At 38.8% G+C, this 140284-nt stretch overlaps 12 protein-coding genes, 5 long non-coding RNA genes, 5 other non-coding genes and 3 pseudogenes across 27 annotated transcripts; 10 read left to right on the top strand and 15 right to left on the bottom strand.

The window, feature by feature from the left end:
• Positions 1–28931: 28931 nt before the first annotated feature.
• On the top strand, positions 28932–31913 carry LOC103344391 (hydroxyacylglutathione hydrolase cytoplasmic-like). The gene is given in 8 exon segments (XM_089043665.1): positions 28932–29091; positions 29231–29353; positions 29671–29832; positions 30247–30325; positions 30668–30781; positions 31060–31156; positions 31159–31235; positions 31509–31913. Coding segments are annotated over 8 exon segments (777 nt in total). The 5' UTR covers positions 28932–29044; the 3' UTR covers positions 31587–31913.
• Positions 31914–35418: 3505 nt separating this feature from the next.
• On the top strand, positions 35419–35975 carry LOC148914415 (uncharacterized). The gene is made up of 2 exons (XM_089043668.1): positions 35419–35677; positions 35756–35975. Exons 1-2 carry the CDS (start codon positions 35447–35449, stop codon positions 35858–35860), a joined length of 336 nt encoding a protein of 111 aa, XP_088899794.1. The 5' UTR covers positions 35419–35446; the 3' UTR covers positions 35861–35975.
• Positions 35976–36174: 199 nt separating this feature from the next.
• LOC148914414 (protein DYAD-like) lies at positions 36175–38329 on the top strand (annotated as a pseudogene).
• Positions 38330–40170: 1841 nt separating this feature from the next.
• Positions 40171–42608, bottom strand: LOC148914412 (AT-hook motif nuclear-localized protein 7-like). Its single transcript, XM_089043676.1, is given in 4 exon segments — positions 40171–40362; positions 41889–42050; positions 42490–42515; positions 42518–42608. Coding segments are annotated over 4 exon segments (471 nt in total).
• Positions 40463–41214, bottom strand: LOC148914413 (uncharacterized). Of its 2 annotated transcripts, none has more exons than XR_016123059.1 (3): positions 41053–41214; positions 40690–40773; positions 40463–40526 (listed from the first exon to the last, which is right to left on the bottom strand). It is a non-coding gene; the product is annotated as an uncharacterized LOC148914413 (long non-coding RNA). The 2 variants fall into 2 exon arrangements; XR_016123058.1 differs by having other exon boundaries at positions 40463–40521; positions 41053–41174.
• Positions 42609–76285: 33677 nt separating the features above from the next.
• On the bottom strand, positions 76286–79256 carry LOC148914411 (putative Rho GTPase-activating protein At5g61530). The gene is made up of 4 exons (XM_089043669.1): positions 79184–79256; positions 78820–79064; positions 78546–78708; positions 76286–76482 (listed from the first exon to the last, which is right to left on the bottom strand). Exons 2-4 carry the CDS (start codon positions 78919–78921, stop codon positions 76301–76303), a joined length of 447 nt encoding a protein of 148 aa, XP_088899795.1. The 5' UTR covers positions 78922–79064; positions 79184–79256; the 3' UTR covers positions 76286–76300.
• Positions 79257–81464: 2208 nt separating this feature from the next.
• On the bottom strand, positions 81465–84020 carry LOC148914410 (uncharacterized). 2 transcript variants are annotated; one of them, XR_016123055.1, is made up of 2 exons: positions 83408–84020; positions 81465–82420 (listed from the first exon to the last, which is right to left on the bottom strand). It is a non-coding gene; the product is annotated as an uncharacterized LOC148914410 (long non-coding RNA). The 2 variants fall into 2 exon arrangements; XR_016123054.1 differs by having other exon boundaries at positions 81465–82355.
• A 1076-nt stretch (positions 84021–85096) lies between these two features.
• On the bottom strand, positions 85097–86514 carry LOC148914409 (uncharacterized). The gene is made up of 4 exons (XR_016123060.1): positions 86208–86514; positions 86015–86118; positions 85833–85940; positions 85097–85138 (listed from the first exon to the last, which is right to left on the bottom strand). It is a non-coding gene; the product is annotated as an uncharacterized LOC148914409 (long non-coding RNA).
• Positions 86515–89021: 2507 nt separating this feature from the next.
• LOC148914408 (blue copper protein-like) lies at positions 89022–89960 on the top strand. Its single transcript, XM_089043667.1, has 2 exons — positions 89022–89429; positions 89515–89960. The coding sequence occupies exons 1-2, from the start codon at positions 89264–89266 to the stop codon at positions 89709–89711; spliced, it is 363 nt and encodes a 120-aa protein (XP_088899793.1). The 5' UTR covers positions 89022–89263; the 3' UTR covers positions 89712–89960.
• A 3560-nt stretch (positions 89961–93520) lies between these two features.
• Positions 93521–99190, top strand: LOC148914407 (uncharacterized). 2 transcript variants are annotated; one of them, XR_016123057.1, is made up of 4 exons: positions 93521–94409; positions 94531–94623; positions 94721–94810; positions 97398–99190. It is a non-coding gene; the product is annotated as an uncharacterized LOC148914407 (long non-coding RNA). The 2 variants fall into 2 exon arrangements; XR_016123056.1 differs by lacking the exon at positions 97398–99190 and having other exon boundaries at positions 93529–94409; positions 94721–94988.
• Positions 99191–101950: 2760 nt separating this feature from the next.
• LOC148914406 (mavicyanin-like) lies at positions 101951–102843 on the top strand. Its single transcript, XM_089043666.1, has 2 exons — positions 101951–102153; positions 102245–102843. Exons 1-2 carry the CDS (start codon positions 101988–101990, stop codon positions 102631–102633), a joined length of 555 nt encoding a protein of 184 aa, XP_088899792.1. The 5' UTR covers positions 101951–101987; the 3' UTR covers positions 102634–102843.
• A 385-nt stretch (positions 102844–103228) lies between these two features.
• On the top strand, positions 103229–105144 carry LOC148914405 (peptide methionine sulfoxide reductase A1-like). Its single transcript, XM_089043675.1, has 2 exons — positions 103229–103951; positions 104666–105144. The coding sequence occupies exons 1-2, from the start codon at positions 103421–103423 to the stop codon at positions 104915–104917; spliced, it is 783 nt and encodes a 260-aa protein (XP_088899801.1). The 5' UTR covers positions 103229–103420; the 3' UTR covers positions 104918–105144.
• A 2189-nt stretch (positions 105145–107333) lies between these two features.
• LOC103333017 (cyclin-U4-1-like) lies at positions 107334–109207 on the top strand. Its single transcript, XM_008235818.2, has 2 exons — positions 107334–107824; positions 108638–109207. Exons 1-2 carry the CDS (start codon positions 107478–107480, stop codon positions 108906–108908), a joined length of 618 nt encoding a protein of 205 aa, XP_008234040.1. The 5' UTR covers positions 107334–107477; the 3' UTR covers positions 108909–109207.
• Positions 109208–109782: 575 nt separating this feature from the next.
• LOC148914404 (uncharacterized) lies at positions 109783–110704 on the bottom strand. The gene has a single exon (XM_089043663.1). It carries the CDS (start codon positions 110513–110515, stop codon positions 110000–110002), a length of 516 nt encoding a protein of 171 aa, XP_088899789.1. The 5' UTR covers positions 110516–110704; the 3' UTR covers positions 109783–109999.
• Positions 110705–112204: 1500 nt separating this feature from the next.
• On the bottom strand, positions 112205–113271 carry LOC103333015 (uncharacterized). The gene is made up of 2 exons (XR_514192.3): positions 112798–113271; positions 112205–112348 (listed from the first exon to the last, which is right to left on the bottom strand). It is a non-coding gene; the product is annotated as an uncharacterized LOC103333015 (long non-coding RNA).
• On the bottom strand, positions 112440–112536 carry LOC148914403 (small nucleolar RNA snoR31/Z110/Z27). Its single transcript, XR_016123062.1, has one exon. It is a non-coding gene; the product is annotated as a small nucleolar RNA snoR31/Z110/Z27 (small nucleolar RNA).
• Positions 112617–112705, bottom strand: LOC148914402 (small nucleolar RNA snoR31). The gene has a single exon (XR_016123064.1). It is a non-coding gene; the product is annotated as a small nucleolar RNA snoR31 (small nucleolar RNA).
• Positions 112794–112894, bottom strand: LOC148914401 (small nucleolar RNA R30/Z108). Its single transcript, XR_016123063.1, has one exon. It is a non-coding gene; the product is annotated as a small nucleolar RNA R30/Z108 (small nucleolar RNA).
• LOC148914400 (small nucleolar RNA Z107/R87) lies at positions 112978–113082 on the bottom strand. Its single transcript, XR_016123065.1, has one exon. It is a non-coding gene; the product is annotated as a small nucleolar RNA Z107/R87 (small nucleolar RNA).
• Positions 113272–116079: 2808 nt separating the features above from the next.
• On the bottom strand, positions 116080–116174 carry LOC148914399 (small nucleolar RNA SNORD34). The gene has a single exon (XR_016123061.1). It is a non-coding gene; the product is annotated as a small nucleolar RNA SNORD34 (small nucleolar RNA).
• Positions 116175–121598: 5424 nt separating this feature from the next.
• LOC148914398 (protein ORANGE-GREEN, chloroplastic-like) lies at positions 121599–124628 on the top strand. Of its 2 annotated transcripts, XM_089043673.1 has the most exons (8): positions 121599–122109; positions 122339–122453; positions 122530–122646; positions 122793–122879; positions 123077–123153; positions 123440–123567; positions 123966–124099; positions 124260–124628. In XM_089043673.1, the coding sequence occupies exons 1-8, from the start codon at positions 121910–121912 to the stop codon at positions 124335–124337; spliced, it is 936 nt and encodes a 311-aa protein (XP_088899799.1). In that variant the 5' UTR covers positions 121599–121909; the 3' UTR covers positions 124338–124628. The 2 variants fall into 2 exon arrangements, with proteins under 2 accessions (XP_088899799.1, XP_088899798.1); XM_089043672.1 differs by lacking the exon at positions 122793–122879 and having other exon boundaries at positions 121706–122109.
• LOC103333013 (uncharacterized) lies at positions 124522–126145 on the bottom strand. The gene is made up of 6 exons (XM_008235813.3): positions 125954–126145; positions 125755–125847; positions 125332–125581; positions 125111–125207; positions 124874–124939; positions 124522–124779 (listed from the first exon to the last, which is right to left on the bottom strand). Exons 1-6 carry the CDS (start codon positions 126102–126104, stop codon positions 124588–124590), a joined length of 849 nt encoding a protein of 282 aa, XP_008234035.1. The 5' UTR covers positions 126105–126145; the 3' UTR covers positions 124522–124587.
• A 102-nt stretch (positions 126146–126247) lies between these two features.
• LOC103333110 (ATP-dependent DNA helicase SRS2-like protein At4g25120) lies at positions 126248–133697 on the top strand. Of its 2 annotated transcripts, none has more exons than XM_008235900.3 (27): positions 126248–126508; positions 126588–127205; positions 127298–127461; positions 127547–127802; positions 127880–127985; positions 128072–128205; positions 128308–128382; positions 128531–128656; positions 128757–128888; positions 128978–129061; positions 129424–129537; positions 129670–129770; positions 130062–130128; positions 130517–130567; positions 130726–130803; positions 130958–131164; positions 131314–131352; positions 131546–131617; positions 131700–131786; positions 131853–131909; positions 132187–132392; positions 132477–132570; positions 132662–132712; positions 132861–132923; positions 133093–133152; positions 133245–133307; positions 133425–133697. In XM_008235900.3, the coding sequence occupies exons 2-27, from the start codon at positions 127050–127052 to the stop codon at positions 133512–133514; spliced, it is 2733 nt and encodes a 910-aa protein (XP_008234122.2). In that variant the 5' UTR covers positions 126248–126508; positions 126588–127049; the 3' UTR covers positions 133515–133697. The 2 variants fall into 2 exon arrangements, with proteins under 2 accessions (XP_008234122.2, XP_088899797.1); XM_089043671.1 differs by having other exon boundaries at positions 126249–126508; positions 132659–132712.
• A 276-nt stretch (positions 133698–133973) lies between these two features.
• LOC103333109 (ankyrin repeat-containing protein BDA1-like) lies at positions 133974–137565 on the bottom strand (annotated as a pseudogene).
• Positions 137566–138225: 660 nt separating this feature from the next.
• Positions 138226–139831, bottom strand: LOC103333108 (ankyrin repeat-containing protein BDA1-like; annotated as a pseudogene).
• Between the last annotated feature and the right edge of the window lie 453 nt (positions 139832–140284).

Genomic DNA, 140284 nt, shown 5'->3' with positions numbered 1-140284 from the left:
AGAGCAGAGAGAAGCTGGCGGGTACTTATAAAATCGACAGTTGCCATTTGAATCAATGCACCGATGGGGCAGTTAGTTTCACTGTTGCACAATAATCATACGCCCCAATTTGTTGACTTTTGTTGGCAATTTTCCAATAATTTCGATACGTTGGGGTCATTAAGTAGATAATGTCGTTTAGATTACTAACAAGAAAGGGTAATATTGTCTTTTTACGTTTCAATGGCCATCAATTATACACAATAAAATAAAAATCTAGAACAAACACAGAGCGCTCGCGCCAAAAGCATTGTTACTAGGCGACGCCGTTTGAGGATATAAGGAAAGGGGCCAAGACAAACAAGGGAAAGAAAAAACACACAAATCTGGGTTTATTATGTAACAAAACAGAGGAGAAAGAGACAACATTACCAAAGAGGAGGAGCTTAATTGTAAGTGTAAGAACAATTAGCCACACAGCAAAACTCAAGTTTTATTACATAATTTACCACTTCAGTACAAAAACATAAACATAAACATAAACATTGCTGTCAACTGGATCATAGCTTTTGCTATAACACTAGTACATTAACCTTAACAAGTTTGAATATACAAGAATGGAAGTTCATTGCTGGATGTTTTCTGATCTTTGTTGGAAATTAAATAATTATAATATTTAAATTTATGGTTGAGTAAAAAAATACAAAAGTCAGTTTTGCTCGAACAATTGCATTGTTTCAAATGCAATTGATATTATTTGTTAGCATTCAAAAGCAATTGCTTTGTTGAATGCAGTTATCAACTATAGAAGCATCTTTTGCTATCAAAAGTTGCGTCTATATTGATGGAAAACTGATGGGTTCAATATAAACCCATTACCTTCTTCTTCACAAACAAGGGATTTTTCCCCACTCGTGCTATGTTAGAGTATCAGTCTTCAAGTTTCCTTTCTAAGTGTCTTGAGAATACAAATATATAATTGGTTCGCCGAGAGTCTTAAATTGAAGTACTTCAATCTGTCTTTAGGGCATTGCAATTCTTGCAAGCCTCAATCGCTAAATTTGTCAGTATTTCTACTTGTGTTTGTTGATTTACATTAATTTCATGTAAATTTGTTATTGTATTTGATTATTACAATTCTATTGAGAAAAGGAGGCCATTTTGATTACATCTCCAAAGATAAGAAAATTTTAAAGATATAGTTAAAGTTGAATTACGGGTATTTTTCTTCCTTTCTTCGATGCTGCATATTTAGTGTTCTATACTCTATAGCCGTCACAGATTCACAAAGAAAATACATGGCCTTTGCTTTACAGGCGCCTCTCACACCATTTTCTAAGCTTTCCTCTTCTCTTCTTTGAACCTGGTGAAAAATGAAAACGTTAGAAAATTTGTTCACTGATCAAAATTTTTAATCTTTTCCACTTAGAATGGATGAACATACTATAAGGTCACAAAAAATGGCTTCTTTTTGCAACATAACACAAATGGTGACTGGTTAAAGGGGTTTTTAGCTCATTTGGATAATTAGCAAGTGTAGCAAAGCCTGAAATATGGGTTTTGCTTGAAAGAGTTTACAGATGGCTTGTGACTTTGGTTGGGCACCATTGAAACTGAATCATACTCAAGCACTATGATTTAGTTAGCTTCGATCCTCGAAGACTGGAAGACAACCACCGTCTCTTCATTTTAAATATATTCGAATATTATATTTAAATAGTAAAAATAGTATAGCCGCGCGGCTATACGTTCTAAATAGAGTGAATTACAAATTTCACCCTCCCTCCTTCACTAGTTTACATACTTGCCACTCCCTCTATTTCTCTCTTTCCTCCAATCAACCCCAACCCTAGCTCTGTTTAGTTCAATGCAATTAAGATTGATTCCCAATTAGGTTTTGACTCGTCAAAATCATAATTTCTTGTACAAAGCAACAAGCATATATATATTGTTGACAAAGTCAGCAAAATGGAGGTTTCGAGTTGGAGGTGTTTAACTGCTCACCAACTTGCTTTTGAGGAACAATATATGTACTCTGAATTGATCAAGAATGCAAGACATTCTCACAGTTGAAGTTAGGACATCTAATAATAGGAAATCCTCAAACATATAAATCTATAAAATGAAATCCCCCTCTTATGTTTTATCTCATCTTACAGTACATTCTCATTCTCCATTGAAATGGGAAAGCTGCTTCCAGTTCTTGTTTTTGGTCTTGCTGTCCTTGGATTTGCATTGACATGCTCTGCTACAACATACAATGTGGGGACATCTCTGGCTGGGACATAAGAACTAACTCGGTACATGGTCCAATGACAAAAAATTTAACGTTGGCGATATTCTATGCAAGTAAAAGTTATACTACACATTAATTCTTATTGAATTAAGCAACTTGTTGTCTTTAATTTTTGTTTTGTTTTGTGTTTATTTTTGGTTGCAGGGTTCCAATACTCATCATCTAATAGTTAGTCAAGTGAGCAAAGAAAGCTTTGAGAGTTGCAACACAACCAATGTTGTGAAATCATATACACGGGGAAACAAAACGGTCACGTTGACACATCCTGGAGATTGGTACTTTGTGAGTGATAACAAGCTATACCCTGCTTGGGAGGGTTTAGAATCATTAATAAAACCACGTATAACCGTGCGGCTATACTATTTAAATGGATAATGTTCTGGAAAAGTAAAAAATGAAAAGAGAACAATAGAGACTCGGGTATTAGTCTAATAATAACAGATAATGCTTTAAACTACTCTTATCGATAAACGAAAATCGGGGAAAAAATTTAAAAGGAAAAAAGGATATCAATATATATATATATATAGAGAAAGAGAGAGAGAGAGAGAGAGAGAGAGAGAGAGAGAGTATAGCCGATTGGCTATAATATTTATTAAAAAAATTAAAACATAATATTATTTATGAAATAAAAACAGAGAAGGCGCATATCGCCTAGTTGCCCACATGTCTAAAAATCGAGTATATGCACCGACTATGCTATTTTTTAAAAGAGGGTTTATACACGTGTCAAGTATAGCTGCTCGGCTATACGATTTAAATATATTACATTTATAAGATATAGTTGCGCGGCTATAGTATTTAATTACAAAAAAAATTAAGAAAAAAGTACCCTCCTAGGTGAATTAGTTTATACCTTATAAATGTTAATTTGCTTGTTTCAGCCACTATATAATACTTCAATATAATTTTTTTAAATATATATTATTTTTATTCAATAGTATGTGAGAATTATTTGTATAATACCTTAATTTTGTGTGTCTTATTTTTGTAAAAAATATGTGTATTAAACATAATAAATACGTAAGTACATATACAATACGAGTATTTTACATTTGTTTTTTTAAGTGAATTTTTTCGAGTCTTTAAGACGTGTGAACAAGTATATATGTATAGTCTTTGTTCCAATGATCAATTAATAATGGGCTTGACTACCGTAAGAGGAAAACTAACAAAATTCCCAAGTGCTGAGTTGAGAGACCCGGCCCCAAAAGAGTTTTTGAAGAGTTTGATGAAACTTTAGAAAAACACTCTTAGGTTCTTTTCACCAATAGCCAAATAAACATAATAAATTGATGAGTGACTTGGCTTGAGGAGCTTGTGGCATGGGAGCTAAGCTTTCACAAGTTTAGCAATTTGAGATAGAGAGAGAGATAGATAGAGAGAGAGAGAGAGAAGCATGTGTAATGACCCGGTCCTAAATAAATTGGTGAGTATTATGTTATTCAGATAAAAGACCATTTTGCCCTAGAATATTTTATTAGGTTTCAAGTTGACTTTTTGACTGAGAAGGAATTTGGGAATTTCGACTGTACCATTGCGTAGAGCACGGTGAGATGAGTCCATAGACACGTAGTGGGCTCGAACCGGAGTTGTAACGAGAGAGATATGATCAAAATAACCTTAGTGGCATAACTATAATTTTGGTGAAAAGGGTTTGATAAAAATCAGATTTCTCTCTCTCTCTCTCTCTCTCTCTCTCTCTCTCTCTCTCTCTCTCCCCGTCTTTCTCTCCCGACGGCATGTGCTTTCCTCGGCGAGCACGCTCCTCTTCTTTCTTGAATCTTCGGCCGCCAGACCGCGGTATGATCGCCACGGATCAGCCGACCGCCACTCGTACCGTCCCTCCCGCCCTTCCGACATCGGCCACGCCCCACCGTCCTGAAAACGGAGTTTTAGGCGAGCTTCACTCAAAACTTCGCAGCTCTGATCTCTCTCCTCTGACCTCCATTTTTGGTGATCAAGGTATGGAAATTTATTATTTCTTCATAATCTAGCTGATGGTTGGGTAGGATTGTATCAATTTTGAGCCTAGATTGTCTGATTTTAATTGGATTTCGGCCATTTTTGGGATCGCTATTCCGGCCACTTCCGGTCATTTTTCGGGGTATGTCCAAGAACAAAAATGGTTCCAAATAGGGTGTTACTCCTAGCCTAGGGTAAGAGTCTTAAGCCGTGATTTTTTAGTTTTTCCGGCGATGGGTTATCGCTTGACACCCATGCGCGCCTGGCGCGTGGGCATTGTGTCCCGATGTAATCTCTTGGTTCCCATGAGTGCGTAGGTGTGCTCGGATTCCAATTTGGATATCGTTTGAGTCTTGAACGAATATCGCCTATTGCGCGTCATCCAGGTTCGATAGGTTTTGACCGTTGGATTGTTTTGAATTTATTATAAGTTAGTCTGGACATTCATAGGATCATGTAGGATTCTACTGATCGTAAACTGTTTGTGCGCTTAATAAAACGGTCATGAAGGCGATTGAAGGACTTCTTCGCCCGACGCCAAGCGTTTAGTCAAGTACTTCGCCTCCCAAGAGCAAGAGAAAAGCTGCAAGGGAGAATCTCGGCCTCGCGATCGCAGCTTTGAAGACCGAGGCCAAGGCCGCAAAGACACTTCCTGAAAAGGTCGTGGTTGAATCGCCACGGCCTCGGGGCCCACGCTCCATTTAATGAAGTAATGTCTCTGACGCAGTGAAAAACCCACTAGTCACAAGAAGCATTGAATGCACGAGGGAAGTGATCAAGTCGGATTTGGTGATGGAAATCAGGTGGTTAGGCGCAGACATTCTCACAAGTAATCTTACGACTTAGGGTCAGATCATCAACCACCAAGTACAAGGCATTAAATGCGTTCCCATGGCCTGGCAGAACCCCGATCAAGGCGGTGGCCGAGATTTGCCGAGATTTATGAGGGTCACACCACCATGCTTCTCAACCCCATACCACCATACTTCACGATCCCAAATGCCGATTTGATTACCCACTTGCCCTTCAGGCTCCACCATGCAGGTCTTGTCAACCTCGAGTGTCCCTCGAGGACTCCTATAAATACTAAGCTCAGGACTACGTTCAAAGGGTTCAAACACCAAAACCAAAAGCCTCCCACAGAGCAAATTATATTTTCCTGTAATGCACTTTCAATACCTTTATTTGCTTTCTTAGGAGTAGTGGTAGACTTGAAGGAAAATCCATCCATCAATATATCATACGACCCTTGATTTTCAAGGCGCCAGAGCACGATCTCTGTTATCGCCTCACTCACCCCATATATCATATGACTGTCGCTCTCGAGCAACGCCGCCAGAGCACCGCCTAAAACCCGCCGCCAACACCACCATCGCTTTGTAGCTCAAAGCCGTGAACCGACGGCCGATATTCGCTCCTCACCGCCACAATCGCTTGATTAAGAGTCAAACACAAAACAGGCAACATTTAAACCATCTTCTACCGACCTCATCATCTCGCACGACGTAGCGCGTCCGGCACGCCACGCACAACCGCATCCGCATCCAAAAGAAGGACGTCACGTGTTGATGCGCATCCTTCCCCCGAGCACCGTGCCGCGAGACGGCGAGGGACAAATAAAGACGAAGTCCCGGATATTCCGGAAATGCCAACCCTAGGGCTAGGGTTATAGTAACCGTCTAATCGTGAACGATCCGACCGTCCGATCGGGACCAAACTTGCAGCACGTGTCCTAAGCCTTATAGAACACATAGGAACTTTCATATTGAAGAACAGAGGTCATAGACCCATAGGCCTATTTGACCAAGTTTGGGTAATTTGACCCTTGGTTGACCGTGAGTCTCCCGGGGTTGTTTCACCGTCCCAAAAGGATTAAAATGACCGTAGAGACAGGTCTTGATTGTTAGTTGAGTTATGTTGACTATGTGGGATTAGAATATTATTTTATTATTTTAAATTGGGGGATTAACATATGCGGTATTGTGGTTGAGGTTTATACAATATTAGAAATTTTATATATATATATATATATTGTAAAGATATAAAGATGTTTGATTACACAGTGTAAGTACCATCATGTACCATGAGATGATAGGTCACACGTGGCGTAGGATTTTTCGACATGATGACAGACCTCATATGTGGCGTTGGATGTTCCGGCGTATGGGGAGATTATGTGATTGTTAGGTCTCACGTGGCGTAGGATTTTCCGTTATGAGGACAGACCCCATACGTGACGTTGTATTTTTCGCGCGGGAGATTTATGTAATATGAGATGAGAGGTCACACGTGGCGAGGATTTTCCAAGCTTGTTGACAGCACCACACGTGCGCGCTGATTTTCGAGGAGAGATTATGTAATATGAGATGAGAGGTCACACGTGGTGGTAGGATTTTCCTAGAAGTAGAAAGACAAACCCACACGTAGCGTTGGGATTTTCGCTGTGATGTGGAGATTATGTGATTAATAAAGAGGTTTGAAAAATATTGTGTTTGGTGAGTTGTGATTTAAATTAAAAGGGAATGGAGTAATTTAGAATGTATGAATTGGTATGGTTGTAATGGTTTGTATGTTAGAACTGGATTTCGTGAAAGAACTACGTGTGGCTTGATCCTCTCAGAAGGGGTAAGTTGGCGCCAAATTTAGGTAGTGCCTAGGTGTGCCGCATGAACTAAACTCTCTTTTCATGTTATTTTATCGAGATTGGTTTGGACCTTGTCGCTGGTCCCAAATTTGGGTTAAAAATGAGATGCAATCGTGTTAGGAGGTTAAAACTTCGTATGATGGATATTTGGGAAGTAGATGATGGAAATTGCATTTGGCATTCGTAAGTGCGCGTGTGAGTTTATTTTTGCTTTGTTTAAGGTACTATTTGGCTTAAGGACCTTGTTGCTAACTTGGTTACGAATTATTTGAAGGCCGGAGACCGAGTTTGTGAATTGCATGAAATTATCTTGTGCATGTTGCCGATTGGTGATATTAATTGTGAATTTTGTGCAGGGTTGAAATTGGGGAATGTTCAATTTACAAGGGAGACTCACAAATTTGGTAGAAAGTCTTGTGCCTTTATTCCCTTTTTGAAAAAGGAGACTACAATTTTAGTGAGTGAGCCTGCATTGGTGATGCGATCCTGCGCGGATTCATCCGATTTCAAGAATTTAGAAGTGGTCCTACAAGATGTTTACTTACAGAACAAAGGTTTAAATGGGGAGAGGAAATTTAAGAAGGTTCTTATCTCAAGGAAAGAAGAAAAACAACCGAATAAAAAGATTGGGTGACTTGAGTAAATTCCAATTGCTTACAAAGCTTATCGCTCGATGGATGTCTTACTGGGTAGAGGAAGCTCCCTTTTATAGGCATAAAGAATCCTAATTTTATCTAACCTCCTTCTCCCTTTTTCATTGCTTCTTTCCACTCGATCCTATTTGGTGAAATTTTCTTATCCAAGGTGCATGGGTAAGGAGCCCTTTGTGATTCCAAGGGTTTTGTGTGGCTGGACCTCCTCATGAGGGTGAGGCGACACCGCTTCCTTCTTGGTTTTCAAAATTGAGCTTAAAGTGGAAAAGGAGATGGGTAGAGTCTTTTGTCCAATGGGTATTCTTCCTACATTCATGGATTTCCTTCGGTCCCTGCCATGGCTCTTCATTGACCATCTTGGAGTTCTGACAAGGGTGAAACACGATGCCAGATTTGTCGATACAGACCCCCTGCTGGCACCTGGCGTGACCTGTTCTTGGGCCGAGATCACACCGATGCCGGGCCCATTTACTAAAACCCAAGACATCCTACCAAAATTTTGGCAGAGTCTCACCTGTAAAATGCTCAAACCCAACAATGTTCAACATAATTCACATAATAGATATATCCCAAGCACAGACATGCTTTTAACATACAACAAACCAACATAAAATGGCCGATTTCTCAAATAGCAACCTAACATGGGAGGATAACATGTGAGCATCTACAGTAATTTGTTTACAACAAACAGCGGTAATGAGTAGAAGGAATTTTACACTGCACCCTAACAGCGATGAAAGTTTGAGCTCGTGCAACTTTGGCTCAATGCTTCCAAAAGCAACTGCCTGGGGGCAAAAGAATATGTGAGTGGACAAAATAAAGTTTGCACTTTAAATCAACATAATAACCCCACCATGTAAAAATAATGCTCTAGCATGCAGCTTCACAATTCATAAACCAAAAACTCAAAACACATTATCCCAAAGTCCAATACATCTCCACATCTCAAATCCACAACTCATTTCCCGAAGATATGCAACTCTCATCAACCCGTAAACACTCATACATATATATATATAACTATAAGTATAATATAATATATACTTCTCTCCATACTAATGTACCGGGGAAATAATCCAACGGGGATTGTTAGTTACGCAGGATTTCGAACACTAACCCTGGTCGTGGATGAGTAGTCCAACCGGGACTGAACTCCATAGCTCACACACTGCATCGCCAATCTACATGTAGCTCAAATCTCATAACAAGTCCTACGCCAAGGCAGCATGTGATCATCACCCCACCGCATCGCCAACGACGTGTGACAATACAGCAATATACATACTTTTCCCATACACGCATCGCCAACGATCACGATGGAAAGTGTTTACACACACCGCACCGCACGCCCCATATGTGTGTGACCAGATCAATCTCATGGCCTTCCCACCCCACCGGCACTGCCAACGACGTGTGTAGGAAGCCTAGTAACTAGGGAATGGTACTCACCTAACATACTCATACATCTCACCACCATCCCTCAAACTCATATCCTTCCACAATCTCACCACAATAACCTCTCATACTCTGTACATAGGCAATATAGATAGACATCCCAAAATCCATATAAACATATTCATCATACTAAAATATATCTATACTCAAAATATATTGCCAATACGCATAAGAATATTCAAATCCATCAACCCAATAATTATTAAATCAAAATCACCATTTAAAATATATGCACAAGTCTTTTATCAATAAAACCATGCGTATGCTTAAAACAAAGTCCACTCACAAATAATCCTTTTACGCCTAGAGGGTCCCGCTCTGCGAATGGTCATGGAATCATACCTATTTCGAGATACGAACCCTTGATTAAAATAACGCACTTCAAAAATAGAAATTCACAAAAGGAATTACTCAAATCCCCAAGTTCCCGGTGCGTGTACGTCCAAAGGAATATCCTAAGGTCCGTGTTTGGGAATCGCCTTTCGATCGCATTTCGGTTATCGCGATTTCCTAAACTTCAAATTATTGAATCGGAACATCCGGGGCTCCGATTCATGATCCGCGAATTCCTATAGGTTTCTAAGAGTACCTAGATCGACATATTTCAGTTTGGAACGATCCAACGGTTAGAACTTATCGAACCCGGATAACGCACAATATGCGTGCGAAATCCGTTCGATAGTCAAACGACATCCAAATTGAGATCCGCAAAATCCTACGCACTCGTGACAACCTAAGGATCTCATCAAGATAAAGAGCAACTTCACCAGCCTTGCCCACGCGCCGCCACACGCGGCCAGCGCAGCAAATGTGTAGAGAAATTTCCGGCGACGGAAAATCTCCAAATCACAAGCCACCCTTCCAATCCTAGGTACTACTCGACGAATGGAGCATCTTTTTCAACTACGGCAACGTCCACCCGGATTTGGACGGCAAGTGGCCGGAATTTCACATTGAAAACCGGCCAAAACCTAGGTTTCAAAATCGTGAATCTAAACTGCAAATCGATCCAAACCTACCCCAAAATCAGCTAGAGCATACTGAGAGGGTTCGAAAACATACCAAACTCGACGGAAAAACTGGCCGGAATCGCGCGCCTCAAGCGGTGGAAAACCGGAGAAGAACAACAACCCGCGCTTGAATCGGGTTTTCCGCGAAATGGGGTGGGTTAGACGGACTTGAGACTAATCAATGGGACCGGTGCGCCTCTTTCAGCACGCTTTAATCGAGAGAATCAAGAGAGAGAAAGGAGAGAGCTGGGGAAAGGAACGGAAGAGAGAGAGAGTACGCTGGAGAGAGAGAGAGAGAGTGAGGGTAAAAATGAAAATTCTGATTTTTACCCAACTTTTCAAATAATTACTTGCTCATCGAACTTGTTTTGATCGCTAAAATCAAGTTAAATCTCCGATTCAAGCCTATCACTGTTATGGTTTCGTCTCAGACCACCTACACAACCAAACCACTCGTGGTTCCAAAATCTTCCCGGATAAGAAAATGACCAAAATTACCCTTAACCCAAGAGTAAATTAATATTTTCTCTTAATTAAATTAAAATATGAAAATAATCGGAGTCGGGGTGTTACATGTCACAAGTCGCTGGGCTGGGCTTGTATGTACAATATTGAGTTATTAGCATATTATTTCCAGCGTTTAATGGGTTTTGTCAAGCTGCTGGGAATAGCTTATTTAATTTGTGGCATTATTGATGTGGGCTTGTTTAAGTGTTATAGCAGACTACTAGATGTCCTCCTAAGGCAATTGGATAACTTTTTTTCCCATCTATCATGCTAACCCATGTGTTTGGGCCTGAGGAACGGGCTTGAGTTTTAGTGCTCCCAAGTGGCCTAAAACTTTGTTCCTGTGACTTCATGGGCCCGGATCATTGTTCCTTCCATGCCATAACCTTTTCAGCAAGCCCCGGGTAATTACATGGCTTGGGTCCACTTAAGCTTGTAGCATGACTTGGTATTAGAATGACGTTGTGTGTTTATTTAACATGCTTGTGCTTGGGTTTTATTGTACCGCAATAAGCTATGAGCGGGTCAAGTAGTATCGGATAGGTTGGTGAATCGTGAATTTATAAAGCCGGTGCATTTTTGGTCCTTTTGTGCATGCTTGCTTAGCGCGACGCATGGTCCACGACTTATATAAAGGCATCCCTACGATTTCTCTTCCCATTGGGTCCCTTTATATCAATTTATTTGTACTAGCTAGAATAAACTGGGGTCCTTGGATTTTGGGCCTCACAATATGTATTATTGAAAAAAGATGGACAAATGATACTTGTTGAACGGGAAATTTTCAGAAAAGCAATCAGCCAGGAATTTGACTTGGGATAGAATTGAAATTTTTGTCCCTGCAATCTTATCAAGAAAAAAAATAAAATAGATGAATTTCAATGGATATGAAACACCAAGAGATAAGTATCTCAAGGACAAGTGGTCATCACTTAATTCAAACCCGCCATAATATAGCAGATAAGAGAATGTAGAAGCAAAAAGGAAGGAAAAAAGAAAGAGGAACGCAGAGAGGAGAACAGCCGCAGGAAAGAAAAGGAGCAGAAAGGAGAACAGCCGCATGAAGGAAAAATTAGCAAGCACACTTTAAGGGAAAGGCTATTTCAAGGTAAAAGAAATTATTCATGGCACAATTTTTCTGGTTTTTGCTCAAGACTGCAGTGTTTCATTCAACGCAAGGGTCTTGGAATCTTTCAAAGGACAGCTTTACAAGTATTTTTGAGGACACGTAATCTGCTTGTTTGATCAATCGACAGAGATTCTTGGCTATGATGATTGAAATCATCATAAACAAAGTTAAGAATCTCTCCAAGGCTTGGCTCCGCTCAAATGATTCCATCGATGTTTTCGGTCCACCACCAACAGATTCTTGGCTATGATGATTTCAATCATCATAAACAAAGTTAAGAATCTCTCTGAGGCTTGGCTGGCTCAAATGATTCCATCGATGTATCTAGTTCACAACCAAGATTGCCTCCATGATGATTGAAATCATCATACTTATGGCATCGCCCTTTCAAAGAGCTCAGAGCCTGTGATGATTGGTTTGGAACAACAACAAAACATCAAGCGCTCTCATTTTAATTGTTGGTGCTCTCAAAGTTGTGGTGCACATATGCCTTTTAAAATAAATTATTGTGGACTAATTCTACTCGAAAAAGGTGGTTCTTATCGCTCCAAGGTCTTCCAATCCAACAAGGAATAATATGGCTTATCCATGCTTCACTGGGAGAAGGATTTGTATCCTTGGGTGTCTTGATAAAATTAAAAGACACTTGTTAATGGCACCAAGCTTTGAGGGGACCAGCTAGAGCAAAGCAAGGCCTTTGGTTTATTATGTTTTGCTGATTGTAAACAGAAGAAAATAGAAGCCCGTGGAGATGCCAAATGGGAGCCTCGATAAGCGATTGTACTCTCAAAATTCTTTGAATATTTTGCCGAGGCTGAACGTGATGCAATACTTATTGTGTATTGTGATATGAAGCCAAGCGATGCATTACCAATTTCGCTGGTGGGCCATTATGGGGAATGACAAATTATTCGCACATTTGTCTTCCTCTGCCTAAAGAGTAACATGACATTGTTTAGAGCCTCTCACCATTCTCTGTGTTCCCATATGAAAAAAATATCTGCCATTCTTTTATTTCAAGAGAGACCACATGATTTTGTTATAGGAAAATGATGAAATTTAGAAAGGCACAAGTCATGGCTACTCTCTTACTTTCTCCTGCAATCCAAAAAGTTAGCACTTAGCCGAGAGTGACTCAAGCGGCATGGAAGCCAAATTTGATAACCGAGGAAACAGTAACCAAGTCGGCGACGTGGAAGCATAAAAGCTCAAGGCAAAACAGAAGCGCCTTCGTGCTTTGCTTACAAGTCCAGTTGAATACAACTAATGGTTTGCTCCAAGATTCATCCTCAACTATCACTGTGCAAGCCCTACTTGGACCAAGACTCATGAAGTCTTTCAAGTCCCCAAAATCATGCTTGGATACAAATGCAGTATTAATGATCAAATTAAATTAATGGGTTTATCAAAATTGCCCATTAGTTTTCTTTGACATTGACAATAAAAATGTTACAAAACCATTCCAAACTTTTTCCCATAGGTCATCTACCCATGCAAATTTCAATGAGATTAAATTCAAATATCTCAAACACAAATTCTAAATTATTGGGCCACACTTACCCATTAATTTCTAATTTTTCCCATAGGTCATCTACCTATGAAAATCTTCAAATCGTCTCAAAGACACCAATTCTAAATTATTGGGCCAAACTTACCCATTAGTTTCTAATTTTTCTCATAGGTCATCTACCTATGAAAATCTTCAAATCGTCTCAAAGACACCAATTCTAAATTATTGGGCCACACTTACCCATAAATTTCCAAATCTTGGAACTACGTCGGTTTGATCTCGTCAAGAGTACGTAGGTAGTCTAACATCTCAATAGACGAACCGCAACCAAATTTAAATCTCTGATTTATCTTAACCAAATTTTACCAAAACACTTTCCCAAATGCAATTGTCAATTTTTAGGAAAAATTAATGGGATAATTAAAATTACTCATTATTTTTCTTGGACATTGACAACAACGAAAGTGGTACAAAACCATCCAATTTTTTAGGGGTCATCTACCCATGAAAATTCTAATGAGATTAAATCATCCAAATCCTCAAACAGAAATTCTCAATTAGTGGGCCACACTTACCCATTAATTTCCAATTATTCCCATAGGTCATCTACCTATGAAAATCCCCAAAATGTCCTAAAAACACGAATTCTCAATTAATGGGCCACACTTACCCATTACTTCCCAAATCCCGAACTACGTTGATTTGATCCCTTTGAAAGGGTATGTAGGCAATCTAGAGATTCAATCTAGGTGCAACCATCCCAAACACAATTCCATATCGAATCCCTGATTTATTTAGCTAAATTCACTCAAACACTCTTCAATCTAACTAATTCGAATTCCCCCTTTGAGATGAGTCATCTATTCATTGTGAATAACCTTGAACTACGAGTGGCTTGATTCCGCAAGAGATACAGCACCTGAGGTTGGACTTCGGAGCAGCCGCAAAACCAAACACACACGTTCTGTTTCTTTATGATGGAATCAAAGGGTTTTCCCTTGTAGCAAGGGATTGTAATTAGGAGACTGCGTCTCGAATGAGTCGAACCTAAAATAATAAAACCCCTAATTAATTAGGGGTGGTGAAATTATGTTGGGAGGTTCACACTTTTCCTTCAACAATGCTTGAATACAACTTGAGCTTCGAAGGTAACAAGTTTAAAGAAATAATTCCTCTTCAGCAACTTATGAAATGAAGATGGTACACCATTCTGCTTCGATTTTTTCTTATGCCTTTTGATGATGAGAATGTACTAAAGGAAATTAAGCTATAGGATACATATCTACTTTTAGTTTCACAAATTTTTTTCCAGGGGTACGTGTTCTGATTAGACAGTAAAAAGAACATCCCTTCAAAGGATCTCAATCATCTGTACTGCACAGATATGGTAATTGAAAGGAAAAAAAGGAGACAAGGCAGTGGATCACACAACAATTTAGTTTCCCAAACCACAACTATAGAGTATCAGGAATGTCTGCATAGAAGGGGAACATCAACTCCAGAATCTTAGCAACATCCAAGTCACGTACAGCATCCTTATAATTTCCCGTAGAAGCATTTGCCTTACCTCTTCTGTACCATGCCTGCAGGCTGCAGGGGGGAAAAGGAAGAAAAGCAAATTTGAAGAAAACTAGTGTAACTCTCTGTCTTCTTTATCCTCCAGTCAAAAAGGCATCTAATTCATTAAAATACAACTTAACGCTAGGCAATAAGAGCAACTCACCTTTGCACAGTTCGAAGAAATCTGAAGTGCCTGATTGCAGTCTCGTAAACACTCCCTTAGAAGACCCATTTTCTAAAGACTACGTATAGCAGATACACTAACAGTTAGCAATGAAATCTGTTGATAAAGAACTGAACTTGTTACGTTCGGTACATACCCACATAAATCAAGGATGGGACTTATATGCAATACAGAAGCCCGATTCACATCCAAAGTGGCAACCAGATTTCTGTCCTCATGTGCATCCATAGGAACAACTCTCAATGCCTGTGCGTCATGCCAATGACAGATAATAAGCAAACAAGTAAACAAATAAGGGGTTTCAGAGCAGAGGTGTTATCAATCTAAGCCAAAGAGTAATGAGCTCTAGCCATTGCTTCAAAATAGAGAAGTAATTTCAAAGATGGAGGTACCTGAGTATAGAAATCCAAAGCATTAGCATAATCACCATTCAAGAAGCACTTATTTCCCTGCTTCGACTTCAAAGCAGCTTCTTTGTTCTTGCCACGCAGAGCCACTTCAGGGTCCGACAAGTCCCTCACCATCTGATCAAATACGACCGGGAGATCTCTTGAAGTTGAGTCCATCTTGAGAGTTCTGGGAAAGCTAATGCAGATGCTGTGAAGAAATCTCGCCCACGCGATCGCAGGGGACTTCCTGCTCCAGAAGAACGCTGAGATTCAAGCAAGAGAACTAGGTAGTTGGAGTCCCACATCGAAAAACAAACATAAACTTCCTTTTTGTCTTTTATAAATATGCTCATCCAACTGTCTTATTTTTCAGTTAAGGTCTTTAAAATTTATAAGTTCTTAGGAGTTCAAAACTTTGTAATAGGAAAGTTCAGAAATTTCCAAAAGTTTTCGGAATCTATTGTGATCACAGGCTTAGGTGTACTGACTGTATATCTCCGTGTACCCGTGCATCGTGTGTAATGTCGGGATCAGTTGCTGCAGCTGGTGCTTGGATGAGAAAGTTCAAGGAGTATTATGTTGAATTCCAATCCCTGATGGAGAAGAAGGTTCATCAAGAGAGGAATCTGAATGGTGAATCACAATCCCTGACAGAGATAGAGGTTCGTGTAGAGAGGTTGAGTGAGACAGACATTGCCGAAGAAATACAATTTAAAACGACGCAATCGGTAGGGCTTCCTTGTTATTCTTTGTTTAATAAATTTTTAATTGTATTTGTGGTGACTCTGAGTTTTCTTTCTCAAGACCATGGAGACACTGGTTACAAAGCAAAAGCAGGTAGAGATGTTTAAAAGGAGGCGAAGGAGCAGCTAAAGGATCTGATGAATGAGCAGGAGAAGGAGGAGGAGAATCCAATGGAGAAATGATAACTAATGCCTCTCTTTCCAATATTATGCTTTCCTACACCCTAAACCCTAAACTTAGTGGGTTGTTTGTTTGCCCTAATTGTTTATTAATTAGATTTGGTGTATACCGACTCGGATATGGGAATTTTATTAATTAGATTTGGTTCTATTGTTGCGATTAGCTGTTTTTGTTTTTTTGTAAATTGTCTCTCACTTGTTTGGTTTTAAATATACATTCACTGTACTTTTCTCAATAATTGACATACGAGATAGCCAATTGTTATCTATACCAATCCTCTTCTTCAATTCTTCCACAAACTTAAAGGTTATTTCATATATAATTTGGAGCAATAAAAACCGTATCTACCACAATGATTTGAGTGACAAAATAATAATCTCATAAAATAACGGTTATTGAAAAGATAATTCTATTATAATTCCTTTATAAGGTTGCTTCAGTATAAAGGAAAGCATAACAATCTGATGGAAATAGAACTCTAGGAGTAAAGATGATGTTAATTTGTAATATATATGACAATAAAATAAATATTCCATCATGTCGAAAAATAATCTTTAGAATCGCACTTGTAATTGGTGTTGGAGAAGACTGTCTAGTAAATCAACATGGATTTTCTCTTACCCTTCAGCAATTACTGCGTGCATTGTGAACGAAAAGATTTTGCAAGCAATGTCACACGCTTTATTCCAACCCAAATATGCTAATTCATGCATCAATGTTCAAAGATGTGGAGACTCAAATTGTAATTATGCTCACGCAAACTGATCTGGTTATATTTTTAACGTTCTCTGCTTCTCTCTCCTCTTAAGGAATTGAAAGTATGGGAAAATCTTGTATGTATGATCCGTAATAACACAAAAATATATCACAAGGTCGGTAATGAGACGTGATTTAATTTCCTGTTTTATTTGTATATTTATTTCATTGACTTGGTATATATATTCCTTGTCTCTCAAAGACTTGATTCTTGCCTAAAATAGGAAATCCTTTGTGTAGACACCAAGCAAAGCATTGTATATAATTATCACACGATTGTTCAATGAAAATCATCGAGAATACTCAAAACCTTTCAGTCGGTTTATGCTGTCCACGGCAGCAGTCACCCACTACTACAATATCTGGGTTTAGGAACAATTATCATTCGTGCTTTTTAATGCAAAAGGCTCAATTATTTGTGCCCTATGAGGATGGCCACAGTGCAGCCACTTTTGAACAGTCTGTTTCCTCAATAGGAATTTGACAGAGTTTCCTCTGATCAAAGGGCACGATTTTGCTTTGTCGTGTCTAAAAACTCAATACTTTTGAGCACGAAGGATATCATTCTTCTGACAACATTGAGAACAAATTGTGATTTGCCTTTGTACTAGTGTCACTTTTGCACACAAACCATTCGTGTCTAAAGTGTTTATTTATTTTTTTTAAAAAAAAATAATAGCAATTTGCGATCTCACGCATACAGATTGGGCCATATACTAACAAGGTAAATGCCCTACACTGAATTAATTCTCATTCATACATATTACAGGATCCAAATTTTCATTTCATGTGCAAGATAATGAGGTCATTCAACCATACACCATATTTTCTCATCGACAAAATCACATTCAAAATTGTACTCAAAAAGAAAATATTGATGAAAAATTTATAAATATCAAGCATCCAGTATAGGGCATGTGCATAACAAATTACAAATTCCCCTTATGTATAAAAATTTATAAGTTTGTATCACATTCAACCATGATCATGACTTAAATACAACATTTAGGTTGATATCAACCTCAAATAAAAACTGAACGTAGTACCAAAGAAATATACTAAATTAAATATACAACCCTCTGAACCTTGTCAGCAGCCTAAATGTTATGAAGATTGAAGACCTTGCCAAAATCAAGTGCATCTAGCCCAACCAAAAGTTCCAAAGTTCTTATCAAAACCACCCAATAGGGCAGGTTCTCCAACCAAACAACCAAACAACCAAATCACTAATCTAATTCACATATGAACCATCTACGGAATATCACTGAAGTCCAAGAATACATAATATTCATTTACATAAACAAAAAAGAGTTAGAAAGTCGCTGAACAAAAACTTACGATTACTTTATTGGAAAAAGAAATTAAGAAAATCAATTAATCATATCAAAGTTGGCTTGAGCAGTTGAGAGAAAATGGTTAAGAAGTGTAGCTTTTTAGGTACAATAAGACCATGGGATGGCTATAGATATTGGTAGATTAGAATATAGATTAGAAGGGTCACAACTTAATATGCACACGATGTATAAAAACCTAGCAATTCTGCAATTAGAAGCCAACAACTAAGCCGATAACCAAGTTACACAGTGTTCCCTTGCAGGTTGCAACTCTCTGACGGAACAAAATGCCTGTGCAAGATTGTCTTCCGCCTGCAAAGATCAAATCATTTTAAGTCAAGTGTGATCCAATTCAGTGTCATATGTGCCAAAATCATTGAACACTTTCTACATTGTTCAATAACAGCAACTTATTAGATATTGGCGTCTAGTACTAATAAATTGCACATTCAAATTATATAATAACAACGTGTAGTGATAAATGATCATAATAATTTCGCTGACGATAAATTCTATCGTACAAAACTGAAGGGTGGTCACAAACTCTCTTATGCAATGCTCCAATTATATGCATGGAAAGTTCCTCTCAACACACCAAGAGAACTTAACGCACCCACCAGTATGGTGCTCGATACATCTTTTGAGACTATTGCATCCTGTAATCCGTCAATGTATTGAACACAAGACTTACAGGTGCAGAGTGAACATAGGAAATAGGTGCCCACTAAATTTGGAAAGATCATAACCAGTTTTCAGACGGTGTTATACCTTATGATACTAATCCATGCTTTATTTCCAGCTGCAGAGGAAGATTCCAGATCACGATAAGAACAACATTATAAACAGAGGCCTGGATTTATATTAAAACGCTATTGATTTGCATATGATAAGCCACTCTATCGATGTCATCAAGATTGATGAACTCTTCAGCCTGTGCGAACATCAAGTGAATGATTACATGAATATAAATCTAAAGCGAGTCAGGAGAATTTGTACTTCCTACGAAACATACAATACCTGAAGATGAGGCTCCATGTTGCCAGAGGTGATGTTGTTGGGTAAGTGCTTAAGTTTCTCTTTTTCACAGTCAACAACAGAGCTCTGAAAGACTATTCCAGAACAATTCGGTTTGGCCCAGTGAAAAGCATTTAGGACTAGGTCAGAAAAGTTTACTTTTAAACAACCACTGCGCTGACAACGAAATGAGTATTCATCTTCTAGAAACTTGATTCGGTCCTTACAGTCCCACTGCCCAATCTGTAGAAACAGAACTTAGTTTTTACAGTCCCACGTTGGTATTTCAAAATGTGGAAAGGTTTAGGGGGAAAAGGGCTCTCCACATTCTGTAGATACTATAGCTGCATGAACATCATAATGTTATTCCATACTACCAAACTGAATGAGATACAACAGTACGTGAAAGGAAATACGCATGGATGTTTGGTTGACAAGAATGATTGAACAAACTTCCAGATGCATAGATAGCTAATACTATACTTACGCCACAAAGAAAATGAAACCAAGAGACAAACTTTTCCTTTCATATAGACAAATTTAAATCAAACAGGACTAATGATTTAGAAACAAATTCCACTAGTGGATATGTTTTTACACTAGGAGGAGCATCCATATCTTGGAAATCTAGTAAACAAACTTGTATAGCCCGATCAACAATGGAATCGGAATTTGCAGATTTAGATAAGGCTGGTGAAGAAGCCAAGTGGCTTAGAATTTTTTTGGAGGATATACCTATTTGGCCTAAGCCTGTGACGGCTGTTTGTATACATTGTGGTTGTATGGCTGTTCAAGCAAGAGCCAAAAGTAATGCATACAATGGAAAGTCTAAACATATTAGACGAAGGCATAATACAATCAAGCCGTTGCTCTCAAATGGAATAATTTCCATTGACTATATAAGGTCAAAACAAAATCTTGCGGATCCGCTTACAAAAGGCTTGACAATAGAGCAAATCAAACAAACATCGAGGGGAATGGGATATTTAAAGCCAATTCAATAAATGAATCGGCCTAACGGAAACCTAACCTAGCTTATTGGAGATCCCATGGTCTAGGTTCAATAGGCAAACTGTTAGACATGATTCAAATAAGCTAACACACTTATATCTCATTCCTATGATGGAAAGAAGTGTGTTTCTCGGAAAGGAAAAAGTCTATTAGGGTACGAAAGTTTAATGATGTTGATGTCTTAAAATCAAGATGAATAGACCAGTCTATTCTTAGTCAACATTACCTATGTAGGAGTAAATGTGGGGTCGCATTTATGAGAATGAGATGGCTAAATTCTCTAAAGCTCCTATGAATCCATGATTTGTTCATGACCAAAATGAACACAAACGTATGAATAAGTGGTATGTTAAGATGTAACATATGTGATACTTGTTGTCTCGGTTTACTACAATAGGTGAGCAGCTTCAAGATTTTATATTCATCGCCCACCTAGTAAATCCGATAAGTATTCACTAGGGTAGGTTCAAGTCCAAAAGACACCTCTCCTGATGTGTGTTATATCTAAGTTTTCTCTCAAATATGCACATTATAATTTTCCTATACAAATGTGGGGTATTGTTAGAGTTTATATAGGAAAATACACTTGCATTTAGTCCCACATTGAAGGAGTTGTTTTTTTTGGTTTATAAGCACCATGACTTTAGAAATACTAAATAGGGTATGGGCCTAGTGGGCCCTCACTGGTTTGGGCTTGGAATATTGTTGAGGCTCAAAAAGTCATGAAGCACAAACATTCAAAGCCCAATATAACATATAATGTTGGTCATGCGTTAATTCAAGCGTATTTGGAATTAATTTATTAAATAAATATATAAATAGTGTACATGCCATGCCAATAAATAATACATTTTTCATGTCAATCACTCCACCTGCCTCACATGAACCAAGTCATGTGGTTTACGGGCTTGTATGGTGGATTGTGTGGGTGTTACAAGATCCAGGCCCAGCTCTGGATAATGGAGACTTTGGGCCTACGGAGCACCAAAGTCCAAGCCCATTACTTAGAGTTTCCAATGGGTGAGTAAATGAGATATTTTTTCAATCACTTCTTTTTTACCCATAGGAAATAGTCATTTTCCAAATGCCTAGCTTTACCCGTTGGAAACAAGCCTTTTCCAGTACTTCTTATTACCCACTGGAAACAATCCACTTCCAACACTTCCTTTTACCCATAGGAAATAGTCATTTTCCAATGCCTAGAGCTTTACCTACTGGAAAATAGCATGCCCGGAAGCTTCCATTTAACATTGAAATAAATGTTCTCCAAGACTTTTTACCTATTGGAAATAAAGGAGAGCCTTCACCTTCTATAAATTAGGAGGCATTTCTCAGCCAAAAGAAACCCATCTTGGTTGTTGCAAGCTTCTTAACAACCATGAAAACTCACCTTTCTTCAGCTACCGCAAGCATTCCAGCAAGAACTTTTAATTTTTCTTCAAACACTTCACTTTACTGCTGTAAGCATCCCAGCAGCCATCAACTCCCATAAAGCATCACCTAGCTCCAAGCTTTAAACACCAAAGCCTTCAAACCTCAAGCTTTTCCTTCCATCTCCCCTCTTGAAACTCTTAAATCCCTATAGCCATAGCCACAAACAACAAATTATCAACATCAAACTCGAACATATCCAACACCGCCAAACACATGCATTCTCATTTGCTAAACTAGTGGGTCTTTAGCCCCACACTCCAAGCTCTCATGCCAAGCCCATAATCTCATATCAACATCGTCATCTTCAACTATTCGTCGAGCTGTTGGAAACGCTAACACGAAACACGCAATCACCGAAGAAGAACAAAGTACTCCCTCGACTTTCTTCCTCCCGTGATACTTTTGGGCCTAGTTCTCACTAACTGCATAAAGGCAATAAGTCTCTTCATCACTCTATGGCGATCCAAGAATCAACAAAGCCCGGATGAGCCTTCGGATCAAAAAGACCCCAACAAATATATACATATTTAAGTGGTATGTTAAGATGGGCCTTGGGACAACATTATCATTCTCACACATAAACACTTTCTGAGAGAAATCATATCACTATTCGCTAGAAATAAAAGCCACAATGCTTAGGTTTTGATTTGTGATAGTTTAATCCTAATGGACAGACTCCTATTTTGTAATTTATTCTACTGTTGTATTAATTTGATTATATTTATATAAAGTATATTTCGTTTTGTTTATTATTCTGTTACTTGGTATTATACTGATTGTTCTCCAACAAGTGTAAGAGAAAATCTATGTTCATTTACTAGACAGTCTTCTCCCACACAATTTACAAGTGCGATTCTAAAGACTATTTTTTGACATGATGCTATAATTATTTTATTGTCATATATTACAAATTTACATCAAGATTGGCCTGCTAACAGTTAGCAATGAAATTTGTTGATAAAGAACTGAACTTGTTACGTTTGGTACGTACACACATAAATCAAGGATGGGACTTACCACATTCTGTAGATACTATAGCTGCATGAACATCATAATGTTATTCCATACTACCATACTGAATGAGATACAGCAGTACGTGAAAGGAAATACGCATGGATGTTTGGCTGACAAGAATGATTGAACAAACTTCCAGATGCATAGATAGCTAATACTATACTTACGCCACAAAGAAAATGAAAACAAGAGCCAAACTTTTCCTTTCATATAGACAAATTTAAATCAAACAGGGACTAATGATTTAGAAACAAATTCCACTAGTGGATATGTTTTTACACTAGGAGGAGCATCCATATCTTGGAAATCTAGTAAACAAACTTGTATAGCCCGATCAACAATGGAATTGGAATTTGTAGATTTAGATTTAGATAAGGCTGGTGAAGAAGCCAAGTGGCTTAGAATTTTTTTTGGAGGATATACCTATTTGGCCTAAGCCTGTGACGGCTGTTTGTATATATTGTGATTGTATGGTTGCTCAAGCAAGAGCCAAAAATAATGCATACAATGGAAAGTCTAAACATATTAGACGAAGGCATAATACAATCAAGCAGTTGCTCTCCAATGGAATAATTTCCATTGACTATATAAGGTCAAAACAAAATCTTGCGAATCCGCTAAGAAAAGGCTTGACAAGAGAGCAAATCAAACAAACATCGAGGGGAATGGGATATTTAAAGCCAATTCAATAAATGAATCGGCCTAACGGAAACCTAACTAGCTAATTGGAGATCCCATGGTCTAGGCCCAATTCACACAGAACATGCTGTATTTTGGACCTTTTGTCTTGGTTTTACGAAACAGACTCTCGAAAACATATGTTGCTGTTTTTTTAAAATAAAAAATAAATAAATAGTATAGCGCAGGGCTATACGCTTTGAAGATAATACATTTCAAGAGAGTACGCCGCCTCGCTATAATCGGGTATTTCTAAACTTTGAAAAGTAGTATACAACGACTATACTATTAAAATACATTAGACTTGGGGGCCAAGATCGAAATGGCCCACACAACAAGGCACCTGAGTCGCAGAAAAGTCAATCGCTCAAATTCAACCTTATCGGTATATAATACATAATATTTAATTATCAAAAAGATGACCTTGGAACTTGGGGCACTTGGGCATTTAAGATTTAAATTAATTATTTAGTTTAGAAATAATAATTTTTTTAAATATAATTAATTAATTCAGATTAGTTTAATTAATTACAGTGGGGGCCTATTTTGTTATTATTTTTATTTCTAATAATAAATAGTATAATATATTGCCGTTAATAATCGTGTTATACACGTACATGCGTATTTTACAATAATACTTCTATTTTCCAGACACGCAAGGAACGTACAATATAATGATAAAAGCGGATTTTCCATGTTTAATACACGTGTTTTTACACAATTGTTAACAATACACACTAAATTCACACAATTTTACATATTATTGAATAAAAATAATATATATTGAAATATTATATAGTGACCAAACTTTATGATCATTCATATGCTTGGTAGTAAGGTAAGTTAGCCCAAGATAGACGGATGATGGATGTTTCGATAAGACCGTTGGTTTTTTGTGATCATCCCTCGTTCTAAACTCCAAGTCCGCTGGCAATTTGGTTCTTTCCTTCTTTATGGTGGCTATCGACACCTTGCTTTGCAGCACGAGGAGAGTCAAGTCACATTAATGGTGATAACCTCTTCACTTATGTGGGGTAATTTTGTAACGGTTACCGATCCCTTTTTAACTTTGAGTGAGACTTTGACTTTTGGGCTTTATTGAAATTGTGGGCTTTGATCAATTTCTTTCTATCTTGATGGGCTTTTAAGCATAGACAAATCTTTTTCCCAAATAGAAACAAAAAGGGTGATGGGCTTGGGCTTATGAAAATATTCTTTTGAGGAGCAAACCATTTTTTGTATATTTACCAAAATTGGGTACAAATATTGCCCTCTGGTTTTAATGGGCTTTTCTCATTAATTGTACCTCTCTCATGTCACTTGCACAAAAAGAATATTTTCTAGTAAGTGCGACACAATAAAAGACAGAAAGAATCGTCCTATCATGTCTGGCATTAAAATTCGGCCTGCTAAAAGGAAAAGAAAAAACTTCCCAGCTTCTTATTTTCAAACTTCTTCTTCCTGAGAAAACTGACACTAAACTTCCTCTGCTCTTTCTACTTCCTAGTACTAGTTGTTTTCACATTTCTCAAACCTTTTCCATGGCTCCGGAAAAATTGAAAACCACCAAAGTTTCCACTGGTATTCCTGAATGGATTTCTAAGTAAATGTGACAAACATGCGGCTGGGCCAATCGGTCTTGGCTCAAGAACGGTCTTCGTGGTGCTTTCTTTCTGCCTCCTGAAGTTCTCTTTCAGCATCCTCCTCTTCTTCAATCTGATCAAGACTATCAAAATCCTTGGTTGTAGCCATTGCTTTCACAAACGGATCTCTCAGCTCGGCTATCAGTCCACCACCAACTTTGGACTTTTCTTCATCACCAATCAGAAATAAGCGCTGGTCAGGCCCTGATGCCATGGGAATGTCAACTGCCAGTAGCTTTATATCATACTGCATAAGAAGATGGCACCCAAATGCTTCAATAAGAAAAACTTGACTGTCCAAGTACCCCCCAAGTCATAAAATAAACAATATACAGGTTTTCAACAGTCCATCTACTAACTGACTAATGTAAAGCATCAATATGGGGCAGAGCATGCACTCAATCTGCTTCGCTTGAGAGGCACACACGCTGTGGAGGAAGCTTTTACCAGAAGAATCACAGTAGCAGATACAAACACTGCAGTATACGTTTACCAATACAACATTCTTGTGATGTACATTTCTCTACACAATCAACCGGGGCATGAAACTAGTTTAGTTTCAACTTCCATCTGATTCCATTGTCCCAAGTACGAGAAGGCATAAAGGCACAGCCGGCCCACATACATCCTAAATGAAGTGATGTTCAATTCTTATTACACCCATATGCGTTTTCTCAGTACGCTTCTGAACTATTGGAATCTAAAACAAATCAAATCCTAAAGCCGTGCATATCCACCATTTGAGTCGTGGATGCCAATTTCAGAAACAGATAGAGAGGGAAACAAAACTGGCTTGCTTGCAGAGCCTTCTCTTCGCTCCCTACGATAAGAGATATTATGGGACTATTTATGGGGATTCCAATGAGAGCACGAAGGTCTTGCACCCGATTCCAAATTTCCCTTCTACGCCATGTTTCCTTTCTTGCTACAATAAGAGCAGCTGCATGGTTATATTTGTATTGTTAACAAAGGGAATAACTTCAATAAAGATAAGAAAGTAAATGCTATAATCATGGCATGTGAATAATGCACAGCATTTTCATTTCATATTTGCTAACTACTATAAACCTGCATTTACAAATTACAATATCTGTTATTGTTACTAAGAAAAAATTTCTATGGTGTATCAGGGAAATGCAATGATGATTTCTGCCGCAGCTGTCTCGATAAGGACTCTCATTATTATAATAATAATCATAATTGCATTTCCCTGATAAACCCTAGTCGCTAGTCTACACTAGCCTGCTATCCTGCTTTTAATTTTATTTTATTTACAAAAATCAGATCAAGCGCTCGCTCTTCCTCTTTTCTTGGCCCCCAATCCCTCACTGAACTTAAAGATCACACCCTAGTTCGTCTGCACTAACTGGAGACACTACATCCAAACTAAGATAACTAAATTAGCAATTTTCTTAAGTAAACTTTATCAACAAGGACAAAAGTGAGATGGAAAAGGACAAGGAAGAGGGGGGCATAACTGCTGAATTACTTGTCCTTACACAAGAAAAGTTGGCTCAAAATAAAGTAATTCACATATAAAATGGCAAATAACATCATGCGTACGTCAATCAAACAAATTGGAGAGAAAATTTCTAAAGTATTTCAAATAACGGGTGTGCTCTATATTCAAATATATATATATAGATTGGGCACGAGCTCCGTGGAAGGAAGAGCGCGTGGACTATTCCTTTGAATTTGTAACGTGGCATGGGGTCCTTAATCGAGCCGTTGATGTTAATGACCTTTGGTCGACTCCATCGAGGGTGTTGATGTTTTAATCGTGGTCGGCTTCATGACCTTGGTACTGTGGAAAGTGCATGCTGCTCGAATTGACACATCACAGAGTCGCTTGGGCTTTACAATCCATCGAGACAGAGTCAATCCACCAGTATTTTGATGTAGTGTCCCTAGTGCAAACTAACTAGGGTGTGATCTAAGTCTGAGGATGGGGGCCAAGAAAAAAGAGGAGAGGGCAGAGCGTCAGTCTTATTTTTGTAAATAAAATAAAATTAAAAGCATGAGGTTAGTGTAGACTAGCGACTATGGTGTATCATGGAAATACAATGATGCTTTTTGAGCCGCAGCAGCCTGACAAGGACTCTCTCTATTATAATAATGTTTCAAGTGAGGCACTTCAGGTAACACTTTGTTATGCATTGTCAATGTTTTGTTAGAATCAAATGCGGAATTCAGTGGATTTGGTCGGTCCATGTCTTGAGTCTGACCAGGAACAAAAGATCAAGTGAATGTTGTTGGCACTTGTTCAGCCATTTAAGCAAAGTTCCATTAAAACTCAAGTTGGATAATATAAAAAAGTACATCATATTATAGCAGCATCACTCGTCGATGTGAAATGAACCTAACGCGGTCCACCATTCTTTGACTCTTTCTTTTTTTTTTTCTTTCTTTTGTGATTATCTTCCCCTAAAATTGGAACTTTATAATTTTATAATACACAAACTATAGGCGTTTGGTGTGCATAAAGAAACACATGTGAAATGAATTCAAATATCCTTCTCAGGGGAAGATTTCTATCTCAAGTTCGGTAACACTGAGAAAGGACTATAAATATCGTTTTATTTGTTTTCTCATGTTTGGTTTGTGCAGGAAATGAAAACATAATGTGTATTGATTTTCAATTATACCCTAAATTAGAAATATGCAAAAGGTAACTTATGTTAACCTTTACACGTAACTAATAGGGGCAGATTGGTCATAAAATACAATTAATGTTTGCCTTGATTTTTCATGAGAAAGGAACGAGATGGAGGGCATACTTCATTTTTCCTATGAAGCAAAAATGAATTTTCCAAGCGTGATAAATGAAATAATTACTCGTGATAAATGAATTTTCCAAACGTATCCTTCCCAGCAAATTTGGTCATGTATTTGTTGCAAGCAATCCTAGCTGCCTCAAGTGCCTCACTTGAAACATTCTCTTTTTCCCAACTCACAAGATGGACGCAGAAGGGAAACTCATCAACACCTTTCTTCTTCATTCCAACATTATAAATTCTGATCTTAGGATCAGGCACACCGCGACAGAAACGTGACTTCGGGTATGGCTTGTTCTTAATCTGCCTATAACACCTTGCAGGCCCTACAACAATAACAGAGCATCCAAAAAATCATCATAAAAACATGATTATATCAAACTTACAGACAATAAAGAATTCACTTTGCCAAATTCAACAATTGAAATTAGAATCTGAATAAAATATATATCAAACTTATACAACATTGACAACGACATTTGCTAAGATTGCCACAACAATTGGCTTGGGCCAAAAAAAGGTTCCAAAATAAACAACTCACAAAAACAATTGGGTCTTAGAAATTACATTTGTGCAACGGTTAAGATGTCCTCAACGTTTAAATTCCAATACCAACGTTAGAAAATAAACCGATAACATACAACAAATCCCATTTCTGTATCAAAAATAGCTTGATAAAAACACAGAAACGATTCTTTTGACAACGAAATTCATCTCGCGCCAATAAAACGGTAAACGCAATCAGATCTTTAAACAAAAAATTAGATAGATACATGTATAATACATCAATGGGCGAAGAACGAAGAAATAAATGAGGGAAAAATAAGATGAATGCAAGAGAGAGTCACTCACTCCTCCCCATGGCGAGCTCCTGATTCTCCTCCTCCTGTTTGCGCTTCCGGTAAGAAACCCACGCCAGAACCCTATTGCGGGCTTTTTGTACTCGGTGCTCCATACATTTCAGTTCGGGTCGACCCAGGTTCAATTTTTTTTTTTCCTTCACGTCGGGCTGTCTACTCATCTGGCGTGCTGGCTGGCTTGGCTTTGCGACACGTGTCAACTAAATCAGACGTGGCGAAATCAGACCATTTTACGGTATTTGCATTTCCTCACTGCTCTCTGTGGACTGTTCAATCAGAAGCCAGAGGTTTCCAGAAGAAAGAGACCATCAAACAACGGAGATGAAAATCCACCACGTTGCTTGCTTAGAGGACAACTACGCATACCTGTGAGCCAAAATCCCTCTTTTCATCTCAATTTCTGATTATCGTTTTTATCAGGGTCTTTCTACTTTCTAGCATAATTAATTTAATTGTAAAATTGTAATTGTTAATGGTGATTATGGCTTGCTGGGTTTGGATTAACAGAATCATTGACGAGAGTACCAAAGAAGCTGCAGCTGTGGATCCAGTTGAGCCTGAAAAGGTTCTTAAAGCAGCTCAAGAACATGGCGTTGATATCAAGCTCGTCCTCACCACTCACCACCACTGGTGTGTAAATGTTTGCATCGTTTTCATCAAATTTACCATTCAATCACTTATATTCACACCCGTGTGCTTTATTTCTGCATACCCATTACTCATATTCAACTGCAACATAACATGTCACTGCAAAATTATTATATGTATTATATTTGTTTTGGATATAAGTGCCAGCAAATAGGTACTTGGGGTTCATATCTTACTTGGGTAATAATCTGACAGGCCAAGATTGTATTGAGCATCTTAGTTTGGGTAAATGTAAAGATTAGACTTATGGGTTAGTTGCCTCTGTTTTAAGTGTTTTTGCTGCTGCATTGATGTGGTAGGGATCACGCTGGTGGAAATGAGAAGATAAAGCAGCTGGTGCCGGGGATTAAGGTATATGGTGGTTCTATTGATAATGTAAAGGGCTGCACTGATAAGGTGGACAACGGTGATAAGATTTCTCTCGGGGCTGATGTTCATATATTGTCTCTTCACACACCTTGGTATGCATCTTCCTTGCAGATTTGTCTTTCATTAATGTGTAATGTTCTTAAGTCTGCTATACGACTGATATTTTTTTAGTCTCTTTGGAGTTTGACTAATCTACCTCTTTTTGGACTGTAAAGAGCAACAACAGCATATTATTGCCTTTCTGGCACACAAATGTTCTCAAGTTTTTCTTTTGTTTGGGATTAAATGCATCATAGTTCTTTAACAAAAGATATCCTTGATCCTTTATAGCATGATATGATAGAGAATTTGAATCTAAACCTGGCAAGAAAAAGAGGGCTATAGGACCGTGATCATTAGATTAGGTATTGCTTCCATGCTATCTTAGCTTAGATGATTTAACTTTATGTATGTCTTTCCTTTTTATGTTTTTAATTATATTCTTCTCCTGAACTTGCTCTCACCAGCCACACTAAAGGTCACATAAGCTATTATGTGACTAACAAAGAGGGAGATGACCCAGCTGTTTTTACTGGAGACACATTGGTAAGTTGAGTGAAGGAGCTTTACTTTCTTTGAAATCTGAAATCAGTGACAGATGTCATGAAAGGCCTCTTAGGGTACCTGGTTTCCGTAGTCTTAAGTTTATTTGAATGTGTTGTGCTGGAGACATGGGTTATTGTCTTGCAGGATGAAGTCGATGTCACATCTGTCCCCCTATGTAGTAATGCCAAATACTTAGAAGTTTGGAATACTGAAACCTTTTTTATGTTCTTAGGAACATTTAGGCTGTAATAGGGTGGTTCTCTGAATCTCTTTTAATTTACTAGATTTATGTCTATTTATAAGGATGCAAGCAGTTAACTGTGGTTCCTGCTCTATATGTAGTTTATTGCGGGTTGTGGTAAATTTTTCGAAGGAACAGCAGAACAGATGCATCAGTCGCTATGTGTGACTTTGGGTTCATTGCCAAAGCCAACACGAGTTTACTGTGGCCATGAGGTAAAAGAAGATTCTGGATTTCTTTGTGTCTTGAAATTTTACTCAATGACGGGACATTATTAATTGATGATGTTTACAGGCCCCAAAGTTTGATGTACTTAAACAATGCAATCTATTTCCTTCTCCTGATCAAGGATGAATTGGGTTGTTTATTTTCCAATTTAGTTCCAATGATTATCATAGTTTATAACTGTCATATTCATTCAATTGTTGTTGTATATGCTGTATGTCTTTCAGTCCGTAAGGCAAAGGTAATGATTTGATTGGTATTGCTCCAGTACACAGTGAAGAACTTGCAATTTTCTCTGACAGTTGAACCAGACAATGAGAAAATAAAGCAGAAGTTATCATGGGCACAGAAGCAGCAGGAAACAGGCCTCCCACAGTTCCTTCAACCATTGAGGAAGAGATGGAGATGAACCCTTTTATGCGGGCTGATCTACCAGAGCTTCAGGTTTGCGTATTCTCCTTTAAGTTGATAACCATATCATGGTTTTCAATTGAGAAAAAAGTAGTAAGTGAATATTTGGAAACTGATGTAGCACAGTTTGTTACTAAATTTGAATTGAAATGATTAAGAAGTTGGTATTGTATTGTTCCATGTTTATACAACTTTCGGTTTTTGCCAACTCTAGCATGACCAACTGCAGCATGCTCGCTTTCAATAGCCAACTCGCGCCATGCATACATACGGCTTCCTTACGTAGATGTTTAACTTGTTTTACAGGAGAGGATTGGTCGCAAAACTGCTGTTGAAGCTCTGCGTGAAATAAGGCAGAGGAAGGACAACTGGAGGATAATTTGATGGCTTTAACATATTGCCGTTTGTGCCATCTTTGTTTCTGTTTTTCCTTCCAATGGGTTTGCAGAATATTGTTTAAGAGAGACAAAGCCTTCTGTTATTGTTGCTTGTTGGCTGGGCCAAGAATGTTTCTAACATATGTCCCGTGTGCTTGGCGTAGATAAAAGATAATGCAACTAGTACAGTTCGTGTGATGTGTATTGCCTTTAATTTTTGTTGATTTTGGACAACCGACCGCATGAGATGCCACCCAAGCCAATTTAATTAAAGCAATTTCAATGGGTTGGTCCTTGTGCATAATGAAGAGCCTTTTCTTCTCTTACAAGTAAATCATAATTCCGATATTGTATCAAATTATGATTTTTCTTCTTTTGTGTATATATAAAAAATGACCATTACTAAATAAAAGCATACAAACAAATAGACAAGGCTTAGAGCAGTTATCAATGATGAGTCTTCTAAGCAGCAGCAGCAGCATGACGAGCCGACAAGGTGGTGCTCTTCTTCATCTCCTTCCACTACTCCCACATGGATGGGACAGAAATGATGGCTTGCTATGGCAACTCCTAGCCCTTCTGTGAATAACTCTGCTAAGGGTTGATTCAACTTGGTCGTTTCATTTCTCTCTCTCTAGATATTATAATAATATTTGTAGGAAAATATCATTAGGAACTTTACATCAATATTGGGGGTTTTACCGGCTCTTTGTCTAACATAATCTCATTCTCAGTACACTTATGAACTAATTTCACTCTCTCTCTCTCTCTCTACACATTTTTCTAATTTCACTCTCAAAAAAAGTAAAGCTTTTTATTATTTATACAAAGTTCAGTAGAAAATCAAGGCTCACTCACTCTCTGTTGAAACTAATCTAACGATTTTAAATGATACATGAAACAGATCGAACGGTTTCTATTAAAAATTTCTATAGTGCCTAATTAGAACGACCAACTATGTGTACCAAATTTCCCTTCTACGCCATGTTTCCTTTCTTGCTACAATAAGAGCAGCTGCATAGTTATATTTGTATTGTTAACAAAGGGAATAACTTCAATAAAGATAAGAAAGTAAATGCTATAATCATGGCATGTGAATAATGCACAGCATTTTCATTTCATATTTGCTAACTACTATAAACCTGCATTTACAAATTACAATATCTGTTATTGTTACTAAGAAAAAATTTCTAGGGTGTATCAGGGAAATGCAATGATGATTTCTAAGCCGCAGCAGCCTGACAAGGACTCTCTCTATTATTATAATAATAATCATCATTGCATTTCCCTGATACACCTAATCTTGTCGCGTCTCACTAGACTACTCGCTATCACGCTTTTAATTTTATTTTATTTACAAAATCAGTGACAAGCGCTCGCCCTCTCCTCCTTTTTCTTGGCCCCAATCACTCATCAACTTAAAGATCACACCTAGTTCGCCTAAATGCTGCACTAACTAGAGACACTACATCCAAAATACAGGTGGATTGACTCTGTCTACGTGGATTTGTAAAGCCCAATCCTACTATTGATGTGTCAATTCTCGAACAGCATGCACTTTCCACGAGTACCAAAGGTCATGAAGCCGACCAAGATTAAAACATCCAACACCCTCGATCGAGTCTGACCAAAGGTCATTAACATCAACGGCTCTGATTAAAGGACCTCACCACACGTTGCAAATTCAAACGCGTCCACGACACTTGCGCTCTTCCTTCCACGGAGCTCGTGCCCAATCTATATATATATATTTGAATATAGAGCACACCCGTTATTTGAAATACTTTAGGAGATTTTTCTCTCTGCCAATTTGTTTGATTCAGACGTCTGCATGATGTTATTTGCCATTTTATATGTGAATTACTTTATTTTGAGCCAACTTTTGTTGTGTAAGGACAAGTAATTCAGCAGTTATGCCCCTTCCCTTGTCCTTTTCCATCTCACTTTTGTCCTTGTTGATAAAGTTTACTTAAGAAAATTGCTAATTTAGTTATCTTCTTTCCTAAATTTAAGTTATGGTTTCTAATATGTTGGTTTTTTAAACGTTTACTTTAAATTCAGTGAGGATTGAGGGCCAAGAAAAGGAGGAGAGGGCAGAGCGTCAGTCTTATTTTGTAAATAAAATAAAATTAAAAGCAGGAGGTTAGTGTAGACTAGCGACTAGGGTGTATCAGGTGCTCTCCTCCCACTACTCCCACATGGACTCTCTCTCTCTCTCTCTCTCTCTCTCTATTATTTATAATAATATTCGTAAAAAATATCATTAGGGACTTTACATCAATGTTGGGGGGTTTCATTGGCTTTTTGTGTAACATAAGCGATTTTTGTACTAAGGCACACACGTGTACAGTTATTGTGGCAAATAAAATATTAATATATCCTATTATATATATGGTCTTTAATTTGGTGAATTTTGGTCATGCATGTTGTTAGTGGTCCATATGGTAATATCCTTGTATATATATATATATATATGTGGTCTTTTAATTTGGTGAATTTTGGTCGTGCATGTTGTTGAGGTCCATATGGTAATATCATCGTTATTTGATTGATATCATGCAGACATAACATAAAGTAGAAGAAAAATAAATTGCGGCCATCATAGAGTCCAATTTTCCTGTTACCAATTTCCTTGTGCCCCGTGTTTTTGTTAGCTTTGTGACATGTGGCACACAACTTAATAGTAATTTAACTCCGTTAAATCTCTTTAACCCATTTTTAAAATTAAGATAATTAAAATACGCGTTTGACAAAAACAAGTTTGCACGGCTCTTCATTTTCAGCCCTTACATCTTCTACACACTGCATCTTCTTTGCTCTGCAAAAACGCATCCCCTGCATCTGGTTTGATCATCTCTTTCCCATTTTTGGCTGCTGGTCTTGGAGCCATCGCATACAATACAATTGCAAAATTGAAGGCTAATCGGACGATCCTGCATATATTATTACAGAATCAGAAAGAAGCAAAATTCTCCTTCAACTTTTAATTCAATAGATGAAGAATCTATCTAATTTATCGCGGGGGAGCATCGCGAATTTTTGTCTTGTACTCCATTTTATCCCTCAATATTCAGACTAAATAAAACAATAAAATCATCTAGTTCTGTTCTAAATTAGTATAGTAAACAAGGTATTATTTCTCCTGCCTTTCTCGTTGGATGGTAAAGAACGTGTTAGAACTTAGAAGGGGGTTACAAGTTATTCTCTCCTACCTCCCTCGCGTTCTAACATTTTTTATTGTTTAAAATAATAATGGACTTAACAGCTTTAGTAGCATTAAAGAGTAGCGTCAAGGGTTAAGCTACGTGTCATAAAATTAAGAGAGCAACAGGGAGGCACAGGAAGTTTAGTAACAGGGAAATTGGACTCCCATCCATATAGAACATCTTTTAAATTAATGACTCCTTTTAAATTATTAATTAAATTAGGATAATATGGTAAATTCAAAAATTTAAAAATTCAAAAATGTCATTAGTTAATTTAAATATTAAAAATTAAAAGAGGATAATATAGTAAATTCATATTTTTTTTTTCATATTAAAAAATTTTAAAATTAAAAACAAAATCAGATAATAGATTATAAAACATAACTACCAATATTATCTTTTTTAATTCTAAATAAAAATAAAACCAATTGGTACATGCTTTAAGTGTATGAAAATATAAAATATAACCCAAATATAAACACGTGCCCAACGACTTGCTCCCCCTCCACCAAATGTTTTTGCCACAGATATATTTATATATATATAGTGTACAGTAACAAGTCTTCTCATAGGTGCTTTATCACACAACCCGAGAAGTCGTCTTTTTTCAAACGCTTTTTCAGCAAACCCCAGGGACCAGAAGAACATTGGGAGGCGAGAGATGCTTAGCAGTGCAGACGCTGCTATAGGCACCGTGAAGGCAATATATACTGTAGCTCAAATCGGACCAGCTGGCACGGCTAGGGCTGCTTTGCAGTCTTTTACGGTCGACTCGGACGTGGCTGTCCTTAAGCAGAAAGTGAACAAGCTGGAGGAGTCTCTGAAGCAGAAGTCCGTCGAAATGGAGGAGATGAAAAGTGCAGGCGCCCAAGATGCTTTGAAGATGCAGGCTGTATGTTTTTCTTTTTCTTTTTTTCTTTTTTTCTTTTTATATTTTGTTTTTGTTGAGACTTCCTTTTTTTGATCACAGGCGCTGGACACAACGGTTCAGAAGTGTAAAGCAATGGAGGAGGATATACTGCAATTCAAGAAGCAGATGGTCAAGATGGAGGAGAAGCAAAGCGGCAAAAAGTGATTAGGGTTTAGATTCGATTTAGGATTTATATGGACTGATGAGCAAGATCCTTTTTGTGTAATGCTATGCTATGGACTATTTTTAATTAAGTAATAGCCACTTGGATATTTTGATTCGTATGGTGTTCTGCAAATGTTTGATTCATCAGTTTTATGTGGGTTTTTCGGAGCAACGTTGTGCAGTTCTGTGCATTTTTGTGCATTTTTGTGCAGAAATTGCAGATCAGCAACGTTCGGAGCTTCTGAGCTGCAACACCCGCGGCGACAAATTACCAGAGAAGTTATTCACCGAGCCCAGCAGTCAGCGGTGAGGTCATGAACAGGAGTGTGGTTTCCAAAGGGTCCATGCTGGTCGGAGCTAAAGTTCACTGGGATGGCGACGTGGGGTAAGCGCCGGATGAGCCTTCGCCGAGCTCTAGTACTGAGGAACAAGAAGAGAAGGGGAAGGAGCTAACAGAGCTAGAGGAAAATGGTGATGGTTTCTACAGGGGTGACGAGGAAAAATATGGTGAGAAAGCAATAACTGTGATATAGGAAGATGATGATATTTAAGAAGAAGAAGAAGAAGAAGAAGTGAAAACAGAGGACGAGGCTCCTCCTGTTGTGCCCTGGAAGATGAACCTTAGGTAAGAAGAGCGCCAAGATCACCATAGAAAGCCCAGAAAACCACAAAGAAATCAAAATCTATAGCAAAACGTCAGAAGCAGAACCAAGTGGTAGCAGTACCCCGATCGGGTAACAAAAATTGGTAAAACACAGAGTGGCAAGATGGTCTGCAGGGAGGTGAGGACTCTGTTCTTAATTAGTTATAACTGTTAGTTATTTTGATCTGCGTTAAGAAGTAGGGTTCATGTTTTGATTTGGGTTTAAGGTACAAGGCTGCAGAGGAAAGCGTGATGAAGGCCAAGGGTGCTAAATTCGGGACCCCAATACTGAGGCCAGCGCTGAGGTCTGAGGCAAGGAAGCTGATTGGGGATACAGGTTTGTTGGACCATTTGCTCAAACACATGGCGGGCAAGGTGGCGCCGGGTGGAGCCCAGAGGTTTAGGCGGCGGCACAAACCTCCTCTGTGTTCAATGCATAATGTGTATGTGAGTCCCTTAATCTAGCTCTGTGCTTTTCTTCTTTTTCCTTTGGCAAATTAATCTAGCTCTGTTTAAGTTGGTTGTTGTATGTGTTTGTGATATTTCTTGGTGGATCTCTACCCCAACCTCAGCCACCCACCTCATCCCTATACCTCCTTAGCCTCAGCATGGGTCTCCTGTCAAGCCTGTAGCTGCAATGTGAGCTATAAAACCTCTGCCTCTCCTCCTATTTTTCTTCCACCTGGGCCACCCTCCAAGACCAAGAGAAGTGTCACCGTCACCAACACCCTCCTCATCAACCTTAATGAGCTCCCCAACCCTAACCCTAATAACCTCCAAAACGCGTCTGAAACTAGCACTGCATTGTCTAGGACCCTCACCTACTAGAGAAGACACCATCATCATCAATATCCACTTGTGAGTACTAAGATGTCTAGGACCCTCACCATCATCATCAATACTGAGGCCAGCGCTGAGGTCTGTGGCAAGGAAGCTGATTGGGGATACGGGTTTGTTGGACCATTTGCTCAAACACATGGCGGGCAAGGTGGTGCCAGGTGGAGCCCAGAGGTTTAGGCGGCAGCACAATGCTGATGGAGCCATGGAGTATTGGCTGGAGAGTGCTGATCTGTTTAATATCAGAAAGCGAGCTGATGGAGCCATGGGGTATCTAGCTCTCTGCTTTTCTTCTTTTTCTTTTGGCAAATTAATCTAGCTCTCTGTTTAAGTTGGTTGTTGTATATTTCTTGGTGGATATACAGGGTGCTTCTTCATGTGTCCAAGAATAAAGAGGATAATCTAGCTCTAGTGACCACGTCAAATTCCTGGGAACATGATGGTTCATTAATCCACCAAAAGGTGAACCTTTCAATTTGGACATTTCATTTTAATTTGTTTATATTGATTATGGCTGCTTTAATTAACTACTACTACACGATGGGGTTTTGCATGAGTATGCATGCAGTGCTGCTAACAATGGAGCAAAATAAGATTAGAGAAAAACTTAGGGAAATGTCTCAATTTCTGTTTGTAATGGAGGTACACCAGATCAAGATATTAATTAATTATCCCCTTGTATCTTAATTGCACACTTAATGTGATCTAAACATATAATTAATCACTTTTGTACTGCGGCCAGTATATTGGTCACCTTCAATTATTTATCAACTTTGGCTGCTTTAAATATAATATTATGTTCAAGAAGTTTGGACCTTTTAATTTTTATTAATTTGTTTCATGGTTCAACTTGATTATGGCTGCTTTAAATAATATTAAGTGCTACGTTCTAATTGTCGTTTGTTGGGATTTTGCAGGAGGAGCATGCAGAGCAAATCGTTAAGAAAACTAAGATGGAAGAACAACTAATGGATGTTTCTCAATCTTAATCTGAAATGAAGGTAGGATGATATAAATTGGCCCCCTGGTTATCTTAATTTGATATGTCTTAAGTTCATTGAACGTGAAATGAATATATAATTAAGAATCACTTCTTACTGCCTTCCAGTATAATGATCACTTTCATGTCCAATTATTCATTAATTTACACAATAAAATTGGTCTGTTTCATGTTAATTTAGTATGTAGTAGAAGCATGTATGCATGTTATAGCATTTGATGGATATGGAAGTTAAAATATCAATGCAAGAACAAATTGGGCAGGGAAGAACCACTTAAGTATCTCAGATGCACCACCGCCATCAGACACTAGTCAAAGAGCAGCGACAAAATCAAAGGGTGAGGAGCAAGAAGAAGAAGAAGATAAGCTTGAAGGAGGAGACAATCATATGCAGCCAGCAGCCACAGCAACTCACGAGGACAAGGCAGCAAAAATACAGAGACTGAGGAGTGGTTTCAGGATATGTGGGCCACTTTGATTTTGTCGCTGCTCCTTGACCAGTGTCTGATGGCGGTGGTGCATCTGAGATACTTAAGTGGTTCTTACCTGCCCAATTTGTTCTTGCATTGATATTTTAACCTCCATATCCATCAAATGCTATAACATGCATACATGCTTCTACTACATACTAAATTAACATGAAACAGACCAATTTTATTTGTAAAATTAATGAATAATTGGACATGAAAGTGATCATTATACTGGAAGGCAGTAAGTGATTCTTAATTATATATTCATTTCACGTTCAATGAACTTAAGACATATCAAATTAAGATAACCAAGGGGTCAATTTATATCATCCTACCTTCATTTCAGATCAAGATTGAAACATCCATTAGTTGTTCTTCCATCTTAGTTTTCTTAACGATTTGCTGCATGCTCCTCTTGCAAAATCCCAACAAACGACAATTAGAACGTAGCACTTAATATTATTTAAAGCAGCCATAATCAAGTTGAACCATGAAACAAATTAAAAGGTCCAAACTTTTTTAACATAATATTATATTTAAAGCAGCCAAAGTTGAGAAATAATTGAAGGTGACCAATATCTACAGCACAATACATAAAAGTGATTAATTATATGTTTAGATCACATTAACTGCAATTGAGATAAGAGGGGATAATTAATTAATATCTTGATCGGTGACCTCCATTACAGACAGTTGAGACATTTCTAAGTTTTTCTCTAATCTTATTTTGCTCCATTGTTACAGCACGCATGCATACTCTGCAAAAACCATCGAAGAACAATTAGTAGTAACAAATAATTAAAGCAGCCATAATCAATATAAACAAATTAAAATGAAATGTCCAAATTGAAAGGTTCACCTTTGGTGGATTAATGAACCATCATGTTCCCAAATTTGACATGGTCACTAGAGCTAGATTATCCTCTTTATTCTTGGACACATGAAGAAGCACCTTATATCCACCAGAGAAATATACAACAACCAGCAAGCACGAGCTAGATTAATTTGCCAAAAAAAGGAATAGCTAGATCGCATGGCTCCATCAGCTCGATTGTTTATTAGCAGATCAGCATTCTCCAGCCAATACTCCATGGCTCCATCAATTGTGCCCGCAAACTAAACCTCTGGCTCCACCTTGCCCGCCATGTGTTTGAGCAAATGGTCCAACAAACCATATCCCCAATCTTCCTGCCAGTTTCAGACCTCAGTGCGTGGCCTCGTATTGATGATGATGGTAGGGTCCTGGACATCTTAGTACTCACGTGGATATTGATGATGATGGTGTCTTCTCTGTGTAGGTGAGGTCCTAGACAATGCAGTGCTAGTTTGGAGGTTATTGGGGTTAGGGTTGAGAAGCTCATTAGGTTGTGAACGGTGACACTTCTCTTGGACTTGGAGGCCCAGTGGAAGAAATAGGAGGAAGGCGAGGTTTATAGCTCACATTGCACAGGGCCCAGGCGGAGGCTAAGGAGGTATAGGGATGAGGTGGGTGGCTGAGGGTGGGGTAGAGATGCCCATGCTGGTGACCTGGTAGAAAACTCCCCACCACAACCTGATGTAGTTAAAACAGTTCAAAGGAAAACATTAACTTATCTTCTTCTTCTTGCTCCCCACCCTTTGAGTTTGTCTCTTCTCTTTGATCAGTATCTGAAGGCGGTGGTGCTTCTAGTGCTTCTGAGATACTTACTGGTTTCAGAATTCCAAGTTGTTCCTGCACTAATATAGAAGTGGTCATTTTTCTTTTGGGTAAATGAATAATTGAAAGTGACCAATATAGTGGAAGCAGTAAAAAAAGTAATTCATTATATGTTTAGATCACATTAAGTGTGCAATTAAGACAAATCAAATGAAGATATAAGGGGGATAATTAATGGTGTACCTCCGTTACAGACAGAAATTGAAACAGTTCCCTAGGTTGTTCTCTAATATTATCTTGCTCCATTGTTAGCAGCACTGCATACTCCTGCAAAACCCCATCAAATCGAACAATTAGTAGCAGTTAATTAAAGCAGCCACAATCAAGTGCGACAATAAATGATATACCATGCATACATGCTTCTACTACATACTAAATTAACATGAAAGAGACCAATTTTATTGTGTAAATTAATGAATAATTGGACATGAAAGTGATCATTATACTGGAAGGCAGCAAAAGTGATCAATTATATTCGTATCACATTTAATGAACTTAAGACATATCAAATTAAGATAACCAGGGGGCCAATATTTATCATCCTACCTACATTTCAGACAAAGATTGAGAAACAACCATTAGTTGTTCTTCCATCTTAGTTTTCTTAACGATTTGCTCTTCATGCTCCTCCTGCAAAATCCCAACAAACGACACACTAAATATTATTTAAAGCAACCATAATCAAGTTGAACCATGAAACAAGTTAATACAAATTAAAAGGTCCAAACTTTTTGATCATAATATTATATTTAAAGCAGCAAATTTATATCATCCTACCTCACGTGGATATTGCTGATGATGGTGTCTTCTCTGGTAGGTGAGGTCCTAGACAATGCAGTGCTAGTTTCAGAGGCGTTTTGGAGGTTATTAGGTTAGGGTTGGGAGCTCATTAAGGTTGATGAGGAGGGTGTTGGTGACAGTGACACTTCTCTTGGACTTGGAGGGGCCCAGGTGGAAGAAAAATAGGAGGAGAGGCAGAGGGTTTATAGCTCATTGCACAGGAGACCCAGGCTGAGGCTAAGGAGGTATAGGGATGAGGTGGGTGGCTGAGGTGGGGTAGAGATGCCCATGTTGGTGACCTGGTAGAAAACTCCCACCACAACCTGATGTAGTTAAAACAGTTCAAAGGAAAACATTAACTGCACAACTCTTGATATATACAGGTGGAACATGCAAAAAAGAAGTATTCACTGTTATAAAGTAAGCTAAAATACATTACAACAATTAATTTCTAATATAATAACAAAAAATTGGATTTTTTGGTAAATAAATAGTAAAATTAACATTTTAAACGTGTCAGAAATTAATCAATTATATAATGACTGACTAGTAATCTTCTTTTACTTCATCTTTTGTTCTCTCTTCCTAGGAAATGATGTTACCTGCACAGGGCCAGCAGCTATCAACATACCAGCAAGCACTCCCCAAACCACTCTACCATTTGGACCTGCCAAAGCGACACTCATGCCACCAGATCTGCTCTTTGTTCCTGCGTTCTCAATTGCAATATATGATCCAGACAAGGAAAGTATCTCAAAACGGCCCTGTAAAATTTAAAAGAAACAAAACCACCGTCAAATTTTCTCCCGATCAACAACGTCAGGAAACTGGGTATGATAACAGTTTAACTACATCATGTCAGCCAAGTTACAAACTTGTGACTTTTTGGTCAGCATAAAGATAAGAACTTATACAAGTCATTTACTAGAACAGTTATAGAGTTTACCAATCTTCCATTAATGTTGTCTTCTGCAGGAACATATGGAGTCAATAATTGCTGTATTTTCTTTTGATTTAATGTATTGTTCACTAGTTATAGTAGCAGAACAATAACAAAAATACTGAAAGTTATACTCTTAAATATAGAGCATTTAAAATAAATAACATATGATATACACAACACCAAGTATGTAAATAGCTTGCAACTAAGAACACATTGTATAGTAATAACACACAATTTGAAAGGACGAGTGAAGGCCATACCTCATATGTTAAAGTACCCCGAAGAAGCTGGGCTGCGATATAACATTTGAAATGGTACCATTTGCAGAAAGTATGCAAACAGCTAGAGACCCTTGTTGAGAGAATGACATGATCTTCATCGTAACATCCTCGACAACAAGAAATATCAGAAATCAGGTCAAGAACAACATAGATCAAAGCACTAAGTCTTGGACGAGCAAAGTCATCCTTTGTTGATGCTCTTTTGAGAATCAACTTAGAGATAGGGATTGTTTTTGGCAAGAGAGAGAGGTCCAGGGCCTTGATGTAGAGGCTAACTGCGAGAAGACAAAGATAGGAGAAGCGTCGTTAAGCCGGACAGGTGTGGTGCCGGCCGAAGGCTCTCGATGCTGAGTCACTAGGTAGTGACTTTTGCAAAAAATGATAATAGCGAGAGAGAAGTTACCCTTTTCTAGTTCTTGTTCCCTATTTATAAGGAAGTAAAGTAGGAGGTTTGCACAAAAGTTCCGATGTGGGACTTTGTGCAAGTTCTTAATTAATGACACGTGTCTCTGTGTTTTAGGTTTGGCAGATCACTTCGGTGGTTGTCCCTTGAAGAGCATCTCCCTTTGGCGGAGGAAGACATGTCTACCTTAATTCAATCACGCAGTTAATTATGGTGTATGTGATAGTCCTCCAAGTTGTCAATCAGAAGTGGCTTATGTTTGGGAACTTGTGAAGAGGTTGTGTAATTCAACCAAGCGTGTCGGTGTGTGTAGTGCAGGTAGTCCCCTAGTCCCAAGTTTGAAAACTAGAAGGCACCCTTTTTTTCGGTCATAGGGGTGCGAAGGTGGCCTAGAAGAGCCTTCGAAGGTAGGTATGACATCACGGTACCTTAGAAGGAAGGTGTAGCGTCATCAGTCTCCTTCCAAGCTTGGAAGGAGCCTTCCGAAGGAAGGTGTGGCGTCATCATGCCTTAAGAAGGAAGGTGTGGCGATCATCGCGTCATCGCGAGGCCTTCCAAGCGGAAGGAGCCTTAGAAGGGAGGTGTGGCGTCAGCCGGAGGTCTTAAGCTCCGGAAGGGAGCCTTGAAGAAGGTGTGGCGTCATCATGCCTTCGAAGGAAGGTGTGGCGTCACAGTCTCGCCCAAGCCGGAAAGGAGCCAGAGGAAGGTGTGACGTCATCATGCCTTCGAATGGAAGGTGTGGCGTCATCGCGTGTCGCGAAGGGTCCTTCCAAGCCGGAAGGGAGCCAGAAGGGAAGGTGTGGCGTCATCATGCTTCCGAAGGAAGGTGTGACGTCATCGCAAAGTCTCCTTCAAGCTTGGAAGGGAGCCTTCAGAAGGAAGGTGTGGCGTTATCATGCCTTCGAAGGCGTGTGGCGTCGGCCGCGAGTCTCCTTCCAAGCGGAAGGAGCGCCGAAGGAAGGTGTAGCGTCATCATGCCTTCCGAAGGAAGGTGTGGCGTCATCGCGTGTCGCGAGAGGCCTTCAAGCCGGAAGGAGCCTTAGAAGGAAGGTGTGGCGTCATCGCCGATGATCCTTCCAAGCCGGAAGGAGCCTTCTCGAAGGAAGGTGTAGCGTCATGAGTGCCATGTGGCGATGGTATAAGCGTCTGTTCGTGGAAATCGAGCGTCCCAGCGGTATGATGAGTTATTGCTTGGAGCAAGAATCGAAGGGTCCCTCGTGCCTAAAAGGTTGTGGAGAGCTGAAGGAATGAGCACAGAGTTTTCGGAAGATTTTAGTGAAGCGAGCAGGCGATTTCAGAGATTTCAAGGGCGGCGGGCGATTTCGAGCGAGAAAGTACCCTCGTGAGCAGCGATTTCCGGCAACCGTGGACGGTGGAGATAACAAGGTATGCCTTGTGCTCATTCTCCCCTTATGGATTGAAATGCCTCTTTTGTTTGAGTTTTGCATGAATGTGATATGAGCGTAGATGAACGTCCATGAGCATATTTAGAACGTGCCTAGGCTCTTGTTTTCAATCTTCGCATGCCCCTTAGTTTCCCTTTTTGTGTTTGTAGATGTCTGATAATTCTGGAAGAGAAAGTCAAAACTCCCCAAGTCCTCATGCCTTGGTGGGGAAGAGTTTGAGTGGTAGCCCTAATGAAGACTTGGAGTGCTGATGGGGAAATCTGGCGTGTGGTGGAAGGCGATAGTGGAGGAAATAGGGTTGGGGAATAGCAATCAAGGAGTTCTGGGGAAGCTTATAGGGAGATGCAAAGGAACTATGTGGCCTCAGAAGCTTGCAAGCCAGTCTTTGGAGGATAACCCGGGCACCAGAGGCTAGTGGAAGTGGCGGGTGGGCCATCGGGTGTGGTACGGTGGTAGTAGCATCCGCCGATGTGGGCATTCCAATAGGGGTTCCACTACCGAAGAAAAATATGATGAGCTGTATGATCTAGAGTCAAGCGATTATGCGATACCGGTGTGTGGGGTTGAGGTTGCCCATACCTAAAGCGGCTAGATACCCCCCTGAGGGTTGCGTTATGGTGTTCTCAGCCATGTACAAACATGGATTGAGGTTACCATTGCATCCTTGGGTGCAAATGATGCTTTCGAGCTGGCTATGCCACAGGCGATATAATCCCAATTTAAATTGTATCTGCAGGGTGTACATAACATGGTGGTTGGCGAAGCGAGGAGCCCTCCTTTGGCGATTCATGCGTCTGTGCTCCGAGCAAGCGGGCAACTTTGGGCTGGGTGCAGTCAGTGTCGAAGCGAAGGAGAGAGAGGATACTTTATAGGGCAACCACCATCGTCCCAGAAGACGTGGCGAAATCGGTGGTTCCTTGCCTTTGGTGATTGGGAGTGCTGGCCAGACGGCTGTCAGCAAACATGTGCCTACCCACTTTCAATCTATAGGTCTTTGGTTATAACTCCTGTCTTTGTGTTGAATGTGTTTGTATGAATATGTATTGTTGTCCGAAGCTTGTGAGAACTAACGCCTTTGTCCATGTGCAGGTTAGTGAAGTGTAGGCGTGTATAGGGAGGAAGAGAAGAGAGTGGTGAGGAGACAGGTGACCGGAGGCGCGCGTAGGCTGAAGAATATTGTGACTTGCCTTCTTCTACAGTCGGGGTTGCTTCAAGGAAGTAAGTATTAGCCCACTCCCTCCTTGTTATATGTATGTTGTTGTATATCTTCTCACCTTTGCTTGGTGTTGTTTTTGATGGGTGAGTGCGAAGAAGGTGGTGCAAATGGTTGAGGCGTCAGAAGGTAGTGGTGGATCGGAGGAGAGGCGAAAGTTGCAGAGAGAGAAGAGAGAAGGATAGGGCCAATAGGGCCAAAGCGAGCAAAGGGGCGCCCGATCTTGCCGAGGACAGCAGCAGGTGCTGGAGCGGCCTCGAGCCGAGGAGGAGGATGGTGTTGTTGGAGTGGAGAAGAAGAGCGGAGGACTTGAGTCATCGATCCGAGGATGTCATGGGTGGAGCAGTGCCGCCATTCGACCTAGACCCCACGGTGCCGCTCGAGATGGAGGCTATTCCTGCGGTCAGGATATAGACTTTGCCTCGGTTCGGGAGGCGAAGGAGGTAACCACCCTGGTCATGCATCGCGAAGTGCCTTTGACGCCTTCTGGTGGGTCAAGATTGATCTTTGGCGCTTCGGACCAAGGTCACGGACTTCTCCGTCGGGTCAGAAGGCGGTGCTCTCCGCAGTGTAAGTAGTCCTGTGCCTTTGACTCTCTAACAGATTGCAATTATGATGTGCTTATAGACATACCTTTCTTGCAGAGCTTTTGAGGATATGTACCTTACCTAGGCCGGAGAGAGAGTGGACTTGGCTGGGCGCCATCAGAGCACCCAAGGCTGCTACCGCCGCCGAGCCCAGCCCATCCGAGGAAGGTGCTGCTCTGGTGAAGGTGGGAGGTTGGAGGCGGGAGGTGAGAGGAGGACGACCAGGTAGGCGGTGGAGGAGGCTAGGCTCGAGTCGAGAGGAGGAGGCAGTGAGCATGGCTCGTCTGCCTTAGGCTGGTAGGAGAATATCGAGGCTCGGAGCAGGTTCTAGAGCCTTGTCTTTGGAGCGATGGTCGAGGAGGCGATATGGGTGGGGCGGTTGCGAGGTTTAATCCGAGGTTGGATATAAACGACACTGGTGGTGTTCCTCCTCCCATTCCTTCGGTCGGAGTCATTGTTTGCGACCACGACATCTGGAGGCCACGAGTCGCCGGGTGAGGCGCGCGAGGTGCCCGATGCTAAGCGGAGGAGTCGGCCGTGGATCGAGCTGCCAGGAGGAGGCGACCATGCTTGCTGAGGCTTGCTTGTATTTTGCTATGTTGTACCCGGTTATTTTGACGTAGTCTTTGATGTCTGGATATTGCCACCTAAGGCGGTTACTGATTTTATGATAGCTTTGGTTCCCTTTTGCCTTATGCATTCTACTAAGTCTTTGGAGTGTGAATGAGTAGAAATGGGGTCGGTTAGGTGTTTCTATTAGATAGGTGCGAAGCGAGAAGTACAATGGTGGGCTGAGTCAAGGCTCGAGACGAGAGTATAAGAAAACATAATGTCCTAGGGTCTAGGTATGTTTACTTGTAGTAGTACTTGAGATGATGGCGTTCAAGGTGAGACAACGTTACGCCTTGGGGATCTGGTGATAAGTCAGGGCAAACCTTGGTGATCTCATATGGACCTTCACGTAGGGCCAGGTACCTCATTAGGATTCTTAGTGGCCAAGAAACCTTGCGCATGACGATCCCAGTTGTAGCTCGAGTTTAACTGCTGGTGTAGTACTTGCTTGGCAACAGCTTATGCGCGGACGTTGCGCATGTTGGGTAGTCACGAGTTGTCGATGAAGTCGAGGTTGAGGGCCAGCCTGCTGCGCTATTGGCCTCGGCCTCGTAAGTGGAGGTTGAGTATGGGTGGCCAATCTCCCTTGGTGCCACTGCTTGCTTGGTACCAAGGAAAGGAAAATGGTGTTTCTCTCGTTGAGTACGAAGGTGGTGCGGTAAGCCAAAGAACCTCACAGAGTAGCTCGGCAGACAACCCTTGGCTTTGTCAAGCTTGGTCTTCAGGGTCTTCTTGATAATTTTGTTCGGCTTGACAGGCCATTGGGTGAGGATGGGGAGAAGCGAAGCAAAGTTTTATCTTGAGGTTGGAACAAAGCGCCTAAATTTTGCGTTGTCAAATTGCCGGCCGTTGTCGTGCGATGGTGTTAGGGATCTTAAAGCTTAGAAGCGCTGCGATATTTTAAGCAGAGCGCCTCAATGCGGGCATGATGATGGTGGCTAGGCCTCTCTCGACCCACTTAGTGAAATAGTCGACCACATTGCGTGCCGGCAGGCCTTTGTCGGGCGCGGTCCAATGAGTCAAGTCCCCAGCGAGGCGAATGGCCAGGGACCCGACCATGGCTGTTAAAGGTTCATTTGGGAGTTGCGGGATATTGGCAAGCCGTGACACTTATCGCCACTAAGGTGAGGCTTGGGCATCGGTGTGAAGTGAGGGCAGTATCCTTGCCTAATGGCCTTATGCGCAAGCGGCGCTGAATGACTACAGGATGCCCGTGAATTTCGGGGAGGACATAGTGGCCTTCCTGGTCGGGCGTCGAGAAGGTAGGGTAAAATCGCTTATCTGAGTCATTAATGATCGGTATCGGGCGGGCGATAAGCGAACATGCAGCCTCGGTCGGTGGTCGGTAGTAGGCGTCACAGTTACTGCAAAAATTGGAGGATGGGGTCCATCCATGTTGGGCTGTGATCGATGGCGCGGATGAGTGGTGTCAGTGTGCTTGGTGATCAAGATTTCCATGTGGATATGCGGCCAAGACCACGCTCTATATGGTGAGGCTAGTCTAGCTAGAACATCGGCATGGCTATTCTCCGTGGTAACACGGCTTATGAAATAAGCGTTAAGGTTGTAAGCAAATGGCGGGTATGTTGGAGTGATGGCGCCATGGACATCTCCTTAGCGGTGAAGTCTGGTTCACTTGGTGGACACGGTGTAGTCATTGAAAATCTGAATTTGCCTAGCGCCCATCTCTTTGGCTAGCAGAAGGCCACTAAGAGTGCCGTTCGGCCTCATTGTTGGGCGTGGTGGAAGCGAAGGCGTACTCAATGCGATCTTGTCGGAGATATGAGAACAAGGCCGACTCGCATCCACAGGCGTTGGAAGAGCCATCCATATACAAAGTCCATAAGAGTGTGTCAAGTCTAAGTGCTGAATTGCTTGCTGGCAGCGTGGGCTGGCTCGGGGTAAGTGGGCTCATAAGTAATCGTAGGATCAGTCACGGCATGGGGTTGGTGGTCGGATATAAAGTCGACCACGGCTGGCCCTTCGTGGTGGCGGGGTTTGTAGTGGATGTCAGATTCGCCAAGCTCAATGGCCCTTGACAAGTCTCCCGAAGTCTCCGACCTGTAACACTAAAGTGGTTGATTGGTTTAAGACATGAATGGTATGAGCTGAAAGTGCGGCTGGTAGGTGAAACCACCGAGGCGAATGCATTTTCGATGTGCGGTGCGAACCTGGTGTCTGTACCTTGTGTCTATGCAGCTTGTGCTTGCGGGTGCTCGTAGCCAGGTTTTTTGCTTGGATGAGCCGAGGCCCGACGTGTAGGGACGAGAGATAGATCATGAGGGTGTCTCGGGCTCGGTGTTGACAATAAAGGGCTCGGCCCATATCGCCTTGACTCGTTGAAGCCGTCGCACTCGTGTCGGGTAATACTCCGCACTGCCCGCAAGTGCCTTAAAGGGGGCCTGGCCCGATCGGTGGCTTTGAGATGAATCAGTGGTGCGACTTGCGGTGGGCTCTGGATGTCATGATGCGTCACGGGTATTGCCATGTCTAGTATGGCCTTGATCTTCTCTGGATTGGCCTCAATACCCTACAGGTGATCCTGAAGCCAATTTACTGAAGCCACCCCAAGCGCGCTTGGTGAGGTTGAGCCTCATCCTATCTTTGTAGAATGGTGAACCATTTGAGAGGTTGGGGATGTGCTGGTCGATGGTCGACTCTTGGCGAGCATGTCATCAACATAAACCTCCATGGTGTGGCCAATGGGGAAGATGGCATTACGGGGACGATATGTAGCTGACATTCTTGAGCCAGAGGGCATGACTTTGTAGCGATAAAGGCCACGATCCGTGATGAAGGAGGTGTGTATGCAGTCCTCGGGATGCATGAAAATCTGGTTGTACCAAGTAAGCATCCATGAGGTGAGAAGAGCATGGCAGGCGTGGCATCAACCAATTGGTCGATGCGGGGTAGGGAAGCTATCGCCGGGCGAGGCCGGTGGGGTGGTGTAGTCTACACACATCCGCCCGACCCTTGTGCCCCGAACCATCACCCATTGGCGGCCGGTGGGATAGTCCACCTCCACTGATAAATCCAATCTTTGGTTAAGCTTGTCCACCTACGCGCGTGGCCCTCATGCTCGCTCGGGTCCTAAGGCGCAGCTTACGCGAGCGGGTCGAGCAGCGGGGGTTAATGCTTAGCCGGTGGGATATGATCTCGAGTGATATGCACGGCATGTCATTGTATGACCAGCGAAGACCTCGAATTAAAGCGAAAGAAGCGACAAGATCGAGCAAGCTTAGGAGAAAGTCTTGTCCGGACTGTCGGTCGGATACCTTCATCAAGAAGTAACCGGCTCAAGGTCCTCCAGGTTCGGCACGTGGGGTGGCGAATTCCTCCTGGGTCTCTGGGCGCTCGGTGCGGCAGGCGCGTGTCTTTGGTGCAGGTTACGCGAGCCTCCGCCCGATGTTGGCGGTTGGTGGACTTCTTAAAGCGTAGTATTTGCGGCGCAATTGGTCTCCGCCCGTACGTGCCATGGCGTAGAAACAGCGCGACATATGGGTGGAGATGAAGACCTTCATTTAGGCCATGGCGAAGCGGCCGAGGATAGCGTTGTGGTGTAGGCGATCGATAAGAAGGAAGGGAGTGGTGATTGTCGCCGTTGGGGTGCGATCCAGAAAGATTGAGATGATACTTCCAATGGGCTGGACCACCTCACGAGAAGCTCACTAGGGTGTGATGCTTGGTCGAGCGGTGAGATGGGACACGGGCTCGTTGAAGGCCTCGACAAACATCACGGCGGAGCTGCCGGTGTCACGGGATCGCCACATCAAAGTTAGAAATGTCGTAGCGAATAGATTGGGTCATCGTGGGGAGGATAACAGCGCTCTTCCTCCTCACGAGGTAATGGGAGCCCGGCTGATTTATGGGTCTTGGCAGCGTCACCTTTCGTGCTAAAGCACGAGTGCGGCGTAGGTGGGGCGGACATAATGTTTGATGGGTTGTTGGAGGTTCGGCCCGGTGGGACCGCGATAGTTGAGATCATGTTGATGCCCGTTGGTGAGGTTAGGTGGGGTGGGAGATTGTGCACATACTTATCGATTCCCATCGCGAATAAGGCCTTCGATGATGTTGCGCAAAGCAACACAAGATTCGGTGTCGTGTCCACCGGCCCGGTGGAAAAGACGAAGACACCCGTGTTGGGCATGGGCTTCTTTGCCCGGTCTCCGGAGGGGAGGCTTGGGTATGATAGGTGCCTCGTGCACCAGGACATTTTGGTAGGTGGTGTTCGGGGTGGTGAAGACCTCGAATCTAGGCTTGGGTGAGAAGAAGTGGGCCGATCCTTTCTTCTGTCTTGAGGTCGACCCATTGGGTAGTGGTTGTTATGTCTGCCCGGTTGTTATTGAAGCCATCTTTGGTAGTTATCCTTCGCTTGGTCTGGGTACTAGGTACTTAGAGTAGGAGTAGGAGAAATGTTGAGCGGGGTGAGGTGGGTCTTGAAGCGGTGGGGATCAGTGAAAGGATGATGTCTTGGGTGGCGGACCTGTGAGTTGAAATACTCGGCCTTGGCATGCTGCTCTTGCCTACTTCATTAATTCAGCATCGTGTTCCAAGGGTTCTTTGTGGACAAAGTGAGAAAGTTAGACTCTCGGAGGCCACTCTTGAAAGCACCAAAGCGGCACGATCTCGCCGGTCTGCAGGCAGCTGAGTACTCGTCGTGTTTGAACACAGCTGCATACTCCCAGAAGAACTCATCCTCACCTGCCTAAGCGTGTACATATGCGTCCCGCAGCGGTAGAGCGTCGATCTGGATCATGAAATGGTCGAGCTGCCCGGTGTCAAGCGTATTGATGGTGCGGGGCTCGGCTGTAAAACCAATTGAGGGCCGCAGCCCGAGGTAGATGGAAGAGGACATGCCCTCGTCAGTTAAGCCTTTGCATCCCGGCGGCTGGAAAGAATGTATGTGGGTGAGGATCCTCGTGCAGTGTAGAAAGCGTCTGGAGGGCTGGATTTCCTTCTCTGGTGGAAATTAAGGATGCGCTCGGTAAAGGGCCGGTCGCGTGTTAGCCGTGAGAGGGTTGGTGGTTGCGTTCTTTGCTCATTCTCAGACGCGGACCTTCTCAAAGAGAAGTCTCATTGCGGGTCGGCATGAGGGAGAGTCTCGTTGCTGGAGGTCTGGTGTGTGTGTGGCCAGGAGCTAGATAAGGGTCAGGTCCATCGAACTCCTCGGTGTGATAAGGCTCGTGCTTTTCCTCCGAGTAATCATGCTCCCAATCATCGAGGTCCCCATCCCTCTGTGGCGCATGGGTTGGTTTTCCTGAAAAGCCTAGGTGTCACCTTTGGGTCTTGGAGAAGTGCGGGGATAAGAGGGGTCCGTCGTGGTCAGCAAATCCCTGCAATCCACATAGACCTTCGTTGGTTCATGAGGCGGTTCCTCGGCGGGAATCTGAAGGCGTGACTTTGGTCGTCTCGGATGGAGGCTCCTTACCCTTGCTGGGCCTAGGCTGGATTGAGGCCATGGTGGGAATCTCTGTGGTCTTTCGAGTTCTCGGAGTAAGCGTTAGGAGCCACAGGCTTGTTCCGTTCAGTTCGCTTGGGATGCAGATAGTCGTGTTCAGCTCAACATTCACAGGTGAAGATGGTCACATCTCTCGGACATCTTAGCGACAACTGGCGGTTGTGGGAGCTCCACCTCGGCACGGAGGTTGACCTCATTGTGGTCCACTACAGGAGGTACCCTCACGAGGGTATTGCGTTGGGCATCGTGGCTATCCTCAGTAGGCATGGGTGAGTGGAGTGAAGAAGAAGCGATGGGTGGATAGGTGAAAGGAGCAATTGGGCTGGTAGAGAAAAATGGGTTTCAAGTATTGGATTCTCCAGAATGGCGTAAGCTGTTGATGCTCTTTTTAGGAGGGGTCAGCAAAGATAAGGGTTGTCTTTGGCAAGAGAAAGTGGGCCTTCGATGGAGGCTAACTGCGGAAGACAAAGGGAGAAAGCGTCGTTAAGCGGACAGGTGTGGTGCCCGTAGAAGGCTCTCAGATCTGAGTCGGCTAGGGGTAGTGACTTTTGCAAAGTACTTGATAGGTATAGAGAGAGAAGTTACCCTTTTTCTTGGTTACTGTTCCCTATTTATAAGGAAGTAAAAGTAGGAGGTTTGCACAAAGTTCATGTGGGACTTTGTGCAAGTTGTTGTGATGATGACACGTGTCTCCTGTGTTTTAGGTTTGGCAGTTCGGAGCTTCGGCAGGTGGTTGTCCTCCCTTGAAGAGCATCTCCTTTGGCAGGAGGAAGACATGTCTACCTTGGTGTTCAATCACGCTTGGTTAATTATGGTGTAAACATCCTTAACAAATCTTGAGATGAAAACTTCCATTATGGATAACGAATAGTTGGCATGAGATTGCTGTAGTGACGTGAAAATTTGTTTCACATAATTTTTCAATGCATACCTCGCCAGCATGGACAGTGAGGACATGAGGTGTAAAGTTTGCACCAACAGAGTATGAAATTTTCTCACCTACAAAAGAATTAATAATAACCTTTAGCGAATCGAAAATAAACAAACAAATAAATTCTCATCTAATGTATATAATACCCATAACCATGAAAATGACAATGCATGGAGATATTAGATGATTATTGATTAGATTAGATGGAAAAATGAACAAAGCACAGGACATTGTTGCCTAGTTCACACGAAAGAAGCAGCCTAGTTAATTTGATGAACTTGAGAGGAAATAAATAAAGCATTGAATAACTACTAATAATTTAAAATTTGTAAACGAACCCCATTAATTTTATAATAAAGGTCATAGTTTATGCCTTAGGGCCGCTCAAAAACCATTCCGTGACTAGACTGCCCATAATCCTCGTGGAGACAGAGCTCTTGAACCAAATATGAAGGTTTCTTTCTCCGTGGTTAAGGTCAAAACTTGTCCAGAAAATATTAATTATAGCCCGAACCGTATAAACCCAGTGTTTGGTTAATATACAAGGGGATAATAATTAATTAATATCTTGATCTGGTTAATAATTAATTAAGTGTGCAATTAACAACCAACTTAAACAAAGAGCTAGGTTAATTTGCCAAAAGAAAAAGAAGAAAAACAGAGAGCTAGATACCCCATGGCTCCATCAGCATTGTGCCGCCGCCTAAACCCCTGGGCTCCACCTGGCGCCACCTTGGCCGCCATGTGTTTGAGCAAATGGTCCAACAAACCCGTATCCCCAATCAGCTTCCTTGCCTCAGACCTTAGCGCTGGCCTCAGTATTGGGGTCCCGAATTTAGCACCCTTGGCCTTCATCACGCTTTCTTTCTCCTGCGGCCTTGTACCTTAAACCCAAATAAAAACATCTAACGAGTAACTAATACAGCTAATCAAAACAACTAACGAATTAAGAATAGAGTCCTCACATCCCTGCAGACCATCTTGCCACTCGTGTTCTACCAATTTCGTGTACTATCCGATCGGGAACTACCACTTGGTTCTCATTTGACGTTTTGCTACAGATTTTGATTTCTTTGTGGTTTTCTTGGCCTTTCTATGGTGATCTTGGCGCTTCCTCTTCTTACTCCTAAGGTTCATCTTCCAGTATACAACAATAGGAGAGCCTCCCTCCTGCTTTCACATCTTCTTCTTGAATATCATCATCTTCATCTATCATTGCTTATTGCTTTCTCACCATATTTTCCTCCTCATCACCCACATAAAACCATTACCATTGTCCTCTAGCTCATAGCTCCTTCCCCTTCTCTTCTTGTTCACAGTACTAGAGCTCGGTGAAGGCTCATGCTGTGTGATCACCGCTAAGCCTTCACCATCGGTGAACTTTAGCTCCGACGGCATGGACCCTTTGGAAACCACCTCCTGTTCATTTCCCCATGGTGTAGCACCAGGAGCCTCGAGCGTTGATCATCACGCAATTTCTCGGGCGGATTCTCGGTGAAGCACCCAAGCCACGCATCACGTACTACTCGTTAGCGCTACGGAATCGTCGCCAATGGTCTAACGTCGCGTTACTTCGGTGATGGGAGAATGCATAGTGTGAATGCTTGGGAACCTCACACGGGCCGGACACACACGGTGGGTCAATGGGGGGGTCACGCCCTATGGACTCCAAAGTAAGGTAAAAGGCTCCTGGTGCTATGTGACCCCATGAATTTGGAGAAGAAGTTGCGGTTTGGGCGAAGAAGAAGATGAGCAGAAATCTGTTCTTTTTCAAAAGGTGAGCTGGCCAGCGCTTGGCCTGGCGACTCTAATTTTAAAATGGGTTACCAACGACACGACGTCGTTTTGCTAGCTAGCAGCCAGCAAAACGGCGCCGCCAGCCCACGTATAGATTTTTTAAAAGACTCGCCAAAAGCAGCAGCCGTTTTGGTCGAGCTACTAAAAAAAGAAGATCGACTTGTATATTAGGACAGACCTGCCCTCCTCCTCTCCGATTTTCAACTTCAAAACCCCATTTTCTAAACCTCAAACCTAAATCCCAATCTCCACCTCCACAAACCTTTAACCTCTCCCCACCAAGCCTTTAAGCCCCAACTCCTCCATTGCATGCATTTCTAGCAGGGCCGCTTCAAAAGCTTTGCCTTCCACCACCTCACAATTCAAAGGTAAATTCTAACTCCTAAACCTAAATAACTTGATTGAAATTGAATGTATGATTATATTATATTGTTTTGATATATTGGATGTCTTATTTATGAATTTATTGTAGTTAATTAGTATAAATTTAAATTCTCTTTAATTGAATTGAAATTGAATGTATGATTATATTATATTATTTTGATATATTGGATGTTTTATTTATGAATTTATTTGTAGTTGTTAATTGGTATAAATTTGGTATTCTCTTTAATTGATTTTACTTATTATTTTGATTAATTTATGTAGAATTATGGAAATATTTTTAAGAGGAAGTCATCATTGGGTAGTTCGATAGTGTGGGTAATTCAAAACTTCAAGTTCAAGACAAAGTGAGTTAGATGGGGTTTTGGCTAATCTGAGTGGACTAAAATTCGTTATGATTGAGTATGATACATAATTAGAGATGAGGTTGAAGAGCATATCTACAAAAGGACCTTGTCAACCTAGAGTCATTCTTTCCCTAAAGTAATATCGAATTAATCGGCCTTCATTCCCCAATGGTTTGATGAATTTGATTGGTTTGGAGTATAGTGTATCTAAAGATGCTGCATTTTGTCTTTATTGCTATCTCTTTAAATCAATTTTGAGCAAGTGGGTAGTGAAGCCTTCACTGAGCGAGGTTTAGAATTAAAGAAAGAGAGAAAGAATGAAGGTGCATGTTGGACGGTTGGTAGTATTCATAATAAAGCTAGAAAGCTACAAACTTGATGAATCAAAATACATATTGGGCCGGAGCAAACACTCCAACAAGCTCGTGGTGGCATATCGAAGATGCTTAATTGCTTCAATCAAGTGCATTAAGTTTCTATTGAGACAAGGTCTTTCTTTCCGTGGAAATGATGAAAGTGCCACTTCAAGCAATAGGGGAAATTACTTGGAGCTATTGCAATTCTTGTAGACAATGATGAGAAAGTTAAAGAAGTTGTGTTGGAAAATGCTCCGGGGAATCTCAAGTTAGTAGCTCCAAAGATTCAAAAAGATATTGTCAATGCATGTGGAAACACTTGATGTTATCATGAGTGGTTTAAAAAGATAGATTATTTTCTATATTGGTGGAATGAAACACGTGATATTTCTGTGAAAGCAAATGGCTATGGTGTTGCGTTATGTGCGACAAAGGGCATGTAATTGAAGGTTTGTGGGGTTCAACATGTTACCACACCACTTCAAGTTCACTAAAGGATGCCATTGACATATTCTTTTTCCAATGGTTTAAGCTTTTCTAAGTTACGAGGACAAGGTTATGATGGAGCTAGCAATATGAGAGGTGAGTTGAATGGCCTCAAAACAAAGATTTTGAGAACAACCTTGTGCATACTATGTTCATTGCTTTGCTCATCAACTACTAGCACTTGCTCGTGAGCAAGAAGAATATTGATATTGCCTCTTTCTTCACAACCACTAATAGTGTAGTTAACCATGTTGGGCGTCTTATAGCGGCGTGGTGCATTTAGACACAACTTCAAGAAGAGCTTGTGATAGCTTTTGAAAATGATTGTCTTATACAGGCGAGTTTGCATCAGAAAGTCTCAAGCGTGCGGTGACACACGATGGAGCTCACATTACGGTACCATTATTAGCATCATTTCTATGTTTTCATCTATGATTCATATTCAAATGATTGTGATGATAATCCCAATGATAGTGCCGGTGAAGCAAATAAGATTCAAAGGGAAATGCTTACTTTTCAGTTTGTGTTTCACCTATTCTTAATGAAAGCTATATTGGGACTCACAAATGATGTGTCACAAGCATTGCAAAGAAAGATCAAAAATTGTGAATGCAATGGCTTTGGTGAAATCATGCAAGGAAAAACTACATTGGATGAGGAATAATGGGTTTGATGCATTTTGAAGAGGTGTCTTCATTTTGTGACAAACATCATATTGATGTTCCTAACATGGATGATGCCTTCTGTGATCGTAATTTCAGGGAGGTCAATGCGTAATGCTCCAATAAAGACAAATCGCATCATTATCGTGTGTGACTCTTTATATATGTCATTGATGAGCAACACGGAGTTAGATGATCGTTCTAATGAGGTAAACACTGAGTTGCTTATTTGTTTGGCATGTTCGAGTTCGAATGATTCATTTGTAGCTTTTGATAAACAAAAGCTACTTCGTCTTGCTCAATTTTATCCTCAAGACTTTTCGGATGGGATCTTTTGCACTTGAAGATCAACTTGCTTTATATTCACTATGTGTGTTCCAAGTAGTGATTTCTTTGACTTGCAAGGAGTTGGTGATCTTGCAAAAAAAAATGGTAGAACAAGGATGCATGAGCATTCAATTATGTGTATTTTACTTATTACATTTGCTCTAGTTACCGGTTGCTACTTCTTCAGTTGAGAGGCATTTTCCGTCATGAATATTATCAAAGGTCCACTGGAACAAAATGGGAGATCAATGGTTTAGTGTTAACACTTGTTTATGTTGAGAAGGATGTTTTTGATTGTATGAAAATGAAGCTATAATGCTTCGTTTTCAAAATATGAAACCTCGTCGTGGCCAATTGTAATTTGTAATGTTGTTTTTTACATGAATTATGAATGAATGTACTGTAGTTTCATTTTCAATGTTATATTAATCTTTAAATAAAATTGAACTTTTACACTATGACTCTACGACATCAAATTCCGGTCCGCCCCTGACAGCCACTCTGACTTTTCACTCACCTGCATACACAAATGGACGAAAAACTCAAAACCCATATGAAATCAAAAATAAAAAAGAAACAAGAATAGTGCGGTTCTGGGAGGGAGCTTACAGTGGCCGATGTCATAGTAAGAGCCCACTTTAATGTGATGTAGAGCCTCTGCAAAACCCAAAACAAAACTGCACAAAAATGAACATTTGCAGGTCCAAACGCATCACAAGAAGCAGGGAAGAGGAATTAAAAAGTAAACTTTGTTTAATTGTAATATTAAGTATCTGATCACCACCAATTAAAATATACTCCTAACATAAGTCTGCCTGCCATTACAACAAACATAAACCCTATGGCTTATTTCTGGTTCTACTTTTTGTATTCTCGTCTCCCGCTTGATCTTCCGACAGCTCTTTCATTTCTTTCATACATTCTTAACTCTTCATGTTCTTTGCTCACTCCGTGTTCCGTGAACCAAAACAGAAATCTCAAAAATACAGCATATAAACTAAAACAAAGACAAAAAGCTCCCCACCGCTACAGAGATGATCGCTGAAACTCAAAAGGTATGTTAGTGAATGAATTTTTGAGAATCTGCCTAATGATGGAAGACATTTTGACGCTGGGATGTAAAGCTTGAAAAGATCAGATAATCGTAGATATATTATATAAGAGAGTCGCCACGCGTCCCTCTCAGCTGTGCCTTGTTTTTTTTTCTTCTTTCTTTTTCTTTTATTCTTTGTTTCATAAAGAAAAGAAGTTTTAGAGAGAGAAGACAAAACTTTTGTTATCAATTTCTAAATGAACATGGTCCCCGGGCCTTTTTGGTCAAAAATCGCTTATGTTACACAAAAAGCCAGTAATATAAGAGAGAGAGAGAGAGAGAGAGAGAGAGAGAGAGAGAGAGAGAGAGAGAGAGAGAGAGCCATGGGAGTAGGGAGGAGAGCACCAAAGGACGAATCCAGATTCAAAAGTCGAGGCAAACTTACCTTAAAAACTCGACAGATGTGAATTTTATTGATAAAAATAAAAAGATACACCTAGTCATGGGGACGAATGAATCTTTTGCCTCAATATATATCTATACATAAATAAAAGCTTAACAAAAAAAACAATAAGTAAATGCAATGCAACACAAAAACTAAACTATCAACTCTTTGAGTCTCAACTCTTTCAACTTGAGGCTCGACAATGGGAGAAGAGAGAAGATTTGGCTCATCACAAATGGGAGGCATTCTAGAAGATGATGACCCATCATTCTTTTTCTTAAAAAAAGAGAACAAATTCTTTGTTTTCTTGGGGTTTCGATTGTGATCCGACATAATAAAATATAACTTATTTAATCAAATATCCCAACAAAAAATCAAACAGTTTCTCATAATAGCATCAATGAATTTAGTCAAACATTAACATACCAACAACAAATCAAACATCTCAACAATGCCAACATTAAATCAAACATCTCAACAAAATTCTTAAAATCAAAGACCTAATTAATTTCAACAAAATCCCCAAATTATATTTCATTCCTAATTAAACTCTAGAAAACTCACTTTCAAATTAAAATTAAAATTAAGATGCATACATTTATTTTAGGAATAACCCAATAGAAGAAGATAATTAAAGAGAAGAGATTAAGAAGAATACTTGTTTCCTTGTATATGAGAAGATAAGAGAAGATGCCGCCAAAGGTCCATGATTGCAAAATGCAAGACTTATGCTGAGAAGAAGCCTCCGACTGTCATCGAATTGCACCGCATAAACTACCATTTGGCCGGGTTATATTCTTTCTTTATTAAAGTTTGACTGGGCCATCATAACACAATGCTTATTATAATTTTTCTTTTCTTCACTAAAGTCTGAGTGGGAACTTATGTGAAGTTTTATGGCTGATTGAGGCAAGAGATATACCAACACATGAATGGATATCAATTACATAGCTTATATATAGGTTTTTTTTTTTAGTGAAATATTTTTGGGTAGGCGGTAGCCTACCCTGCCCTAGCTTAAGATCTCCCTGAGAGCACACACACACATGTCATGTCATGTCGCGCTGCTTAGAACTCATCATTGCATTTCCTTGATACACCCTAGTCGCTAGTCTACACTAACCAATTGTTTTTATTTTATTTTTAGAATTAAAAAAAAGATAATATTGGTAGTTATATTATATAATCTATTATCTGATTTTGTTTTTAATTTTAAAATTTTTTAATATAAAAAAAAAGAATTTACTATATTATCTTCATTTAATTAATAATTTTAATTTTTAATATTTGAATTAACCAATGGCATTTTTTGAATTTTTGAATTTACCATATTATCCTCATTTAATTAATAATTTAAAAGGATGTTCCCATATGGATGGGAGTCCAATTTCCCAGTTACTAAACTTCCTGTGCCTCCCTGTTGCTCTCTTAATTTTATGACACGTAGCTTAATCCTTGACGCTACTCTTTAACGCTACTAAAGCTGTTAAGTCCATTATTATTTTTAAACAATAAAAAATGTTAGAACGCGAGGGAGGCAGGGAGAGAATAACTTGTAACCCCCCTTCTAAGTTCTAATACGTTCTCTTACCCATCAAACGAGAAAGGCAGCGAGAGAATAATACCTTGTTTACTATACTAATTTAGAACTAGAACTAGATGATTTTATTGTTTTATTTAGTCTGAATATTGAGGGATAAAATGGAGCACGAGACAAAAATTCGCGATGCTCCCCCGCAATAAATTAGATAAATTCTTCATCTATTGAATTAAAAGTTGAAGGAGAATTTTGCTTCTTTCTGGTTCTGTAATAATATATGCAGGATCGTCCGATTAGCCTTCAATTTTGCAATTGTATTGTATGCGATGGCTCCAAGACCAGCAGCCAAAAATGAGAAAGAGATGATCAAACCAGATGCAGGGGATGCGTTTTTGCATAGCAAAGAAGACGCAGTGTGTAGAAGATGTAAGGGCTGAAAATAAAGAGCCGTGCAAACTTGTTTTTGTCAAACACGTATTTTAATTATTTTAATTTTAAAAATGGATTAAGGAGATTTAACGGAGTTAAATTATTGTTAAGTTGTGTGCCACATGTCACAAAGCTAACAAGGAAACACGAGGGCACAGGGAAATTGGTAACAGAAAAATTGGACTTTATGGATGGCCGCAATTTATTTTTCTTCGTACTTTATGTTATGTCTGCATGATATCAATCAAATAATGATGATATTACCATATGGACCCCCAACAACATGCACGACCAAAATTCACCAAATTAAAAGACCACATATATATATACAAGGATATTACCATATGGACCACTAACAACATGCATGACTAAAATTCACCAAATTAAAGACCATATATATAATAGGATATATTAATATTTTCTTTGCCACAATAACCGTACACGTGTGTGCCCCAGTACAAAAATCGCCTATGTTACACAAAAAACCACCACCTTGTCAGGCTGCTAATCGCTAGTCTATACTAACCCCTACCCTGATTTTAATTTTATTTTATTTACAAAAATAAGACTGGCGCTCTGCCCTCTTCTCCTTTTTCTTGGCCCCCAATCCCTCACTGAACTTAAAGATCACACCCTAGTTCGGCCTCGTGACTAACTGGACACTACATCCAAAATACCGTGGATTGACTCGTCACGTGGTTTGTGTAGCCCAAGCCACCGCTGATGTGTCAATTCTAACAGCATGCACCACGAGTACCAAAGGTCATGAAGCCGACCACGATTAAAACATCCAACACCCTCGATCTGAGTCTGACCAAAGGTCATGAACATCAAGCCTGATTAAGGACCCCACGCCGCATAAATTCAGCGCGCCGCGCTATTCACCGCCGGCCGCGCTCTTCCTTCCACGGAGCTCGTGCCCAATCTAAATATATATATATATATTTGAATATAGTTTGTGCATTTGGAAATGTGGGCAGGTGAGAGAAAGCTTTGATTTTGGTTATTGATCCGAGTAAAGTTTGTGCATTTGGTGAAAGCTGGTTCATTTCAAAATCCGAAATCAAATCCCTAAAACAAAATTCAATGTCAAAACCTTCGTCTCGAATCATCCAAGGTCTGCTCAGATTTCACCACAATCAAATCTCAAAACCACTCCAACAATGGGCCTCTTCCCCAATTCCCCTCTCACCCAAAACCAGTCGGCGGCGGCTCCGGGCAGGGGCTGGGCCTAGGCCTTGACCTGAGGTTCTTCTCCTTCAAGCCACCGAATTTCAGCAAAGTCAATGCGAAGAAGGTGTTCGATAAGTGCCTCCGCCGCCACCTCGCTTTCGCTACCAGGAGGCCGCCAGATTGAGGCGTTCAGAGGAATCTGCTAGCCTTAGGCTAGAGCACTGTGTGCTTGACACAATCTAGATTGGGCTCTTGGCCACTTTGGGCTTAGCACCTTGCTTGGACTCTTCATGGCATTTCTTTCTCTTTCTTCTGCCATTCTCGCCTTCGCTGTAAGTTACTCTAAATCCTTAGTTGATAGTGCAATAACGTAGAGCAGCTGAAAACGTGCAATGCGCTTTGCGAATTTGGTGATTTGAAACTGTAGTCTTACAAGCTCTGTGGTAGATTTAAAATGAATTCCCAACTCATTGAAACAGTTATGGTGTTATAGTAGGCTTCTAGGTGACTCAATGCAGTGACTGAGTGACACCTTCAATGGGTTCATTTGTTATTGTTGTTGGAGTCTATTTATGATCACAGGTTGAAATTTTCTTCCGTAAGATGGTAGGAACTAGGAACTTATCCAGTACATATGGATTTCATGTTGTTTAGAAATCTTGGTTTACATTATAGATCAACATTTGAAATTTATGTGCTATTTCGCTACTCTTAGGGCCTTCATATCCGCTCAAGATTCACAATCAATCCTGATAAAGTTTATAGAATTGCCATGAGGAGGCTTAACACTTCTGCTGGGATTCTTGAGGTTATGGGTGCCCCTCTCTCAGGATCTGATGTAGAACAGATGGCAGATTTAATCGCGGTTGAGCAAGAAAAGGAACGTGGTGAGTCGTTTGGCCTTTCAAAACTGCATTCGAAGTTCGGAGTTAATTCCAAATAAATTCTGTTTTTCCGTTTCGGAGTTACATAGTTAATTCCCAAAATAATTCTGTTTTTCCGTTTCGGAGTTACATAGTTAATTCCCAAAATAAATTCTGTTTTTCCGTTTCGGAGTTACATAGTTAATTCCCAAAATAAATTCTGTTTTTTTCAGTTTCGGAGTTACGTAGTTAAGTCTCCGAATTAATTCTGTTGTTCAGTTTTATTTGTAATAACTCCCCTAGCAGTTACAAGGGTTGAGAGTTGTGTATTTAGACGGGTTCGTCTAACGTTTTTTGGCAGTTCAGATTTTAATCAAATTAATCAAAGAGAGTTTCTCTTAATTTCTTGGATTTTTGTTACTCAAGGTTTTCGTTTGAAACCTTATTTGCTTGTGCTGCGTCAAGTGGTATCAGAGCGGGTCTCTCCCGTCTTGGTATTCTTGTCTTATCGGGTGATCGTGAAGCTGATGTCCCAGCCCCAATTACTCGAGCGGATCTGGACGCTCAAAACCAACGGATCGACAACCTAACCACCCAATTTGGGGAGATGCGAATTGTTGTTGCAAGCTCTGGTGGCAAACTATAGGCGTGGGGTGGATGACGCAAAGAAGAGAAGGCAGGGATAATAATCGAAGAGAAGGTAGAGATGGCGAGAGAAGAGATAATAGGAGGCAACTTATTCCGGATAGTGAGTCGAGTCAAGAAGAACTTGAAGAACCACCACCACCGCTAATAACTGAATCGAATAATCGTAATTACGAAGAATTTTGCGACTATCTGATTAAAGTGAAATTCCTAACTTTGGGGAAATCAAGATTGAAGACTTTGGATTGGCTTGTAGAAGGAGAGGTTTTTCGATATTATGGAGGTTCCTGAGCATAAGATGGTGAAGATAGCTCTGGCCTTAAAGCTACAACGCCTTGGTGGATCAATTGCAAAATTTACGCAGAGGCGAAAGCAACGGGTTCACATGGCAAGATGAAGTCGCTTATGATGGAACGATTCTTGCCTGCGCATTATGAGCAGATTCTTACCGATAATTTAGGTCGTGCGAAGGCACCCGCTGCGCCAATATACCAAGAATTCATGCTCGCAGAGCGAAACCATTTGATCGAGATCGACAAACCAAGGCAGGTACAACAATGGGCTAAGATTTCCATCCAGAAAAAATTGGTATGCAGAATATATGGACTTTGCAGGAGGCGATTAACATGGCATTGAAGGCTGAATTGTTGGAGAAGAGAGCTAACAACCCAACTTCCGCAGACACGACGAAGCTCGAATATATCACCGTGCTTCTAGTGGCTCAGAGATAAGGGAAAGTACAAAGAGCAGTAATCTGGAGGATCGACAAAACAAAGCAGCAACAGCTGGCCAAACAAAAATTTCAACGGTAGCAGCGAATTACACAGAGGGCAGCCCTAAAAACTACTCCCTAATCCGATGCTAAGCCCAGCGGACGGATATATGTTACCGCTAAGAAAACAGGCATCGTTTAATGTTTGTCCAGAGGAAGAAAGCCAACTTTATCGCCAATGAAGATGAGGAAAACGATGAAGTCGGGAAAGATGATTATGTAGGGGCTGAATTTGCAGTTGAGGAAGGAATGGAGAAGATTACCTTGGTTTTGCAGAGAGTTCTTTTGGCACCAAAGGAGGAAGGGCAGTCCATAGTATTTTTCGCTCCCTCCTCGCTTCAATTAAAAACAAGGTGTGTGATGTGATCGTCGACAATGGAAGTTGCGAGAATTTCGTGTCAAAGAAATTGGTGGAGTATTTGCAGTTATCTACGGAGCCTCATGTCAGCCCTTACTCACTAGGTTGGGTTAAAAAAGGCCTCTTGTCTGTAGATGAGACTGCCGAAAGCCATCACAACAATTGGTAAGCATTACAGAGATGAAATATTATGTGATGTTATTGACATGGATGCATGCCATATTTTGTTAGGGCGACCTTGGCAATTTGATGTGGATGCAACTTTCAAGGGACGAGATAATGTAATTCTGTTCTCTTGGAACAACCGGAAAATTGCAATGGCAACCACACAGCCCGCAAAGCAATCTGTTGAGCCCAAGACGAGGAGTTCTAGTTTTCTAACCCTAATTCACAGCGAGCAGGAGTTGAACGAGGCTGTCAAAGAAGCGGAGTGTTTTTGTCCCTTGGTGTTGAAGGGGTTGTTGAAAATTGTCGGAGGAGAAGGTGACATTCCACAAGATGTCTGCAGGAGATTTTGAATCAATTTTCGAGAACTACTCTGAAAACGCCAAGCGAGCCTGCCTATCTGCGGGATACACAAACTGACCGAATTGACTTGGTGCCCGAGCTAGCCTTCGAATCTGCCCATTATCGGATGAGCCCTCAAGGAGAATGACATCCTCGAGAGAACAGATTGAAGAATTATCGCGAAAGGATTTATCGTGAGAGTTTGAGTCCTCTCAGCAGCTCTTGGTTTTGCGGTTCCAAAGAAAGACAAAACTTGGCGAATGTGTTGATAGTCGGGCAATCAACAAGATAACTTGATTGTATGTGTTTCCCATTCCACTAGAAGATATACTGACGTTCTTAGCGCTCAAGGTGTTTTCTAAGATAGATTTGCGAAGCGGATACCACCAGATTCGCATACGACCTGGAGACGAATGGAAAAGCAGCGTTCAAGAGCAAGGACGGATTATTTGAATGGTTGGTGATGCCATCGGATTGTCAAATGCACCTAGCACTTTCATGCGGCTCATGAATCAGGTTCTTCGACCATTCATTGGTTCTTTTGTCGTTGTTTATTTCGATGACATTTTAATTTATAGTACCACAAAAGAAGAACATCTTGTGCATTTGAGACAAGTTTTAGATGTGTTGAGAGAAAATAAGTTGTATGTGAACCTTAAAAAATGTACTTTCTGCACAAATAAGCTACTGTTCTTGGGTTTTGTTGTTGGTGAGAATGGTATCTAGGTAGATGACGAGAAGATCAAGGCAATCCTTGACTGGCCAGCCAAAGACAAGTTACAGTTCGATGCTTCATGGCTTGGCCACCATGTAAGATTTGTGAAGTATTTTAGCACCGCTGCTTTGCACCTATCATGATGTAATGTTTAAAGAGGGGCCTTTAAATTGTTCAGGAGAGGAGCAAGAAAGAAGCTTTGCGTAAATAAGAAAAGCTTTGCACCGCTTGACCGTTCTAGCTCTTCCAAACTTTGAGAAAGCGGTTGAATGTGATGCCATGTGTGTGGAGTCTGGTGCCGTGCTATCACAAGACAAGCGCTAATTGCGCGCTTTTTGAAAAGTTATTTATGCACGCCAAAAGTGGAGTACTTATGACCAAGAGTTCTATGGTTGTTCGAGCTTTGAAGCAATGGGAGCACTATCTTATCCAGAAGGAATTTGTTTTGTTTACAGATCATCAAGCGTTGAAGTATATTACGCCAGAAAAATATTGATAAAATGCATGCTAGATGGATGGCTGCAGAGAAATTCGTTATCAAGCATACTTACCAAGACCAATCGTGTGATGCGCAAGAGAGCTTCATTATTAGTCACGCTGACTCAAGAAGGGGTTTGAATGTCCAAGGAATTATATGTGACGATGATTTCGAAATTTGGATTAAGTGTACTAATCAAGAGCCAATGGCATTACTTTCTCAATGAAGGTTATTTGTTCAAAGGCAAGCAGCCAGTGTATTCCGCTTTCTTCTTTGAGGAGAAGCTCATCTCGACTTGCATGGTGGAGGGTTAAGGCCACCTAGGCCGTAAAACAATTGCATTGTTGGAGGAGAGATTTTACGCCACACCAAACGTGATGTTGGAACTATTGTGCGCAAGTGCTACATTTGTCAAACTCGGAGCAGGTACAAAACACTGGATTATATATGCCATTACCAGCTCCTAACGATATTTGGCAGGGATCTTGCTATGGATTTTGTCCTGATTGCCCCAACACAAAGGAGGACTCGATTTGTGGTGGTTGATCGGTTTCAAAATGGCGATTTATAGCGCAAAGAACCGCCGATGCATCAAATATAGCCAAACTGTTTTTCAGGGAGGTTGTTCGCTTGCATGGGGTTCCTACATCCATTACATCTGATCGTGACACCAAGTTCTTGAGTCATTTTTGGATCACTTTGTGGAGACTGTTGACTACTTTGAATCGAGCAAGACACGCCATCCCTCAAACTGGCGACGATCGGGTTACAATCGGACATTGGGCAATATGAGCGGCTGTCTGTGAGAGAAGCCGAAACAATGGGATTATGCATTACCGCAGGTGGAGTTTGCATACAACAGTGCAGTCCATAGCGCTACTGGGAAGTCTCCATTTTCCATTGTTTATACTGCTATACCTAACCATGTTGTAGATTTGGTGAAACCCTAGAGGCCAGCAAACGATGGGCGTGAAAAAAATAACTGAGGAAGTGGTAGCCGTTCGAGATGAAGTCAAGCCGAAACTTGAGCAAACAAATGCTAAGTACAAAGCTGCTGCGGATAGGCATCGACGTGTTAAAGTGTTTCAAGAAGGCGATTCTGTGATGATATTTCTGAGGAAGGAGAGGTTTCCAGGTTGGCACTTACAGCTAGCTTAAACCGAAGAAATATGGTCCTTACAAAGTGCTCAAACGGATCAATGATAATGCCTATGTTATTGAGTTACCGGATTCCATGGGAATTTCCAATATTTTTAATGTTGCAGATTTATATGAGTTCCGTGAAGATGAGGTTCTTTATCCAGATCATAACTCGGGGTCGAGTTCTTCGGAGGTGGAGAGGACTGATGTAGAATAGATGGCGGATTTAATCGCGGTTGAGCAAGAAAAGGGAACGTGGTGAGTCGTTTGGCCTTTCAATTGAGCATTCGAAGTTCGAAGTTAATTCCAAATAAATTCTGTTTTCCGTTTGAGTTACATAGTTAATTCCCAAAATAATTCTGTTTTTCCGTTTCGGAGTTACATAGTTAATTCCCAAAATAAATTCTGTTTTTCCGTTTCGGAGTTACATAGTTAATTCCCAAAATAAATTCTGTTTTTTTCAGTTTCGGAGTTACGTAGTTAAGTCTCCGAATTAATTTGTTCGCTTTATTTGTAATAACTCTCCCTAGCAGCTACAAGGGTTGAGAGTTGTGTATTTAGACAGGTTCGTCTAACGTTTTTGGCAGTTCAGATTTTAATCAAATTAATCAAAGAGAGTTTTCAATTTCGTGGATTCCAGCTTGTTACTCAAGGTTTTCGCTTGAAACCTTATTTGCCTGCCGCGCCGATCTGCACCTAAGAGCCTGCGTCATGTCCGGAGGGTAAGTTACTAAAAGTTCAAGCACTTTAGGAGCAAGCGGTGTTCTCATTTTCCCAAGAGTGAGGTTCCAGAGAAAGGGTGCTGTCAAGTAAAGAAAAAAAGGCCAGTTTGTGTTTGTGCTATGCTTGCTTCTAAGGTTTTTTCTTCATAAGCATGAGTTTTCATTTCAATGTTCTTCGTTGATCCCCTCTTGTGGCATCAAATGGAAGTTGAAACTAAACTAGTTTCATGCCCTGGTTGATAGTGTAGAGAAATGTACATCACAAGAATGTTGTATTGGTAAACGCATATATCGCAGTGTTTGTATTTGCATGATTCTTCCGTAAAGTTTCTCCACATAGCTGCGGTATGCCTCTCAAAAGCGATTGATTGAGTATGCTCACCTATATTGATGCTTTACATTAGTCAGCTTAGTAGATGGACCGTTGAAAACTGTGATATTGTTTATTTTATGACTTGGGGGTACTTGACGGTCAAGTTTTTCTTATTGAAGCATTTGGGTGCCATCTTCTTATGCGATGATATGAAGCTACCGCGCTGACATTCCCATTGCATCGGGCCTTTCACCAACGCTTTTCGATTGGTGATGAAGAAGAGTCCAAAGTTGGTGGTGGGTCGTAAAGCCAGAGGAGATCCGGTTGAGAAAGCAATGGTCGCAACCAAGGAGTTTGATAGTCTTGACAGATTGAAGAGAGAGGAGGATGTGCTTTGAAGAAACTTGAGGAGGCAGAAAGCACCGCAAGACCGCTTGAGCCAAGATCGATTGAAACTGAGCATGTTTCACGCATTTTGCTTGAGAATCCATTCAGAATACCAAGGGAAACTTTGGTGGTTTTCGATTTTTCTGAGCCATGGAAAAGGTTTGAGAAATGTGTGAAACAAACGACTGTGATTTAGAGGAAGAAGCGAGGAAAGTTTGAGTGCCGCTTCTCAAGAACAAGAAGTTCAAAATAAGTAGGTCAAGTCGGTCTTTTTTTTTAGAAGAGTGAATAGACAGAGCTTGTTACGCACGGTGTCGGTTCGTCAAGCTTTGAAAATATTCTTTGTGTTGCAATTTGACATCGCGTAGAAGGCTGAAGTCTAATTTTAATAGACTTGACCCAAGCCCATTAAAACCAGAGGGCAATATTTGTACCCAATTTTGGTAAACATACAAAAAATGGTTTGCTCCTCAAAAGAATATTTTCATAAGCCCAACTGCCCATCACCCTTTTTGTTTCTATTTGGGAAAAAGATTTGTCTATGCTTAAAAGCCCATCAAGATAGAAAGAAATTAAACAAAGCCCACAATTTCAATAAAGCCCAAAAGTCTGAGTCTCACTCAAAGTTAAAAAGGGATCTGTAATCGTAACAAAATTGCCCCACGTGAGAGATCAAGAGGGTTATCACCATTAATGACGACTTGACTCTCCTCGTGCCTAGCAAAGAAGCAAGTTGTACGATAGCCACCAAAACCAGAAAGTTGTCAACCAGACTTCCGAGTTCAAAACAAGGGATGATTACAAGAAACCAATGGTCTATTCATAAACATCCCATCATCCCGTCTATCTTAGGCTAACTTACCATACTATCAAGCATATGAATGATCATAAAGTTTGGCCACTATATAATATTTCAATATATATTATTTTTATTCAATAATATGTAAAATTATGTGAATTTAGTGTGTATTGTTGACAATTGTGTAAAAATACGTGTATTAAACATGAAAAATCCGCACATACATATATTGTACGTTTTCCTTGTGTATGAAAAATAGAAGTATTGTTGTAAAATACACATGTACGTGTATAACACGATTATTAAACGGCAATATATTATACTATTTATTATTAGAAATAAAAATAATAACAAAATAGGCCCCCACTGAAATTAATTAAACTAATCTGAATTAATTAATTATATTTTTTAAAAATTATTATTTCTAAACTAAATAATTAATTTAAATTTTAAATGTCCAAGTGCCCCAAGGCCCAAGACCATCTTAAAATTATTATTTCTGCAATGAGGTGTTAAAGTGAGGAGACCGATCCGACCGTCAAAACATTTAAAATATTTAAGTCCCATGATTTCTTTACATTGGTTGATGGTGAGATTTGACCTCCTCAAATAACCTCCTCACTTTAAGTCCCTCATTATAAAGCCTCTCTATACGTGATCAATGCCCCAAATTGAATTGAAGCCCAAGTGGCTTTTACTTGGCCCAACTCCCAATTACTTTGTGTGGGCAAATTTCCAATTACCTAGCATGGCCCAAACCTCAAGTACCCAATGTATTTTAACGGTATAGCCGTGCGGGTATACTACTTCTCCAAGAAATTTTAAAAATACCCAGTATAGCCGGCCGGCTATACCCTTGAAATGTATTATCTTCAAAGAGCATCGGCTATACTATTTATTTATTTATTTTTTAAATAGCAACATATGTTTTCGAGAGTAAAATACAGTATAGCCGTGCGGAAACCTGGTGCCACCTATAGATGTAATTCCAGTTGACTTTGCTGACCTCGTTGGGTGGCACGGCTATACTATATTCAGCCCAAACTTTGCTGGCCAAAAGATGTAATTCCAGTTGGGTGGAAACCTGGTGCCACCTATAGATCCTTGGTCAATTATCTATGACCAAGTCTCTACCCTAGAATAATAATAATAATAATAATAGGATATATATGAGCCAGGAAATATGTATTAGTAGAATAAAACCAGGAAATTGTGACCAAATTCTGCAATTATAATTGAAAGTCCAGCTTGGTGCACACAGTAAATCTCCAATCGCCTACTGAATCGTGACGTCCTGTAAAGAAAAACAAAACGTTACAAGAATTACCAAAAAGGCATTCGTCTTGACCAAGAACTCGAGAAATAAAAATTCAAATCTCAAACATATGGCATCAAGGGAAAAGGGGAGAGACTCTCAAAAACAATATAAATAAATGGCATGGGAGAGAACTCCTATTATGTCACCTCATCGATTTTCATGAAATAGATGAAGAGAAATTATAAGGAACACTCACAGTCACTCGAACCCGCAATACACCTGATTGAACATTACCAAATACCTCTCCCGCCATCCCTAGCAATTCGTCTCGAGTTACAGCGTAATGAAAGAGCGTAGGCCTAGTCAAGAACAATGACTTCACTGCAATGGCTGACAATGGAATCGGATCTGGCGCACCTGATGACTGCCCAAAACTCACCATGTATCCACGAGTCTTCAAGCATGCCAGTGATCCCTGAATACAACAATAACTCCTAATTAAGGATTCTCAGTCCAAAACACAAATTAGCAAAAGACTGCTTACCCAGAACTCATTATCTACCACATTATGTTGATCTGGGAGACCAGTTGGGCTTGCAACATTTGAATAAATCACGACACAACACAGGATGCCGTGACATTGGTGACTGCTGAGCTAGGTGACATTGGTGGAATAAGCAAAGGGTATGCATATTTGCTGATCATCTTTGTGTCTGTGTATGTAGCTGGGTTTGCTTGGTCATGGGGCCCACTAGGGTGGCTGATCCCAAGTGAGATTTTCCCATTGGAGATAAGATCAGCTGGGCAAAGTGTTACAGTGGCAGTAAACTTTGTGTCGACTTTTGGTATTGCTCAATCATTTCCATGCTTTGTCACCAAGTCTGGGATTCTCTTTGGAGGTTGCGTTATGGTGATGACTGGTTTTGTGTACTTTGTTGCCTGAGACTGCAAATATTCCTATTGAGAAGATGGATAGGGTGTGGATGGGGCATTGGTTTTGGAACAGATATGTGGGACAAGTGAGGGGAGGATAGTGATTAATTAAGCTGTAATTAATGATGTGGTAAATTGATTGTTAACCCATCTAACCAGAAAGGTTAGAGGTTAATTGGATTGTACCACTTTAGGGTTATTGGCCTTTTGCAATTTGAGACCATTTGTAGAAGTTTACTGAAAAACATATCACATTAGAGAGAGCTATAGCGGGTTGCTCTGTTTTAGAGGTTCACAGGTGTGAAGCCAAACCACACCCGAAACCAATCAATTAGAGATAACAGACTGAGTTTATGCTAAATGCCTAATAATCATGCATTATGATAAGTTGAATGGTACTGCTTGAATATTGAATTAATTAATTAATCCCCTCTTGTGGCACCAAATGGAAGTTGAAATTAAACTAGTTTCATGCCCCGGTTGATAGTGTAGAGAAATGTACATCACAAGAATGTTGTATTGGTAAACGTATACTGCAGTGTTTGTATCTGCTACTGTGATTCTTCTGGTAAAATTTCTCCACAGCGTGTGTGCCTCTCAAGCGAAGCAGATTGAGTGCATGCTCTGCCCCCCATATTGATGCTTTACATTAGTCAGTTAGTAGATGGACTGTTGAAAACCTGTATATTGTTTATTTTATGACTTGGGGGGTACTTGGACGGTCAAGTTTTTCTTATTGAAGCATTTGGGTGCCATCTTCTTATGCAGTATGATATGAAGCTACTGGCAGTTGACATTCCCATGGCATCAGGGCCTGACCAGCGCTTATTTCTGATTGGTGATGAAGAAGAGTCCAAAGTTGGTGGTGGACTGATAGCCGAGCTGAGAGATCCGGTTGTGAAAGCAATGGCTGCAACCAAGGAGTTTGATAGTCTTGATCAGATTGAAGAAGAGGAGGATGCTGAAAGAGAACTTCAGGAGGCAGAAAGAAAGCACCGCGAAGACCGTTCTTGAGCCAAGACCGATTGAAACTGACCGGCATGTTTCGTCGCATTTTGCTTAGAAATCCATTTAGGAATACCAGTGGAAACTTTGGTGGTTTTCGATTTTTTCGGAGCCATGGAAAAGGTTTGAGAAATGTGAAAACAACGACGGTACTAGGAAGCAGAGGAAAGTTTGAGTGTCAATTTTCTCAGGAACAAGAAGTTCGAAAATAAGAAGCTGGGAAGTTTTTTCTTTTCCTTTTAGCAGGCCGAATAGGACAGTTGCTACTGTCAGTTTGTCGCTACTTTAGAAAATATTCTTTTTGTGCAATTTGACATCGCGAGAAGTTGAAGGGTCTAATTTTAATAGACTTGACCCAAGCCCATTAAAACCAGAGGGCAATATTTGTACCCAATTTTGGTAAACATACAAAAAATGGTTTGCTCCTCAAAAGAATATTTTCATAAGCCCAAGCCCATCACCCTTTTTGTTTCTATTTGGGAAAAAGATTTGTCTATGCTTAAAAGCCCATCAAGATAGAAAGAAATTGATCAAAGCCCACAATTTCAATAAAGCCCAAAAGTCTAAGTCTCACTCAAAGTTAAAAAGGGATCGGTAACCGTTACAAAATTGCCCCACATGAGAGACTGAAGAGGGTTATCACCATTAATGACGACTTGACTCTCCTCGTGCCTAGCAAAGAAGCAAGTTGTACGATAGCCACCAAAACCAGAAAGAACCAAATTGTCAACCAGACTTCCGAGTTCATAACAAGGGATGATCACAAGAAACCAATGGTCTAGTCATAAACATCCCATCATCCCGTCTATCTTAGGCTAACTTACCATACTATCAAGCATATGAATGATCATAAAGTTTGGCCACTATATAATATTTCAATATATATTATTTTTATTCAATAATATGTAAAATTGTGTGAATTTAGTGTGTATTGTTGACAATTGTGTAAAAACAAGTGTATTAAACATGGAAAATCCGCACATACGTATATTGTACGTTTTCCTTTTGTACGAAAAATAGAAGTATTGTTGTAAAATACGCATGTACGTGTATAACACGATTATTAAACGGCAATATATTATACTATTTATTATTAGAAATAAAAATAATAACAAAATAGGCCCCCACTGAAATTAATTAAACTAATCTGAATTAATTAATTATATTTTAAAAAAATTATTATTTCTAAACTAAATAATTAATTTAAATCTTAAATATTCAAGTGCCCCAAAGCCCAAGGCCATCTTTTTGATAATTAAATATTATGTATTATATACTCAATGCACAAGTTGAATTTAAAGCCTAATTGGCTTCTACTTGGCCCAACTCCCAATTACTTTGTGTGGGCCAATTTCCAATTACCTAGCATGGCCCAAACCCCAGTAGCCAATGTATTTTAAAAGTATAGCTGTGCGGATATACTACTTTTCAAAGAAATTTTAAAAATACCCAGTATAGCCGGCCGGCTATACACTTGAAATTTATTATGTTCAACGAGTATAGCCGTGCGGCTATATTATTTATTTATTTTTTAAATAGCAACATATGTTTTCGAGAGTAAAATACAGTGCTATACTCTTGAAATATATTATATTCAACGAGATAGCCGTTATCCTATTTATTAAAGAAAATTTTACGAAAACCCCTGCAAGAGTGGGTATGAATCAATTTCTTATTTTTCCTTAGGCTAACTTACCTTACTACCATGCATATGAATGATTATAAAGTTCGGCCACTATATAATATTTCAATATATATTATTTTTATTCAATAATATGTAAAATTGTGTGAATTTTGTGTGTATGGTTGACAATTGTGTAAAAACACGTGTATTAAACATGGAAAATCAGCACATACGTGTATTGTATGTTTTTCTTATGTACAAAAAATAGAAGTATAGTTGTAAAATACATATGTACGTGTATAACACGATTATTAAACGGAAATATATTATACTATTTATTATTAGAAATAAAAAAAGAACAAAATAGGCCCCCACTGAAATTAATTAAACTAATCTGAATTAATTAATTATATAAAAAATTATTATTTCTAAACTAAATAATTAATTTAAATCTTAAATGTCCAAGTGCCCCAAAGCCCAAGGCCATCTTTTTGATAATTAAATATTATGTGTTATATACTCAATGCGAGTTGAATTTGAAGCCCCAATCTTCTACTAACTCCCAATTACATTGTGTGGGCCAATTTCCAATTACCTAGCATGGCCCCAACCCCCAAGTACCCAATGTATTTTAATAGTATAGCCTACCCAATATAGCCGGCCGGCTATACCCTTGAAATTTATTATCTTCAAAGAGTATAGTCGCATATTTTTTTTAAAACAAAAATAGCAACATATGTTTTCGAGAGTGCTATTCGTAAAACCAAGAGAAAAGGTCAACAATACAGTATAGCCGTGCGGGTATACTATTTATTAAAGAAAATTTTACAAAAACCCCCGCAAGAGTGGGTATGAATCAATTTCTTCCAGTCCAGAACAGTGAATCAGCAGCTGAGTCTGGAAGCACCAGACAGGCAACCTCCATTTAGCCATCATTATCATCAGAACCTTCTTCTTGCCTATAAAATGGGACCTCTCCCACGGAAGAAGAGGACGCTCTCTCCAAAATCAGACGTGACATCTTGAAAAATACTTGAAGAACTCAAGATCTTTTCAATTCAACCTGCTTAAATTTCAGATAACCAGTTGACCACTCCTGCGTTTATATTTTGTTTGCTCTACCATCTTCATGGTATGATTTTCTTTCAAAAAATGATCAATCTGATTTCATGTACTTACTTGACTGGATAGAGAAATCTCCAGCCTTTCCTTATTCTGTAATTTACAGTTTGAATAAGTTAAATATAGTAAGCAAGAACTTTCGTGTGTCTTTTACTGTCATGTTTAAATCAGATAAAAAGGAGTTGCTGACCTCGTTTTACCTGTTTCATCAAAGTACTTATGCTCCATATTTGAACCTTTTTTTTAAAATCCCTTTTTACTTAAGATTAGTCTATAGGGTAATCTTCTATTGTCATACATATGACTTGTTATTTTATTAAACAAAATTCTTGCAACATAGGATGCCGTGGCAGACAAAATTTTCCACTGATATACATTTTAATAATGTCATGTGTGATAACATTTGGTTCCACACAATCAAACATCCTTGCAGTCAGTCCCACTTTATCTCTCAGAAATGGCACTACCTAGACACAGAGGAGCTTTCAACATTGGCTTCCAATTATGTGTTGCCATTGGAGTATTATCAGCTAACCCCATCAACTTTGGTGCCGAAAAGATCACAGGCGGCTGGGGGTGGCGAATCTCCCTATCCTTGGCAGCAGTCCCAGCCTCAATACTAACGCTAGGTGCTCTTTTACTGCCAGAAACACCCAACAGCTTAATCCAACGCTCCAACGACCACCAAAAAGCCAAGTCAATGCTACAACGAACACGATAATGCGAAGATGTCCAAGCAGAACTGGATGGTCTCATCAAAGCAAGTGAAAATTCAAAAACCATCAAACACCCTTTTAAGAAAATTGATGCAAAGAAAGTATAGGCCTCAACTTGTCATGGCAATTGCCATGCCATTCTTTACACAAGTGACTGGGATCAATGTCATCTCATTTTATGCGCCAGTACTATTTAGAACACTTGGTCTAAGTGAAAGCATGTCACTCTTGTCAGCTGTGCGCGACATTTGTAATGGTTTTTCATCTTTTTAAAAAAATTGAAAAAAATTACGATCAACAAACATAAGTATAACCTTTCATCTTTTTAAATTTAACAATTTTCATTCATGAAATATTAGATCATGGAAAGAACCATCCCCTCGTGTTTTTCATCTAGGCCGACAACCAATGTCTCAAATCAGGAGAAGATATGTGGCAGTTTATACAGTGCCATAATTCCAACTTAGCAAACCCAAAAAATTAAAATTAAAAAAATAATAATAATAATATATAATCCAAGATTGCAACTTTGTTTCTTGCTGAGATGAATTAGAGTTCAAAAGAACTGTAAAAAAATAAAAATTACTTGTATATAAGTAGGTCCTCATTTAAATTAAAATTTGTAAATTAATGATGCCACAAGAAAATTAAGACTGCCTAATGATGCAAGGAAGGGGTCGAATGATACTTTACACAAGTGCAATTTCGAGATTTTCACGTGGGAAAGTAGGAAAAGTTCATCTGAGTCAATCTGTTTGGTAAGGCTGAAGAAGTGTGTTCACTGCATGGGTTTTGAGAGATTACGATTTGGTTTCATGGATTCGGATTAAGAAAATTAGGGTTAGAGCAGTGTGGTTGATGGAGCCTAACCCTAATTATATTGCAGGGTTTACAGTCATGAATGGGTGGGAAGACTTTGCTGTTTACAACTAGAACGAAAGTCTATAGTTATAATATGATGGGTCGAAGTGAACAGATTCAACAAGTTTGTGAGCATCAATGTCAATATGGTAATTCGAACTTTTCTGAGCATCAGGGGTAATTCGACTTCTCCTAGCTTGGTACTTGCAGCATTCTCCTCCTGCCCAAACATGTCCAACGAGTCGGGAGCCATAAGGTCCTGGTCAAGTTCCTTGCATGCTGCAAGTACCAAGCTAGGAGAAGTAAAAGACCTTTCGATCCCCAACATTGTTTTCGATGATTTCCCACCCGAGATGATCTTGAAACACTTAAAAAGCTCGTCGGAGTTGCAAGTTCTTGGGAGCTTGTCTTGTGTAACTACTACTATTTGGTATGTTGGTGACTTTGCTATAAGAAAGGGAACTATTGCTGATTTACTGGGACACAAATACCCAACAGATATGCAGATCCTTTTTCTTCAATAAATATATATTTTTTTAATTGTTGAATATCCAAAAAGTTACTTCTTTGTACAATGCGCTAGTCGAACACAGACCTAGTCTATACTGCCAGCTAAAACCACCGTAAACTCAGTATAAACTAATATTATTAGGAAATTTACATAGTCCAATGGTGATGTACTAACAACTCCTAAAGTAAAAAATAATGCAAAAACCAATCACAAGTCCAATTTGTATTAAAACATATTTGTTTCCTATAATTTGTCTAACACAGGAATAATTTGCTAATGAAAAAACAAATGGTGCTATTTTCTTTCTTTCTACAATTCAGTTCTTCAAAAAATCAGCCCATGTATTTTGACCTGCCGATATGATTTACACATTCATATGGTTAGAGGGAGTAATAGAAAACTTTATATGTAACTTTAGCTTTAGGCTTTTCTTTTTTCAGTGAAACTTTGGCATTGTTGAACTTCAACTAAAAAGAACGAATAAAGATCACTATTTTCATCAATCAAATGTAGAAACAACAAAGATCTCACTGTTCCATTTCTTCGCCTTTTTTTTCTCTCTCTCTCTCGCATATAACATTTGAAAAAGTGTAGTTAAAAGACATCAAAGGCATCAAATGTCAGCATAAGTATATTGAGATTCATTCCAGTTCTCATCATCTCTGCATTTGAATGGAGTCCAATTGAATCTTGTATTTATGAGAATGAACCACTCACCAGAAAGCATGTCCCAAGCACTATAAGTTGGCTCTGGATCCAAGTTCTTCTTGGAAGGACCTTTTGATGGTTCACTCCAATATTTCCTATATAGGTCTGGCGTCTTGCCCTTCTGCCAAATTAGAACAAGGGCCATCTCCATTGCAAGGCTTTGGGTGTCCATCTGTATAAAGTTATCAACTATTTAGCACGCTTATCAAATATCCGGCTATGAATAACCAATCCATGTCTATAACACAGAAAAAGAGAGAGAGAGAGAGAGAGAGTTTCCTGCCTTGTTAAGAACTGACTTCTGGCTAACGCGGAGCAGTAGTGCAGTAATAAATTCTAGGGTCGTGTAGTTTACAGTTGGAAGCCTCCTCAGCATGTTTCTCATCGCATGTATGCTGGAACGAGTGCCTTTGATCTCATTATAAAGCTCAAATGTGGTTAGTGGCTCGGGAAGGGTAGCTAGATAACATTTGATTAGAGCTGCTACGTCAATTGGATTTATTCCCTCTGGTAATGATGCATTTGAATCTGATATACGCAATATTACAACATTAGATTAATGTCGTCCAAATTGAACAGCTCAGAAAACTTTGTTCAAAAGACAGAAATTAAAAAAAAACACAAACACACACAGATATGTCAGATACCTTGGTTGTACAGTGAAACCAATTGTTGAATGACTTTTTTTATCTCCCCCCCCTCTAAATTGATATGGTGTGTTCAGTCCTAGAAGCCACAAACAATCCAGAACAAGTTAATCATGCCTGAAATAAATGTATACAGATCAGAGAAGTGTAGATTAGATTGCATAAAAAAAAGCCTCATTTTATTTTTTAAATAAAAAAAAATTTACAGCATATATGATGATCTATTTGTACATGCCGTATATGAAAATACAAAATATAAACATAGTGCCCAATTATGGGTGAATGAAGCACTAAAAAAATGTGTTTATTATTATTGTGTGTGGTTGTGGTTTTGCCCCTCTAAATAAGTGATGTTGATCCAAAAATCCGCATCAACAGGTTGGATCGGCTCATCACACCTCATCCATATTTTTTCCTCACACCACGCATTATCTTTTTGGATAGGTTGATGAAGTAGTAAGTTGCACAACTTCCTTGCAATGTGGATCAACAAAATAAAATAAAAGATCAAAAGTTGCACAACTTTTGGGTCATATTAGTCTGTACGGTAGGGGACCACTCCTAAATGCTTTCTTCCTCCTCTCTTGCTTCAACGACTTGCTCCCCCACAAAGCTCCAAACGTCGTCATTGGGATTTTTGCCTTTTGATTTGGGCAAAACAAAATATTCGGTGTGCGCCCTTGAGAAAAGGCACGTGACTACCTAGGGCACCACTCCTAAACGCTTTCTTCCTCCTATCTGGTTCAACGACTTGCTCCCATGCCCATGTTTTGCCACAGATAGAAAGGTCCCTTTTGGAATGGTCTGCATATCCTCCTCTTACATAAGAAATAATTTCACCGCAATGAAATGAAACATATATTAAAAGTTAGAGTTGGGCATTAGATCATCGACATGCATTTGAAAAGGTTAAGCATATGGTACGAGTTTGAAATATATTGATGAAGATTATTGGGTAAGGGTATAAATTAGAGTTGTACTATATAATATATATATATAGTCCCCTTCTATTGAGGGATCCCTCAAATAATTTTATTTGAGAGACGCCCTTTAGTCTTCATAGATCATCTTTGCAAAAAATTAGACAGAAAAAAAAGAAGGTAAGTAGAATCGAATCTTCAATTGATGTATACAATACACAACATGTATTATTAACTTAATATATTAAATTATAATATATATTAATTTCATTAGAAAAAAGGAAAGAAACAACACTAAACGTGCGTTTCATTTTAGTAACCTCAATTTATTTTTTAAATAAAAAAAAATTTAAAGTAACCTCAATTTTAAAAAGCCTGAAAGTGAAACAGCATCGTTTTACAACCCTAACAAAAAATTCACGTCCCCTCTCTTCTTTCTCGCGAACTCTTCTTCTTCCTCGCGCCTCCTCGTCTGCTTGTTTTAGTTTATATGCTATTATTTGTTGAGCTTTGCCTTTGGTCACAGGACCCACTGAGCAAAGAACATGAAGAAGGTGAAAGAAATGAAAGAGCTGTCCCTAAGATCAAGCGGAGCGGAATACCAAAAAGTAGAACAGAAATAAGCCATAGGGTTTATTCATATGGTAATGGCAGCATGACTTATATTAGGACTATATTTTAATTGGTGGTGATAAGATACTTAATATTGCAATTAAACAAAGTTTACTTTTAATTCCTCTTCCCGCTTCTTCTGATGTGTTTGGACCGCAAATGTTCATTTTTGTGCAGTTTTGTTTTGGGTTTTGCAGAGGCTCTACATCACATTAAAGTGGGCTCTTACTATGAAATCGGCCACTCTAAGCTGTATTTTCAATTCTACATCACATTAAATCAGATGAAAATACATATGGAGTCAAATTGCTGTATTTTCTTTTGATAGTAAGAGCCTCTGCAAAACCCAAAACAAAACTGCACAAAAATGAACATTTGCAAGTCCAAACGCATCAGAAGAAGCAGGGAAGAGGAATTAAAAAGTAAACTTTGTTTAATTGCAATATTAAGTATCGATCACCACCAATTAAAATATAGTCCTAACATAAGTCTGCCTGCCATTACCATATGAATAAACCCTATGGCTTATTTCTGGTTCTACTTTTTGGTATTCTGCTCTGCTGATCTTCCTAGCTCTTTCATTTCTTTCACCTTCTTCCTAACTTCTTCATGTTCTTTGCTCAGGTCCTGTGACCAAAGAGAAAGCTCAACAAATAATAGCATATAAACTAAAATAAAGAAACAAAAACGGACGAGGAGGCGCAAGGAAGAAGAAGAGTTCGCGAGAAAGAAGAGAGGGACCGCGTGAAGTTAGGGTTGTAAAACGATGTTGTTTCACTTTCAGGCTTTTTAAAATTGAGGATACTTTAAATTTTTTTTTATTTAAAAAATAAATTGAGGTTACTAAAATGAAACGCACGTTCAGTGTTGTTTCTTTCCTTTCTAATGAAATTAATATATATTATAAATTAATATATTAAGTTATTAATACATGTGTATTGTATACATCAATTGAAGATTCGATTCTACTTACCCTTCTTTTTTTTCTGTCTAATTTTTTGTAAAGATGATCTATGAAGACTAAAGGGCGTCTCTCAAATAAAATTATTTGAGGGATCCCTCAATAGAAGGGGACTATATATATATATATATATTAATATAGTACAACTCTAATTTATACCCTTACCCAATAATCTTTATCAATATATTTCAAACTCGTACCATATGCTCAACCTTTTCAAATGCATGTCGATTATCTAATGCCCAACTCCAACTTTTAATATATGTTTCATTTCATTGCAGTGAAATTATTTCTTATGTAAGAGGAGGATATGCAGACCATTCCAAAAGGGACCTTTCTATCTGTGGCAAAACATGGGCGGTGGGAGCAAGTCGTTGAACCAGATAGGAGGAAGAAAGCGTTTAGGAGTGGTGCCTAGGTAGTCACGTGCCTTTTCTCAAGGACGCACACCAAATATTTTGTTTTGCCCAAATCAAAAGGCAAAAATCCCAATGACGACATTTGAGCTTTGTGGGGGAGCAAGTCGTTGAAGCAAGAGAGGAGAAGAAAGCATTTAGGAGTGGTCCCCTACCTATACGTACAGACTAATATAACCCAAAAGTTGTGCAACTTTTGATCTTTTATTTTATTTTGTTGATCCACATTGCAAGGAAGTTGTGCAACTTACTACTTCATCAACCTATCCAAAAAGATAATGCGTGGTGTGAGGAAAAATATGGATGAGGTGTGATGAGCCGATCCAACCTGTTGATGCGATTTTTGGATCAACATCACTTATTTAGAGGGGCAAAACCACAACCACACACAATAATAATAAACACATTTTTTTAGTGCTTCATTCACCCATAATTGGGCACTATGTTTATATTTTGTATTTTCATATACGGCATGTACAAATAGATCATCATATATGCTGTAATAGTATATAATTGATTTAAAAAGATTCAGAGAGAGGAGATAGGGAATAATAAAATAGGAAGGATAAACAAAGGGGAGAGAGAGAGAGGACCCCACCAAATGTCCCCATAGAAGAGCGAGACCAAATGTTGAATTTATGCGGCTGAGGCTTTGTATGCATGTACCATTACGATATCATATCATAATTACTTTGTTTTGCCCAAATCAAAAGCAAACCAAATAAAGAATCCCAATGAAAAAGTTCGTTTGGACTTGTGTGTGCGTATGGAACTTAGAAGCTTTGACGTACAGAAACAATAAGAATGATACTCCCACTTTCGTGCCCCCACGCCCACCCTAGGGACCTGCATGCTATCCCGACTAATAAGACAGTCTACATCTGCCCACTCCTCTCCTTTTTCTTCCCCATTGAAGATCACACTAATCATCTGCCTCTCCTTTCATGATTCCCTAGTCTACTAGACTACTTTTTATTACTCTCTCTCTCTCATCAGTTTATTGTCCATTTATTTACAAAAATGAACATTGTAACTCATCATAAGCACACATGTATGGTTTTTGGATCAAAAGATGAAAGCTTTCAAGATAATTAACGTAAAATTTTAGAACCCATAGGGCTTCTTGATGTGTGTATTTATCATTTGAGTTGGTGTTATTATCAGCCACTGCTCACAAATACAAGCTAGATGATAGATTTAATTCAACAGGACTAAATCAGGTCAAATAACAAAGCATCATCATACAAAATGAACAAGACGAGCACAACCCAAATTTGTAAATATACTGTAGCAGAAATGAAGACTTGTCACAGACCTGCATGAGTTGGGTGGCACTGTTGAGGGTCTAATTGCAGTCACATGGAAACCAGATTTCAACAAACTCCTGTTCATTGATGATAAACAAAGTTAGATACAGTTGTAGAATGGTCTCCAAATCACACAAACAGATAGAGAGGGAGACAAAACTGGCTTACTTCAACACCTAAAGTATTAAGTTTTAAAACCAACAGCCACAGTTTCCCTCCTTATTTAACATAGTTCAGAGAAATTTAGTGACTCAGGAATAGTGCACAGCGTTTTCATTTCAAGAGTTAGAAAATAAAACATTGATTGTGGTTTTCTTTTGAAGATAAAATAAAACTAGAAAAATCTAAAATCTGAATAGAGAAAATGACTCAAGAGTTAGAAAATAATTCATTGGAAAAATAAATAAACAGAGGCGATGGTGTAAAAGATGGACATGCAAAGCTTTGATCGAATGGAGAAGCACTGCATTCCGATCATCTCTGAGGTTTTCTTCAAACAAAAACAAGAAACAGATGGGATGTGATCGTGTGAATGGGAAGGGGAAATGGGAGCTTTTGGTGGCTCCTGCGGCGGATGTGAGGTAATTTATAAGAGACGGGTTGTTAGGGTTTGTAAAGGAGAGGGAGCGAACACGCGTTTTGAGTTTGACTCCTTCAAGTGGGTTGGCCAATCATCACCGTCGGATCAAAGATGGTTTTGATTGTCAAATGTAGGGACAAAACAAAAAAAAGTAGGAAAAAAGAAACAACAAAAAAACATGTATAGCCGCGCGGCTATACGATTCCATGGTCAAAAATAGGACAGCCAGGGTATAGCCGCACGGCTATACTATTCCACTTCAACAAGGCAGCGCAAGAAAGAACAGAAGAGTCCGCGTGAAATTTTTTATTAGGGTTGTACAACGACGCCGTTTCACTTTCAGCCTTTTTAAAACTGAGGTTACTTTAATTTTTTTTTAAAATTTTTTTTAAAAAAACTGAGGTTACTTAAATGAAATGCACGTTCTGTGTTGTTTCTTTCTTTTTTTTCTAATGAAATTAATATATTAAGTTAATAATACACAACAGTGTATTGTATATATCAATTGCAAATTCGATTCTACTTACCCTTTTTTTTTCTTTCTAAATTAATATTATTTTAACACATGGACCTATATATATATATATATATATATATATATATATATATACTGTATAGTACAACCCTAATTTCTACCCTTACCCAATAATCTCCATCAATTTCAAGAATTCTCTCCTTTTGGTATGAATAAATATTTTATGTTTTGGAATTGATTATTATGCCTAAATGACAATTAGTACTTATATTTGATTATATATTTAAAAGATCGTTAAGAATTAGTAGTACAATTTAATTGTGTTGTATTATTTATAAATTTTTCCTATTAAAATAAATTAATGTTCGAAAGGCTTACGTCTCACATAGCGTGACTAAAACGCCTTGCATCTACGCCTCGCCTTCATCAATAACTAACAAAAAGCCATGCACTTTGCGTAGCTTCACAAGCTCAATCATTGATGCAAAGTCTCCGTCCATACTAAACAAGCTGTAGTGAAAGACAAAAACAATTCATAAGAAATATAACAAATAAAATCAATAGGAACACTTTATATGAACGTGAATTTGATTCCAACTGAAATGATGGTACAGAAAGTAGTTTAAAAATAGTGGCACTTGCCTATCAGTCACGACGACTTTCTTCCTCATTGTGCAACTTGATCTGTCACAACACAAAATGCATTTCTAAGCTATGGACAGAAGGAAGTGCATATCCAATAAGAATAGGCACACAAATTCAAAACAAAAAGTTTAAGACCTACAACAATGCATTAAGGTGAGTCATGTCGCAATGTCTATAGATGAATATCTCTACAAATTTTTGTCGTTCAGCAAGACGAATACCATCTATTATTGACGCATGGTTCAGTGCATCAGAAAAAAATGGCAATTTTTTCATTAGATAAAGGTGTTTTTCCAGCAGCCAAGGGAGAGCCAACATTTCCCAAAGCTACCATCAACGCCATATTGGCTGAAAATCCTGTGGGACAAAGAAGGCAATCCCAGGGGATAAATTTGAAACAAGATTGCATCAGTTTTCACGTTTGAGCTAAAAAACCTAAAAAAAGTATTTCAATAAACAGACAAAGTATTTCAATAAACCAGACATAAAGTCTAAAAAAACCACACAATTAAACTTCGTCTAGAAATGAAAAAGGAAATGATGTTCATTGACTGGGAAAGCATGTGTATATTTCTGACAGTTAAAGCTAGCATAGTCTAAATCCAAGTTTCTACCAAATGACCCTTGACACCATGGGCCATGGCCAATAAACAGGAAGAAGAGAATGAATGACAAAGTTCACATAAAGAAGTTAAATCAGCAGAGTATAATGTATAAACAGAGCAGCTCATACCTCTTTCTTCTTTAAGTCTGCAATGCATGACTCGAGTTGCCTATGGTAATCGGTATATCCGCAGATTAAAGCAGAGCCCCTGGGGCCCATCCCATGTTCTAGGGCTGCCTGGTTGAAGATAAATCCTATTACATGGTAACTTAAAGATGCAATCTTTGCAAAAATTATGCAAAAAAGACAACCTTGGAAGCAGCTTTTCCAATGGTAGGATGTGAGCTCAAGCCCAAATAGTCATTCCCAGAGAATAGTAGAAGCTTTCTGAACTTATGGGTACCTTCCTCATCTCCTGTGAATTCCATAAACGTAATGCAAGTTCAAAACGGAGAAAATTCCACAAAAAGCAAATTGGAAAATAGTTGTTGAATTGAACCTTACCGGAACTGGGAATGTCGTGGAGCCATTTCTGGAAGTGGATTCAGGAATGTGGACCTCCACAGAGGATCCGCTGCATTTCATCGAACACACGGAATTCATCTTCGACGGGGTTTTGGGCTTCATGGGTTGGTCCATTTTGGAGGTAAATGGGTCTGAGAGAACGGAGGAGTTGCAGGTGTTCAAGTTTCTGAAGAGCTTCTTCGACCCAATGATCCCACCACCTCAACATCTCAATGCAGCTCACTTCTGCAATTTGCATAGCAGATAGAGAAGAAGCCGGCGGGCGTAGTTGGACTGTTGGAGCGTAACGCCTTGAGCAGAGCTAAAAACTCGGAAGAGGCAGGGTTAACCACGTATGTCCTCAACTGCAAAAGGACCAATTGGCAATTTGGGAATAGTTTCGAAGGATAAAAGACAAGACACGTTGGGGTCAATTCGTGAATAAAGATAGATAAGCAATCCCGTTTTCACCCTGCTAGATTACAATACCGTTAAGGCCATTATTGATTTTTCACATCTCATTTGTGTTTTTTTTTTCTTTTTCTTTTTGGTCAGAACATTTATTTTAATTTTTTATATTTGGAATATATATGTATTTTTTTCTTACAAATATTCATAAACAATATGAGAAGACAAATTTCACAGCGATCACTCTACGTATTCAAATTTCATCACTCATTTGCATTGATATAATTGACTATATGCATACATACATATATACATACATATTTTTTTCTTACAAACATTCGTAAACAATATGTAAAGACAAATTTGACAATGATCACTCTTGGACAGAAAATAAATAAAATATTACCATATTTAGTTTATGCCTCTAGTATTATTCTTATGGTAAATTAATTGATTCTTCCTAGAGTTATCAAATTTTGGTATCCAAACCAATCAAATCCTAAAGCCTTGCATAACCATTTGAGTCATAGATGCGAATTTCTTGGAAATCGACACAACAAGAGAGTGCAACAGTGATTCTCTCAATGTCGTCCCTTGTGTGCCTTGCACTCAGTGTCACTCGTAGCCTATATGTCCGAACAAAATTACAAAAAAAGATACAAGAATGTGCACAAACAAACAACATATTACAATAGTATATAGATCTTCATTTTCCTAGGTTTAATGAGTTAGGTTTCAATTTCCAAAGGTACAATCAAAACTAGTAAATACTATAAACTACTTTTATCGATAAACAAAAATCGGAGAAAAAAACTAAAAGAAAAAAAGATCCCAATATATATATATAGAGAGAGTATAGCTGATCAACTATACTATTTATTTAAAAAAAAATAAACATAAAAACCCAGTCAAGCCGTGTGGCTATACTATTATTTTTTTAAAATTTTAAAAATATAGTTTATAAAAAAAACAAAACAGAGCAGCCGCGTATCGCCTAGTTGCCCGTGGCTATACTATTCATATTTCTTTAAAAATAATATAGCCGCGCGGCTATACGATGTACGGAAGAAAAAAAACACAGTCGTAGGCCCGTTCGACGGTTCGATGTGATCGAACGGGAGAGAAGAAAAAGATGTGATCGAACGGGAGAGAAGAAAAAGATGTGATCGACGGCAGGAGAAAAAGCTAGGCTTTCTCAGTCCTCACTCGCTCCTCTCAAATGGCAACAAGCAATGGAGTTTGGGAGCGATGGGAGCTCACACTCTTTGAACTCTGTTCCCATTTTACCACAACCCCACCAATTCCTTGCCTTTTTTTGTCTGGAAAGCCTTTCAATTCTCTATTTTCCCATTTCGTTTATTTGGATTTAGACGGCATATAAATAGCGAGAATTTCATAAACCAAAAGAAAATTTTGATTCTGACGTATTGGGATAGTTGGAACTCGGAAGGCATCAATCAGTAGATTTGAAAGAAAAAAACTTTAATCTTCTAGCAAAATATAACCCAACCATTGATTACACATGTTTGGAATTTGATGCAGCCGAAAAAACCAATTCTCACAATGATACAAATCAGAGAAAAATATTCTGTTTCTTTATAGATAAACATTGTTGGGAGAGAAAAGAAGGTTTTTTATGTGTTGTGAATGTATAATTGTATATGCCAATGTGTATAAAATTTTGTCTGGTTATGCGTTTTTAGTGTCTCGTGGTAGAATTGTAAATTTAAGGACTTGTAGGAATTCAGTAATTGATTTTTTAATCTGTCAATGTAGTTTGGAGGGAGTTGCTCTGGGGAGCTTTTGCTGGGCCATTTGTGGCAGGGATGGGGTGTATCTGGTTGAAACCGAAATACTGGGAATGTTTTCTTTGTGCAAGTCAGGTATGATAATAGAGTAAAGATGTTATAGATGTAACATCCATGGCTGATGGTTACAACTTTTCTCAAAAGAGACAACATTGTGCTTTTGTTTGGACTTTCTGCAGGGATGGGATGCAACAAATAAAGGACAGTTTCCCTCTTCTTCCATTCTCATGGGAATTGGGAAATTGAACTTGTGGATCATTACTTTCTTCCCCTTCTGTATGCACATTCACTGGAATATGGGAACCAGCAATTTCTCATGTTGGTGCTGCTTCAGTTGCAAATCAGACTATTGAGGGTCCCTAGTTAATGTATAAATCCCTATATTCTTGGACTGTTGGAACTAAAAAAGAGTGGTGCATTATTCCATAGTTATGATGAGAGTCAATGGGGAGAAGAAAAGAAATATTATTTTGACTGTATTTTCTTATCATTTTGAAGAAAAATCTACAGAAACACTTAATCACATGTGCCATATTTGTGTTGGGTGCCTGCACAAGCAAACTAATTTATCATCTTAATTTCTTGTACAAAGCAAACAAGCGTATATGTCGTTGGCAAAGTCAGCAAAATGGAGATTTGGAGTTGGAGGTGTTTAACTGCTCACCAACTTGCTTTTGAGGAACAATATATGTACTTTGAATTGATCAAGAATGCAAGTCATTCTCACAGTTGAAGTTAGGTCATCTAATAATAGGAATCCTCCAACATATAAATCTATAAAATGAAATCCCCCTCTTATGTTTTATCTCATCTTACATTACATTCTCATTCTCCATTGAAATGGGAAAGCTGCTTCCAGTTCTTGCTTTTGGTCTTGCTGTCCTTGGATTTGCATTGACATGCACTGCTACAACTTACACTGTGGGGGACACCTCTGGCTGGGACATAAGCACTGACCTCAGTACATGGTCCAACGACAAAAAATTTAACGTTGGCGATATTCTCTGTAAGTAAAAGTTATACTATACATGAATTAAGCAACTTGTTGTCTTTAATTTTTTGTTTTGTTTTGGGTTTGTTTCTGGTTGCAGGGTTCCAATACTCATCATCTAATAGTGTTAGTCAAGTGAGCAAAGAAAGCTTTGAGAGTTGCAACACAACCAAAGTTGTGGAATCATATACAGGGGGGAACACAACGGTCACATTGACGCATCCTGGTGATTGGTATTTTGTGAGTGGTAACAAGCTATACTGCTTGGGAGGGTTTAGGATCATTAATAATGGATAATGCTCTAAACTACTCTTATCGATAAACAAAAATCATGGAAAAAATTTAAAAGGAAAAAAGGATACCAGTATATATATAGAGTATAGCCGATCTTATTAAAAAAATTAAAACAAAAAAACCCAGTAACACAATGCGGCTATATTATTTAAAAAGAAAAAGAAAAAAAAAGAATAGCTGTGCGGCTATACGATTTAGGAAATAAAAACAGAGTAGCTGCATATCGCCTAGTTGCCCACATGTCTAAAAACCAAGTATATCGCCTATGCTATTTTTTTTTTTTTTTAAAAGGAGGGTTTCTCAGCGATTAGGCGCCCACGTGTCAGATAGCCGCTGGCTATACTATTTTTCCTAAAAGAAATCGCAGTATAGCCGCACAGCTAGACGATTTAAATATATTACATTTAAACGGTATAGCCGCGCGAAGATATTATTTAATTAAAAAAAATTAATAAAAAAGGACCCTCCTAGGTGCATTAGTTTATACCTTATAGATATTAATTTGCTTGTTTTAATATATCCAAAGCATATATTAATCGCCCACTATGTAATACTTCAATATAATTTTTTAAAAATATATATTATTTTTATTCAATAGCATGTGAGAATTATTTGTATAATATCTTTTGTGTGTCTTATTTTTGTAAAAAATATGTGTATTAAACATGAGAAAAACGTAAGTACATATACAATATGAGTATTTTACATTTTTTTTAAAGTGAATTTTTTCGAATCTTTAAGACGTGTACAAAACACATATGTATTATTGCTACGTACATACGTGTATAATCAATTATTGAACGTGAAAGTACTAAATTCTTTATACAGGTAATAAATCTGAAAAATTAAAATTAAAATTAAAAGGGGACAATAGAGACTCGAATAATGGCCTAATACTTGTAGGGGACTTTTTCTTTCGGCAGTTGTAAATGGGTCGGCCTCGTAAAGGCATGATAAATTGTCCCTTTATCTGAGTTCGAAAATTAAGCCCCAAAATGCTTGAAAGGGCGCAGAGCCTTAGGAAGTATTTTGGTTACCTTCACCAGTCAAAACAATAGGAACTTACATGTAATTTATGCATGCTTATAGATAAACTTTTGAGCTTGGCATGAGAGGCATGTGGCATGGAAGCAAAATTAGCATGAGTTGAGCACCAAAAAGGAAATACGGCTTCCTAGGAAGAAAGATGAGCGTTTAAGGTGAGGAAGAAGAGGTTTGCAAGCAGATGTGGCTGAGAAGAGGAAAAGAAAGAACTATGTTCTTAAAGCTGCCAGAAGAAGAAAATGGGGAAGGATGGTGAATAGTGCATGAGGTTGCTGGGCTTTTGCAGATAAGAGAGGAAGCTTGCTCTCCATGCGTGGGTTGTTTTTGTTGGGTAGAAGAGGCCTCATTTTATAGGTGCTAGAAACCATCATTTCCCAAGACACTCTAATGGCTTCTACCTATTTTGGCCAAGCTTTTCCCTTCCTTTCTCATCTCCTTCCTTGACTTTCCTTATCTTGGTAACATTTTCTCTGCCTATTTGCACAAAATCAGAGATATTTTGGAGCTCAAGGCCCCTTTCCCTTGGCTATTTCAGTGGGAGATTTCTATTCCCAGCCATCCTCTTCCTTTCTTTCCTTCTCTTTTCTGTGGCCATGTCGAGGGGAAGGAATTGGGGTATGTATGCTGGTTCAAGAATGCTTCTCTTCCTGGTAGCTTGCGCGTTAATATCCTTTGATTTTTCGGGTGTTTTATGCTTGGAAATTGTTCCTTCTCATGTGCTGGAGCCTTCCAGCAGCTCTGCATATGTGGACACTTTGCTTCCTATGTGGCTTCTATTTCTTTTAGCAAAAGGGCTGATGCTTTTGCTGCTTCTTACCTCCAATTGTGTGGACCTTTAAAGTAGCAAGTCAACCTTCCAAACAAATGGGCTATCTTCATCTAACATTGGGCTATATAGGTTAATTTTAGTGGATAATTTTGCTTGGGCTTTTTGGTTGGACTATTTTCCCATTTTGTGCTCACCCATATGTTTTGGCCTAAGAAATGGGCTGCATTCGAGGCTCCCAAGAACCTGGAACCTCTACTTCTCGGTCCATCAACGGGCCTTATGACAATTTATTACCATTCATACCACAACCCACTTAAGCAAGCCCCGGGCATTCGAGTGGCTTAGGCCTACTTAGGCTTCTAGTGTGGTTGGGTGTGTAAAAATGATTTCACTGCTTTGCATGGCATATCGCTTGGCATGCTTTAAATTATTATGCTTGCGGGATAATTAGCATGGATTTGCAAAGATAATGCATTTTATAATCTTAATCTCGATTCCTAGCATGATGGAGTATTTATTTGGCATGGCGCGTGAAGTGTGACTCGTGCATGGCGAACTTTTGTATGCTCAAGTCGGGTTTTCTCAATAAGGTATTACTTGGGCAAGAATTCATTTGGGCTGTGGATTTGTTGGGCCTCAACACTACTCTTATCGAAAAACAAAAATCAGGGAAAAAGTTTAAAACAAAAAAAGGATCCCTACATAAATTATAAATAAATAATAAATAAAAAAAAGTAAAGACGACCGGCTGTACTAAATTAGAAAAAAAAAAAAGATGCATAGCCACGCGGCTATACTATTTATGAAAAACAAAACAGAGCAGCCGCGAAAAATAGTATCGCCACACATAAAAAAACAGGGCTCCTTTGTGTCTACTTATGAAATAGTGAGACAATCAACTGAAATGAAAATTAGTAAAAATAGAAAATATAGTCACTATATGTACCAAAATTACTCTCAGATTGAAACTATCCGTGCGACCTCTTCTTTTGATTTTATAGACTTTACTAGCACACGACCGGCCAAAACTATCTCAGAAGGCAATACGGCTGGCCAGTGTAGACCTTTACATTCATGTTTATTTTCAGGAACGTGCTCAGTATCTGTTTCAGAAATCAACATTTAAAGTGGTCTCTGCAATGTACTTTTCAAGATCAGCTGATAAATTTTCATGAATCCTTTGATTGTTTAGCTAATCCCAGGACATTTTTCCTCCTCCTCATATATGGCATTTCTGGGAGCAATACAATGGTATTGAACATGAGGTACATGGGACTTTATTCGCTGGTAGCTCATTTAAGCAGTAGTGGCAATGAGTTTCCCGACAAGGCTTTAATATTATCAGCAAAGCAAAAAGAGCCAACTCTGTTGGTAAAAAGGATGCACAAATGATACTTGAATACAACTTGAGCTTTGAAGATGATACGTTTAGACCAGACTCAAAACATTTAAAAAAAAAAAAAAAAACTAATTTACTCTCCCACCCCAAAAATTAAATCACGTATTATCCTCAAAGTGTGGAAAAGAAAATAATAAAAATAGTAAAGCCTAAAATAAAACGTAAAAAAATATGCGAGTAAAAATAGAGGACAATACTGGGCAAGTGGAATGGAAAGAAAGAACACAAGGGAAAGAACATACCTTGGACGCCATCTGTTGTCAAGCCTGGGCAAGTGGAATGGACGCATGGGCAAGTGTTGTCAAGCATGAGTTGTTGTTGACTTGACATTCTTTTTAATTTTTTTAATTTTTTGATTTCATAACTGATGCTTTCTATTGGATTCAACCAAATTGAATGGATGCCAGCTATGTGAACGGCGGCATGATTAGTCTAACAATTCAAAGTAAAGGATCTGCGCAGCATGCTCCACGTGAATTGTCAATAGAGAAGGGATATCGAGTGGGTCCATGCCATTGTATTAATAAAAACAAAATCAAATCTTTGTCCATTTACTTGTTAGAACCCACATGGGTATGGGTTGGCTTGCTTATGTCCATTCATGCCACACTTTGCTCTGTCAAAATCAGAAAACTGCTCTCCTTAGTCACTTCTCTCGGACCCAATGCTCCATTCAGAGTATCTTGGAAACACATGCCTTTCTCTTCTATTATTTCTCTCAAAACCCAAAGACCTTCTCTCATTTCAAACGAATGCTTTGTAGAGCTCATAGCAATTTCCTTAATCTCGACTCTCTCTCTTTGCTTCTGTCAAAACCCAAATTTCTGCTATATTACTCCAAACACAAAGCCTCTCTCTTGTCATTTATCTCTTAACTTCTCCTTTGCAGATAAAAAAGAAACCCAAGTCTCTCTCTGTCAGTTCAGTCACCCGCGCCCACGATCTATTTGGCTCTCTCTGCGGATTCCTTCCGGGAATCTTGCAGCCGACCTCTGTCGATTTTCAACTTCCAGCGCACAGCAGCTCCTCCATGCTCTCTAAAAATATTTTTAAAAAGCCTTAACAAATATCTTCCTTTTTATTAAAATTTATGTCGGCTTCTTTCTTTTCCCTCTCAGTATTCTTCATCTTCTTCCCACCCCTCTCTCTCTTTTTTCTTCTCCCTCTGGTTTTCTTCTCTCTCTCTCTCTCTCTCTCTCTCTCTCTCTCTCTCTCTCTCTCTCTCTCTCTCTCTTTCTCTCTTCTTCCTCCCTATTTCTTCTCCCTAGCAGCTTGCATCTTCTTCTCCTCTTCCTCCCCCCCTCTCTCTTTCTTCTTCCTCCCTATTTCTTCTCCCTAGCAGTTTGTATCTTCTTCTCCATGGGGTCATCTCCCATGGCTGCCAAGAGAAACCAAGGACCTCCAAGCCATTGACCCCATGGTGGATCCGCAACTCACGGGTCAGATCCGATGGCCATGGTGGAGGTAGCGGGAATCTGAGAGGCCAAAGGTAAAACTTTCCTTAGATATAAAAACTGTCGTTTTCAGAATTGATGGTGTGAGCAAAGTCTAACCCTTGCATGTATGTGTATCCATGTGCGGACAACCCCAAAACTTGCAAATCTGAGCAGATCTACACCAAACTTGCAACGCTCTATCAGCAAACGTACCACGCAGTTGCCCAGTATCAGTGCTTGAATAGCAGATCTGATATCCATTTGAGGGTGAGATGGGTTCCAATATGTGGTTTGATCCTGATCAGTGCGTTCTAATCTGTGTATTCCTTGGTCTTGACCGTGCGTTCTGATATGTGTATTTCAGGAGAGATTCAAAGGCAAGGCAGGAAACACATGAACTCAGAAGGCAAAGCAGCAAAAGGCCTCGAGGACCCCAGATCCGTGCATCTGGCAGGTATAATTTCGAATCCTGCAAGTTTTGTGGGTGTAGAACCAGTATTTAGAGCTGTATTTAAGTGCTCAAAATGGTGTCTAAACTGGATCTGCATAACTACTGCAAAACTTGCATTCTTTACGTGAGCTCATGTTAATTGCTTTAAATTTCAGCATAATATAGATGTGGTTAATGTTAACGTAGACTTGCTGCTGGGGGCATGATTCCAGTGTAGGATTTTTCAGCTTTTGATGCTTGCTGTTGATTGTTGTGCATTAAATCAATGTGTCAAAAGTCAATAGAAGAGAAATAAAATCCACTAGGTAAAGACAAACACAACAGAATATATATATATATATATATATATGTTACAATGTTAATAATTGAGGTGGTTGAGTATATGCTAACACTTTTACAATAACTGAACACGTGATAAAGTGGTTGAGAATTTAAAAGACACATCCTCCCAAAAATATCTCTAGATGATCCTAGATTCATATGAATAAAGCATTCAAAGATTGAAAGTCAATTGATGACGCATGGGAAAAAGAACAAATTGAGTACAAAGATGAAAGCTACATTAGAAACGATTATTTGTTCCTGTTTGCCATGCTTGTCAACGCTAGACCCCATCCATACCTCATTCATTTTTTTCCCTCACATCATGCATCATTTTTTTGGGTATGTTGATTTAGTAGTATGTTGTACAAATTTTATAAGCTCTTTGGTCACTCTATGTATGTTGTAAATAAGAGTAAATAAAATAAAAAGCGAGTGTAACGGTGGTAGACTAGTAGATTAGGGTGCGATTTTTAGTGGGAATTGTGGGCAAGAAAAGTCAAGTATAATAATGCCTTATTATAAGACTATCGTTCCCACTACAAATGTATATAATATATTTATATATACAATACAGACTATAGTAAGTCTTGTTTTTCACACATCCCATCGCCACCCAATGACTTTTTTTTAAAAGGGTTTTTTAAAACCAATATCACTTGGAAGGGCTTTTGGGACCGTTAAGGACGGCTACGAGACTATGGATGCTATCGTTTGCATTTTTAAGGTTGTCTACACGGTGGCTAAGTTGGGACCTGTTGCTATTTTTATAGCAGTGTTGGATGCTTTTAAATAAGAATTGGAAGTCGCATTATGAAGGCGAGAGTGATGAGGTTGGATGAGGCAATGCAGGAGACTGTGCAAGGATATGATGACTTGCACAATCACCTGCATTGCCTCCTCCAATTCGTCACCCTCTCCTTCATTCCTGACTTCGATTCTTGCTTAAAGCCTCCAGCGCTGCTGTAGCAGCAACAACAGATCCCACATTGGCCACATGTAAACTTGTCTTAGATGTGTCAACGATAGCGTCCTCATATGTACTGTAGCCGTCCCTAACGGCTTTAAGAGACCTTAGTGTTATTGATAATAACCTTTTCAAAAGCAAGACTTATTGTATATATATTATATATGAGGAGTGGGGGCGATTGTCTTATAATAAGACAAATTATTGTACTTGCTTTTTTTTGCCCCAAATCTCCATTGAAGATCGCACCCCTAGTTTACTACCACTACACCTTTTATTTTATTTATAACGTACATGGAGAGTGGCCTAAGAGCTTATGAGATTTGTGCAATGTATTACTACCCAAAAAGATAATGTGTGGTGTGAGGGAAAAAAATGAATGAGGTGTGGTGAGCCGATCAACACACTTAATAATAATAAACACATTTTATTTAGTGCTTCATTTACCCATAATTGGGCATTATTTTTATATATGGCATGTACAAATAGATCATTCTATATGGTGTAAGGGTAGAATTTTAAAAAGATTCACACAGAGGGAATGATAAAGAAGGATAAACGAAGGGGAGTGAGAGAGGACCCCACCAAATGTCCCCAGAGGCTTTGTGTGCATGTAGCATTAGGATATCCATGTCACAATTATTTTGTTTTGCCCAAACCAAATGAAAAATGCAAATGAAAAAGTTCGTTTGGAGTTGTGTGTTTGTATGGAACTTGAGTCTAGAGGCTTCGTTGAAAGGAAACAATAAGAATGATGCCCCTACGCACCCTAAGGACCCGCGTGCTATCCCGTCTAATAAGATTGTCTATATCTGCCCACTCTCCTTTTTCTTCCCCATGGAAGATCACACTAATCCTCTGCTCTCTAATGATTCGCTAGACTACTTTTTATTACTCTCACACTAGTTTATTGTCCATTAATTTACAAAAATGAACATTGTAATTCATCGTAAGCACGCATGTATGGTTTTTGGATCAAAAGATGAAAGCTTTCAAGATAATTTAGAACCCATAGGGCTTGAGTTTTGATGTGTATTTATTATCTGAGTTGGTGTTATTATTTTGATGAAATTTGTGTCATGTTTTTTAATTTTTTAACATTGTTTTTATCCTAATAAAAATTGAGTGGTGATTTTCCTACTACAATTTTATCCACTTACACTTCCTTTTATAACTAAAAAGGAGTAAATGAATAAAATTGGAATGGGAAAATCATTATCCTAAAAATTTCAGAACTCTATGATCTTGGGTCCACCGCTGCTCATGTATACAAGCTAAGAAAATTAGTGCTATAATCAACAGGACTAAATCAGGTCAAATAACAAAGCGCCATAATACAAATTGAACAAGACGAGCACGACCCAAACTTGTAAATATACTGTAGCAGAAATAAAGACTTGTCAGAGACCTGCATGAGTTGGGTCGCACTGTTGGGGGTGTAATTGCAGTCCCAAGAAAACCAGATTTCAACAAATTTCTGTTCATTGATGATAAACAAAGTTTGTTACAGTTGTAGAAGAGGGATACAAAATTGGCTTGCTTGTAGAGCCTTCTCTTCTCTCCCTACAATAGGAGATATTATGGGACTATTTATGGGGATTCCAGTAAGAGCATGAATGTCTTGCACCCGATTCCAAATATCCCTTCTACGCCATGTTTCCTTTCTTGCCACAATAAGAGCAGCTGCATAGTTATATTTGTATTGTTAGCAAAGGGAATTGCTTCAATAAAGATAAGAAATTAAGTGCTATAATCATACCATGTGAATAATGTATGATAAATGACAGCCGCGGTAATGTAGAAGACTGCTCAGTATTATGATATCGTTACATTCCGTTTTGTGAACAATCATACACGGGTCTTACAATCCAAGCTCAAGCCGGCTCCTGAACTTGGCTCATTCAAGTGACGATTATATATGTTGGCTCTAAAAACCCATAATTTGACATCACATTTAGTACTAGTCCTTGCACACCAACATTTATTATAAGTAAAGCACCGGAATCAGTGTAAAAGAATCTTTTAGTTTAAAAAGTATCACATGTTTAAAAGGGATTATATTCAACCAAAGCACCTGTAACAAACAAAATTATATATTACCACGGGCAGCATGTTTATATATATATATTGTATAGTACAACTCTAATTTATACCCTTACCCAATAATCTTCATCAATTTCAAGAATTCTCTCCTTTTGGTATGAGTAAATATTTTATGTTTTGGGATTGATTATTATGCCTATTAGTACTTATATTTGATTATATATTTCAAAGATTGTTAAAAATTAGTAGTACAATTTAATGGTGTTGTTACGAATTAATAGTACAATTAGTACTTCAAGGCTTACGCCTCACATAGCGTGACTAAAATGCCTTGCATCTACGCCTCACCTTCAAACCCAAATAGTCATTCCCAGAGAATAGTAGAAGCTTTCTGAACTTATGGGTACCTTCCTCATCTCGTGTGAATTCCATAAACGTAATATAAGTTCAAAACGGAGAAAATTCCACAAAAAGCAAATTGGAAAATAGTTGTTAGCCACAGAGGATCGGCTGCATTTCATCGAACACATGGAATTCATCTTCAACGGTGTCTTGGGCTTCATGGAGGAGCTGCAGGTGTTCAAGTTTCTGAAGAGCTTCTTCGACCCAATGATCCCACCACCTCAACATCTCAATGCAGCTCACTTCTGCAATTTGCATAGCAGATAGAGAAGAAGCCGGCGGGCGTAGTTGGACTGTTGTAGCGTAACGCCTTGAGCAGAGCTAAAAACTCGGAATAGGCAGGGTTAACCACGTATGTCCTCAACTGCAAAAGGACCAATTGGCAATTTGGGAATAGTTTCAAATGAGAAAAGACAAGACACGTTGGGGTCCAATTCGTGAATAAAGATAGATATGCAATGTCGTTTTTACCCTGCTAGATTACAATACCATTAAGGCCATTATTGATTTTTCACATCTCATTTATGTATTTTTTTCCTTTTTCTTTTTGGTCAGAACATTTATTTTAATTTTTTTATGTTTGGAATATGTATGTATTTTTTTTCTTACAAATATTCATAAACAATCTGGGAAGACAAATTTCACAGCAATCACTCTATGTATTCAAATTTCATCACTCCTTGCATTGATATAATTGACTATATGCATGCATACATATATACATACATATTTTTTTCTTACAAACATTCGTAAACAATATGTAAAGACAAATTTGGCAATGATCACTCTTGGACAGAGAATAATTAAAATATTATCATATTTAGTTTATGCCTCTAGTATTATTCTTGCGGTACATTAATTGATTCTTAGGGAGTTTGGCATTCTTTGTGTTATAAAAATAATCACAGATTTGCGTGAAAGCGATTTAGTATTTGGTAAACTTTTTGTTAAAAGTGTTATTGATCTTGATTCTCTCATAATCGAAAATGATTGCCGCATAATCATTAAACCTAGCGCCTCTTCGAAATTGATTCCTTCATAATCAGAAAATAAAAGCATCTCATTAGCTACTTTCCCTTATAGTTTTCTCTCATATCAATTTTTAACAATAAGTGTTTTTCTCATAGTTTACCAAACGAGCTGAGCTTCTCAAATTTTTTTAAAATCACTTATCACCCCAAATAAGCAATGCCAAACTGGCACTTACTAGAGTTATCAAATTTTGCTATCCAAACCAATCAAATCCTAAAGCCTTGCTTAACCATTTGAGCCATAGATGCGAATTTCTTGGAAATTGACACAATAAGAGAGTGCAGCAAGTGATTCTCTCAATGTCGTCCCTTGTGTGCCTTGCGCTTAGTGTCACTCGTAGCATGTACGTCCAAAAAAATTACAAAAAAAGATACAAGAATGTGCACAAACAAACAACATATTACAATAGTATATAGATCTTCATTTTCCTAGGTTTAATGAGTTAGGTTTCAATTTCCCAAAGTACAATCCAAACTGGTAAATGCTATAAACTACTCTTATAGATAAACAAAAATCGAGGAAAAAATTTAAAATAAAAAAAGATCCCAATATATATGGAGTATAGCTGGTCGACTATACTATTTATTTTTAAAAAATAAAAAAAAATAAAAACCCAGTTCAGCCGTGTGGCTATACTATTATTTTTTTAAAATTTAAAAAATCTAGTTTATAAATTTAAAAAAAAAAAACAGAACAGCTGCGGCGGCGTCTCGCCTAGTTGCCCATGGCTATACTATTTTTTAAGAAATATGAATAGTATGATGGTGCCGGCGTGTCAAAATAAGTATAGCCGCGCGGCTATACTATTCATATTTCTTTAAAAATAGTATAGCCGCGCGGCTGTACTATTTACGAAAAAAATAAAACATAGTCGTAGGCCCGTTCGACGGGACGGGAGAGAAGAAAAAGTTGTGATCGACGGCAGGAGAAAGAGCTGGGCTTTCTCAGTCCTCGCTCGCTCCTCTCAAATGGCAACAAGCAATGGAGTGTGGGAGCGATGGGAGCTCACACTCTTTGAACTCTGTTCCCATTTTACCACAACCCCACCAATTCCGTGCCTTTTTTTGTCTGGAAAGCCTTTCAATTCTCTATTTTCCCATTTCGTTTATTTGGATTTAGACGGCATATAAATAGCGAGAATTTCACAAACCATAAAGAAAATTTTGATTCTGACGTATTGGGATAGTTGGAACTCGGAAGGCATCAATCAGTAGATTTGAAAGAAAAAAACTTTAATCTTCTAGCAAAATATAACCCAACCATTGATTACACATGTTTGGAATTTGATGCAGCCGAAAAAACCAATTCTCACAATGATACAAATCAGAGAAAAATATTCTGTTTCTTTATAGATAAACATTGTTGGGAGAGAAAAGAAGGTTTTTTATGTGTTGTGAATGTATAATTGTATATGCCAATGTGTATAAAATTTTGTCTGGTTATGCGTTTTTAGTGTCTCGTGGTAGAATTGTAAATTTAAGGACTTGTAGGAATTCAGTAATTGATTTTTTAATCTGTCAATGTAGTTTGGAGGGAGTTGCTCTGGGGAGCTTTTGCTGGGCCATTTGTGGCAGGGATGGGGTGTATCTGGTTGAAACCGAAATACTGGGGCCAATGTTTTCTTTGTGCAAGTCAGGTATGATAATAGAGTAAAGATGTTATAGATGTAACATCCATGGCTGATGGTTACAACTTTTCTCAAAAGAGACAACATTGTGCTTTTGTTTGGACTTTCTGCAGGGATGGGATGCAACAAATGAAAGACAGTTTCCCTCTTCTTCCATTCTCATGGGAATTGGGAAATTGAACTTGTGGATCATTACTTTCTTCCCCTTCTGTATGCACATTCACTGGAATATGGGAACCAGCAATTTCTCATGTTGGTGCTGCTTCAGTTGCAAATCAGACTATTGAGGGTCCCTAGTTAATGTATAAATCCCTATATTCTTGGACTGTTGGAACTAAAAAAGAGTGGTGCATTATTCCATAGTTATGATGAGAGTCAATGGGGAGAAGAAAAGAAATATTATTTTGACTGTTTTTTCTTATCATTTTGAAGACAAATCTACAGAAACACTTAATCACATGTGCAATATGGAAGCTGCAAGATTTGTGTTGGGTGCCTGCACAAGCAAACCAATTTATCATCTTAATTTCTTGTACAAAGCAAACAAGCGTATATGTCGTTGGCAAAGTCAGCAAAATGGAGATTTGGAGTTGGAGGTGTTTAACTGCTCACCAACTTGCTTTTGAGGAACAATATATGTACTTTGAATTGATCAAGAATGCAAGTCATTCTCACAGTTGAAGTTAGGTCATCTAATAATAGGAATCCTCCAACATATAAATCTATAAAATGAAATCCCCCTCTTATGTTTTATCTCATCTTACATTACATTCTCATTCTCCATTGAAATGGGAAAGCTGCTTCCAGTTCTTGCTTTTGGTCTTGCTGTCCTTGGATTTGCATTGACATGCACTGCTACAACCTACACAGTGGGGGACACCTCTGGCTGGGACATAAGCACTGACCTCAGTACATGGTCCAACGACAAAAAATTTAACGTTGGCGATATTCTCTGTAAGTGAAAGTTATACTATACATTCAATTTGAATTAAGCAACTTGTTGTCTTTAATTTTTGTTTTGTTTTGGGTTTGTTTCTGGTTGCAGGGTTCCAATACTCATCATCTAATAGTGTTAGTCAAGTGAGCAAAGAAAGCTTTGAGAGTTGCAACACAACCAAAGTTGTGGAATCATATACAGGGGGGAACACAACGGTCACATTGACGCATCCTGGTGATTGGTATTTTGTGAGTGGTAACAAGCTATACTGCTTGGGAGGGATGAAGCTCCATGCAGAAGTAGAAAACAACCAAGCTTATGCGCCGGCTGGCGCACCACAGGCAGCAACTGGTTCCGGCCAAGGGGATCATCTTCCACAACCTACTTCTAAGAGCAACATTCCTACTTCAAGTGCATTCATCAACTGTGGACCTAATGTCTTTCTGTTGGCTATCTTAGGCCTTATAGCTTCCATGCTATATACGGATGTTAAATAGTGAGTCCTTGTATGAATATATATAGCAGCTGCAGCTATATAGCCTGCAGTTTTGAAATAACAAAAATTTCCAAGTCTCTTTAGTTTTAGTGTGCTAATTTAGTATATGATTGTATTAAATCAGGAAAGAGAGAATCTTTGATAAACAATAGATGTAAACTTTCGTTTTCTACACAAAGAAACGGGTCAAATACAACTATAATTGATTTTATTATCATCTAATCTGTAGTTGTAGCTACATCAACCACTTCCAACAGCATGTCATTTTGGTTAAACCGACATTGCTTACATCAAACCAAAGCTTTGACTTTCTTCTACTCTCTCCAACTTGTAAAGAAAAAAACCCAAAAAGAGTTGTAAAAGAAACAGAAACCCTGAACAATGCTTTGGAAAACCTTAATATTATTTGGTCTCTTTTTTTCTTGATGACATTGTGATTGTGAAAGTAATGGTCTTCCAACGTTGTTTAAAAGAGGAAACTTGTTGCTTTTTCTTAAACAACCTGTATTTTCCATTCTTATCCTCCCGCGGTCCCACCTCATGTGTGTGGGTAGGTACCCGCCAAGTTGCCAGAAGGCGCCACACAATTCCTGAACAGAAACAAAACAAATAAGTTGAAGAAAATCTTGGAGAAGAAGACCAGCATTTTAATTTCCATAGGCCAAAAAAGAAAGCAAAAAATTCTGTATAATTTTCATTTTCGATTAAAAAAATAATTGTGAATAACTACCTCCCAAGACGGAACTCTCACTTTAGCCCGAAATAAAACCAACACGTCACACCCGAAAATGCTCAAAACCTTAGCCACCATCTCCACCACTTCACCACTCATCTCCACCGCCATAACCACCCCTAAACTCTCTCTCTCTAAGCCCTTCCTTTCTCTCTCTCAACTCCAAAACAAACCCACCTCCCCCTTCCCACAAACCCACAGACCCATCTCTTTCAACAAGCCCCACATGAACCTCCTCAACAAGCTCGGCTTCGGCCCAAAGACCTCCGACCCCACCTCCGATTCTTCCTCCATCCCTCTGGGCCCAGACGACGACGTTCCGGCGCCAGGTCAGCAGTTCGCCCAGTTTGGAGCCGGGTGCTTCTGGGGTGTCGAGTTGGCCTTTCAGCGAATACCTGGCGTGACCAAGACAGAGGTTGGGTACACCCAAGGGTTCTTGCACAACCCGACTTACGAGGACGTGTGTACGGGCACCACCAACCACTCTGAGGTCGTGAGAGTGCAATACGATCCTAAAGAGTGTAACTTTGAGACTCTGCTTGATCTCTTCTGGTCCAGGCATGACCCCACCACGCTCAATCGCCAGGTGAGTTGTTCTGAATTTTTTCTCTGGAAATTTTTTTTATAAATTATTTGGGTTGGGTTGTTTTGTTGGGGTTTCGTTGGTTATTGTGGGAATATGTTCAATTGCTTGTGTGATAGGATCAAGATTTGATTTTAGTAGTTTGGTGGTTGATATGTTTTGTGTGTTTTATTGATGAATTAGGGACAAAACTTTGATTGATAATTTTTGGGCTTTTCTTGTTTTGCCCTGTAGATAACTGTGTCAGTGTGTGAGAAAAGGAGATTGTAATTGACTGCACAACTTCTTGTACTGAAGCAGTTAGTCCTACTTTACTCATCAAATTTAACTGTTTTTATGTTGTTAGAATTCAGTGAGTTGCATGTAGCAGCATTGTCAACGAGATCTCAGTTTTATGATAGCAGATCATTGGGATTGACCGGACATTAGTATTTTCAGAGATATGATTACTGAAACAGTAGCCTTGCTTATGATTCTCTTTTTCATAAACCCTAAATCCCTCTTTCTCTTAATGGTTTGTCTTTTGTTGGCTCTTATTTTCTCATATCCATAAGCTACACCTAGAGATTGATTTTATATTTGTAGATTTGTCCTGAATATTCTCATAGAAATTCGAAATATGTGATATTTGATTTTCTTAATTAGAGTGTGATCCAAAAAGTACATTTGTCTTATGGCTGAAGTAACCATAAGGGTTTTTCCATATGTAATGGGCAGGGGAATGATGTGGGAACACAGTACAGATCTGGAATATACTTCTATACACCTGAGCAAGAGAAGACAGCACAAGAATCCTTGGAACAACACCAGAAGAAAATGAACCGAAAGATTGTTACAGAAATTCTTCCGGCCAAGAAGTTCTACCGAGCAGAGGAGTATCATCAGCAGTACCTTGCTAAAGGGGGCCGTTTTGGTTTTAAGCAATCTACTGAGAAAGGATGCAATGATCCAATCCGATGCTATGGCTAATTTATTTGCTACTGCCTTGAAAGTAAAACCGTACAAGCCATACCCGGTATTGTTCGTAGGTTGGTGCTTTTGTCCATATGGGTGACTTGTAACTAGCTTTTACATACTCTGTCTAGTAAGTAAGCATGGTGTTTCCATGTTGTGAGCTTGGATCTGCAATAAATTGTAGTGCTGTATGAACCTCATCTACCACCATTGGAAAATTTGGAACTTAGCTGTTGTCTCCACTGTTTTGTTTTAGTTCTGTCTGGCAATTCGCGTTGTTAGCACTGTTACCTGTTCCAGGTAGTCCTCTGGTTTATTATTTTTAGGGCCAAAGCTATGCAATCTTTTCTCCGCAAGTCAAACTAATAGCACCAATTGTCTTGTTGCAGCATTGTGGTTTCCAATTATATTATGGAGCTTTTGAAGCTTTTAACCTGATCAAAGTTAATTTCTCTTAAGTTTGTTGGAATGAGCATTGTGTGCTTGGAGGCCAGTGAGGCTAGACACTATATTTGAGCCATGTCAACCAAAAGAACACATAGCCTCACATGGTCGCATACGGCATGCCATAGTCTGCCCTAGTAAGGACGGCATGCCCTAGCCTGACCTAGTCGTGACTCGTGTATAAAGGTGAAGAAGGCGAAGGGACCATAGAAGATAGTCTCATGCATGATGCATCTGGGTAAGGAGCTAGCTACCCTGCAAAATCAGAACCTAAAAGTTAACTGGAAGCATGGATAAGTAGAAACATGCACTACATGTTTCATTAACATGCGAGCACGGGCTTGCTAAGATTCTGAATAAGTGGCACGTTTCTGTATGACCAATTCACACATTTCTCCCTCTATTTGTGGAAAACTCTATTCAAAGTGGATAGGTACAAGGTCACATTCTAAGGTACATGAGACCCACTCCTACCCCATAAATATAAGGTATGAAAGCGGCCAGAGAGAGAAGAGAACCCCATCTAATCTAAGTGGTGTTCAATTCAATCACAATAAAGACAAATAAAGGATCCAGTCACTTATTTTTGTATTTGAGTAAGTATTAGTAGAATTGGTATGCTTGAGAAATCATGTGTTTGCCTTTTGAATTAGCAATTAAGTGTTGGTTCACATAAGAAAGAACACATGGTTGGTGAAGGGGCCACATTCTTTGCCCTTCCCTTCCCTTCCCCTTCCTTTCATTTATGAGTCTTAATATGTCTTAATATTATAAGCATCCACAAATTTACACTCCACCCTTGTTGTATATATACTAAGAAAGACTGACTTTGCAAATTGCACCTGTAAAATAAACATTAGGTAATACGTTGTCTTGAAACATTTATTAAAGATTCCATGTTCGATTCTCCCTCCTTCAATCTCGCTAATATAAAAAATAAGTTGTTTTGAAATATTAGACAGTTTTATAGATGCGTGCATACAAGTTACAAATCATCCAAATTATAAACTAAAATCAAAACTGAGTATGAAATCAACATGCGTTTTGAATAAACGTGTCGGCACGGTCAATTGCAGAGATCAAAACAGTGAGTGCCAGCATGTTAATGAGCACGAACAGACTTTCCTTTTTCTTTTCCTCTCTTTCTTTCTTTCTTTCTTTCTTTGGTCAATCCTCTTGCTACGTACCCTCTTTGTTTATTTAACAATTATTTGATATCAAATCAGCATCATGGTCGATCGTAATCGGGCTGGCTTGGCTGGGTCTACATGAAACTTGAAGGCAAGATTCTTTTTTTTTTTTTTTTTGCTGCAATAAATCATTCATCAAGTTTGGTGGTTATTGTTAGGAATTACTGCAATCACACTTCACAAATAATGGGGTCATCATATTCTATTATTATTGTTTTATTATATATATTGATGAAAGCTTGTTGCCATTTTTATATTTTGATTTTTGTTTGCTTGGCAAGGGAAGCTGGCAATTGCTGTGATGATTAAAGTCCATATCCACAGTGGAAAAAGTCAGTTTTGTTCAGAATTATTGTAGCTGGAAATTACATAGGAAGTTGGCCTATGTCTTCACCTTTACTTCTAAAGATTATGCCATTTTAAACCACCCCAACCCCTAAAGACAAAGAAGTGAAGTGAGGGACAGCATGAACTTTATTGGATTTAGAGTACACATTAAAAAGACTTTGTGAACCATTTCCATTTCCCCTAATTCTTATTAAGATTTACCTTTGCACTCAAGTTTGAATTCATTCTTTCACTTTTTTTTGGATAAAAAAAGAAAAGAAAATACTCACTAAAGGCACTTGAAATTCTTCTTCAACCATCATGAATCATGATCCATCACAAATCCCAATTATTTCACACACAAAGCACGTATTTTCTTTCACAAGTCAAGTCATTAGCCCTACTTTCGTGCCCCCGCAAACAACTTTTCTATCACCAGCCAGGCAGCAGCTAAACCCATTATTTATGCCTAACATAAACAATCAATGATCACTAAATCTTTTCTAATATATAAACCAGACAGAAAATGCAACCCTTCAGACACGTAACAACACAAGCGCATCCTAATATTACATATATAAATAAGAAGCAGCCAACAGAAACAGGGCAAAACAATGGCTGATCAGGTTGAGAGCACTAGCCCAGAGGCCATGCCAAGAATGATAGACTTCATGTCCTCAGTTCTCGAGCGAGTGGCCAAATCCAACGATCTGAGCCGGGGGTTCGAGCCGACCCAGAGGCTGTCGCTTTTCCACAGCCTCACCACACCCACCATTACAATCCACAGCTACCTCCAGAGGATCTTCAAGTACGCAGATTGCAGCCCCTCTTGCTTCGTCGTTGCCTACGTCTACCTCGACCGCTTCACTCAGACGCAGCCATTGTTGCCCATCGATTCCTTCAATGTCCACCGCTTGCTCATCGCCAGCGTCTTGGTCTCTGCAAAGTTCATGGATGACATGTAAGCCAGCCTTCTGTTTTAGTTTCTTGAATTTGGGTTCTTTTTCTTTTTCTACTTGCTTGAAATGCTTGATCTTCTTGGTAGGATTTTAGTTCTGGGTTTTGCATAGTTAATCAAATGGGTTCCTTCTTCTATGAGTTTCAAGATTCAAGCTTTTTACAGAACATAAGTTGAATTTATACTTTCAAGGTCTCTTTCTCTGTGTCATTATATAATTTGGTCATCTTCTTGTTCAGTTCTTGATTGTTTTGATTGAAACCAATCTCTTTTTTTTTTTTTTTTTCTTTCTGTTCTGATGAATTGTGTCACATACGCACATAAAACAAGTGATGGAAGACCTGGAAAACAAGTTGGTTCCATGTTATTCCAAAATGAGGTTCATATCCTAATTGTTAATGGCATCACCGTTTGGAAGCAACCACCGCCAAAAAGAGGGAAAGAGATGAGGCATGTGAAGGCCTCCGTCTTTTACTAGACAAAGCCCACCTAAGATGTGGTGTAAAATTCCAAGCGAGCATGACAGATAATCTGTCATTATTGATGCTAATGACAGCTCAATCAAAGGCCATGTGGATTTTTAGCCAAAGTGTCAATCATTTGCCATAACACAAACGCTTTGCTTCTCAGCTCACTCTCTTTGTTTGCAATGCCAGCAAGAATGTGAACCCATGTGGTGGTCCAATATGACAGCAATGATATGATAGTTGAATATTTAACTTATGGGTTTAATTAAATTAATTACTTTAATTATTCATGCTCTTTGGTTAGAAATATAATTAATCATTTTTATCTACATGGGTTTGTTTGTTGCAGATATTACAACAATGCCTATTATGCTAGAGTTGGAGGGATCAGCACAGCAGAGATGAACCTTCTTGAGGTGGACTTCTTGTTTGGTTTGGGCTTCCAATTGAATGTCACACCTGCAACTTTTTACACCTACTGTTCTTATCTTCAAAGAGAAATGTTGTTGCAATCTCCCCTGCATGTAGCAGAATCTCCTCTGAATTTGGCCAGACGTCTAAAGCTTCATTGCTCCTTCAATGAAGATGAATCCGCCCATCAAAAACAGCTTGCTGTTTAGTCCCTGTCTTTTTCTCTCTGTTTTGTTAAAAAAAAAATCAAAAAAGATTTGGAGATGTGGGTTTATGTATCACTTTTGGTCTATATGGGCTTAAGCCCATTTGACCTGAGCTAGGGGTGTATAATTGAATAGCCCATATGGTGTCAAAAGAAGAAGTCAAAGCCTTCTCGCTTGAGGCCAATCAAACTTGTAATGCGCTCAAGCTTTTGCTTTGCTTGTGCCCACCCACATATTTCCTATGTACTTTTCTTCTGATTTTGACTTTTGTTCATAAATTTTAGTCTCTCTTCTTTTTGGTACTCTCGATATGGTGGTTTGTTGTACATATGGAGAATTTGTCTTTGCAGTTTGGTTATGACGCAGCGAAACTAACCGGTAACAAAGGGATCTTAAGCGGTCACCTTAAAGGTTGAGGAATCCACAAGACAATTAAGAGAAACGCTTAAGTTCACTTGAATAGTTCTACCAAATTAGGGTTTGGAAAGAAACCAAAAGGAAATTATGAAAATAACCATAAAACTTTAAATCTATTTTTAACCTAATAAACCATATTAAAATGCAATTTACCCTTATGTCGTGGCAAAGCAATATAACTTGACTTCGTCTCGTCACTCTCATATCACAAGTCCATACACTAGAAAGTCCAAAAATACTATTCACCGTAAAATCACTATTCAACCAGGAATTCCATCCTTAACATAAATCCTACTTTAGATCAAAGAGTGACCGATAGTCTATTGAATATATAATTGTGCAACTTGAAAAAAATAAATTTTTTAATTATGCGTGTTCATGCATAAGGGAAATTAGTTTATCCACTATACATTTTTTAAAAAAATTGAGAAAAATGTTCTTGACACAACGTAAAAGAATCTTGTAAATTAAAACCGTGAGGTCTAATATATGATGGGGAGAGTAGATTATATTGCAACTCATCAAAGTATGCACTACATCGACATATTAAATATACTAGCAATGCTTTTATTACATACATATAAAGCTTACACAACACGTGTACCTAGCTGTAATACTTATCATAGTGCACCGGGCCTGGAGGTCATGACAATCATGAACTACTCCCAGCCAATATCTCAGCCATGGTTGTTTCCTCCTCCTCCTCCTCCTCCTCCTCCTCCTCCTCCTCCACCCCAACCAGCGCCGCCCCCGGAATTTCCATAACCAGACCCATAGCCACTACCGTGACCTCCACCACCCCCAGACCCAGACCCAGAGCCAAACCCAAAACCAGACCCCCTCCCAAACCCAGCGGGTGATCTCCCAGACCCAGACCCATAACCCCACCCGCCTCCTGGGGTCGCGCCCCACCCCCAGCTGTAGCCCCAGTTGGGACCATGGGCCGAGCCGCTACCGCTGGTTGGTGGCCCGTTCTCCGCATTCAGCTCCGAAGACATGTCCTTAGAACCACTGCCCTTTCTTCCACCAAAAACAGCAGCACCAGAAGCCCAAGAAAAAGAAGTAGCAGAGATGAAAAGGAAGAGAAAGAGAGTAAATAGAAATGTATTGAGATGCATTTTTGAGTTGGGTGTTTTTTGTGTGTTTGAATTGAAGCTTCTTGTAGTTGGAAAAGCTAGCATGAGATTGTGCATGCTATTTATAATGGGGGGTGATGTGGATGCGCACAATAGCGCACCCGTGACACGACATTAAATACCTAATGATAACTGAGTCTCAAAGAGAGAGAGAAATTAGGATATGCTTTTGCCTATGCACTGCTATGTTTTTGTGGTTCAAAGGTCGGCAGTTGGGACAATTTTACCCACAATTTACAAAAACCAACCACTAAAACGACACTACAGATAAAACCCACCCACCACCGCCTTTCAAGTTTCAACTAACTAAATTATAAACATGACCTTATTCTGGGACTTGGAGGTGTGGAAATTAACGCGGGAACTTTTACAAAGTCGGTTTGTTGCCCGGGAGGGCACGTGGCAACGTAAGCATGCAAGGCAAACAGCACCATTGGAATTTGCTTTTAGTTGAGATGAGACTTGAGAGAGGGGGAGAGAGAGAGAGAGAGTAGAAGGAAAAAAGGGGCTTTTGGGCTCTGTTTAAACGGTGTAGTGGCTGCAATAACTCTCACTTTCCACATTCTTGGGTTGGAGTTTGGATGAAGTTGAAGCTCATCCTGATCCTTTAAAGAAAGAGACTTGATCTCGACACGTGTACGTCAGATCAGTGATGTCAAAGTTTGATGGGGATCTGAGGGTGGACTTAGGGCTTTGACAGTGGGCGACTCGGTTCTGGTTGTGTGCACTTGACGAAATATCTTGAGACATATGGAATGGAATGGACCACATTGTCACTTCACTTATTCGGGGAATTTGAGGTAAATATTAAGCAAAAAATGTAATGTAATGTAAAGATGACTACATACAATACAAGGTTACCTCAAACCAAGTTGAGAGACAAATTTCTTGTTAGCTGGGACTTTGGTTTTGTCTGGAATCTAGAGAGCAATGTTAGTGCCATGCGCATATTTTGCACATGCTAAAAGCTCCAATTGGGCTCAATCCCCATTAGTTTGCTATATGATCTGAGCTTTGTGCTTATTTTTTTCAAATTTATATATATGGGCCTTTAAATGTAGGGCAGTCCTCGCTGTGACGCATTTGCCAACGCTAAAATGGGCTTAGTGATCCACAAACACCACTACACCATTGACGACGTATCATATTATTATATCATCAGATATTCTTTCATTCGGATATTTGAACGTTATTAAATGGAGAGAAGTAGGAAGGGAGATAAAAAATACATGCATTTGAACAATAATAACATACGAATAAGTTATTAACAGAATCTCTGATTATATCATATCAAATCAACTCTGATTATATCATATCAAATCAACGGTAAGAAAAACATTATGATTGATGGAATGGAATGACCAAATTGAAAAGTAGATCCAACCAGTTTAAACAACATTCTCTTTGGCAAAATTCCTATTGTAGTGGGTCACTAATCGAATCCGGATCGAACAGGTTGAACCAATAACTTAGCCACATGACCCAGCCCATGCGAGAAGCACACTCAAGATTGAACCTATTGAGTTTCTATCAAAGTATACAAATGAACAATTTTCTTGCATATATTGTTTCGGCAAACTCTGATGCCCAGTTGAGATTAAACGACCAATAACATCCAAGTTTGCAATAGTGTTTCACAACAATTTGGGCCAATTTGGACACAAAGCAGAATATTAGACTTGCCACAACGAAGCATTCACCAGGACCCATCACATGAGTTTGAATTTGAAATCGAATACAAATTAGTTTTAGTAGAAATGAAATCGTTGGGTCTCACCGAATTTGTTAATGATGATTTGAAATTACAGTAAAAACATCAAAAAACAATTCTTTACAATTCTAAGACAGCAACCAAGTTCATACTCGTCCGCTGAAAGCTCCAAATCAACCCTGCACAAGTTCAAAAATCATAGGGGAATATGTGTGTTATTATAAAATAAAAAAGGGCCATATGAAGTGAATACAATAACAAATAAGAAAAATCATCATCAGAATGGAAAGTTGTTCTCATCCACAGCAAAATTTATGCTGTGTAGGAAGGTGTCCTAAGATTATTCCATATCTCATCAAATGATGAACACTGACTAACCCATCAGAACAATTTCGATATGACACAAAAACACAAAATCAAAAGCAAAACAAGAGAAGAACAATCAACTTAGATTCAGAAGTGTATCAGTTAGCATCACTCGATATTGAATATCTCAGATCAAGTGTTGGATAATATGATTGCTTCATCCCAATCTATGATCCATGACTAACTAGAATTCAAAAACAGAGAGAAAAACAACAATTACAAACATCAGACAAAAAGTCTCAAGTGGGAAAGTGAAATTAACTCAGTGGTGGCGATATAATAATTAGGTTCGATTCTGCCAGCAATTTTCCTCAACTTTAACTCAGAAGAGGGAGCTTGGTATCCTCATAGCAATTTCCTTTCCCACAAAAATTTATAATTAAAAACAATTTTCACAGAAAATCATACGAATTTCTAGGCAATCAAATGAGAAAGGGAAAGAGATGGCTCAGTTCAGCGGGGTTGTCGACACGCAAACTTCTCTATGAAAGAGAAGCCTGCATTCCGGTCTGTTGAGCTTGAATTTCATTGGGTCATCACCGCCATCTCTTTCTCTAATCAACTCATTTCAAACCAAAACTAGAAGTCGACACATTGAAACAATTACAGGGCAATTTGGAGGCTGGGAGAGTGAAACTAAACCCTAGATGAAGATAAGGGGCGGGGTTGACTGTGGAATGCGGTCGTTGGGCATCGTTTTATAGAGGCAGAGCTAGGGTTTTCGGCATTCAATGGGCCAATATTATCAACCAAACGCGCAACTAACTGGGCTTTCAAAAATATAACACTCGACCCAAAACTCAATATCTCTTTTCTGTTTCTTTTTTTTTTTTTTCTGGGGATTCTTGTATTAATAATAGAAATAGAAACAATTTATTTTATTTTAATTAGTTGTTATGTTTTAATTATTATTTGCTTATTAAATAATTAGTATTTAAATATATTTTTAAAGAAAAATTTTAAAGTTTTAAAAATTATTTATTAAATAATATAATTTGAGAAATACTTAAAACATAATGACTAATGACAGTAATTATACAGTATAGCCGATCGGCTATACTTTATGAACAGAAAATTTTAACCATATAGCCGTGCGGCGTTAGGCTTTACACTAAACGTATAGCCGCCCGGCTGTACTCTATAAATAGAAAATTTTGACTGTATAGCCGGTTGGCTAGACTTTATTTTTTTTCCCTAAAGACATCAGTACATATTGTTTTATATCTGAAGAGTTTAAGCAAGAAAGAAAATGAAGGTTGGCATTCATGGATTAGAGAGGAAGAAACGGAAGAGAGAGGAGGAGTAACCAAGTAGAAATCAAGAAAAGAGTGGAGAGAGAAGTTGCAGTGTCATTTCTGCTTGGAGTCCCACATCGACTGCAAGAATAAACTTGTTTAATCCTTTAAGACAGCCACTGGAGGTTTGGAATAGGTGGCCAGGCCACTGGAGGTTTTGAACTTTCAAAACCGTTCGCAGCAGTTCTTTTATGTTTGGAATAGGCACTGACAAATACATATTTATTAATCTTTTCCTTTTCTTTCTGAAAAAAATAAAACACGGGTTTGGTTTGGTATTTTGATGAAGAAGAAGTACATGGTTGATAATAAAAGACGAGACAGTTTAAAGCTTGTAAGCAGAAGAGGCCTCATATACATTTCAGTTTATCATTACCTCATCCAAATGAGATAATCAAGCGATGTAGGCAAGATATGTTTAAATCATCATTGGCCTCGCCTAATATATAACACAAAAACATTGATTGTGATTTTCCTTTGAAGATAAAATAAAACCTGAAAAGAGGAAAAGAAAAGATGACTCAAAGAGTAGGAAAATAATTCCGATCATATCTGAGGTTTTCTTCAAACAAAAACAGAAACAGATGGGATGTGATTGTATGAATGGGAAGAGGAAATAGCAGCTTTTGGTGGCTCCGGCGGATGTAAAGTTATGTAGAAGGGAAAGGTTGTTAGGGTTTGTTGAGTTTGACTCTTCAAGAAAGACGGCACAACAGTCCATGGTCATGAATTATTTGGAAAAATTGAACTGAAACCATACCTCATTTTCCATATATCCATCCATACCCTACACATGATGCCTTATCCAGATTTTGTCATTTTATCTTGGGAGTTTCACTAAAACACCCAAAATGGAGGTTGAAATTATAAAAAAACTCAACACCCAAAAACTTTATAAACACACCCAAAACTCATCATTACACACACTTAAAACCCATTTATAAACACACCCAAAAAGTTGACTTTGATGTTGATTTTGGGTGTGTTTCTATATTTAAATAATGCTTGGGTATTTTTTATAAATACATGTCTACGATTTGGTTTATTTATAAATTTGTATTTTATCTTTGGGTGATAAGAAAAATAAAGGGAAATGCAGTCCACTCAAAATTCTGTTTCCCCAAAAACCAAAGCATTTATGTATTTTCCATCGCTCTCTTCAAATGTTAGGTAGCTTTTACACGAGTGCTCTCCACATTCAGTTTCAGTGCTCAATTTTCTTTTTAATTTTTTGTATTTTTTTAAATTTGTCTTCACTTGCCTCGTTCCACACACACAACTAAACTCAGAGAGTTGTTCTCCGCTTTCTTTGGAACTAGTGAAAGCTGAAGAAAAAAACAGAGCTCCCTGCTTTCTGTTTTCTGGGTGCTTCTTAGAAAGCGAGAGAGAGATACAAACACATGCTCTGTTCGGGTCCACTTTTGGCGGTTTAGTTTCCAGCAAACCGGTATTTTACGTACAATTTACAGAGCTCCAGCTCCGGATTCAGCTACGCAAGCCGCAAATCGAGCTCCAGATGGCGATCAATGGCAGCGCGGATATACTCTGTAAACTGTATAGCCGAGCGGCTATACTCTATAAGTTGAAAATTTTAAAAGTATAGTCGCGCGGCTATACGCTTTAAATAGAACTGACGGTATAGCCGCCCGGCTAGACTGTTAAGCAGAAAGTATGCTATACTCTAAACTTTTAATCCCGTGTGGCTATACCGTTTAAATAGTATAGCCGGTGGCTATACTGTATAAATAGAATATTTAAACGTATAGCCGCCCGGCTATACCCTTTAGATAGCATAATCAGAATTTCTCTTTTTTAATTACTTTAGTAGTTGTTATGTTTTTGTTATTATTTACTTGGTGAATAATTAGTATTTAAATATTTTATGGAAAAAAATTAAAAAATTAAAACATTAAAACATTAAAAACTATTTATTAAGTAATATAATTTGTGAAGTTAATTAAAATATTTAATGGTAATTATTCACTAAAGAAATAATAATTAAAAAATAATTACTAATGAAAGTAATTAAATAAGGCTAAGAGATGGCAACGGGTTGACTCAAGAATCATGATTGACGCTCTTTGTAATCAAACAAGTCCAGATGTGTTGTTTGAGGGGCATTTTTCATGACATCGCACTGGTTTCTTTTCAGCATAATGGTTCGCACACCCATTCATTGGCATATGATATCCTCATAGTTTAACATGGTTGATCATAAGAGACGAGACAGTTTAAATCTTGTTAGCAGAAGAGGCCTCAGATACATTTCAGTTTATCATTATCTCATCCAAATGAGATACTCAAGCAATGTAGGCAAAATATGTTTAAATCATCATTGGCCTCACCTAATATATAACTAAAACATTGATTGTGGTTTTCTTTTGAAGATAAAATAAAACCAGAAAAATCTGAAATCTGAATAGAGAAAATGACTCGAGAGTTAGAAAATAATTCATTGGAAAAATAAATAAACAGAGGCAAGATGGAATTGCAAAGCTTTGATCGAATCGAGAAGCACTGCATTCCGATCATCTCTGAGGTTTTCTTCAAACAAAAACAAGAAACAGATGGAATGTGATTGTGTGAATGGGAAGGGGAAATGGGAGCTCTTGGTGGCTCCTGCGGCGGATGTGAAGTTATTTATAAGGGACAGGTTGTTAGGGTTTGTAAAAGAGAAGGAGCGAACGCGCGTTTTGAGTTTGACTCCTTCAAGTGGGTTGGCCAATCATCACCGTCGGATCAAAGATGGTTTTGATTGTCAAATGTAGGGAACCCGGTTCGACAAAACAAAATAAATTAATTAAAAAAACCGTGTATAGCCGATCGGCTATACTATTCCTTTTTAAATATTAAAAACCCAGTATAGCCGCTCGGCTATACTATTTCATCGAATAAACATCAGGAAAACTGCGTATAGCTGTTTCTTTAAAAATATAGTAAAACCGAGTATAGCCGCACGGCTATACTATTCCTTTTAAAAATTAAAAAAGAGTATAGCCGGTCGGTACTATTTCTTTTAAAAAAATTAAAACTCAGTATAGCCGCGCGATACTATTTCTTCAAATTATTTTTTAAAACCGAGTATAGTCGCCGCTATACCGATTCTTCACCGCTTTCACTTGGAGAAAATGTGCGGAGGGTCGCGTAATCTCGCCGACGACATCCTAGGGCTTGCCACCGCAGCCATGGCCCCGTCCATACAGTTAACATGGACCGGTGAGCAAAACTCAAAACTCCTCCTATTTTTTCCTTTATTAATTTCTAGGGAGACTTTGGAAAAACACAAAAGATAGAGAAATTTTGTAAAATAAGCAAAAATAGACAAAATTACCCTTATTTAATTTTGGATTTACTAAGGAATCCTTTACATTTGCATGTCTTTGATTTGAAAGTTGATAGGTTTTTCTTTTTTCAAAAAGCTTTGGCTCCAAAAGTGAATTTTTTTTTTTGGCTAAAACCTAAATTTACTTAATTTCTAATTCGAACTTTAGTTTTCTCCTACCTTCTTAGCAACCAAACAGATTTCCTTGGGTGTTATTGTCTCTTTGATTGCTTAATCTTACTGATTGAAATGAATTTTTTGGTATGCGCTTAGGTTTCGCCCGTTGTTCAATGTGTCGCCGAGGTAGAATTTGCCTGTTGTTCGTAAAGAAGACGGCAAACGGCGGCGGCTTGTTGTTCATTGTATGAAATGAGGGCTAATCAGTTTCACAAAGAAAACCGAGAAGCCCGATCACTATAAGATGGTAATCGCAATCACATTTGTCTTTCTTAAAATTTCAATCTTGATTCTCCATATAAGCAAGCTTGGATTGCGTTGAGATGTGATTTGAGTTTTTTTAAAAGGGGGTCTAGCCGCGGCTATACTATTTCTTTGACAGAATATCGCACACTATACGATTTCATAAAAACAATTTTAAAACGAGTATGGCCCCATGGCTATATGATTTCTTTAAAAAACTTTAAAAATAGTATAGCCACAGGCGATATTATTTCTTTTAAAAGAATTATAGAGACCGAGTATAGCCGCCATACTATACGATTTGTTGAAAAAGAAAAACCGAGTATTTCATCAAAAACATATAGAATCAGTTAGTAGCAGTAAAAGGCTCATGAATTTGTTTGGAAGGATTAAGCTTCAGCATATACATAGAGAGAGGAATGCTGTGGCTGATCGTTTGGCTACTTGGAGTCACAACTTGAATCTGGGCTGCTGCTTTTTTGAGGATAGTCCTGGGGTTTGGTGTCTGGGGGTTTTCCACCTTTCTTGATAAAAGAAAGACATATGGAATCTCTTAGAGCTTAGTGAAGGGCCTTAATCTTAGAACTGAGAGGAAGCATCATAAGGGATATGAGGAGGTCATTCCCCCAACACCAACAGCACAAATTAAAACCTGGGGAAAAGCTGGTGGTACCCATTTGTAGTTCCATCATTCTACTTAAGTTTATCATTGCCATCATGAACATTATCAGTGTATAAACTAGCCATAATAATTTGCGCATTTTCTGGTGCTTAAACAAATAGGATTATCCTTGCTTGCTATTTCTTTTATCACCTACTGACCTCTATTTCTGTTATTGCAATTTCTGTTTACTGTCTTATGCTGTGAGATTGAGATAACGGAGTTAGATGAATTCACACACGCTGCTTTTCGTGGACATAATTCTCTGAACCGTATTCAGAGCTGCATATTTCATACTATTTATTACACTAATGAAAATATACTAGTTAGTTGATGATGATTATGTGAATACCAAACCATTGCAGTGAAAGTGCTGATATGATATGCTTGAATGTGATTTCCATTTACTTGCAGGTCTGTGCTCCAGCAGAGCTGGCAAAACAAATATAGCTATGATTTCTATTCTACATGAGGTATGCAAATGATTTTGTATTGTGTATGAGTTAATCTGGGTTAATTGCATAGTTAAAATGGCATGGGGACGGCTGTAATGTCATATGTGCTGTTGTTGTATATATTTCTCTGGGAGGGTTAGTGATGTACTTACAGTACTTTTCATGTTGAATTCTACCTATTTAGTTTTTGAAAATATTCAGTATGGTAGAATATCATCCATTCTGAGATTTAGATAGTGAGTCGGCATCGTCTGTGGCAGATTGCACTCCACTTCAAAGACGGTTACTTGCATAAAGATTAATTTAAAATAGTATGTTGCACCAATGAAGGTATCCGCCCTATATAACTCTCTTCCTTTTGTTTTTTGTTTTTGTTTTTTTCTGAGTGGGTGGGGTGGGAAAGTAGGCATTGAAATAGTGGCTTGTTACTTATTATCATGTATTTTTCAGGCATTAGCTGCAGAAATTACATCTACTTTTAGCCATCGCTTATCTCCATTGAATATGACTGAGAGAACTTACTGGAGACATGCAACTTTCTAAGAATGAACTTGAAGAAACTCAGGTCATTTTTATCAAATTCTGTGTGCTCCGTGTGCTTTTAACTGTCACCCAAAAGAGGAAAATGAAAACCTTTATGGCTTCACTTTCTTCTTATTCAGAGGATAGTCACAACACCTGAGAAATGGGATGTCATTACTCTCAAGAGAAGTGATATGTCACTTTCAACGTTGGTGAAGCTCCTGATTACGGATGAAGTGCATCTATTAAATGATGATAGAGGCCCTGTAACAGTGGCAGTACTAGTAATCTAAGGGAAACCCAGCTAGACTAAACAAAAAAATTAGAAAAACAAAACCGCGTATAGCCGTCGGCTATACTATCCCTAGTAAAAAATTAGGAACGACCAAGTACAGGCCGCGCGGCTATACTATTTCTTTGAAAAATCATTTACAAACCGAGTATAGCCGATTGGCTACTATATAAATTAGCAAAACTGAGTATAGACCGGCTATACTAATTAGAACTGTATAGCTGTACGATTTGGTATAGCCGTCTGTACTATTTTTTTGAAAAAATAAGAAAAATCGAGTATAACCGGGCGACTATACTATTTCGTATAGCCATTTGCCTATTCCTTTTAAAAAATTAGGAAAACCTGAGAATAGCATAACGGCTATACTATATTTTAAAAAATTACAAATTCCAAGTATAGCCAAGCAGCAATACAATAAAAATCTAGTCTTGGAGGAATATGGAGAGGAGGAGGAAGAGTTAGATTTAGAGGCCTAGCTTTGAATCAATGCATGTTGAAAGCATGAAAAAATAATGCGAAAAAAGAAGGTATGAGAGCATACAGTCCCGATCTCTTGGACTATAGGGGTCCAAGAGATTTGTAATCATTCACTGTTGGATGTAAATTCAACGGTTCACTCACTATTGCACTCTTTTTAAGAAACTTTTTTGAACCGTTAGATTAACATCCAACGGTGGGTGACCACAAATCTCTTGGACCCTTGTGGTCCAAGAGATCGGGGTTGTGAGAGCATATATGAGAATCATGCATAGGATGGTGGGATTTGTTATGTGATTTGGTATTTATATCACACACTCAAAAGTCTCACATAACACACAATTTAATGAAATACAAAATCAGTAAGTTTTTTAATACCATGGTACTTTTTCTCATCTTTTATATAGTTCCCAAGAAGGTTTTCTAAGGGAATATGAGGGGAGCGCTCTCTCTTTTTATATATATTTTTATTTTGTTGAAGTATAATTTTCATTCTAGATAAGCAATACAAGATAAAAGAATAGCCCAAAGTGAAGGGAGCGATCTCTCACAATGTTGTGGAGACTCCATGTGGAGTTCCGTTTTATGTTATTGTGAGAGAATTGGCACATAGAGTAGTCTCATTCTATAATTTATTGAAGTCATGATCTAAACTCTAACACGAAATATCATTCTATAATTTATTGAAGTCATGATCTAAACTCTAACACGAAATATGATTCTTCGACTTGAACATTGAATTCTAGACTTTTGGACTTGTATTGCACACATGCAACTCAAACACTAGCGACTTCATATGGATTCAAATTCTATGTCATTGTAAGAGAGTTGGCACATAGGAAAGTTTAAAGTTTCTTGTAGTTATGATCTCAAAACTCAAACTCGAGACATGGGTCTTGAAGGTTAAATCGTATACCTTTGGACTCGTAATACACACGTGCAACTCAACACACTAGTTTCTCCATGTGAATTCAGGCTCTACGTCATTGTGAGAGAGTTGGCACATAGGGCATTCTCGCTAAAAAATTTATTGCAATTATGAGCTCAAAATTCAGACTTTCAAAATTTGAATTGTAGACAGGTGGACTCATAATGCACACGTGCAACTCAAACACATTACCCTAATTCAGGAGTTGGGACTCGAATCATGAACACTAGAATCCCATCATATACTCTATTAAACTTGAACCTCCGAATTAAAACTTAAGAACCTATCCCAAATTTGAATTTAAATTGATTCCAATTTGCAACCCAAACAATAGAATGAATTCCATTTCTCACTTGATTTCATTACAACAACCAAACAACTCCCAAGTGATTGCCAATCAAGAAATAAAGTTCAAGGCTTCAATGAGACAACGACATGAAAATGAAAGTTCTTTTCTCCCATCCATCATCCATGGCATATTTTGTTTTCTAATACACTAGTCATTGAGTTCGAATTTATTGAGAAGTTTGGCGTTTCTAACCGAATGATATTCCATGTCCAAGTCTATAAACTTTGGAATTGCATTGTTGGCCAAACAATATTCCATGGTCATGAATTATTTGGAAAAGTCGAATTGAAACAATACCTCATTTTCCATATATCCATCCATACCATACACATAATGCCTTATCCAGGATAGAATAAACGTACAAGGTCCTTTTCATCTAGCTAACCAAACACACGATACCAACGGAGATGCTACTATTCAGTTTCAGTGCTCAATTTTCCCTTTTATTTGTGTATTTTAAAAATATTTTTTGGTCTCCACTTGCCTCGTTCCACTGGGAAAACGAAACACACACAACTAAACTCAGAGCGTTGTTCTCTGCTTTCTTTGGAACTAGTGAAAGCTGAAGAGAAAAACAGAGCTCTCTGCTTTCTGCTTTCTGTTTTCTGGGTGCTTCTTAGAAAGCGAGAGAGAGATAGAGAGAGAGAGACATGCTCTGTTCGGGTCGACTTTTGGCGGTTTCGTTTCCAGTAAACCGGTATTTTCCGTACAATTTACAGAGCTCCAGCTCCAGATTCAGCTACGCAAGCCCCAAATCGATCTCCAGATGGCGATCAATGACGTCCGAGCCCGAGTCCTCTTCTTTTGCTCCTTCTATCGACTCCGATCCCACTGATACAAACCCCGCCGGGTACTCTCTCTCTCTCTCTCTCTCTCTCTTCATGTTTGGCAGTTAAGAATAGGTGGGAAAATAATAACAGAAACTGAAAACTTTAACTGTAGCTTGCAAACAGTTTTGGTGTTTCAAATTTTATGCTAAAAGCCATGTGCCTAATGTGTGTGAAAAATAAGGTTGTGGCTGGTAATATATTCATCGTTTTATAATAAGATTCTTGTTATGTGATTGGGTTGTTCTGCAGATTCTGTATCATAGAGGGGCCTGAAACAGTCCAAGACTTTGCCAAAATGGAGTTGCAAGAAATTCAGGATAATATTCGAAGTCGACGCAACAAAATTTTCTTGCATATGGAGGAGGTGGGCTACTCTCTCCCTTTCTCAGTTTTGCTTTGGTTATTAATTTTGTAAAATAAATGAGCTTCAATATGTGTAGGTTCGCAGGCTGAGGATACAACAGAGGATTAAAAGCGCAGAGCTTGGAATGTTAAGTGAAGATCAAGAAAATGAACTACCTAGTTTCCCATCTTTCATTCCATTCTTGCCTCCCCTGGTGAGCTTATCTCTCTAGACTTGTATTTATATCTTATATGATTAATAAAGGTTCCAGTAACCTTGACAATTTCATTTTCCCCAACTTGTTTCATCCATATTTTGTTGTTTCCTGTTAAAATCACATGGTGAATGCATTGCTTGCAGAGTTCAGACAACCTTAAGCAGTATTATGTTGTTTGTTATTCAATTATTATGGCGTTTATCCTTTTCGGTGGCCTCCTAGCACCCACTGTAAGTTGTTTATGCGTTAACTTTTAGTTATAACTTATAAGAGAGTATATTGGTCAACATTTTCTGAATTTGCAAGTAGAAAAGTCAGAAAATGAGAAACCTATCAAATAAGCATCTTTTTAATTTTCAATTTAACACGGATTCAATTACGTTTCTAAACTCTTTTTTCTACCCCTCCCTTTATATTAATCTTTCAGTTGGAGTTGAAACTGGGAATAGGAGGCACCTCATATGAAGATTTTATAGAAAGTGTGCATCTGCCATTGCAGTTGAGGTATGGCTCATATCTTACACTGTTAACCCTCCATCGCTCTACTAATTATTGTTTTGAAATATCAGATTATCTATCTTGACATGAACCCATTTTGTGACTGAAATGTGGGAACCAAAAGCACTAAACTTTACTACGCGAACTGATATATCTAAACCTTACGAGGATCCCCAAGTTTTGCACATTGGACAAAAAAACTAGGATGTCATCTATCTTGACATGAAGCTAAATTATGACCATACGACATTTTTAGTTTGGTTTATTGAACTGCTTTGCTTTCACATTGCAGTCAAGTTGATCCCATAGTGGCATCCTTCTCTGGAGGAGCAGTTGGTGTCATCTCCGCATTGATGATTGTTGAAATCAACAACGTAAAACAGCAGGAGCAGAAAAGATGCAAATATTGTGTTGGAACTGGTATAACAATGTCCTATATTTCTGACTTTTACCTATAGGTTTTAGTGTAGCTTTTAATGTTTCTGATTGAGATGTTTGTATTGTTTGCATGTCAACTACTTGGTTTGGACTATCTGAATTAGCTAAATCTAGGGCTGCATCTTCAGCTAGGAAGTAGGCCTATCAAGTTTTTCCTCTCCAAGTTGACCATGTCCCGGCTTATATATGCACTTAGTGTAATTTCGTTATGTTTACCTTTTCTATATTAGCTATGAACGTTCTTGGAAGTTCCCGAATGAATTATACATACTTCCAATTTAATATGTGTTCACGGTTTGATGAATTGCTCGACCAAATTGTTTATTCAAACTCAGAGTGTTTATTTTAATTCTTGACCTGTTTATTTGATAATTATGCAGGATATCTCGCTTGTGCCCGCTGTTCAAGCACGGGAACCCTGGTTCTTACCGAACCAATATCAGCAGTCGATGGAGATCAGCCCCTATCACTGCCAAAAACGGAAAGGTGTTCAAATTGCTCAGGAGCGGGAAAGGTTGGATATTTAAAATGTCACTTAATGTTTTTGCGTACTAAATCCTCTTCCTGTTGCCATATAAGTGTATCTGCCTCATCATACATATTGACTCGCTGCTTCAGGCGTTTGATGACTGATATATGTTTGCTATATTTAACACTGTTCTGTGATATGGCAGGTAATGTGCCCTACATGCCTTTGCACGGGAATGGCGATGGCAAGCGAACATGACCCTCGGATCGATCCCTTTGATTAGAAGCACACTGCTGTCATTAGTTGCTCCCTTACCACTGTAAACCTCTTTTTCTTACTTTTGATGCCACACATATATCCTCCATCTGAGTTGTGACATAACCAAGGAACACTCTGTATATATCAACTGTTCAAGAATATGATTAGACTTCTGAACGCAATTGAAAGGTTTTCTTCACTTGTGCAACTTTCCCCGACAAGTGCGCTTTTGTCAAAAGCAACAAAAATGGATTGTATAATTAACAGTTACACTATTATTCAGAAAATTTACATATTTTATGGGTTTTACTACCAATCCTACATTCGATGCCATTGAATTTACTGGTAAAAAGACGTTTCTGTAATGATCCTCCGACTGTAGATCTTCTTTCTTCTTCAACCGCTTGCTTCAGGGAACTGCTGATGTCATCTGATGCCCAAGCTACCGATATATGAGGGCGAGGATCCTGCCATGAACAACATCCAATATTGTGAATTCTTTATTCTGAGTTATAAGTAAAAATTTTGCACTATCACTTGCTCCAATTAACCAATGCCAACCTTGTAAAATTCAGGAAGATTGTGAAGCTTATACACCTCATTGACAGCTTGAATCTGCTTTGTTATCTGAAATCAATTGAAGTTGAACAGTATCACATTTAGAGTTAAGAAGCAAGCAAGCAAGATATCAATGTTTCAAAATCCCATGTTTTTGGCTTACTGCTTCCTAAATTTTACATCTATATAAAAACTCAGAACAATAAGAACTGGATCAAGAGAGAAAGCTTGCAATCATACCTCAGCTAACCCAGCAGCAATAACTTCTATCGACACAAAGGTCCGGGTGTGATCATCGTTAACAAAAACCTCCCACTTGCTAAAATCAATCCAATACCTGTTTTACCATAACAAAATGTGTTAGAAACCAAAAATGGGAAATGGGTTACAGCAAATTTGCAGCATTATGTTCAACAAAGGAACTAAAATTCATGCACACAATAGAATGTAAGTAACCATACCGCCTCTGAATCTGAAGCTTCTGCCGAAGCATTGTGACCAGGGAGTCAATCTGGTGCACTCGGATTGGTACAGTTCTTCCCAGACTTATATGGAACTCTCTACCCAAAGCAACCTGTTCAAGCTTGTGCTCATCCTTGCGCAAAATCTCAAGAGGGACGTCCACGTCGACAGCATGGAGACCGGTCACCAGAGAAGCTAGCTTGTTCAAAAATAAGGCCATCTCTTTCCTTGGTGCTGATGGTATAAAAACTGCAGGTACATAATCAAACAAGGGTCTAAAGGCTCTAAGCTCAAAGTCATGTCATTTGCTAATGGAATCTGCTAATGAAACTGCAAGTACTGAATTAAACAAGGGTCTAAACGCTCTAAGCTCAAAGTCATGGCATTTGCTAATGGAACTGATAATTAGAGAATTTGATTACCTGGGATGTAGACATGTACTGCGTAGTTCCCTTCCACGTGAGGAAAGTTCCTCACTCTGCCGGGCTGAGCGCTTGGTGAGAAGTCCAGAAATCCTTCACAGTCAAAACATCAAACACTTGATCGACAACAGAATTGAAAATTCAAAACCATACAAAAACAAGGCAAAAAGAGAGAAAATTGATTGCAATTAGTAGTTACCAAAGGAATTGGGACTGTTGAGAAGTGACAGAGGAGGTGGGGGCAGAGCAGAGCTCGATTCTTCGGAGTTTTTGAGCTCTGGACGTGGAGCTAGCGACTCGGAGTCTGAGTCCGACGACGAGTCTCCGTACGAGGCTCTCAGGGCATCCATTTTCAATCTGACGGAAAAACTGAACCACACTCTCGAGTCTTGCTATTAACTTTCGGGAAGTAGTACTAGTGGGCCTGATAGTTGGGCTGCTGTAAAAAGGCCCAATGTTCATATTTCCAACAGCCGAAATAGGAGGGAAAACCAAAACAAAACGGACACATTTTGGCCCCTTTCGCTCCTTCTTCTAGGGTTTGCCTGGACATTACATCAGGCCAAGCTTCCGTCGCATGTTCCGAAACAACAATGTCGACGTCCAAAGAAAACATTCAAACGTACGGCAGACGAGGACTCACAGAGGAACAAAGAAACCGAATCTCTCTGAATTTCAGAGCCGCCAAGGCCCTCATTGCTCGTAAACGCCCTCGCCACGACGCCGTTTCCCCTGATCACTTTCCTCATAACAAGTAAGACTCACACCCTTTTACTCTGTTTGCTGTTAGGTAAATGATTAATTCAAAATTCCATCGTGTTTTGTAATTCCAGAATTTGTGGTAGAAACGGAATTCAAACACCAGCTCAGCTGAATAGCATCCAGAGAGTTACTCTTGCTGAGCTACCTATAAACACGCCATCTCCGTCTCCATTCTCAGCGAATTGCTGCAAGTCAGACGGTGGCGAATATAGCAGCGCTTCATGTTCTGGTAGCTTAAGCATTAACCGGATTGAATCAAGCGTATCAGTATCAGGATCAGATTCTTTCACAACCCAATCAGGCAACCCCAATGTTCAACTTCATTTGATTCTTTCTCCGCACCTCGATTTCTAGACGAAGATGATTTCGATGAGAGTATTTTGCAAGAAATTGACGCTTTGATCGAGCAGAAACCAAGCGTGGAAATTCACCATGATGATATTGAGAGTTGTGATGGTGATGCTAATACCGCTTCAGTGCTGCCTGTGAATGCTGATAATCAGACAGATTCTATCAACCATGGATTGCCGAACATGCCAGATGAGTATTCGAAGTATTTGCTTTCTCTCAATGAGAGGCAGCTCGAAGCGGCTTGCAGCGATATTTCAATACCTTTGATGATTGTTGCTGGCCCTGGAAGCGGAAAGACTTCGACTATGGTTGGCCGTGTTCTGATGCTGCTTAATGAGGTGTTACCGCCCTTTTCTCTCAATTTTGAATCTTTTTTTGTTCCCCTCTCTTTTTTTAGCTTATGATCGTTCGTTTTGTTTTGTATTCTTAGGGCATTAGTGCATCGAATATTCTAGCCATGACTTTCACTACAGCAGCAGCTGCCGAGATGAGAGATCGAATTGGAGCTGTGGCTGGGAAAGCAACTGCCAAACAGCTTACAATCAGCACATTTCATTCATTTTCGTTGCAGCTTTGCCGATCACATGCTGAGAAGTATGCTGTAGATTCACCTCCCTTGATTTTGATTCTTGAACAGCATGAATATATTGTTGATAACTGAGTCTGACTAATGCTTTAGACTTGAGCGCACACTGGAGTTCTTGATATATGGACATGGACAACAGAGAAGAGCCATTATTGAAGCTGTGCGGTTATTGGAAGATGAAAAGAGTAGAAAGAATCATAGTGTTGCCATAGTTGGCGAAGAGTCTAACAGTATCACGTCTCCACATCATTATAAGGATGCGTCAAAGAAATGGCAGAAGTTTGTGACTCAGGCAAAAGCTTCTGGAAAGACTCCAGCCGAATACAGAAAAATGGGTGATGAGACAGGAGTAAGCTCATAACTAGACGTTTCAGTTAGCTTTTCATGTACTATTGCTTATGAGTTTTAGCTCTGGATCTGAATCAGGGGAAAATTCTTGGGAACTACAATGATATCTTAAAATCTTGTAACGCTTTGGACTACCATGACCTAATTAGTTACTCTGTGAAGCTGCTCACTGATTTTCCTGAAGGTCTGTATCATCTAAGTAAATTAATTTAATTTATCTAATCTCACAAAAGCTAAGTGTTAATACTTTTTGTTTGTTCTGTTAATAAGTGTTGAAGGAGTGCCAGGATTTATGGAAAGCTATTGTGATAGATGAGTTTCAAGACACCAGTGCTATGCAATATAGTTTTCTGCGGATTCTTGCATCTCATAACCACATAACCATTGTTGGTGATGATGATCAGGTATGCTGTTTATTTCTTGAACCACCACATTATGGCAGTCGAATTGTTTTTGCTCTCTCTCTCTCTCTCTCTGAGTTCATTCTAATCAAGATCCTGCCGCAGTCCATTTTCAGTTTCAATGGGGCAGACATTTCTGGATTTGATTCCTTTCGTAGAGATTTTCCAAATTACAAAGAGGTTCGCTTTGCACTTGACTGCTATGTTATGTCATGTCATTCATAGTTTCTTGATTATTATACAGAACATATTCATATATTGTATAATTTCTAGAAAGAAGTTTTATTTTATGGGTATATGTGGAATTTGATATAACTTTATGATTCAGATTAGACTTAATAAAAACTATCGGTCCACACGCTATATTGTGGAAGCTGCATCTTCTGTTATAAAAAACAACAAGAAGCGATGCCAACTAAAGAATGTTGAGACCGACAACTCTTCTGGATCTAAGGTATTTAACCTTTCCCTGCTCAAACAAGTAAAATTTGATGTCATTTACAATCCTTTTAATTAGTGACACAATTCTAAATGGTTTTGCTGGTAAAACTTAGGTAATTATCAAGGAAAGTCACAATGAGGATGCACAATGTGCCTTTGTTGTTGACAAGATCCTGGAAACTGCATCTAACCGGTCAGATGCAGGGTGCTCCTATGGAAACATAGCAATCCTTTACCGGAGGCAGGTCAAGCTTACTTGCCCTAGTGTGAATGTGAATGAAGTAAATCATATAATACATCTTTGACATATTTTACTTTGTATATTATACTACAGGTATCAGGAAAAGTCTTCCAAACAGCCTTGCGTGAAAGGAAAATACCATTTAATATTCATGGAGTGGCCGTTTATAGGAAGAAGGTAATTGGTACTTTTCCAGATTACAGAACCTATTTTCTCAGCTCTTTATTTATTTTGCCAATTTATTATTATTATTTTTTCATAAGGTAGTTACTGTAATGCACAGCTTATGCTAGTAAGAATGCAAACAAGAACTGTAATTGACGTAAGGTTTTCACTTATTTTTTTTTTTCACCTGAATCTTGGCATCACTGGTCCTTTTCGTTGTTTTTTGTTACTAGATTTTCATTGCCATTTTGACCTGATATTCCAAGAAGGGTTTGGTATACAACTGCGGAGTAATTTGTGAAATTGATTCGAAGGTTTTGGGTACTCTGTGATTGTAGTTATTGGTTGTTGATGTAGTATGTGTCTTATGGTAGGTAGTCAGAGCCATTATTGCTATGGTCAAAACAACTTTGCCTGATTGTGATGATGGATCATATCGTCAAGTCTTCAAGGCTTTACTTCCTTTTGAGAAAGAGGAAAAGAAGAAGGTATCACAATGAACATCATTTTTAACGTTCTTTTCAGCATTTACAGTTTACTTGCTTGCGCTATTGAGATTTAATCTCCCTTTTTTTCACATGTAGTCTTTAGGCTCACGTCTCTGAATATCTCTCTCTCAGGTAATTGAATATATAGACAAAATTTCGGCTCATAGAAAATGCAGCTTCATATCAGCTGCTTGTGACATCTTTAGTGCAAAAATTTCTGGTACCTTGAAGAGGTGTGTATCACAATATTCTTTAACATTTTTGCATGGTTACCTCTAAATATACATGTATCTTTTTATCTAGTGAGGAAGTACATTTATGTATCCATAAGTTTTGCCGTAAAGTAATTGTAGGTCCAGCAATTTATTCACAATTCAGGCTTATTAATCATTATATGTACTGCCATTTATGTATATATTTTTGCTCCTCTCTCTTGTCTTTTATTTTTTGTTCTTATTTCATATGACAAGTGTTTAAAATCTTTTGGTTATGTACTGAGTTGTGGTCTCTTTGATTGATTATAGGACTCAGCTTACCCAAGGACGCAAGGTGCTGTTAACACTAGAGATGATTTCAAAGCTTGTTCACAGGGTAAATAGATTTGGTAAAATGTAGTAGATCTGACTCACTGCTTCTTGTGGGATGTCACCGTAGTTGTTTGTGAATTTTAATATATAGAAAGAATATAGTTTTTAAAAATTCGATGATAAAAAATTCTTTCTCCTTTGGTGATTTGTAATATGGTCTAGTTATCAATTATTGCAACGCTGTATAGTTTCATGCGACCTTGTTAGATCTATGTTCTTAATTCTTTCAATATATAATGCAAAGTTTTATAGCCTCTGTTAGATCTATGTGTTTCCAAAGAGGTAAAGTTTGTTCTCGTAGTCTCTGTCTTCATATAATGAGAGAAATGTGCATTTAGTCGTTAGCTTTAGTTATGAATATACGTAGTAGTCTCACTTATCAATGCATACAGGAACAATCGATTTCAGCTGTCATAACTTCAGTGGCAAACATGGTACCACAGGTTCGTCTTACATTTTGCACCGTTGACATGGTTTTTTTAATGGAATTATTTCCTTATTAAATTTTAGGAATGAGGAGCACCATTCTATACCATTTTATGCGTTTATGCTTATATTCAATTTTTCATTAATAATTTCTCGTTTGACTTTCAATTCTTAGAAGTACCTTCTTGAGCAACGTGCGGTTGTTGATGTTGATGGAGGAAAATTGCTAAATGAAGACAATGACATGAGATCTGTAAGTTTGGCGCTTTATGCTGATGGTAACAGAGGTCAATTACATAATGATTGTGAGAACTTATTTTCTATTTCTGTTAAAGTTAAGTTAATCTTTGTTCTCATATAAATCTTGGTCCATCTGTGTGGTTGTGATGCAATTATTCTCACTGCAGGTTCTTCAGTACCTACTGGATGACATATCTGATTTCTTATCAACTCATTTTGTTGCGGGACATGGGGATAGAGAAGTCGTAAAAGAAAAAGGTTGTGTTAGTTTACTTAAAGCTTTCATTGACTGCATATCTGAGAGGGAGAATGAAAATTTTCGTTCCCGAAGACATGACAACCAGAGTTCTGTCACCTTGACTACCATCCATCAGGTTCTTTATCTTTTTGATATTTCCCGTGACTGCCGTCCATCAGCTTAAGAATCAAAGTTCTTATATTTGTGAAAATTTTGCTATTGGTATTCCTCTGGAGTTCTGCAAATATTCTTGGCTTACTGCCTTTCTCTTTCCTTCTCTTGCAGTCAAAAGGTTTAGAGTGGGATATTGTTTTTATAATTAAGGTACTTGCCCTGCATAATGATTTTATCATTGTCACTTCATTTGTTCATTCAGTTATTTATAGTTGATCTGTTTTTTGTCCTTAGAGATGCTGATGCTACCTAACTGATATTTCTGTACCCTTATATTCATGAAGATATTACAATATCTTCAAAATCATATTAGCTTGCTTTAATGCTCATATCAATAACACAGGTAAATGAATCTGAGATTCCGTTGTTGCATGAATTCAATGGCGTTGCAAAAGAAAATGGGACCTCCATTGAGGTATGCACTAAATATTTCAACATTTCTTTGTTACACACGAATTTTGTATTGTTGTACTCAATGGTTCCACTCTAAATCATAGGAGGAGAGACGCCTGTTATATGTTGCAATGACTCGTGCTCGGAGAAAGCTTTTCATTCTTTATGTTACGATGGATTCCAATTGGCAGGTTTGTTTTAGTTTGATTTTTTCATCCTTTCTTGTTATGCTTTGACTAATAAGGTGACTCCTTCAGATGCTTCAACCTTCGCGTTTTCTCAAAGAAATTCCAAATCATCTTCGAGAAGTCCAGGTATGTTTTACTGTTCATTTTCCTTAATTGTTCTGACATTTAGTCAAACTTACAAGTAACAAAGAATCACAAATAAGTGTTGCAATGTTTGCAATTAAAATCAACTGATGTTTACTTGCCGCTGAGACTTGCACCTTGCAATGAGAAATCTTAGTCTTTTAACTACTTTTTTTACATCAATGTTTGAGTTTGCATGTCGCAAGTGCTTTAATTGTACTTGTCATAATGCTATATCATCTTGAGTCTGGTGTGGATGAATGAAATTTTTGGTTTGTAGGCTGACATAAGTACACAAGACTTGCAATCAAAGAATCCTGACACTTCAAAAGGAACTACTCGGTCTACAGCTGATCTACAACCAAACATCCAACCTTCTGAAGTAGATTCAGTGCAAAATGATTTTCACCATAGTAAATTTGATGAAGCTTCTGCAAAGTTGATAGAATTTGCAGAGGGAAATAGTGGCAATGGTTTCTTAAAAAGGTTTTGCTTCCAATTTTGATGGGTAGAGCATTTTTGGTTGCTTATATTAATGCCTAACTTTATTCATCTGTCACTGTCTAATAGATTCAGTGTGGATGAGAGATCGATTGTCTCACATTTATTTAATGAGTGGGCTAAGAAGCAAGCATTTCAAGATCCTAAGAGGTTGCTTGACAAGGTAGATGAGAATTACACTGTTTTGACTATAGACTTTCTAACTTTTAATTGGAGTCAATGTGAATGGTAATGCTTAATTGTACCTTTAACAGGTTGGTTTTGTAATAGATGAACGCCTACGAGCCAAGAACTATAAACACAAGGTTTTAAATTTAGTCCTTTAAATTTCAATAAAATGACTATTCTACCTCTGTTTTTTAGCTCACTTCGTTTTTGTTTGCATACTTTGTGTATACCCTTGTGATGCATCTACTTTGTTATATCACTTATTTACTCTTCTGCAACTCTCAGGATGTTTTGCGCTTGCTGAAGTCTTGCCTGAAATGTGACGATGCATTTCATTATGTGCAATATGTAAGATACTTACCAATTTGTTGAAGAAAAATTTCTGAAATTAAACAAAAGAATATATAAATTTAGCTTTCTTTGTCATCAACTTCTGTTCCTAATATGCAACTATGACTATTTGAATTCAATAGATTTGTGCACAGCTTCACATCAGAATTATACTTTTTTGTCATAGGTTTTGAGATGGCAGAAAATACCTGCTGATCAACGTGCTCATTTGATGCGGGAAAAACAGGTTAGGTTTTAGTTTAAGATAGTTTGCTCTGTCATACATTGTCCCTAAATCATATTTAGTTGTCGTTGTTGTAATTCAACACATGCTTTTAGGAACATTTCCAGAAGTTAAGGATCGAGAACTCAATGGGTTCGTCCATACCAACACCGAAACAGGTAGCTAACACTCACCATTAAATTAGTCCCTTGTTAAACACTTCAGTCGAGCTTTCAAGTTGATTCTAGATGGTTAGGAGACCAAATTCTAAATCCTTTCTCATGTTTGATGATCAGATTTCTTATCTGCAAAATCTGGGATGCACCGTGGCTCCTACATCGCGCCTCCATGCTTCTCGCTTGATTGAGCAGTACAAGTCATTGTGAATAAAGATGGTTCTGTGGAAAGGTGATCATGTTTCTTAACGAGAGTAATGGTGATCATATTTTGTTGAAGTTTCTGTCGTGACTCGTGTTTATTGTAAATACCATCTTATCTTGTAATTTATTTCCTGTTTATTGTAATAAATAATAATATCCTTTGTTCGCTGTTAATATGTGTTTACCACATATCGTTAATAGTTAATTCTGGTATGGCCGATGACTGTATTAACGAGACAGAAACTGTACCCATATCAAAATGGTTCCAAAACGCCGTCACTTCTAAGCAGCTCTTGGCTTTCACATAAAAGGAGTTCAATTTATGAAGCAAAAATTAAAGAATTAGGGGAGCAATGGAAGAAAGTGACGTGATGAACAAATTTGCTCTTCACCTTGTGGTGATGAGCATGTTCTTGTTTTTGCTTGCCCTAGTGTTTGTTCAGCTGACCATTCATATTCACAGGTCTACCTCCTCGTTTCCTCATCCTCGTCCTCTTCCTCATCTTCCCCTTCTCTTTTTCCGAAGTCTGAATGCATGTTCTGGTCCTCTCCACCCACCACTCCGCTATGATCCTCTTGCTCGTCCTCCTACTACAAGTTGCAAACTCAAGGCACATAGGCATTGCAAACCATGATCCTAATCGATACGAACATTGTTATCAATATATTTATGAAAAATGTTTCGCCTCTTTCTATAAGGTTAAGGCCATATAATATAAGCCTAATCAGATTCTTTCTTATTCATGTTTTCTTTTCCCGAACATGATATTGTTGACGTTTTTGTGTTAAGTTGCTCCTTTGTTTTATCCATCAGTATGTATGTTATCATATTTTTGCCGACTTCTCCTCTAAATCTTTTTGCATCTTCTTGCACACTTGGGCATAAATGGAGAAATTAATTATTGTGACAAAACTGATGTTCAGTGTTAATAAAATAATTAACTAGGAGCTTTACATACACACCTTCAAATTTCAATTCTGGTGTGTGCAAGCAATATGCAATAACTACGAGCTTTCTATCCTATTCCTCAATGTGGTTTGGCTAACATCCGTTTTGTTATATAGCTTATAATCCTGAGGACATTGTGAAGAAATATCCAAACGAAGCTAGGGTTACTCGTCCTTCAACACCAGCAGATATGCCTCATTTGAAATAGACGCACTTAAAAAGAAGAATTGCGAGAGAGCTTCAGATTGTCCTTGAATAAGAAATCACTTTAATTTGTTTGCTTTTTATTTATTTATTTATGTATTTATAATAACAATATTAGGTTTAACTTTTTAAAAATAAAAATAAAAGGTTTAATCTCTTATTTTTTCAAAAGCAAAATGTTAAACGCTTTTTGAATAAAAACCATAATCGTCTGCACACCACCTTAAATGTCACTAAAAACACAACTTTTGTTATGACTCGTGACTGTAATAGCCCTTCCTCCTCGCCTCCCTTCCCTCTTCCTCTGCCTCGGCCTTTGCCTTACCTCCAATTCTAAATATTCCGTTGAGTACTTATTATGAGAAGTAATAAAAATGAACGCATGCCCAGACCGTCCACCGCGAAAGCTTCGAGGTCGCCAAGCTCCTCCGCCAGTTGTCCCAAGAAGAAAACTGTGTGAGGAGCAGGCATACAATGAATGCAAAAGATAGATTATTGCTAATCCGGATCAATTTAAACTTTGTTATGAGGATGGTCTTCGTAGATGCATGGACCTTCTACTTGTTGAAGAATACACAAGTCCCACATTAGAAACTTAACAAAATAGAAAGTCTCATATAATAAATAGTTTCACTCTTAATAACATAAATGTATTTTGTATAAAATCTCACACCTACTAAGCAAATGGTTAAGTTGGGGACAATATTGATGTTGCTAGTGATGGGCCAAGGGTCCGTCCCTCTGAAATCTTAACATGGTTAATTTGTTGTTTGAGTTGTCACCTATATATCATGATTTCAAAATTCTCTTTCGCTTCCTTGTAAATTTATAAAAGAAATAACAAAAAACTTTAAAGTAAATTCAATTATATTATTCATTTTGAAGTGAGCCAAGTAATTACATACATGAACGGAAATGAAAAATAATTAATGACTCGATATTATGCCATTGGACAAATTATTTAGTGACAAAAAAAATAGTTGTTCAAATGATTGAAGAAGCTTTGCATTCGATTAACCAAAGGCTGTGATCTAACCCTGATGATGTTGACAAGTGGCCTAGCACATTTGGCAGCAACTTGTAGCATCCTAGGCAAGCAGAAATAAAGAATACAGCCCTGCACCTGGTGCAACGGTTAGCACTGAACTGCAATAAGTGAAGTACATTGCAACAATACAAACATGAAGCTCCAGCTGCAGAGGGAAATTGGTCGTGAGAATTTTGATCATGTGAAGAGACATCGAAAATCCGATGGAGTTGAAAACTGCAAACGCAATAAAGAAAGCCGGATAGTAAGAACCTAGGATGTCTGTCCCTGCATAATGTGTTGAAGCATTGCTTGTGTTGGAAGTTGTCCCGTTTTTGTTTAAAACAGCATCCTGCCATACCCCGCCTGGAGGGTTTGCTGCAACTTGATAGGTTGCGGTAGCTACTAGGACAGTTACAACTAATAGTGCGTTACGTGGGTCGCTTGGAGAATCTCTTCCCTTTTTGAACTCGACGAACTTCACCAGATTATCTGGTTGCTGCAATGGATTGGTGTCTGATTCCATGGGGGAATGGGGATGGTTATGGCTTGGAACACCAGAGTGGACTACGTCTCCTGCTCTCATAGCTCCAGCGCCACGAAGGATCGCCTCCATTTCCCTATCACCGGCTTCACTTGGGAAGATCAGTAGCAGATCCAGCGGTGTCAGACCACTATGGTTTACATTATTTACATCCAAGGCACCTGCACCATTTCCATTTCCAACTAACCATTCCACCACCCGTGAAATTTGTAGTCAGATGATAAAGTCAATACAAATGACTGTAATGCCAATTTCCTAGCAGCTTACGTTTTTGAGGTTAATGTTTGTCTAATATGAGCATTCAAACTCAATATGGAGCTTTCCCAACTTTAATGACCAGAAGAGAAAGAAAAAAGGATTGTTTTTTCCAGCTTGCTAGATGAAGAACTGAATTTCCAAGCTTATCCTTCATATTCAGGATGTTCACCTTGTTCATTTCTCTGACCAATTCCACCAAGGCTTTAATTGCTTCAAACTGGCTGCACTTAACAGCAAGGTTCAAAGCAGTCTCCCCTTGTATGGTCACATCTGCAACACTTTCTTGACAAGACAAAGCCATTTCTCTAATTACATCTACCCTCCCTCTGCTATCAGCATAATGAAGAGGAGTCCATTCATCCCTTCGTTTCAGCTGAGAAAGTCTTGGGTCAACTTTCAGCAGCTCCCTTACGATCTCCAAATATCCGTTGGCAGATGCAATATGGATGGGGCAAAAACCATCATTGCTCATTTCTTTGGCAAATTCTGGCTTGATCCTCACAATCTCCTTAACAAAGTCAACATGGCCAGCAATGGAAGCAACATGTAAGGGATTCTGATGCAGGACGCGTGTAGGACCTAAATTTATTAGTTTCCTAATGTATTTGTTAGTTTCCTAGATTCTCTAGTTTTCCAAATTCTAGTAGGATTTTTACTTTTCCAGATTTCTAGTTTTAAGTTTCCTATTTTATTTGGGTTATGATTTCTGTTTAAGCAAGGGATATTGAGTAAACCTTCTCTTAATAGTCTTCCTTCTCGGTTCTCTGATTTCGGTCCTTTCTTTTGTCCCTTCGATCTATATTTTATTCTCCTCGACCTCCGATATTCTTCTTTGTTCTACTGTTTCTGTCCTTTATCTCGTCTTTTTTTTATCTCTATTTCTTCTCCTCGGTCTCTTATATTCTTTTCTACTCTATTGTTTGAGTGCTTAATCTAATACCTACGGGCTGTACTACATCAGGTTCTCTGCAGAAGCTAGTGCAAGAGTATGGAGTAGAAGGGGATTCTCCACCAGAAACTGGTGCAGAAGTTGGATATCTCCTGTTCTAGATGCCTCAAACAGCCTTATATCCATTGTGGTATTGTTAATTGTTAAGCACCTCATCTCTATTGAAGTGACTATATATGCCTGCTCAGGTGAATGAGTTCTTCACTAGATGAAGACTAGCTTGTGACTCAAAATTCAAATGTGCGTGAATCAGGTGTGTTGCAGTGTTCAATGCCAAAAATATACCTATCAAGATTAAATAAAACATAACTTGTGCCTTAAGGTACAAAACCTGGGATCAGACACGTAGCAGAGTAATTGTCTGAACTTTAGTTATCTTAATTCATAATCTGTTGATGAGATAACAATAATAATTCAGGATGACCTTAGAATATTCTCAGTTGGAATTTCCTGTTTTCATATGGTGGAACATCTGCATGAGAGTCAACCCTTGGAAATTAGAAACAATATTCAAATTGATATGCATCTTCTGGAAGGAGAAAACTACTGATCAATTTCTTTTATATATTTTTATCTGAGAATGCTATTACAGATGTCTGAATGGGGAGGAGTCTTAGAACAAAGAAAAATAACATTTTACAAAGAATTTGCAGCGCTTCAAGATGAATCAATCGCCATCAAAGGCATGTTATTCATCTTTAATTGGTAATGGCAGTGGAAAAAATGACGTTCCAGGAGTTAAGTTTCTCAGCAAACTAATGCATATGAACCTACGCATCGAATTTACTAGAGGTTCTCTGATACAAAACCAGGCAAAACTGATGTAAACACAAACACAGTGAGGACGACCTTTGTGTTATCTGGTGCAATGATGATCATTGCAGTTGTGTAATTGCAGTACATTGCAATAATGCAGATTTGAAGCTCCCACTGCAAAGGGAAATTGCAAGTGAGGACATTGATCATGTAAACAGAAACCGAAAACCTGATTGAGTTGAAAGCCACAAACATGGCAAATGCGACTGCACTATAAGAACCCATTCTTGATCAAGTCACTACTGTCCTACCAAATACCATTTGGAGGGCTAAGCCCAACTTGAAAGGTTGCTGTGGCTACCAGTACTGCTACAACTAGCAATGCGATGCATGCATTGCTGGTAGAGTCTCTGCCCTTTTTGAACTTTAAGTATTCCATCAAGTTATTTGGCTGCTGCAATTGAGGGGTCTCTGATTCCGTGGGACAATGAGGGTATGGTCAGAGTCAAGTGAAGGAACAGCAGAATGGGCTATGTCTTGTGCTCTCGAAGCTCCAGCACCACGAAGGGTCTAGTGGATTTCCATATCACCGGCTTCACTTGGGAAGATTAGCAGCAGATCAAGAGGTGTGAGACCACTTTGGTTTGCATTGTTTTCTTCCAATGCACCTGGAGTAATTCCATTAATGCCAACTAACCATTCCACCACCTGTGAAATTTCTACATCATTAGATTTTTTCTTAAGATTATGAATTCTGTAAGATTGGTTGATAATTTAGGCATGTGCAGTATCAAACAAGTTATACTCTTCTTTTAATTTTTGTTTCCATAGAAATATGTTGTTGAGTCAGAGTCACCTCTTTCTGGGTTGGATTTTGGTCAAAATTTACGAAACCACTCTGTACATCTTAGTAAAATAATGGTCAACATTAGCTTTAAGGGTGACAAAGCTCACATGCAAGCACTCCATGAAAAATCATTCATCTTGAGTGCGATCAGTTTCAGAGGAAGGTCTGTAAGGCAAAACTAATTGATCAGATTGTACTTTACCTGGTGTGGTGTTTTCTTGTTTTCCAGCCTGCTAGATGAAGAACTGAATTGCCATTATTATCCTTAATATTCAGGATGTTCACCTTGTTCATTTCTCTGACCAACTCCACTAAGGCTTTAATTGCTTCAAACTGGCTGCGCTTAACAGCAAGGTGCAAACTAGTCTCCCCTTGTATGGTTACATCTTCAACGCTTTCTGGGCAAGTTAAAACCATTTCAACAACAACATCTACCCTCCCTCTGCTAGCAGCATAATGAAGAGGAGTCCATTCATCCCTTCCCTTTAGCTGATAGAGTCGGGGGTCAACTTTCAGCAGCTCCCTTACAATCTCCAAATACCCATTGGCAGATGCAAATGCAATATGCATGGGGCTAAACCCATCATTGTTAATTTCTTTGGCAAAATCTGGTTTGAACCTCACAATCTCCTTGACAAAGTCAACATGGCCAGCAATGGAAGCCTCATGTAAGGGATTCTCTGAAGAAGCTAGCGCAAGAGTATGGAGCAGAAGTGGATTCTTCGCCAGAAGTTGGTACAAAAGTTGGATATCTCCTGTTCGAAGAGCCTCAAACAGCCTTATATCCATTGTGGTGGGTTAAGCACCTCATCTCTATTGAAGTCACTATATATGCCTGCTTGGGTGAACGAGGAGTTCACTGGATGAAGAATAGCTTGTGACTCAAGATTCAAATGCATTGCTTAATCTATCAAGGTTAAAGAGTTCTTCACCAGATAAAACATAACCTGTGCCTTAAGGTACAAAACCTAGGATCAGACACGTAGCAGAGCAATTGTCTGAACTCTAGTCATGTAAATTCATAATCTATTGATGAGATAACTATAATAATTCAGGATGACCTTAGAATAATCTGAGTTGGAATTTCGTGTTTTCATATGGTGGAACATCTGATCTGCATCAGGGTCAACCCTTGGAAATTAGAAACAAATATTGAGAATGATATGTATCTTCTACAAGAAAACTACCGATCAAAGTTTGTTTATTTTTATCAGAGAATAGTGGTAAGAGTCTTAGAATTAG

The sequence above is a fragment of the Prunus mume genome, unplaced genomic scaffold (genome assembly GCF_029339155.1).
Source record: "Prunus mume cultivar Tortuosa unplaced genomic scaffold, ASM2933915v1 scaffold11, whole genome shotgun sequence".
In the NCBI taxonomy this organism is placed as follows: Eukaryota; Viridiplantae; Streptophyta; class Magnoliopsida; order Rosales; family Rosaceae; genus Prunus; species Prunus mume.
The sequence above is the reverse complement of the archived record's forward strand: the minus strand, read 5'-3'. Positions and strand labels throughout refer to the sequence as shown.

Excerpts from the sequence above, each read along its gene's own strand:
- LOC148914415 (XM_089043668.1), top strand. The coding sequence starts at position 35,447 with ATGCTTAGCAGTGCAGACGCTGCTATAGGCACCGTGAAGGCAATATAT. Across the intron at positions 35,678-35,755 it reads ATGCTTTGAAGATGCAGGCT|GCGCTGGACACAACGGTTCA; the intron begins GTATGTTTTTCT and ends TTTTGATCACAG.
- LOC148914411 (XM_089043669.1), bottom strand. The coding sequence starts at position 78,921 with ATGAGAAACATGCTGAGGAGGCTTCCAACTGTAAACTACACGACCCTA. Across the intron at positions 78,709-78,819 it reads AGAAGTCAGTTCTTAACAAG|ATGGACACCCAAAGCCTTGC; the intron begins GCAGGAAACTCT and ends AACTTTATACAG. Across the intron at positions 76,483-78,545 it reads TGCTTGGGACATGCTTTCTG|TTCTGCTTGGACATCTTCGC; the intron begins GTGAGTGGTTCA and ends GAGACCATCCAG.
- LOC148914408 (XM_089043667.1), top strand. The coding sequence starts at position 89,264 with ATGGGAAAGCTGCTTCCAGTTCTTGCTTTTGGTCTTGCTGTCCTTGGA. Across the intron at positions 89,430-89,514 it reads TAACGTTGGCGATATTCTCT|GGTTCCAATACTCATCATCT; the intron begins GTAAGTAAAAGT and ends TTCTGGTTGCAG.
- LOC148914406 (XM_089043666.1), top strand. The coding sequence starts at position 101,988 with ATGGGAAAGCTGCTTCCAGTTCTTGCTTTTGGTCTTGCTGTCCTTGGA. Across the intron at positions 102,154-102,244 it reads TAACGTTGGCGATATTCTCT|GGTTCCAATACTCATCATCT; the intron begins GTAAGTGAAAGT and ends TTCTGGTTGCAG.
- LOC148914405 (XM_089043675.1), top strand. The coding sequence starts at position 103,421 with ATGCTCAAAACCTTAGCCACCATCTCCACCACTTCACCACTCATCTCC. Across the intron at positions 103,952-104,665 it reads CCACCACGCTCAATCGCCAG|GGGAATGATGTGGGAACACA; the intron begins GTGAGTTGTTCT and ends TGTAATGGGCAG.
- LOC103333017 (XM_008235818.2), top strand. The coding sequence starts at position 107,478 with ATGGCTGATCAGGTTGAGAGCACTAGCCCAGAGGCCATGCCAAGAATG. Across the intron at positions 107,825-108,637 it reads GCAAAGTTCATGGATGACAT|ATATTACAACAATGCCTATT; the intron begins GTAAGCCAGCCT and ends TGTTTGTTGCAG.
- LOC148914404 (XM_089043663.1), bottom strand. The coding sequence starts at position 110,515 with ATGCACAATCTCATGCTAGCTTTTCCAACTACAAGAAGCTTCAATTCA.
- LOC148914398 (XM_089043673.1), top strand. The coding sequence starts at position 121,910 with ATGCTCTGTTCGGGTCGACTTTTGGCGGTTTCGTTTCCAGTAAACCGG. Across the intron at positions 123,568-123,965 it reads CAAATATTGTGTTGGAACTG|GATATCTCGCTTGTGCCCGC; the intron begins GTATAACAATGT and ends ATAATTATGCAG. Across the intron at positions 124,100-124,259 it reads ATTGCTCAGGAGCGGGAAAG|GTAATGTGCCCTACATGCCT; the intron begins GTTGGATATTTA and ends GTGATATGGCAG.
- LOC103333013 (XM_008235813.3), bottom strand. The coding sequence starts at position 126,104 with ATGGATGCCCTGAGAGCCTCGTACGGAGACTCGTCGTCGGACTCAGAC. Across the intron at positions 125,848-125,953 it reads CAACAGTCCCAATTCCTTTG|GATTTCTGGACTTCTCACCA; the intron begins GTAACTACTAAT and ends TTGACTGTGAAG. Across the intron at positions 125,208-125,331 it reads AAGCTTCAGATTCAGAGGCG|GTATTGGATTGATTTTAGCA; the intron begins GTATGGTTACTT and ends ATGGTAAAACAG.
- LOC103333110 (XM_089043671.1), top strand. The coding sequence starts at position 127,050 with ATGCCAGATGAGTATTCGAAGTATTTGCTTTCTCTCAATGAGAGGCAG. Across the intron at positions 129,062-129,423 it reads TGGCCGTTTATAGGAAGAAG|GTAGTCAGAGCCATTATTGC; the intron begins GTAATTGGTACT and ends GTCTTATGGTAG. Across the intron at positions 133,308-133,424 it reads CCATACCAACACCGAAACAG|ATTTCTTATCTGCAAAATCT; the intron begins GTAGCTAACACT and ends TTTGATGATCAG.